Source organism: Molothrus aeneus, chromosome 18, assembly GCF_037042795.1.
Source record: "Molothrus aeneus isolate 106 chromosome 18, BPBGC_Maene_1.0, whole genome shotgun sequence".
Lineage (NCBI taxonomy): Eukaryota > Metazoa > Chordata > Aves > Passeriformes > Icteridae > Molothrus > Molothrus aeneus.
The window spans coordinates 9330774-9452669 of NC_089663.1; the positions used below are offsets into that span (position 1 = coordinate 9330774).

The window sequence follows — 121896 nt, forward strand, 5'->3', positions numbered from 1 at the left end:
CTGGATTGCATTCTGGGAATTAAGCAAACTAGGAAACTAAGTAAGAAAGAAACACAGGAAAATTATAGTTTTGTCATAAAACTTTGATTGATCAATGATTATTGTAAAACTCTGGTAACTATGCAGATGCCAACATAAATCTGTAACAGAACAGGATTTATTAGGGAAAATACTATATTTTCCACTATTTTGACTATAGTGTTAATATGGGCCTGGCAGATTTACTGTGGTTTTAGCTTAATTAACTCTATTTGACTGTATATACCCTTATAATGCATGTATCCCAAGGTGCAGCTGCTGCAGATCCAGTTTTCCCCTTCAGCTGTAGTTTAAGGAATATTTAAGCCTTGTCAGTGCTCTTGGGCTCAGTCAGGCTCAGCAGCACGGGGCTCATCCTTGTGTTTATCCTCTCTGAGAAAGCAGAGATGTGATGGCATCTCTCTGATGGGCAGGTGCACCGTGTTCCCTGGGAATTCCTTTCTCCTTGGAGTTTGCTGCAGGTGCCCGTCCCTGCCGCTCCAGCTAACCAACGCTGCCAAAATCTGAGGGAAAAAATCCATCTATCCACCAATTAATGCACTGTCCTGGGTAGGGATCTGTATCCATCGCTGGTGTAAGGTGAAAAAGGGCAACAGCTCCTGAGCACAAAGCTGTGGCAGTGAGGGATGTGTGGGACGGCGTTCCAAAGGGAGCTGGGGACCCCAAATCAGGGCTTTGCCAAAGGTTTCTATCAGCAATGCACAAACACCCTTTTGCCAAGGTTTTGTCCCTTTGCAAGCCCCCAGGCTGTGTGTGAATTCACACCCTGTGAAATCGGGGTTTGTTCCGTCCCTGCCGCTTGCCCGGGTGCCGGTGCCTGTTTTGCCTCACCATGAAATTACCAGACTGCCCTTAAATACACTCCTGCAAATGAGGACACCGGAAAAAATGCAATAATTGTGACAGTAACTCACTAGGCCAAGCCTGACATGTCTCTAATTGCCTGCTAAAATTGTCTCTGTCTCCTAAAGTGCAAATTATCACCCGAAATGACAAGAATAATGAATGAGTAACTCTGATGTAATGCAACAATTAGCCCTTAAAGACACTGTCTAATATGCTAATTCCGAACACCCACTCCTTGTTATTAAGTGGCTGATAATTATTTAATTATCTATCTGCCAGGATGATTTACTTGGTTTATTTAGCTGCAGATGCAGGGCAGGAGCTCTCAGGTTTGGGGTCAGGGGGAGGCAGCCCCAGCGCCGGCCGGAGCTCGGGCTCATCCTCCTGGCCCGCCTGTCTGCTCTAATCAGCGGTGTCAGCAGCAAACAACCGGGCTGTGCTGGTGTGCCGAGAGTCCCTGCTGCTCACAGGTCAGGGAGGTGTCAGCCCGGCTCTTTCAGTGAGAAATTGCTATTTCTGCTTTTATTCCGTGCTGTCAGAGCCGTCCCGCTGACGGCTGAGCCTCCGCGCCGCTCGCTCCGTGTGCGTTGTTTTCTGGCAATTTCGTGATGATCTCTTTGAAGGTGAGGATGCCTCTCTGTGCTGGAGGTGTCTGCCAGCCCTGAAGAGACTTTCCTGCTCTATGGGAGCAGCCTGCAGTGCTCCCATATCCCTGAGAAAAACCCATGGCGAGCACAGGCTGAGCTGGGAGATCCTGCTCACACCACCCTGGGTCTGGACAGAGGAATGAGGTGGTCCCCAAGTCCCTCCCAACCCAAAACATTTAGGATTCTATGGGAATTTACTGACCTGGTCCAAGCAGTCTGACTCAGAGCTCAGGAGGGCCCATGGGAATGTTTTGAGGGTTTGGGATGTGTAATACCTGGGAAAAAATGGAAGTTACTGTGAGCTGTGCCCGTGGAGAGATGCTCCAGCCTTAACTAAAGGCAAACAAGGTGAGGAAAGCCAGAGAATTTCTGTCAGAGACTCAGTTCCTTCTTTGTTCAACAAATTCTTCTGAAAATTTCCGATTAAGCACAACCTTTGCAAAAAGAACAACTTCTGTGAGGTGTAAATAAATCCTTTCTAGCCCTGAGCTCTGCCCAGGGGGGACCACTCTGTCTGTGAATTAACACTCTCCAGCAGCCAGAGGCTTCTTTAATTAGCAGATATCCTGAATCCTGCCCAGATATATGTCCCACATCCCTGTTGCTGTATGACTAATGCCAGGCACACGCCACAGCTTTGTTTATGGCAGCTCTTCTCTCTCCTGGCCTGGCCTTTCTTTGTCCTGGGTGTTTAAAGCGCAGGTTTATGCCTGAGTGGCCTGTCCCTGGTCTGTGACATCCTGGGGACACAAGGCAGGGGAGCACATCCTGGATTTTCTTCCAGGAGCTGCCACATCCGAGTGTGGCGCAGCACCACGCACCCCTAGTGCTTTGGAGCATGGATTTTTGATGGGCACTGGCAGAATTTCCTACAGAACAAATCCCTCTCTGGGGTCAGCACAGGAGTGATGGACACGGGTGGCAGCACCAGGGCTGGTTCCTGCACCCCCCAGCACCCTCCCTGTGCTCCTGCCCAGCTGCAATTAGCACGGCATCATTGAGGATGCTGGATGCTCCACCCTGCTGGAATGAAGAGGAATTCTGTGTCTCTGGTGAATTTAGTTGACTTTGGAGATTTTTTAATGCAGTAATAACTCCACGCTCCCTCTTCCAGCGTGAAGCCGGGGAGCTGTTCATTATCCGGATTCTGTCTAGGAAGGACTTTTTATCATCAGATTCCCAGGACAGGAGCGGAATTTAATCTTCTGACTGCAGCTGAGCCAAAGAGCAAAGCCACCTCAAGGTCACCTGGCCCGAGGGGCGGCTGGGAGGCGCCGGGGGGACCTGGTGAGGTGACAAGGAAGGTGCCAGCCCTGACATGGGGCAGCCTCGGTGCCTGCCCTGCTGCTATTTATTTACTATTATTTATGTAATTCTCACCCAAAAATGACACGAGGCAGGGGAAAGGCAGGAGGTGTGAGCTTGTGCCAGGGCCCAGCTGGGGGGTCTGGGGAAGGGGAGAAGGGCACAGCCCCCTCCTCTCTCCCTCTCCCTCCCTCTCACTCTGGCTGCAGCAGGATCCTGCCAGGGGCCAGGCAGAGGGGGCAGATGCCATGCACAGGTGCCAGCACGGTGCAGATGTTCCAGCTGCTGAGCAGGGCTGCCATATGCCATGCAGGGGTGCCAGCTGCTGAGCAGGGGTGGCAGCCACTGCATCCCCAGCCATGGCTCTGGTGCTGAGCCAACGCCGTGGAGCAGGGGGGAGGCTCACAGGGATGAAGGAGGCTCCCAACAAATCCAGGGATTCCCTCCTTTGCAGTGTGAGGAGCCAGCAGCTGCAGCCTCCCCAAAAGGCAGCGGGCTGCACATTCCTGCTCCCTGCACACCTGCAGGGAAAAAAAGTCCTAATTCCTAAAAATCTCTCTATTAAGGAGCAGGAGGGAACCTGGGCTTTGCCAATTCTTGATTGTTCCCCACAACAATTTTTCTTTCTTCTTTCAAGAAGACTTCTTTCCTCCTCCCTGTTTTCCTGTGAGCCCCCTGAGGTGATGAGTTAAATATTAACTAAAAGAAGTCCAAAAATCCTGACATACCCCAGAGGCCCCGCACTCAGCTCAGGCTCTGCTCAAAGCGGTAACAATTAAGACCTGGACAGTTTGTTTTTTCCTTCTAAACAAAGAATTAATGATGCACGAGGACCTGGGGGGAAATTGCTCATAATTTATGACGGCACTTTTAGGTGAGGGTGGGAAGTTATGTAAAGCAAGGGAAGGGTTGGGAAGGTAAACACTGTGAGCAACCGCCTGCGTGGCTGCACTGACAATTTCAAATCTACTCCATCCCATTAACCCACCTAAAATAACTGTGATGGTAATAACCCTTCAGACACAAATGCTTGTGCAGACAAAGGTGTTATTAAGTTAAATTACCCTAAAAGTGTCGGATTGACAGAAAGGTTCACTCAGTGGTTTGGCATCCGAGGGCCTCCGTGACGTGAGTAAACAGTTGCTCAGGCTTTGTTCCCACTTTGCAAGGCTCAGTGCTGGGGTTTGGGGCTTCTGCTGCTGCTGTTGAGCACAGTGTCTGCTGGGAGATGTGTCTGTGCCTTTTGGAGAGGGCTGGAGCCCTGGGATGATGCCCTGGGATGTTCCCAGGGAGTCCTGATGAGCTTCAGCAGCTTCTAACCCCCCCAGCCCATATCCTGGGGTCACACAGCCCCTTGCACACTCAGAGCGGATCCTTGGGATCCCCGCCCAACTTTTGGATGTTCTTCCCTTGAGAATTCCCTCCATCACCCAGGGGCTGGCACTGGGTGTGGTTCTGGAGCACTGGCAGCTCCATGGGAGTGACCTCCACAGCCCCACAGTCCTGCAGGGTGACCAGGACCCCCCTGGGGGCTGCACCCAGGGCAATTCCCTCTGTCCCTCTGGGGGTGCAAGATGCTGCTCTTCCCCCCAGTGCCTCCCACGCAGCTCCTTCCCCAGCAGCCCTGGCCAGGAAAGGCTGAGCTGCACCCCCCCATTCCCTCAGCAGCATCTGCCTGAGGAGCTTTAATTAAAGTTCTTCCCTTGCTTTTATTATCCAACACGCTCGGCTCGGCTGCGCGGCTCCGCTGAGAGCCCTCAGCTCCGGTGTTGAGCTGAGCTGGGAGCATATTTTAAGAGAGCAGCCAGAGCATTCCTGTTCCCGAGATGTCCCGTCCTCCCTGATGCAGATTCTGACTCCTGTTCCACACTCTGCAGCAAGATAAGCCATAATTAATAATTAATACCATTATTTAATCCCTTACATTCCTAGAGCTCGGCTTGTCCTGAGGATCCCCTGGCTTGAGCCATTCCCAGGGATGGGCAGGGAGGGCAGAGGCTCCTCTGTGTCCTTGGCAGGGGATCTAAGGACTCTGGATGAGAGTTAGGTCAGAAAATTGGGAGTGATGCTCACGTCCCAGGCCCCAGCCACACAGGACAGAAAAGGAGGAGACATTCCAAGCTCCTGTCACTGCCAAAAGCTGCCAGTGTTGAACCACTGGGGCCAAAATTCATGGTGGGGACTGAAATGAGATGGACAGGAATGGAAATGTGGCTTTTTTAGGGGTGTGGAAGGGGTATTCCCATAGGCCTGTGTCACCCAGTGATTGATCCGTGACCCTCTCTGTGACATTTCCACCTCTGTGCTGGGACAGCCTGTGGAATGTCAGACCCCAGCAGGAACTTCTCCAGCCTCATCTCCCTCTCCACCACACTTTCTTGGAAAAAAACCAGACCATCTCAGAGGTTACAGACCTTGGCAATCATTGGGAATTTTAAAGCATTCCCACATCCCTGCAGTTTTTTAAGGAGGAGCATTCCTGGTGCAGACCCACATGGAATTCTGCACTGCTCTCCCCTCAGGAGGAGCTCCAACAGGTGATCCCACACTGTTTTCTCCCGCTCCCTCTCATTTTTCTCTTTTTTTCTGGATGTTTTTTCCATCCTGGAGGTACCTTTGAAATCTCCCAGCGTCAACTGGAATCAGCTCTGGCTTCTCTCTGGGCTAATAAATTAGAAATGCCACATTCTCCCAAACTGCATTATTACCGTTTATAATTTTGATTGTTCATTTGCATACGAAAATGAGTCCTGTGACATGCGTGAATTTTATTTTATTCTTGGACTAATTATAAACAAGAATGCCACATTATTTACATAACTAATTATTGTTCCTTCTGTTCTCCCATTTTGAAATCACAGGCCCATTCTCTGCCGGTTAACGATGCAAATGAACAATCAGAGAACATTTCCAAACTTTCTGAATTTGTTCTATTTGCATCAAATACAAATTCCTTTGAATGGGAGATAATATGCTTTTCCATTTTAATGGAAGTAAATTAGGCTGATCTTAATTTATAGTTAATTTGAATGACTAATTTCTGTCTACCTGAGTGTATTTTTTCAGAGGCCAATCGTAGATGTTTATTAACCCATAAATCTGCTTTTTGCTAGAAACAAAGGAAAATTTTGTCCCAAAAAGTGGCTTTATGCCTTTGTTTTGGAGCAGATATCCTCCTTTTTCTGGCTGCCTGCCCACCTCAGACCTGCTGCTCACCTGGGAGCTCCTGTCTGGGAGGGGGACAGGGTAGCACCAGCACTGGACAGCCCAACCTGGCCTTGGGCACTTCCAGGGATGTGACTTCTCTGGGAAACCTGTTCCAGGGAAGAATTTCTTCCATATATGTGGATATTTATCCCCCCAGGATCTCCTGGGGTGAGAGAGCAGCCCGAGGGCAGTGCCCTGGGACAGCTGGGGCACCTCCTCAAAAGAGCCTCTAAATAAATGTGTTCCTTCAAAAATAACTCCACAAACACATCATCCCTCTGCTAACGGCTGAATGGGCTCCCAAGGAGCCGTTATGTTCTATGTGGTAGAAAATATGAATTTTAAACTGGATCCTAAATACAGCTTTTATAGGAGGCGGCGTCACAGCTCACAAAGAGCCGTCACAGTCCAGCGGGTGGATAATGCACAGCTGGAAAAATTGTCTCCATTCTCACACACTTCCACAAGTGATAAATCTCAGGAAGGTGCTGGCAGCAGCCCCTGCTCCGAGCTGGCAGAGGGGCAGGAGGCCAGGCCTGGTGTCCTCAGCATCCCACAGGATGGAGAGGGTGCTCCCATGGGGATCCAGAGCCCTGCACCACAGGGAGGGGGAGAATGGGGCTGACACCTTCCCATGGCGCCAGGACAGCACCAAGGAAAACATCCCACCCTACAAAGACACCCCTGAGCTGCACAGTGGCTTTTACTCCTGCATGGACAGGGGTGTGTTAATAATTTTCAATCCTAATGTAAATAACAACAGAAAAACTCCTGTGGGGATGTGGGAAACTGTGCTTAAAAGTTTCTCCTTATTCCAGCAAATTGTCAATTCCACACGAGAACTTTCTACAAAGTCAAACTTTTATTTTATTGAGCTTAATTGTTTTAATTGCCTCAAGTACAACATCACATCAGAATAGGCCAGTGGGGAGGAACCTCTGTGTGAGGGTGGTGGCACAGGGCACCCAGAGAAGCTGTGGCTGCCCCATCCCTGGAAGTGTCCAAGGCCAGGTTAGATGGGGCTTGGAGCAACCTGGGATAGTGGAAGGGGGTGGAACTGGATGAGCTTTGAATTCCCTTCTGACCCAAACCATTCTGGGGTTCCATGAACCCCTGGGGTGTCCCTGGGCTGACATCTGGCACAGCTCCCATTCCTGGACTGAGAAGAAAACCAAATGCATCAGCCCAAGTTTCTATTCAGCTTTTCTCTGGCTCTGATCTCTGCACAACAAGAAAAGGGAGCTGTCCTGTCGCTCCTGTTTAATGTAACAGGAACCCAGAATAATTGTTCCTGGATTCTTCAGGCCAGATTCAGCTCCTATTAAAGTCAATAATTAGATTTTGATCACCTATAATTGGAAGTGCTGCCCAGCCAGCTGAGCTGTCTCTGCACGCTGTGCACGCGGCTGGAGCCCAGGGCCTGCTCTGCTGCACAGGAACCGCTGGCACCGCCAGCAATTCCAGCATTCCCAGACCCTTCCATGCAAAACACAAAAATCTGGGGAGCCTCTCTTCTTCCCAGTGCTCACCAGGCCCTCAGCAGCATCTCCACTTGCCCAGCAGGGACTCTGCTGTCCCAGAGCAGCAGCAGGACGTGAACAGTGCTGGGCTGCCAGGGATCAGGTGTCGCTGGGGTGAGAAGGGTCCTGCACCCCTGGCATGGTCCCAGGGCTGCCAGCCCTGCCACAGGGCCAGGGAGCAGCTGGGTGGGTGTCACCTGTGCTGGCACTGCCCTGTGTTGGGCCAGCAGGTGTGACTGTGTTCACAGGGGTTCTTGGATGAGGGAAGAGACGAGGATCTGACTCCATGTTTCAGAAGGCTTGATTTATTATTTTATCATATCTATTACATTAAAACTATTCTAAAAGAATAGAAAGGATTTCATCAGAAGGCTAGCTAAGAATAGAAAGAGAAAGAATGATAACAAAGGCTTGTGGCTTGGACTCTGTCCGAGCCAGCTGGGCTGTGATTGGCCATTAATTAGAAACAACCACATAGGCCAATCCCAAATGCACCTGTTGCATTCCACAGCAGCAGATAATAATTGTTTTAATCATTTTGTTCCTGAGGCCTCTCAGCTTCTCAGGAGGAAAAATCCTAAGGAAAGGATTTTTCATAAAAGATGTCTGCGACAAGCAGGTCCTTGCCCTCGTGCCACAGATCCTTCCCATCTCCCAGCGAGGAGAGAAGGACTGCAGCTTATTTAGCTGGAAATCTCAAATTAGTGACCTGGAGCTAGTTTTTTGGTTTTACTAATGCAATTAAAGAATCTAATTGTATTAATCAAAATCATATTATATTGCCAATAATTAAATTCCCTTTTGACACCATTGTTTACACTTCCATTGCTTATTAATTAGTCTGACATCGTTAGTCCCTTATGGAATGGGGAGCGACTCCTTGGTGGGGTTGGGGACAGGGACAGGGGGGTGGGGATGGGCAGGGGGGTGAATAGGGGCAGGATCCCGGGATTTCAGAGCTCCCGGCCCCAGCAGGGATCTGGGAAGCGGCTCCCAGAGCACTCAGCATCCCTGGCCAGTCCGGGAGCCCCGGGGCTCGCAGCCACCGCTGGAGGTCAGCGGCAAACAGGGGCTGAGCCTTTCCCCACAGCTGCCCGTCCTTCCTGGCCTGAAAAGCCTCTTTATCCTTCACACAAAGCCCGAATTCCCTTTCTTCCCCGCAGGAGCCAGCAGTGCGTGACTTTCTTCTTCAGCTGCCTTTTGCATTTCCAAGTCCGTCCTCTCCTCTCCCCTCGGAGTTTTCTTTGGCCAAACAAAAGCTGCTTCCTCTGTATCTCCTCTCACCCCTCCCATCCCAGGTTATTTCACAGGGCTCTGCCGAATTCCTCTGCACCAAACCATTTGTAAGTGTAGCTATAAATACAAATGGAGAGGAAACTCTTCTGGATCTGGGGCTAATCAGCAGAGGAATGAGCTGGGAATGTGAAGACAGCAGGCTTGTCTGGGAAAGGCTGGGAAAGAATGAAATTCATAATTCCTTGGAGGTAAAAAAGGAAGAAAAGCCAAGTGAAAAGAGTGGACTTACAGAAAGAGAAAATTCACACAAAGAGCAGGAATAGCCAGGTTCTTAAATAAATTACTGTAATAAACAAGGTATCTCAAAATACAAGGATCACGAGGGGCCATCACGGGACAAGGGCCAGCATTCCTAGCAGCAGGGCACATTGTCACTGTGAGGGGACCTCACTTGGGAATTTGGGGAGGGGAGAGGCTTTCCCAGCAGAAGCCAGTGGCTGGGTGAGGGGTGTTTGCTCCACGGTTGCAGCACCGTTAATTCCTAATTGGATCTGCCGTTCCTTCTGATAAGCCCTGCCAAGTTATATCACCACTGCTGGGCTGAGTTCAGCTGCTTTGCCATTATTGTAATTATAATTATGGATTTCATGTGCTCCTTCAGACCCCCTCGTGTGCCCCAGCTCCTCTGCTCAGACCACGCTCCCCCATCCCACCAGTGCTCCCTAGTTCAGGGGGCAGAGGCTCACTGGGGTGTTGATGGTGGGAGGGGGTGACTTGGAGCCCTCTGTCCCATCCTAGGAGCTGAGGAGGAGCTGGGAGCTCAGTAAACTCGAGCTGGGAGCTCAGTAAACTCAAACTCCTTTCTCCATGGACCCCATCCCGCCTCCCTGTCCCCTACCATGGACCCCTGAGCACAGAGCTGATGTTCCTGGGGGGTTTGTGCCCCCAGAGCAGGGGCACAGCAGGCTCTGACCCTGGCCTGCATTCCTACTCTCTGCCCAGCCCAGCCCAGCCCCAGCTCTGGCTGTGCCTGCCTTGGTTCCCACTTGGATTAGAAATGGCAATTCCAGGCTGGGAACTTTTAATAATGGTGCGCAGAGGAATGCCTGCAAGGCTAAATTGCTTCATTTGCATTGTCTTGGAATATTTTTGCATCTCATAAAACCCCGTATTTTTGCTTTGCCCTTTTCCCCTTGCTCCCCTCCCCACAGCTTTGTTGGGAACGGGGAGTGCAGAGCCCCACAGGTTGGATCCCCTACACACTGCACGGAGCCAGGAGCTTCCCCTGCTCCCATGCTGGGTTTCTGGAGGAGGTGATGGTCCCCAAAAGCTGCCAGCTCAGTTTCTGGGTGCTTCTGCAACTCTCTCCCTCCTCATCCCACAGGATCTGTCTCCCTGGTTTGGGACAGCAGGAACAGATCCTGCTTGGGGGGAATGGGGTGTTTGCTCTCCTGAAGGTCAGCTCTGTTTGCAGAGGGGACACAGCCCATGCCAGGAGAGAGGGAGCAGCCCCCAGCCCTTCACCATCTCCCTCCCCACCTGACAGTGCTGGGAGTGCACCTGGGAACACCTGGGAGACGCCACCTCCCTGCTGGGCCACCAAGGAGAGGGTGGCAGGTGTGGGACGGCTCCAGGACGTGTCATTTCTCTAAGAACACCTTCAGCCTCTCCAGACTAACCCAAATATCTGCAGCCTGGCCGTGCATTCCCCCTGCCTGGCCTTCCCCTGCTCCCTGCCTGGCTTTCCGGCACTCCCAGGCTGGAATTCCCGGCAGGAAGGGCGGCCAAGCCCGGCTGAGCGAGCGCTAACGAGCACGGGGCTGATGGATGCTGCTGCACCGTCCTTCCCCGGAACAGAGGCCACGGGGAAAACAGAGCAAAGTAGGAGGAAAATCGGCTGGAATCTAATTGTGGAGGCGGGGGAGATGCAGAGGGAGAGGCGAGGATTGATAGCTGTCTGCTCTGCTGCACCTTGGAGGAATCATTAACATCTGATTAATTAGTTAAGGGCTGCTTTGCAAGTGTAAAGCTCTGCACAAGTGCAAAGGATAAATGGGATGATCTGGAGTGGCTGGAGATGGCACTCGAGGTGATGGAGGCACTTCAGAGGAGAGGGGGAAGAGAAAGGCAGTGACAGCAGCAGACGTGGAGCTGGAACTGGGATAAACTGCTCCGGTCTGGGCTGCACCAGGGGCTCAGGAAGGGCTCCAGTGCTGGAACCAGCCTTCTCCTTCCCCTCCTTCTCCTTCTCCTTCCCCTTCCCCTTCTCCTTCCCCTTCCCCTTCTCCTTCTCCTCCTCCTTGCCCCCATGGTGCTGCCCACCAGAATTTGGGAGAGAGGGGACAACCTGAAACCTTTTTGCCAACCAATAGCTCTCCTATTAAATAGTTAATACACTTAGATGTATTTTAATAAACTCCATTTAATGGCCGTACATTAATTGTCTGATTAATTCTAATAAATCCTTATTTGAGATGCTTAATTTAGAGTGTGACTGATCATCCTGTCACGGTTGGATTATAGAATTGTTGTCTGCAATGAGATACTTTGGAAGATACTGGACAAAGGCAGAAATCTGAGAACTTCTCTGGTAATTGAAAATCCCATCAGCACGAGGAAGGGATGAGCATGTCCCAAGGGATGTGGGGACAGGGATGAGCATGTCCCAGGGGATGTGGCGACAGGGATGAGCATGTCCCAGGGGATGTGGGAGCAGGGATCTCCCTGCCCCTGGCCCCATGTGTCCTTTAGCAGAGAGACCCCTGCCCTGCCTGAGCCCTGGCCCCGTTACCCATGTGGGGCGAGGGCAGGGGGCAGTGGTGGCACTGTGGGGACACCCCGGGGACAGGAGGGGCTGTGGAGGTGTCTGCAAACAGCCTGGAGGGCAGAGGTGCCTCGTGTGACGGCCACCAAAGGCAGCAGGCCAGGTGGATTTGATGGTAATTTACTTAAAAGGGGAGGTGACATCGTTTAGGACCCGCTGGCTGCGTTATTGAATTCGAATCCCCCAGGAGCAGGGGAGCAGCAAAGGTCACCCCGTGTTTACACTCGGTGACATTTCTATGAAGAGCTGTCAAACACCAATTTTCTCCCTCGCCTCTGGTGGCAGAAATGCCACTTGAGCTGTGCACAGAGACACACCCTGTCCCCTTCCCTGGGCCAGGGAGCTCCCTGGGACCCCCTGAGCATCCCTGGGGCTGAGCCTGCCCCCACACCCTTGGGGGACTCAGGGGTCTCTGGGGGCTGGAGGGCTGCAGCAGCTCAGGGACCCCTGGCTCCAGCGACTATAAATTAATCAATTATCAATATGGACCTTTTCAAGCAAAATCTGAAATGCTGTGTTAGAAGCCCAGCCCCAGGTGCTGTGGGTTGATGTTCCACTGGCTTCTTTTCAGGAAAAATTAAAAACTCGAAGCCAACCCCTTCCCAGGAGCATAAGGATCAGATAATCTCAGAGAAGCTCAGCCAGGAATTCCTGAATCCTTTTTCTTTCCCAGCTGCTTCTCCCCCAGGTCAGTCCTGGTGTTTCACAGCCCTTCCAGGACCCCAAACCCCACAGCCAGGGCAGCCCCTGCCCCACCCCAGTGGGACCAGCACCCTCCTGGAATGCCACACACAGCACACAATTCCCAAAGGAAAGAGCAGGACACCAAACACACCCCTCTTCCTTTTTTTTTCCTCCTACAAATTCCAGGTTTCACCTCAGCACAAGCTCCAGCTTTTCAGTTGATCGCAGCCCATGCGAATTTGTAATCACACAATTAGAAGTGAATTTGTAATCATACAATTATCCTCCTGCTAAATTAATATATTAAAATGTTCAAACAATTGTTCCAGTAATTAAACAGACAGATATTAGAGAAAATGAAGGCATTTTAGTCTTGCTCTCTGGAATGTGCTGACCTTTCCCCTTTCTTAGCTGCTACTCGGGTGGTGTAGAAATGATTGGATAATTGGATGGTTCATGTTCTCCTGAAGTCACCAAAGCAGAAGAAAGACAGAATTGCCCCAAAGTTTCCATGGAGCTGTGACTGTGCTAATTAGAAATGTTTTTTTTTCCCCCTCCATTTATGGTTAAAATTTAGAAATTATTTTCTGTAACAATTGTCACTGTCACCCCTAACCCTGGTGGTGCTCATGACTGTGTCCTCTCTTACCTCTGCCATGCAGGGACACTGACCCACAATGGACATTGGTGTGGCAGTGCCACCAGCCCTGGGCACCATGGCCACCATTCCAAAACCAGTGCAAATCAGGAATTGTGAGGGAAATGGGAAATCTGAGGAGGCACAAGAAGGTGGGAGGGAAACAGACTGTGGAAATCTTCTCATGTTCCTCTAGAATGTGTGTTCACACACACCCTGTACACCTATTTATCTATCTATCTATCTATCTATCTATCTATCTATCTATCTATCTATCTATCCATCTCTCTCCATTTAATTACCCAGCTGTCTCTCTGTATACCTATATACCTGTTTTGTTTTTTTTTTTTCAGAATACCCATTTTTTACCCCCTTTCCACCTCATTCTATTGTATTTTGTCTGCTCCTATCAAGCTTAGAGAGGAATTTGGGACCTTTTCCAGGGATGCCGCATTCCCAGCATGTTCCATCTGCAGGTGCTGCCCACCCATGCTGTCAGTATCCCAATTTCCTTTGCAATTGCCATGGTGAGGAATCCGTGTGGGATCCTTCCCTCACCTGGGAGGATTCCTCCTTCCTCCTGCAGCGTGAGAGCAGCCTGAGCCTCCGATCCTGCAGCTCAAATGCGATGTGACACAACCTAATGGAGTAAATACAGGTACAACAGGCACTTCAGGTGCTCATAAACTGTGCATTGTTGCTGTTTGGATGGTGCTGATGTTATTGCAGATGCCGTGTGAAGTCTGAAATAGGATCCTGGTGATTCCACTGCTCCTGTTCCCAGCTCCTTTCACTGAGGGGAAATGGCTGGGCTGACACTCTGCATCCCCAGCTTTAAAATGTATTTATTGTCTCTAACATTCCATCTCCGTTCAGGGACGCAATCCAATATCTCTGCCACAGGTGAGAGCAGCCAGCACACTGAGGGAAGGCAGGACAAGCTCCATGGAGCTGCAGAACTTGGTGATTCCGTGTCAGGCCCTGGGTCAGTGTCACAGACATCTTTTATGAAAAATCCTTTCCTTAAGATTTTTCCTCCTGAGAAGCTGAGAGGCCTCAGGAACAGAATGTAAACAATGGTTATCTGCTGCTGTGCAATGCAACAGGTGCATCTGGGATTGGTCTCATGTGGTTGTTTCTCATTAATGGCCAATCACAGCCCAGCTGGCTCGGACAGAGAGTCCAAGCCAAAAACCTTTGTTATCATTCTTTCCTATTCTATTCTTAGCTAGCCTTCTGAGGAAATCTTTTCTTCTATTCTTTTAGTGTAGTTTTAATGTAATATATATCATAAAATAATGAACCTAGCCTTCTGAAACATGGGGTCAGATCCTCGTCTCTTCCCTCATGCAAAAACCCCTGTGAACACGGTCACAATCAGGGATGAGAGGGACCACAAGGAGTGGCTGCTGCTGGAGGAAACCTCAGCTCCTGGTGGCTCTCTGGGCATGGTGGCACCACTCTGCAGTCCCTGTGGGTGGGATCGAGCCCAGGAAATCCTCCCCATCACGCCCTGACCCTGGCACAGCCAACCCTTCTTGGCACAGCCTGGCCCTGAAGCTCCAATCTCCCAAATAAGGCATCTCCCAGGGATGAGGAGGATGATGCTGATGCTTTTGGGGCTCAGCCTTGGGGGTTCTTGTGGCTTGGCCAGAGGGGAGGGATGCCCAGCATCTCTACAAGCCAAATCAACCCACAGAGGGACGAGAAAGGTCTGGGAAGGATCCCAAGGCTGCAGTGAGGACAGGCAGAGCGGCTCCGCACAGCCTCCCGCTGTCATTAGCACATGAATGGCTCCGTTCTGTGCTTCCCAGAGCCGGGAATGAGAGTTTTGATTACTCATCTACTCCTGCCATCCTGAGCCGGGGGCTCCTCGGTCCCTCGGAGGGGACAGTGGCTGCCAGCCTGTGCCATGCCCTGTGCCATGGCCCATCCTGCCTCAGCCAGGGTGGTTCCTGTCCTGGTGGCACTGGCTCCCTGTGCTGACTGTGGGCACATCCTGGGGATGGCCTGCGGTATTTTTGGGGTCTCCTGTCATTGGGAGGAATGATGAATCTGACTCCGTGCTCTTAGAAGGTTAATTTATTATTTTGTGGTTTATATTATATTAAAGAATACTATACGAAGCTCTACTAAAGAATAGAGAAAGGGTACAGGCAGAAGGCTAAAAGATAATAATGAAAAACTCGTTACTCTCTCCAGAGCCCTGACACAGCTGGAGGGTGATTGGTCATTAAGTAAAAACAATTCACATCAAACCAATGAAACAATGACCAGTTGGTGAACAATGTCCAAACCACATTCCAAAGCAGCAAAACACAGGAGAAGCAAATCAGATAATTGTTGTTTTCATTTTTCTCCGAGCCTTCTCAGCTTCCCAGGAGAGGAAATCCTGGGCAAAGAGACTTTTCAGAAAACACGACAGTGACAACGTCCCCACACAGCCTCACCGGGCTGAGCTCCGGACACCTGCACAGGCAGCGTGTGTGTGCTCCTGCGTGCTCATTCGTGAGTTTTTGGCACGGCTGGGAAGCTGGAGGCAGCCCCTGCCTCAGACACAGCCCGGTGCAGGGTTTGATGCGACTGAAGCCCACTAAATACACGGTGTCAGGTGTAATTGCACAGTACCGGCGGCACGCCGGGGGGAAGCGGCGAACACATTGGCATGGTTACGGAACACTCGGGGGAGTCTCAAATACAGGTTTGTTGGTTTCCGAGCCCAGGGAAGGAAGCCAAGTCTGACTGTTGAGGAAAACAAGTGGATGTGCTGTAGACTCGTTATTCATCTCTGCTCCTGGAGCTCTTGGATCAAATAACAGGCTCCTCTCCCGTTGTAATGGAGCCTGCTATCTCCTGGAGCCTTCCCTCTCACCGCATGGTGGGAGCAGCAAACCAGAGCCAGGAGCAGGGAGATCCATCCCCGGGCAGAGTGGCCCTGCCTGTCCTGCCTCCTCCCTGCTGCTCTTTCAAAATCTCTGCTGCTCACAGTGACTCTGAGATAGGTACAAGTCTCTTTTTCCCAGCCTGGCTGTCGAAGAAGGAGTCAGGATTCTTCTGTTCTCGTTCTCAAGGTTGTTTATTATTTCTTATATGTTACATTCTTTCTCTGACTCTCCGAGGTCTGTCTGGCAGGTTGGGTTGAGGCACACTGGTGTTATCTTTTTGTACTAAAAACTACATGTACATTATTTACCATAACTTCCCAGTACCTATCACCTATGTTAGACAGTGAGCTTCTACCTTAAACCAATCCAAAAGTGCCAACATCACCCAGAAGATGGAGGCCAAGAAGAAGAAGGAGAAAGACTGGACATGCCCAGATTCCTCCATCTTGCCTCCTGAATCCCCATTCTAAAAAACCCCAAAATTCAACATTTTCACCCTGTGATAAACTAACTATCATTCTACTTAAACTTTCGTGGCCTGCAATTCTTCATATAAAGGTTGGTAATTTTTTCCATGGGTCAAAATCAAAGTCACAGGTGTCTTGGGCTCGGTGCCAAGGTCTCTGAGCCCCCTGGCAGGGGCTTGAGCCATCCAGGACAGCCAGAGGGATGTCCTGGCTTCTGCCACTTCTCCACTGCTCCCCAGCTCTGCTCTCGTTCAAGAAAGCAGCCCCAGGTGGGTACAGACCCATTGTGCTGTAACCCTTGGGAGGGATTCAGGCAAAACCAGGGATGAGTGCAACCCCTGGAGGCTCACACTGGTCTTTGGTGCTTTTTCCAAGGTCAGGCCATGCCTGGGTGATTGGCAGAGCCAGGAGAACCCAGCTCACCATGAGGATCCTCCAGTGAGGTCCTGATTCCCCTTTCCTGGGAAGCACCAGCAGGCAGCAGCATTTTGGGGCAAGGAGCTGTTGGACACCAATCTCAGCGGGGCTGGTGCCAGGGACACTGAGGCAGAGGGGATCTGCTGTGCCCATCCTTGCATCCAGACCCAGCTCCAACAGGTGCCACAGCATTCCTGGCTGCCAACTGGCTGGTACAGGGCTCCTATTAAAATGGAGCTGTGGGTTCCTAAGTGAAATATTGATGAAGAAGGCCTGAAGCAAGGGATGGAGTTGCCTGGCTGTATTTCCTTCCCATTTTTAATAGCTCACCGCCTCATGCCAGGAAAACTACAGTGTGTTATTTGGCTCTGAATTAAAATTATTCCAATTGGGGAGGGAGCCTGTCATTTGCATCTTGAATAAATAGGTTCTAACAAGAAGGGATCTGTTTAATGGAGAGATTTGGGGAATTCAGCCTGAATCCTGCCTGACTTGAGGTCCTGAGACAATAATTGGGATGAGCAGACTAAAGCAGAGAGCTCTTCATGGGACCAGACAGCGTATGAGGGCTTCAGTAGAAATTGAACCATACAACTCTGTCAGTGCAGCTAGAACGGGAAATGGGATGTTTATAGGCCTGGGAATTGGCACTCCCTGCACAAATTGTGTATTGTGTGTAATTATCTGGCCTGCCTTGGAATGAGGCTGGCTGGAAATTAAGAGACATGATCACACTGAGCAGGGATTGCCCTGCTCAGCACAGGACGGGCTCAGTTCCTGGGCAAAAGCAGAGACAGGGGGGTCCTCACGGGAAGGCACCACTTGTGGGGGCTCCACAATGTCCCATGTGTCTCTGTCTGGGGATGGGGACCTCAGGGAACCTCTGCTCCCACAGGAGATCCCTGTGCCACCACCCTGTGCCACCACCCTGTGCTCCCTGGACATGCCAGGGGCCTTTCAGGGGTCTCTGAAAGATGATGCTGATGAAGGATCTTGTTCTTCCTCCTCCCTCAAGGCCATGGCCAAGGAGTTGGAAGCAGAGTGGGAGCAAACAGGAGAAACAGCTGGAAATGGATACCTTTTTTCCTGGGTGAAGGGATGAGCGAGGGCTCCCACTGGAGTATTGGCACTGGGTGTCCTGGGGCTGGGAATGCTGTGCTGGGAACACAGCACAGGGACTACAGCTCCCACAAGTCTCCCTGGCAGCACAGCCCCTGCAGAATGCTTCCATTTTTGGCTGTAATTTTGGCTTTGGAAAAAAAAAATGCTTTTTGAATCAAAGTGAAGAATCTGAAGCACAAACTGCTGCTATTTGCAAATAGAAGAGTAAAAAACCCCTCTGTTAGAAAACAGTGGGTGCAGTGATTGTCAGCGGCTCCAAAACAGATCATATTCCTGCTCAAACTGCTGCAGGTTGACGAGGAAGGATGGCGATGTGTGGGATGAGGAGATTAATGAGAATTTAATTTTTAAGGCTGTTTTAAAGTGGGGCTGGAGGGATGGTGGGAGCTGGGGGAGCCAGAACCTCCAGGCTGAGCAGGGCTGGGGGCTGAGCAGGGCTGGGTGCTGCCCTTGGCTCCTGAGTATTGCCATTCTCCACAGCTGAGTGCAGCAGTGCAGGAACAGCTCCAGAGATGTTCTGCTCCCCCTGTCAATGTGTACTTGGGGAGTCCTTAATCCACGGGTCGCTGACGTGATAAACAATAATGTCTCTTTTGGAGCTGTTACGACTTATCATGTTAATGGGCACTTAGGGAGCCTTTAATTGGTGATTTGTGCATGCACTGTCACAAAATTTTAAAACACATTTACTATCATTTCCGGGGTGTTTAAGAAGCACCAGTTCACTACGCTGAGGGATGAACAAGCAAACCTGCCTCGAGTGCCCTGCCCCGCCTGCTCGCCTCTGTCTCAGGAAAGGGCTCTTGTGCCTTTGTAAAACCAAAAGCAGTGGCACCAAGAGGTTCCTCTTGCCAAGCTGCTCAGGCAGCGAGCCCAACAGGTTCTGGGGTGTGGTTCACTGTGGTTTGCCTCTCCAGCAGCAAACTGGTCCTCCAAGGAATTCCCTGCCATGTCGGGACCTCAGGTTGAAAAGCCATAATGCCAAGAGCTCTACAAACATGCATCCCAAAGATCTCAACCCTCGTATTTGGGGTTGAACAGCAAACTAAAGAAACATTCCTTACTACCAGGAGCTCTCTCTGCTCTGCCCACCCGGAGGCAAAGGGTTGAACTGAGGAACAGCTCCTGCTCTCACACTGGGGTCACTGGTGAGCAGAGCAGATCCCAGAACTGCAGGTTCACCCTCAGGAGCAGCTCACCCTCATGGAAACATTCACCCCATGGACCCCAGACCCCACTCCAAGGGTTGGCTGTGGGACCCCCAGCACTGCCCCACTGCAGTGCTGCTCCCAGGGTGGGGAGCACCAGGGCTGGGAGAAGCTGTAATTAACAGCCCCTGTCACGGCTGTCAGGTTCTTCATCATTAGGAATAAAGCATGTCAATACCTAATTAAAATTCTGCTGATTTCTGAAGCAGCGCTTCCTAACGAGAGCTCCCGTCTGCAGAGATGGATCCGCTCAGCCCCTGCCCTGGCTGGCTCCAGGTGAGTTCATGTCTCACTCTTCCCAGCTCTGTTTTTTCCCTACCTCTCCTCCCAGCCTGGCTGGCTCCAGGAGCGGATTGAGCCAGAGGACTGTAACTGATGGAGTTTCCATAGCAATGCTCTTCGTCACCGCCGTGCCATTTCCAGCTCTGCCTCCAGCAGATCAAACTCTGCTCTCTGTTCATCCAAGGAGCTGACTGGGAGCAGCCCAGAGAGCTCCTGGCACCCTGAGCCAGGCAGAGCTGGGGTGGTGTCCTGGCTTAGGGAAAATTTGGGAGAAAACCTCCAAAAGGAGGCCCCTCCAGAAAGCAAACCCACACGGCCCCTCCTCCTAACCAGGTCGGGAAGGATTCCTTGGAGAGAAGTGGAAAGAACCTGTTTATTTAACAGGCAAAGCACCCCCCAGCACACAGAATGAACAATACTGGGTGACACCACTCTGTCACTGCTCTGAAAAAGATGACAAATTCAGAAAGTCTCTCTCGGGGTGGTCGCTCTGTTGTCAGTCCCTCCGGCGCTGGGGCAGCTGCTGCAGACACAAGGTGCAAACTCCTGGTGTTTCCCAGGTCCCAGTCTGGAGCAGGTTTGAGTGGTTCCAAAAAAGAGAAAGAAAAAAAACAGTCCAGGGAAAAATTCAGACTGCTTAGCTAAACTAACTAATGAGCAGAAGCAAAAAGCAAGGGCAAAGCAGGAGCAGAACAGAAGCAAGAGAAAAGCAAAAAGCAAAAGCCACACTATGTACTGCCTCATCTCTGTGTCCTGCCAGCCGTGGGGGAGTGGCTGATAACAAAAAACAAAACAAAACTTTGCTCTTCAGAGCCAGTCTTGAAGGTACAGCACATAATATCCAGCATAAACAGAACAACAACTGGGGATACAAGCATCTTATGATGCTTGGACAGATGGGCACAGACTCACCAGCCACCAACACCCAGGAATACATCCTGGTTCTCTCCAACCCTGCCACCACATGTGCTCAACCTGCAAGGAAACATCCAGAACAAAGAATGGAATCCAGCACTGACCCTGCTGCAGTCCCTGCAGGGAGCTGGGCATGGGGGTCACCCCTGTGTCCCCATCCCCTCTGGCGGGCAGGGAGGGGGGATCAGGAGCAGCTCAGAGGGTTCCTTACACGTGTTGCATGTCACATGTGCTCAGCTGAATGAGCTGGAATGAGCAGGGGCTTCCAGGGAATGCTGAGTGCTGGATATTGTCCTGCCAACACGAGCTCGTTCGACCGAGCATCATTTGGCAGCTCGGGAGGGAAAGAGGCTGATAGAGTCTGAAAAATTCATTGAAACGCTGGGTTCCAGCCAGAGAGAAAACATTGCTGAATGGCAACATAAAAGGAAATTGTCCCATAACATTCCGAGAGCACTTCAGTATTTGTCCTCTTTATTTTAAAGTGTCGAGGATCTTTGGGAAACACTCTGGAATGGGACTTTTATAGATGGTCTAAATTAAACTTCACTTAATATTATAAGCAATAAATCCTGATTGTCAGGTTTTGTTTAGCGGGTATAAAAATGATTGGTGGGAGCTGTAGCTTTCCCTGAGACTGGAAGATCAGTGTTCTCACTGTGCAGGCTGTCCCCAGCTGCGAGACATGTCCCCAGCAGGAGAGGCATGTCCCCAGCCCCAGACACATCCCAGTGGCTCCACAGGCACCTGTCCCCTGTGCAGGTCATCTCCACACTCCAATCCTGCAGAAAGATGGGACAGGAGGCTCCTGAACTTCTGGGACAGATCCTTGTTTTCGTGTGATTCCAGGAGCTGGAATTTCCTCAAAGAAACTTCCCCAAAGAGAAAGACCCCAGGTAACCACAGGTTTTGGAGACTTTGAGGGGTACAAGGGGCTGGGAGCTGCTTTTTGAGTGGTGCTGAGAGTAGCAGGGAAATTCCCCAGACACCACAGCCCGAGGACACCCCAGGTTCTATTTTCAGCTGGTGGGAGACAAGTAAAACAAATGAGAGCATTGAAATGGGAGATGGCTTTCCTTGCTCGAGATTTCTGCCCACTGTGGTTTGACTGGAGTTAAGGAAATACATTTGGTCATTTTATAATGTGGGTTTTTTCAAAAATCTCTCTCAGTATCTCTCAGTAAAAATCTCTCTAAGTTTGGCCACCTTGGCCCCTTGAGTCCAAACACCTGAGTCCTTTTGCATGGGGATTGAGCTGGTTGCTGTGGCTGTGTGTCACTGCTGTCCCCAGCTGCCTTTCCATGGAAAGGAATTTTCAGGAATTTCTCCATGGAAAGGAATTTCCAGGAATTTCTCCATAGAAAGGGTTGTCAGGCATTGCAAGGGGGTGCCCTTCCAATGGTGCAGTCACCACCTCTGGAAGTGTCCAAGGAATGACAGGATGTGGCACTCAGTGCTCTGGGAGATAAAGTGGGGATTGAGCACAGGTTGAACTCGATGGTCCTTGGAGACCCTTTCCAACCTGAATGATCCCAGGATTCTGGAATTCTGATTCCGAGCAAGTGCACTGCTGACACCCTGGCGAGAGGAAGGGGCCTCATTTTTCTGGAGCCTGCCCAGCAGCATCTGCCAGCAGCCTTTAAGATGATAAAACCCAATTTAGTGCTGTTTATGACGGAGGAATAAGAGGAATCATGTAACAATTACAGGAGATTTACCCCCTTCTATATATTTGGGCTGAAGGTGGCGTTTCCAGCCACATCCCAGCTGTGCTGCCGGGCCACGCCACGGCGGAGGGGGGGGATATGCAATTTCAGGAGAGATCTTTAGGTGCAAATTGATTTTGCCATGAATATTTATGCGGCGTGCGAGGCTGCGCGTGTGCGGCGGGGCGGGGAAGGGGGGAAATGCGGGGCTCGGCGTGGGATGCCGGAGCAGCCGCTCGCCCTCCTTTATCGCCTGGAATAATAATTGGAATATTTATAATGTCCCCGCGGGCGCGGTGCTGGCGGGGAGGGGTGTTCCTGGTGCCGCGGGGCGGTGGCAGGGCCGGCCCTGCGGCTGATTTGGAATGCGCAGAGCATCCTTGAGCCGAGCGGGCCCCGGCGAGAAACCCGGGAAAGACAAGAAAAATGAAGGCAGGCGCAATCTCATTTTCTGAGGGCTGCAAGTCAGCCAGGAAATGGCTATTATTCCATCGACACTGTCGGTATTAAGTTATTTCCTTCACTAAATACGAGAATGTTCATGAATATCTATTGAGTTCCAGGTACTGGCGGCTCCCAGCACTGCGGCTCGCTGATTGTGGCTTTATATTCCTCCGACAACACACCTCAATCTCACATTGAAGTGAAAGACAATAGTATTTTAAATTGGTTAATAAATCTCTAGATTGATGCTCCTGGAAGGCCCAGGAACTTCATCTCTATTACACGAATAAAAGTGATAACATTTTAACCACTGAAGTGCTAGGAATTTGGGAAGCTCCTTCCCGATGCCCTTCAGGGTGATGGTGTCCCTGTAAAGGGAGCAGAGGCAGGGGTGCCCACCAGGGCGCTGCCTTTGGGGGCAAAATGCTGGGTTTGGAGCCATGAATCCTGTCCAGGCAGGATGAGGTGATCACCCTGGCTTGACTCCTTCTGCCTTCCTCCAACCTCTCCTGTGGTCCATATAAGGAGTGGAAAATTCCCCTTTTAGCACCAAAATGGAAGCTCGCCCGTGGCCCTGCTGGGAGCCTTATTTGGCTCTGGGGATTCCTGTGCACCTCCTGCCCCTGGCAGCCCTTCCCAGGAGGAAACACACACGGACACGCCAGGCTGACCCCAGGCAGCCACGTGTGTCACACTGTGTGTGTGTGGCTGTCACACACACACACACACACACACACACACACACACACACACACAGGGTCACCCTGGCGGTGACACACACACACACACACGCCGTTACCATGGTGGTGACACTCACGGTGTCGCCATGGCTGTGGCACACACACACACAGTGTCACCATGGCAGTGACTGACACACATGCACACAGTCGCCATGACTGTAGCACACTCTGTGTCACTGTGGCTGTGGCACTCACACACACATTGTCACCGTGGCTGTGACATACACACATGCACAGTGTCACCATGGCTGTGACACACACACTGTCACCATGGCTTTAGCACACACATTGTCACCACGGCTGTGGCACACACAGTGTCACCATGGATGTGGCACACTCACACACATTGTCACCATGACTGTGGCACACACAGTGGCACCATGGATGTGGCACACACACACATGCTGTCACCATGACTGTGGCACACACAGTGGCACCATGGATGTGGCACACACACACACGCTGTCACCATGGCTGTAGCACACACACGCTCACTATCACCATGGCCATGACACACACACATACATTATCACCATGGCTGTAGCACACACATTGTCACCACAGCCATGGTACACACACCCATTGTCACCGTGGCTGTGACACATACAGTGTGACCATGGTGGTGACACACACACACACACACACACCCCACCAGAGTCCCGGCCGGACACCGGCCCCGCCGCTCCCCTCTCCGGCCCCGCCGCTGCCCTGTCCGGCCCCGCTCCCCCGGCACTCCCGCGTCCCCACCCCGCGCCGGCCGGGGCCGAGCGGTGCCAGAGCTGCCGGTGAAATGTCACCGGGCAATTTTCCGCTCCTCTCCTCCTCCACATCTCCTTTTGTCCGTGTGCCGGGAAGCAGAGCGTGATCCCTGCCTGCTCCTGCCGGGCTGGGAGGTGCAGGAGGTGGCCCGTGGTGATGCCAATGCCGGGCACACACACTGACCCGTGCCCCGTGCTCACCACCAGTGCCACCACAAAGCAGAATTTGGAAGAAATAGAGTCCTCTTACTTCTATGAATTCTTATAAATTATAGGGAGATGAGAATATTTTAATATCAACCAGAGTATTTCAAGTACAAAGAGCTGTTCTGAAAATGTATTGAATATTTTTCCACTGATGTTTAGTGTCTGTAAGATTCCTCGGGGAGTTTACAACAAGTGGAATACTTAAGGATATAGTGCCATAGGTTCTTTCAGTATTTTCTTTTCAAGGAAAGTAACCTCTGAATTATCTAGGAAGTACATGAACAACATGAAAGGAAGATTATGCACAGAAAGAAAAAAATATGCAGAGAATTCAATTATGCAAAAAAAGTGATGTGCTTTGCTTAATTCCCCAAACACATCCCACGCAGTAGTCACGGCAGCAGCCCTCTGTGCATGCAGACGAGGTTTCCAGGTCACCCTCCCTGGCTCTTTCTGATCATTCCTTGCTCCCACTGCTCTGTATTGCAGGGCTGACAGGATCAGTGTTCATTTCTGTCCTTCTCCTGCACTGTGCTGGGGTGGGGGACCCAGCAGCACCCAGTTCTGGAGAGACGCCGGGTGAAAAATCCCCTCATTTCTGGAGCTCTGGCTCTGGGGATCCAGGCCAGATGGGTCACAAGCCCCTGGATGGGAGGGGAGGTGCTGGGGGTTCCCTGTCTGGCTGCCCCATCCTTATTTCCAGCCCTGAGGCACTTCCCAACGCTGCCACGGCCAATTTGGAAGGTTTCTTTTCCAGCAGACAGCCCAGCCTCCAGCACATCCCTGTGTGGTGCAGCTGAGGAGCTGCTCTGGCTTTTGGGGACCCTGGTACTGCCCTCCCTGCTCTTGGCACAGCACCTCACTGAGCAGCCCTGGCATTGATCTGTGAGGGTGCTGAGCCCTGGCACAGGGTGCCCGGGGAAGCTGTGGCTGCCCCTGGATCTCTGAAGGGTCCAAGGCCAGGTTGGACAGGGTTTGGAGCAACCTGGGACAGGGGAAGGTGTCCCTGCCCATGGCAGGGGGTGGAATGAGATGAGCTTTAAGCTCCCTTCTAACAAAATCCAGCCCTTGATTCCACAATTCCACAAACTTCTGCCAATGGAGGGACCCTCCAGAGCCGAGCAAGGTCCCCACCTCCCCAGGTGTGCTGAGCCCAAGGACTTCTCGAGTAATTCCCACCTGGCGCTGCCGGGGCTGCGCTGCTCCGGGCTCATTGCTCTGCAGACACTGCCACTCGCAGCCCTGCGGGGGCACAGCCGCGGCTCCTCGCTGAGGTGACACTCTGGGGACCGGCGATTGTCCCCGCCCCGGGGCAGGGCTGCTCCCTCTCACTGCTGCCCAGAGCTGGGGCACAACATTCTGGGTCCATCCCCAAAAGGATGGGCGGGGTGGTGGGTACAGGGTGAGGAGCACCTGGAAAAGGGGGAAGCGACTCCTCTGCTGCAATTCCCTGCCAGCGCTGCCAGGGCTGGGCTGAGCTGGCACAGAGATGTGTGTGTGTTTGTTTGCTTGTTTGTTTGGCCCATTTGTTGATAAATGTGCATCGAGTCTTGGAAAAAAAATAAAGTATCTCCTCCAAATTGAATGACATGAATTATTCCAGCCGAACTCACTAATTAAGACCTCATTAGCAGCCCAAATTTCTGATAGATCAGCAGTGGACTTGGCGCAGTGGTTTAATTTAATGATTTCTTGCATTACTTTGTTAATCATCTTTAGTCTGATTTAATTTATGCCAAAGTGACTATCCTAATTTCTAATTAAGGCATTGATGGCAGGGACACCACCACCACCCCCAAGAATTCCAATTATGGATAGTGCAGAAAGAATCCAGGTTCTTGTCCCAGGCTGGGTGGGGGGCTCCTCCTCTGGCCCACAGCCCCACATTGGACACCTCTGCTCCAGCTGGGATTTTTCCCAGTGTTTCCATGGCTGAGCAGACCCTAAAGTTCCCCAGATTTTGGGATCCTGCTGGAAGGTGCCACCACTCTGGAATTGCTTTTCTGTCGGGAAGCATCAGCACAGGCTTGGCCACAGCAAATCCAAGAGTTTGCAGGGGAGAACATCTGCTAATGCAAAACATTTATGCCAGTCGATATAAATTTATTTAGTGCAATAAATGACATAATTGAATTTTTATCTCCTTAATATATTTCCCTAAAATAACGAAGATTTGGAGTGTCCCTGGCCCACAGATGTCTTTCATGGGGACGTATTTCCTGTACTATTACACTTGTATAAATCTGACATTTAAACAGTTTAATAAATGAGCAGTTGTTTGACTTGTTTCACTTTCAATACATTCTGGTGGATTAATAAAATGTATTTCAAAAGGAAGCTCGATAGAACACGCTATAAAAATTCGTGATTTATTAGCGATACATTTGCTATTAGTTGGGACAGATACTCAAAATGTCATTAAGGTTAAAATAATAATCAATCAAACTAATTAGACCCTATTTTTCATATGCAAATATAATTAAGCATCCATTTCTCAATAACTTTAAAGAGAATTATTGAAGCTGCAGAAAGTGTGCTGAGTCCTTACTTGAGCTAATGAAATGGCAGCGCCCTCCCTGCATATGCAAACAAAATTGATTAACTGCTCTCAGCTTGGCTTAATAAGCCAGGAGGGGCTGGGGGAGCAGGGCTGAGGGCTGGGGGTGTCACTGCCATGCCCACCCCCCAAATTCCTGCTTTCTCAGGAGCTGGGCTCAGCTGGGATGCGGGATCATGGCACGGATCCCACAGGTCCCACCGTCTGCAGCCCTGCCTCACCCGTGTTTGAGGATGTTTTTTCACTCTGTTTTTTTTCCAAGGGAAAAAACACCATTTCGTTATGAGAAGGGTTAATAAGAGATGTTTATTTATGAACTCGGCATATTACTGTTGCATAATTTGAATACAGTGCTATGAGCTTTTTTTATTGCCTGCTATAATTTCATTTTTAAAGCTTCCCCTATGCCATACTTTACAAATGATATCGCAAACAAGAAATAAATTCTGTTTTGCAGCTGTGCTAACTATATTTACCCATGGGATACACTATTTTGTCCTTGACATAAATCCCCCGGGATTTCACTGGGAATTACTCTGGCATGCCACATTCCCTGCATTAGGGTATTGTGCACCGAGTCTATCACCGGGCTCTGGCGGAGCCGCCGGATCGCTGCGGAGAGAAAGAGGCACTTGTTTAGCATATTACCATGAAAATCAGTCAATTCGCACATTAACGATTGTCAGGGAAGCCGGCAGAGGGAAAGAAGGGAAATAACTGCGGATTAAACCAGCAAGGATCCCCCAAGCAGCAGCGGGAGGGGGCGGCGGGTGCTGCCCTCTAGCCCAGCACACCCTGAGCATCACCTGCTGCTCTTCCTCCCCTCGTCCAGCCCCTGGCTCTTGTGCCCAAATATCCCCTGCTCTCCCCATCCCTCTGCAGGGCAGGGGGTCCTCTAGCTGGATGTGAGCCCGCTTTTAAGGTTTTTTTCTGGAATTTGCAGCCCCTCCAGGTTTTTCATAGGCAGGTCCTTCCCTCCTGCACAGCCTCAGGGTGCTCAAACCACCTTTGGATACGGGTCCTGTTGATAACTGGGGCCTCATTTCTGCATCAGGTGTGCTGGGCTGGAGGGCAGCACCTGCTGCTGTTGTGCCCCTTGTTGCCCCCCTGCTCTAGTGCCCAAATATCCCCTGGTGTCCCCATCCCTCTGCAGGGCTGGGGGTCCTCCAGCTGGATGTGAGCCTGCTTTTAAGGTTTTTTTTTCTGGAATTTGCAGCCCCTCCAGGCAGGTCCTGCCCTCCTGCACAGCCTCAAGGTGCTCAAATCACCTCTGGATATGGGTCCTGCTGCCAACTGGGGCCTCATTTCTGCAGGTGTCAGGCTCCAGGAGAGCAGGTTTGGTGGAATTCAGCTCCCTCCAAGCTGGGGGAGGCTCTGGAGCTGCCAGGGAAGGGGTCTGTGCCTGGCACGGGCCATGGTGCTGACAGTGGCAGCAGGGCTCTGGGGACAGGTGCGTTTTTGTCGATCATGGAGCATCAGGTTCTGGTGTCACCGCGTTGCGGAGCTTGATGGCACTTAATACACCGTGACAAGGTGTAGCATCAGAAATGGAACACAAAATGAGATCAAACAGCATCCTGCTCCCCAGAGGGCCCGATCAAATCCGAGGGATGGAGATTTGAAGGGTGGAATGGGGGGGAAATAATGCAAACTCTCCCCTCCATAGAAAGCTTTAGAATCCCATCAGCCTGGGCAGCCACAGCCAGGCTGGACTCCCATGCGGAGGAGGATGTGGGGTGAAGGTCTCACCCCATCCCTGCAAGCCACAGGGCCTGAAGGCCTCCCAAGCACTGGCCTTGCAGTGGGGAGCAGCTCCAGGCTCCTGCTGGAGTGGCGACACCCTCAGCTCTTGGGGCTGGGAGTCAAACCACAATTGTGTGCCCTGACAGAGACAAGGAGGGTGACCCCCAGAACAAAGTCCTGCCCCACTTTTCTGGGTGTCTGCAGGCAGAGGCTGATCCAGCAGATGTGACCGTGCTCACAGGGGTTCTTGGATGAGGGAAGAGACGAGGATCTGACTCCATGTTTCAGAAGGTTTATTATTTTATGATATATATTACATTAAAACTATACTAAAAGAATAGAAGAAAGGATTTCCTCAGAAGGCTGGCTAGGAATAGAATAGAAAAGAATGATAACAAAGGCTTGTGGCTCAGTCTGAGCCAGACTGGGCTGTGATTGGCCATTAATTAGAAACAACCACATGAGCCCAATCCCAGATGCACCTGCTGCATTCCACAGCAGCAGATAATCAATGTTTACATTTTGTTCCCTGAGGCCTTTCAGCTTCTCAGGAGGAAAAATCCTAAGGAAAGAATTTTCATAAAAAGATGTCTGTGACAAACAGGCACTGTCCAGGGAAGGTGTTTCTTGGCAGGGACCCCAGTGGCAGGTTTTCACCCTACAGACAGGTTCCTTCAGGAAAGCAGGTTAAGGACAGAACACCTCAGGGAAGCTAAAAGAAGAACAATTTTTTTATGCATCTCAGCAATTTTGAGACGAGGAAAGAAGCCATTTTTCAGCAAAGAGCTCTTTTCATTTGGAAAATGTTAACCAGATGTTCCCCAAAAAAGTACGTCATGGAAAAAGTGACTGGTGTGCCTGGCTGGGACTGACCCCAGCCCCAGGGAGCTGTGGGGCTGTGCTGTGTGGCAGCTCAGGCTGCAAACAAAGGCAGGTGAGCTTGGAAAGGCACCAATTCCCAGTGCCCATGGCCTGGGATGGACAGGGGGTTTGCAAACACCTGAGATTCAGGGCAGGGAAGGATTTTTTCCCTGCAAATGGCCATTGCCACCACATCAGCAGACACCTGCAGAGGACTGTGTGTGTCCCTCCACTCCTGAGCCACGTTCCAAGGGAGCCTGTGGTGCTTTGGGAGCAGGGCAGCAGCTCCAGACCCCGTTAGTGCAAATTAGGAGCAAACCCAGAGCATCCAACGCTCCGTGCCTTGGATTTCTTCCTAGTGGCAAAACCTAAATCCAAACAGGACAAAAGGTCCAGGCAGCATCTGAACGAGAGGCTCATCAGTGCTCAGGCTTGTGCAGCAGGGAAATGAGGAGATTTCAGCCTCTGGCTGCACCCAGGGCCATGAGAATCAGCAAATCCTTAATGGGCCTGAACCCCTGAGAGCAGCCCAAGGGAGAAACCTGCCAGAGGAGTCTCCTGTGCTGAGCCAGCCCCTGCCATGTCCCTGCTGGTCCCCTGACCCTGCCAGCCCTGAGGGACAGCAGCACAGAGCAGGAGGGGATGTTGGGGATGAGCTGAGACCCAAACCAGGCAGAGGGTAAATACTGCAATTAACAGATTTTGTCTATTTGTAGTGAATAATGATCAGAGTTGTTTTTCCTTTAGATGCCTCAGTCTGTCCATGTCCCCACCCATCCACATTTGCCCCATCTCTCTTCTTGTCCCCCGAGTGTCTGGCACCAGAGAATCCGTGGCTGCCCCTGGATCCCTGGAAGTGTCCAAGGCCAGGCTGGATGGGTTCTTCTGCTGCTTCTTCTGCTCCCAGCAGCCCCCAGCCCCACCCCACACATCCCCTGGATGCTCCCAGCAGCATTTTTGGGGTCCATTTCCACAAATTTTAGGAGCAGCAGCACCCACCCTGCTCCAGGACAGGGGAGGGCAGTGGGGTGACCCAGGGACCCACTGGATCCCTCAGCAGATGGTGTGGCAGAGCTCCAGCTCCCCTGGGAGAAGGTCTGGGAGATGGATGCCTGCTGGGGTGGGCTCCCACAGTCATGTGTCTCCATTTCATTACTAATATACACAATTAATAAACTTAATTACACGTAAAATTGCGGCAGCTGAAAAATGAGTGCAATTCCTTCTCCTCCAGCTTCACACCAGGCCTCCAGCGAGGACAAAGGTGCAAAGGTGTCCCTGAAGCCCCTTTTGTCTTCAGCAAACCTCTCCCAGGGGCCTGTGCCTGGCTCTCCTGGGAAGGGACATTTCTTTGTGTCTGTGGTGGGCTGCTCCTGCACAAAGTGACCAATTCTGGGTGCTGGAGGGTTCAGTGAGGCAGAGCATGGTCCTGTGCAGGCAGCGCTGATCCCTGACAGCCTGGACTGATCCTGCCTGGATCCCTGACACCCTGCACAGGTCCTGACACCCTGAACGGATCCCTGACACCCAGAACGGATCCCTGACACCCAGAACGGATCCCTGACACCCTGGACTGATCCCTGACAGCCTGGACTGATCCTGCATGGATCCCTGACACCCTGCACAGATCCTGACACCCTGCACAGATCCTGACACCCTGAACGGATCCCTGACACCCAGAACGGATCCCTGACACCCTGGACTGATCCCTGACACCCTGCACAGGTCCTGACACCCTGCACAGATCTCTGACACCCTGGACTGATCCTGACACCCTGGACTGATCCTGCATGGATCCCTGACACCCTGCACAGATCCTGACACCCTGCACAGATCCTGACACCCTGGACTGATCCTGCATGGATCCCTGACACCCTGCACAGGTCCTGACACCCTGCACAGATCCCTGACACCCTGCACAGGTCCTGACACCCTGCACAGATCTCTGACACCCTGCACAGATCCTGACACCCAGAATTGATCCCTGACACCCTGAGCTGATCCCTGACAGCCTGGACTGATCCTGCATGGATCCCTGACACCCTGCACAGGTCCTGACACCCTGAGCTGATCCCTGACACCCTGCACAGGTCCTGACACCCTGAGCTGATCCCTGACACCCTGGACTGATCCTGCATGGATTCTTGCCACCCTGCACAGGTCCTGACACCCTGCACACATTCTGACACCCAGAACTGATCCCTGACACCCTGCACAGATCCTGACGCCCTGAACTGATCCTTGACACCCTGCATGGGATCCCTGACACCGACAGGTGCATCTTTGATTGGTTCCATGTGAATTGTTTTTTATGAATAATGAATCCCAGTCCAGCTGTGTCAGGACTCTGATCAGTCACAGGTTTTTATTATCATTCTTGTTTTATCCTTCTGATGTCTCCTTTCTCTTTCTTTAGTACAGTTTTAGTGTATAATTTTCTTTTAATATAATATCGTAAAATAATAAATCAGCCTCCTGAGAACATGGAGTCAATTCTCATCTCTCACCTCGTCCCGGGGACCCAACACCACACCAGTTTCTACTCCTCTGATCTCCAGAGCAGGAAGATGGGTGCTGTGGGATAAACTAAGCCCACCATGCTAATGCTGGTGCCACCAGAGAAGCCTCACTTTCCCAGGTAACGGATGTGGCCATAAGTACTTTACAACCATATGGTGATTATGCTTAATAAAGGACATTTTCTGCAATTAAAGAGTTTTATTAAGGCATTATTAGCCCTTTAAGTTGAAAAATAGCTGAACAGAGGTGTAATAGAGGTGCTAGCATCTGTATTGGGTGAGCAGATGGAGGGGGAGCTCCACCCTTGTGCTGGCACTGGTGACATGTGGCCCCTCGTGTGTGTCACTGCTGGGCAGCTCCGGGCACAGTGGGTCCTGCTGGCTGCCAGCACCGGGGCTCAGGACCCTGCTGGTCCCTCCTGATGTGTGAGGGGGCTGTGTGTGACACCCTGCTGGCACCCACAGCACACAGAGAGCAGCCACCCCACGCTGGCAGCTCCCACTTCCCTCCCAGTGTGGATCTGATAATCCAGCGTGGCCTCCTCTGCTGCCTCCAGCACAGGCACATCAGCCTGGGCAGCCTGCTAGGAGAGCCCTGGGCTGCTGCCTCTGCCTGTAAATCAGGATTAATGAGATGGAGGAGGGAGCTCCAAGCCCAGCAGCCCGTGCCAGGCTGGGAGCGGGGGCTGCCCGCGTGTCCCTGGGCAGTGGCAGTGCCAGCACCGTGCCAGCACCATGCCCTCACCCTACACGGCCCTGGGGGCTCTGCTGAGGGCTCAGGGCTGTCCCACAGCCTGTGCCACCACAGCCTGGGGTGCCTGGCACACACCAGAGCAGGGGCTGACCCCAGGGTGGGATCCTGCATCAGCCAGGTCCTGGTAGGCACAGCGCCAGGTGGGAGCATCGTCTTTGGAAAAGACGTTTGGCTTTGGCACGTACCATGGCAGAGACATGGTTGGGCAGCTGCCCCTGCCCCTCTCTCTGTCCCTCATCATCCTCTCAGCCTGAGGCTGCCCTGGGAATGGGCTGAGTGGGTATGAAGCCCTGGGCAGAGCCGCCTGTGCCCTCCCTGTGAGGCTGGAGGGATCCTGCAGCACCAGCAGCACACCTGGTACAGCTCTGAGGAGGGGCAGGCTTTGTGCCAGACTCCCCAGCTCTGCAAAAAAGGAGCTGTGGGCACTGCCAGGGGCTCGTGCCAGCGCTGACCAGAGGGGAGGGAGCCATGACATTGCCAGGAAGGTTTTTTTCCTCCATCTGAATTTGTGCGGCCTGTCCTCTAATCATTTGTACGTTATCCATCATCCCCCGCCTCCTGTCCCTGCTGTCGCACAGCTCCAGGCAATCCATCTTACAGTTAAAAAATTGTCTCTCTTACACAGGGGCTTTCAAACAAGACAAATAGAAAGAATAAGATCTGGTATTGAGATGCTGTGTACAGGGTGAGATACACAAAGCAGCGGGTGAGAGATCCCATCTGATTGAGGGGAGCAGATCCACGGCACTGTCAGCGTGCCATGCTCCCTCCATGGGGACAGGCAGGGCTCAGAATCCTCTCTGGCAGAGTCCTGGCAGGGTTTGGACCCAGCTGGATGGCACCATCTCCTCTCTGGCACAGTCCTGGGGATCCAGGCAGGGTTTGGACCCAGCTGGGTGGCACCATCTCCTCTCTGGCACAGTCCTGGGGATCCAGGCTAGTCAAGGCTGTGTTAAGCAGGAGGGCAGGGCCCGGAGCTGTGCCAGAGCCAGGTGGGAAGTGGAGCACAGGGAACAGCACAGACCTGGCTGCTGGGGAGAACCAACCTGTTCCTGCTCCCTGCCCTGTGCTAAACTCCTCCTGAAGAGGATGATGCTGCCTCCAGAAATTCACTCTGACTCCCCAGCTCTCCCTCTTCCCCAGCAGAACACTCCTGGCTGGCCAATGCCACGGGCAGTGGTGCCCTTGGTGCTGTGCCAGGCTGATGGGCATCTGTGCCACGTGCCATTCCATCCATTTTCATGTTATTAAAATGCTGATGAGCCCATGGGAAGAAAAAAGGGGGGAGAGGATGCTTGTGAAACACCCTCAAGGTGCTCCAAAGGTTTTGTGCTCAAACACTCCTGCTTTAGGCAGGGTGGATAAATCCCTGCTCAGAGCCTCCCTGTGCCTGTGCACACCCAGGATGCTGAAGGATCAGGATGGAGCACCCAACCTTCCCCTCCCAGGGTGGTTCCTGGGGGTGTGGGCGCCCAGGGAGCCACGGTGGGAGCTGTGCCAGTGCCAGGGGAGCAGTGATGCTGCGGCTCTATGGCCATGCAGAACTCGCTTCTTCCTTGCTCCCTAATGAGACAAAATAAATTTACGTGGTGCTGCATCCCCCCCCTCCCTCCCCTCGCTGAGGCAAAGGCATCTGATGGTGCTTTAGACAACCCTGGCTCTCGCCTGAGCCGCCACGCTCCAAGCTGCCTGCATTTTTATGAGCTGACTTGTTATATGGGGTGGAAGTATGCAAAATATGTCAAGCCCAAGCAGAGATTTGAATCAAAATGACTCTAATTACTTGTAATAATTTTTTGCATTCCAACATAAAACAATGTTAAGAAAAAAAAAATCCATTACAATAGTTAAAAGACAAATCATTTAGTGAGTCCCTCGCTTTATCGCTTTATTAGACAATTTCCTTTGCCACATTTGGAACATGTGGCTGGGTGATTGCCCAGGGCTATTCCAGTGCAGGCAGCACCGACAGAGAGTTCATCCTGTCATTAGTCAAACACCATCACTGCAGGACCAACGGCCTTGTCAAATTAGACACCATCTCCAGGCGTCAGCGTGGCACCAAATTGGGAGGAAAATTGGGTTCTGTCCCTTCTCTCCTTCCTTTCTTCATCTCTAAAATAAGCCAGTTTGATTCTTCCTTTGGGTGAGCCCCAGCGTGGGACGTGTGAGCAGGGATGGACCCAATTTGCTGTCGCTGGTGTGATCCCTGGGGATTCTGTGCAGCTGGGAGCTGACGTGGGCGAGAGGAAGAAATTCTCCTCTAAGAAGAAGAAGAAATTATTCACCTTGCACTGGATCAATTTACTCCAAGCCTGGCTTTGGGCACTTCCAGGGATGGGGCAGCCACAGCCTCTCTGGGCACCCTGTGCCCTCACTGCCCTCTGAACTTCTTCCCAACACCAAATCTAAATCTCACCTCTTTTACTTTAAAACCATTCCCTCTTTTCCTATCACTACCTGCCCATGCCTCTCTCCAGCTCTTCTAGAAGCTCCTGGAATGTCTGGAAAACCACAGGGACTCTGTGCCAGAGCCAGGCACCATGCCCCCCACCCTGCCCACCCCACACCAGCAGCACTTTTTGGGGTCTGGCACCGACCGGTGCCACAGGGGCTGCTCGGGGAGTGCGACCCCGACCTGACTGAAAGAGGCACTTTTTTAGCCTATTACCATGAAAATCAGTCAATTCGCACATTAACGATTGTCAGGGAAGCCGGCAGAGGGAAAGAAGGGAAATAACTGCGGATTAAACCAGCAAGGATCCCCCAAGCAGCAGCGGGAGGGGGCGGCGGGTGCTGCCCTCTAGCCCAGCAAACCCTGAGCATCACCTGCTGCTCTTCCTCCCCTCGTCCAGCCCCTGGCTCTTGTGCCCAAATATCCCCTGCTCTCCCCATCCCTCTGCAGGACTGGGGGTCCTCGAGCTGGATGTGATCCTGCTTTTAAGGTTTTTTTCTGGAATTTGCAGCCCCTCCAGGCTTTTCCTGCAAACAGGCAGGTCCTGCCCTCCTGCACAGCCTCAAGGTGCTCAAACCACCTTTGGATACGGGTCCTGTTGATAGCTGGGGCCTCATTTCTGCATCATGTGTGCTGGGCTGGAGGGCAGCACCTGCTGTTGTTCCTCCCCTTGTCCACCCCCTGGCTCTAGTGCCCAAATATCCCCTGGTGTCCCCATCCCTCTGCAGGGCTGGGGGTCCTCTAGCTGGATGTGAGCCTGCTTTTAAGGTTTTTTTTCTGGAATTTGCAGCCCCTCCAAGCAGGTCCTGCCCTCCTGCACAGCCTCCAGGTGCTCAAATCACCTCTGGATATGGGTCCTGCTGCTAACTGGGGCCTCATTTCTGCAGGTGTCAGGCTCCAGGAGAGCAGGTTTGGTGGAATTCAGCTCCCTCCAAGCTGGGGGAGGCTCTGGAGCTGCCTCGCAGCTCCAGATGTGGCTGTGGAAGGTGCCGGGCAGGACGGTGGGGACAGAAGGGCTGTCCCGAGGTGACCGAGGGCGCCGGAGCGTGTCAGCGCTGCCACCCCGGCCGTGGCTTTGGGCAGATGAAGCCACTCGCTCATTGCCTGTGACATAATTTAGATGAATGGGGAGGGTAATCCATCAGGCAGCAGCCGAGGGGGGGGATCCCATTACCTTACACGTGTTAACAGCCCAACTCCTTTGTACCAACAACAAAGTGGCGCTCCTGAAAAGCCCCGGTTTGCCCTCATTGTGCGCGGGAGGAGCGGCGGCTCCGCCGGCCGTGATGGATGGCGGCGCTGGCGGGGCCGTGCCGCGGGGGAAGAGGGACACCGTGTGGGGACACACCGCGACACCGGCGCGACACCTGGGCCAGGCGGAGCCCCGGGGGCTGCCGAGGGCGGCCGCGACCCCGAGAGCGGGATAGAGCGTGTCGGCACGCTTCACAGAGAAAAGCAAGGCGCGATTCTTGCCAGAAACATTTCTGGGTTTCACGTTCTCTGAACCTCAAAGAAAGGGAAAACACGATTCTTCTCGCTCGCTGTGCCTGTGTTGTGCCAAAGCGGAGTGAATGCGGTATGGATATGGTTTATCCAAAGTCAGGATGTTTTGTTTCCTTGGCCTATGAGGGCCAAGAGTGTGTGTGTGTGTCAGGTGACAGTCACGAGATTTGGGCAGTGTGAGCAGGTGTGTGCAGAGTGAGTGCTTGGCGGACTCAGTTTTAGACGAAATGTATATAGTATAGTATAATAAAGTATATTATAATTATAGTATATAATATATAGTATATAGTATATATACTATATATAGTATATACTATATAATATATAAAGTATATATATAATTATAGTATATATATTTAAGTATATATTCTTTTACATTACGTTATATATTATATTATATTATATTATATTATATTATATTATATTATATTATATTATATTATATTATATTATATTATATTATATTATATTATATTATATTATATTATTACATTTTATTACATTATATTACATTACATTATATTACATTATATTTAAATTTTAATGTATAATATAAATTTATAAATTTCTAATTTTATAAATTTGTAAATTTATACATTTCTAATTTTATAAATGTGTAAATTTAAATATATAATTATATAATTAAAGTATATATCATTATAGTATAATTAGCCTTCGGATATCCATGGAGTCCTCCTCATCATTCTCTGCCCTTAGTCGGAGTCGCCTTTGATTTACAGTGGAGCCAGGTGAGGATTGCTGGGAATAGGGAAAGAACAGGATGAGGCTGGGGAAAAGGGGGGACAGCACTCTCTGGGACAAACAGCCTTGCTCAGGCTCCTGGAGGTGAGCACAGGAGGAGGAATTGGGTTGGGAGGCAGCGTGGACTCTAAGGGGGAGAACATTTTGCTCTCTACAACTCCCTGGGAAGAAGTTGGGGCCACGCTGGGGACGGGCTCTTCTCCCAAGCAACAAACAGGAGAAGAGGAAAGAGCCTCAGGAAGAATTTCTTCATGGAAAAGGTGGTCAGGCATTGGAAGGGGGTGGTGGTGTCCCCATCCCTGGAGTGTTCAGAAAACGTGTTGGATGTGGTCACCTTGAGTGGTGAGTCTGGGCTGATGGTTGGGTTTGATGATCTTAGTGACCTTTCCTGGGCACCCCAGTGTGGTGGTGCTCACAGGGGGCTCAGGAAGAGGGAAGAGATGAGAATGTTGACTCCATGTTTCAGAAGGCTGATTTATTATTTTATGATATAGATTATATTATATTATATTATATTATATTATATTATATTATATTATATTATATTATAACTATACTAATAGAATAGAAGAAAGGATTTCATCAGAAAGCTTGCAAGCAAAGGAAAGAGTGAAATGATAATAAAATCTTGTGGCTGACCAGAGAGTCTGATACAGCTGGGCTGTGATTGGCCATTGATTAGAAACAACCAACACGGACCAATCCCAGATGCACCTGTTGCATTCCACAGCAGCAGATAACCATTGTTTACATTTTGTTCCTGAGGCCTCTCAGCTTCTCAGGAGAAAAAATCCCAAGGAAAGGATTTTTCATAGTCTGTGACACCCCAACTCACAGGGACCTCCAGAGTGGCAGCCCTGGGCACCTCTGCTCGTGGAAACACCCCCAGACATCCCATCTCCAACATCTCTCAGGCCTCCCTGGGGTCTTGGGGCAATGTGATGCTTCCCTGTGCCAAGCCTTCATCCTGTGAAAGGTCATCTCCATCAGGAGAGCCCTTAAAACCAGCCTAAAAAGCCATTTCTTGCTCCTCAGCTCCCCACCAGGAGCATTATCCCTTAATTGCTGCATTTATCCAGACTTATTCTGTATATCCCCCAATAATGAGTATTTTAGAGATGTAATTATTGCTGTCATAAATGTAATAGTGACAAAACAAGAATTGAAATAGTGGCAATGAGAATAATTCACCATTGCAATTAATACTGCCCCGCTTAGTTAATATGTCACCACTTCCAATAAATGCTGTCATTATCCCATTACTAATTCTGTGGTATAATAATTATTGAGGTCATAATTAAGTGTCTGCAGTCGTTGTGGGGTTGGGATGGGTACAAGGAGGCAGGGAATTCACAGGATCTTTGCTTTCCTGGGATGCCCAGGGGGCAGCTGGGCATTCCAGGAAAACATGAACCATGGGATAAGAGTTTGGGAATTGCTGGGTCAGGCTGGATTAATTCTCAGCTTGACTTGTTGCTCCCAATGGATCTTTAAAGCACCTGGTGCTGCCAACATCATCAATTCTTCCATTTTTTAGACTTTTTTTGGTTGCTCCCAATGGATCTTTAAAGCACCTGGTGCTGCCAACATCATCGATTCTTCCACTTTTTTAATTTTTTTAGGTATGGAAACACCAATATGATCCCTGTTGCTGCTCCACCCCCTTTCCCACCCTTTTCTCTCATCCTTCAACCAAGTGCATTTCCTACCCAACACAGGTCCTTCACGTTAACTCAACTTTTACTGGAGTTCAACTCAATTTTCCTCAGATTAAATAAAATTTCCAAGTGTCACTCAGCAGCAAACGATCAGTGGGAAGGGGGCGGATTTTTCTAACCCTACCTCTGGTCCAATTACAATTTTTAATCTATATGTAGATAATGGTGAAGAAAACCCCTGTAGAAATGTCAGGAGTGAGGAGGTTATTAGCTGAGTTTTAATTACTGTCTATCATTCAGAGAAAACCACGGTGCCCTGAGAAACTGGGTGACAGCTCTGGCTGTAGGAATGCAGGTGGGTTTCAGAGGCAGGTGGGTTTCAGCAGAGGTGTTTGGGGGGGTTTTGTCCTTCCAGGTGGGCAGCACCAATGGCAGCAGGTTTTTTTTTAGGGTTTTTTAGGGTTTTTTAGGGTTTTTTTAGGGGTTTGTGGGGGTTTTTTTAGGTTTTTTTTAAGGTTTTTTTATGTTTTTTCACCTCTCCACCCCTGGAGCATGCACCGGTCCCACGCACAGCCCTCATGGCTGGGAAATCCTGCAATGGCCTGGGTTGGAAAGGCCCTTAAAGGAAAGGCCACTGTCAGCCAGTGCCACCCCCTGCCATGGGCAGGGACCTTCCACTGTACCTTCCACTGTTCCAGATTGTTCCAAATCCCATCCAGCCTGGCCTTGGGCACTTCCAGGGATCCAGGGGCAGCCCCAGCTGCTCTGGGCACCCTGTGCCAGGGCCTCACCCCCTTGCTCAAAGGGAATAATTTTTTCCTGATATCTGGAGCTGGAAGGGACCCACAAGGATCATCAATCCAGCTGCTGGCCCTGCTCAGGACACTCTCAGGAATCCCACTGGCAGCATAAACAGAGCAGGACTGACACAGAGCATTCACACACAGCACCAGAGGGGAAAACCCCAGCAGAGCCCAATGTCTTCCAGGTTTTATTCACCAAATTAAGGGTTAATCCAGCTCTGGGGATGCAGAGACCTGGCTGAGGCAGGAGCCCATTGCCAGGAGCACGTGGGAGCTGTGCTCAGACCTGTAACCATGAATTTTCACCCTCTGTACCCATCTCTGGGTGTCCCCTCAGAGCACGGGGTGAGTGTGGCCGCCCCTGCAGCTCCAGACCCTGCTCCTCCCTCTCCCAGGAGCTCTGGTGTAAATAACCAAGGGTTCTGCCACCAGCTCTGCTCATCTGTCTCCTGCTGGGGAATAATCCCTGTGTTAGAGCCAACCTCAATGCCAGCAGAGGTAATTCTGCTGATTGGCTGACGGGTACAGCCCTGCCAGGAAGGGTGATCCCCACAGTCCCTGCCTGGGGACAGGAGCTGGAGCATCCCCTGATACCCCTCAGCAGCATGGCAGAAGTGGAGTGAGAGGGGATTCAGGATCCCTTCCAGCCCAGAGCAGCCTGGGATTCCACAGTTGTGTGGTTTATGAAAAGCATCCCAAGGCCCAGCGGCCACTGGCGCCTGGAGCAGCCAGCACAGGTGGCTCAGCTGGTGCTCAGGAAACCAAGAGCCCTCCAGGAATTCCCCAGCCACAGCCTTCAAGGCATTAAGTCCCATTTTTCTCCAAATCCACCACAAATGACCGTGTGCACGCTGCCCTGCTGCTCCCTTCAGCCCCAGGGGACAGCAAGTGCCCAGAGGGGTCAGGGACCTGCTGCCACCTGGCCACCTGCCATTGTCATGGAAATCCTGGCGCCCTTCTGTGCTTCCTGAAATTAAAATGTGCCTCTGCTATAAGTTGTTATCAAAAATAGAAGCATTTTATCTATCTTTAGTGCAGAACACAGATTGCATGGAGACATTCAATTTGGAGTCAATTTAAATTTCAATTGTCTGTGAAATCTAAATCAATAGGCTATAGTTCAATGGTGCTTTAATAAAACAGGACATAACGGAGGAATCATTAGGGATTACATATGATAAGAGATGGAAAACAGAGTCTGTGTAATGGTGGAGGAGCCATTAGAGAATTACCTCAAGCATTTGCAAGTAAACCAACAGCCTCCCTCTCCTCCTGAGACTAACGAGAAGACTTAATTGTGCTGCAGCAGCTAAAAATACATCTCTGTCAGCCCTGGGATTGGTGGCTGGGTTACAGAGGAGTACAAACACCAGGATGTTCCATGGCTCCTTGGAGTGGGTCAAACACCTCCAGCCACTTTCTGTCCCCCTCGTCCCCCTGCCCACCTCTCTGAGCTGTCCCCAGGCTGTGACAGAGCTGTGGCCCCCCTGCACGTCCCCCAGGGTGCCACCACTGTCCCCATTAACAGGGAGGTAACGAGGGTCTGGGTAGCTCTGGACACCTGAGCAGGAGTTCCAGTGATGTGTTTCCCCCTGATTGATGTGGATGGTCCATCACAGAGCAGCTCCCAAGCAGATTTATTTCACTTTTATTCGCATTTAATAATAATAATAATTCCCTTTTGCTTAGCTCATGGTGAATTATCCTGATCAGACTGAAGAGGAGATTGGATTTCATCAGCATCATCTTCCTGAGTGAGGGAATCACCTGCACAGAAATGGCATTTAGAGGTGTGCAAGGAGTGAACCACCACACAACATCCATCCCTGCAAACCCCATCCCTGCAATCCTCATCCCTCAATCCCCATCCCTCAATCCCCATCCCTCAATCCCCATCCCTGGAATCTCCCTCCCTCCCAGACAATGTGGAGCAGCTCCACAGCCCCAGGAAGGCTCAAAGCTCCAGGGTCAGAGCACTCTGCAGGACAGGGAAAGGCCAGATTTCCCTGTTTTACCCCAACCTGACAAAGAAAAACCCCTCAATCCAAGATGGGCAATTTCAATAACAAACCACGCAAAGTTAAAGGATGTTTAAAAAGTGTTTTTACAACCCTTGGTTAACCTGCAGTAACAGCTGGTGGAGTGTGGATAAATAAAACTATTCTGTGGAGGAGACAGGAAAAATTGGTTTGATTTTAAAGGACAGTGCCTGGCTCCTGCAGAGCTGTGGCATCCCAGGAAATATTGCGTGGTGGTGGCTGCACGTCGTGTTTAATACTCAGGGATGCAGCCATGAGAGCAATACATCTGCTGGCTCCTGACAGCTGCAAAGCTGGGCTGGGTTTTAACAGCAGCTTTTCTCTTGGAAGGAAAATTCTGGGAGGGATGGTGGAAAAAAAACACAACCCCTTTGGAATAGCCAGGATGTGTGCTGGTGGGCAGGGATGGAGGGGTTTGGGTTTTGAGGGCACAGAGGGAACTCAGGGAAGCTGCCACACTCGGCCCTTCCAGCCATCCCATCCTTCCCCCACCCTCTGGCACTGCCACCCACAACAGCCCCAGGAAATGCATCCCCTGGTAAAAACACTGTAAAATGTAAATTAATCCCCATCACCTCTTTGGTAAGAAAAGCTCCTGGCCCCGGCTTGGAGCCAGAGGAATTCTTTTCTCCACCTGAAAAGAAAATCCAAGTGGCTTGGAGCCAGAGGAATTCCTTTCTCCACCTGAAAATCCAAATGTCTCACTGCTCAGCACTTCCAGCCTGCTGGGGAGGAACCCAGGAGCCCACTAAAGAGGAGGCTTTAAGCCTCAACATTAAGAATTCCAAGAGATCCACTGGGCAGCATGGAAATGCAAGAAATACTACAATGCCAGTGCTAAAACCTAATGAGAAATGGAACAAGCTGAGACAGAAGCTTAACAAGAAATACTGGACAAGTCCCCTAAGAAAAACTACAGGCAGCAGCAGCAAGGAGCTGCCAGTTGGTTCTGCAGCTGTATTGATCCAGGCCAGAGAAATAGGGGGAGGCCTTTGGAAAGTAGATAAACAGGGAGATATACAGCAGGAGAGGGCCAGAACTGATGAAAACAGGAGAAAATGCAGCTTAAATCAAAGGGCAAATACACGGAAAGGGGAAAGGCAATAGGATTTGTGTTCATGGCTAAAGAGGAGAGTTGTGGGGTGGTGATCCGCCCTGGGTAATTGAAAAGAAATGGAAAATGGAGCTCAGGATAAATATTTTCTTCAGAGAAAGTGGGCTGAAAGCTTGAAATAAGCCAATATTAATATCAGCCTGAATCTGGGGAGAATATGCAGGGAGGGGCTAGTGGGAGAGGGATGTGGAGTGAAATTGAGGGACCAGGGTGTGGAATTCTGCCTTCCCAAGGTGCCCCAGCTCTGAGGTGGGCTGGAGCCAGCTGGGAAGGTCTGCTCTGGCTGGGCAGGAGGATGAGGATCTCCTTCCTCACCTGCTCAACTGGACTTGTACCCCTGCCCCAGCCTGTGTGCCCTGCAGCTCAGGGACAGGGATGGTGCAGGAAAGGGATAATTTGGGACAGGGATGGTGTAGGGCTGGGATGGTGCAGGGTTGGGACGTTGTAGGGCTGGGATGATGTGGGACCAGGATAATGTGGGTCAGGGATGGTGTAGGGTTGGGATGGTGTAGGGATGGGATGGTGTAGGGTTGGGACCTTGTAGGGCTGGGATGGTGTAGGGCTGGGATTTTGTGCAGCAGGGCCACAGGATCCTCTGCCCAGCCTGGGGCAGGAGATGGGCACACAGCCTGGTCCCTGACCCCTCTAACCATGCAGGGGGACACTGCTGGCTCTGGTGAGCACCCCAAGGTTGGGTTCCAGGGCTCAGGACCGGCTGGAGGATCCCTGTCCTTCACTCAGGGGCCAGGGGACACAGTGCCAGCAGCTGCTCCTCCAGCCCCCAGCCCCTGGGGGCACCAAGCAGGAGCCTGTACACAAATTCTCCACCTCCTGCCTCCTAAATCTCCCTGTCTGTGCCTGCTGCAGGATACTCTCTCCAGCAGGCAGGAAATACGGGCTGGATGTGGGAATTTGCAGCCACCCAGGTCTCTTCATCAGTGCCAGGCAGGGCAGGGGGGTGAGGGGGCATGGCACAGGGGCTGGGGGCTCAGCCTGGCACCTGGCACAGAGGGGGATGCAGCCAGCCCTGCCTGCTGCCCCAAGGGTGGATCTCCCATCCCACCTGGCTGCACCCAGGGGCTTCTGAGCCCCAGGTGGGCTGGATCTGCCCCTGGAGGCCCTCGACATCCCAGAGGGTGCAGCCAGAAGGGGTTTTGGGGGTGTCTCAGCAGCCGCCCCCGATGGAGGTCTGTGCACCGGGAGGGATGCATCCCCCCAGGCCCCTCAGCTCTCCATCCCTGTGCGCGGTTGCCATGGCAATGAGGGATGAAGGCTCCCTGGCGTTCCTCCACATGGCCGCTGCTGAAACACTCGGAGTTCATTGCCAGGGAGCCGCCCCCGTGCTCTGTGCCAGGCGTCATCCCCAGCCCGTGGCTTGTCCTCTGCACTGTCCCCAGCACTGTGGGTCCCCAAACCTGGCCCAGACCAGAGCCAGCATCACCAGGCCGGTCCCATCACTCCTAAACATCACCAGAGCTCCACACACCCTCTGCCAGAGAGTCGAGGCATTTCCCACATCTAAAACAAAAAAAAAAAAAAAAAGTAATTAAATTGAAAGGTCGTTCTTATTTATTCTTTTGTTACACAACCCCCCGAGCTACCAAATAGCGAAATTAAGTCTTGGAGTGTTTAATGAAGGATCAGGGAAAACAGCTCATCATTTCAAAAAGCTGTTCCCGGTGCAAAGGCACCGCACGGAGCGGGGCCGCTCCGCCGGGCACCGCGGGAGCTCCCGGGAAGCTGCCCCGGGGCACCGGGCAGGGCTGGGCACCGCCAGCGCCGCGGCCGCCGCCCGATGCGCTCCCTGCTATACTCACAGGGGAAGGATTTTTTTTAATAGGGCCCCATGGAGACATCAGAGCAATTTTCAAGGAGGTTTGAAGCCACCGGGAAGCTTATTAGATCCGTTCTGCAGAGTTAATTTGATGTTGGTAATCAGCGCGCAAGTTAAGCAGTTAAGGAGATGGTGGCTGCTGAAGGGTTGGGCTGTTTAGCCGCCTTGTAAGCAGTGGTTACTAATGAGAGGCTCATGAATATGGATGAGGGATGATTACAGCGTGGAAAGGGCAGTCGGCAAACCATAAACCTAATTTTAATCTTTTTATTATCAAAGTCACGTTATTAATAATAGACTTTACCTTGAGACCGAGCTGGATCCGGCAATTCCTGCACTCAGCAATGCCCAGCACCAGGGAGGGGACAAGGATGGGACCCACCACGATGTGATGAACCCCCATGACTGGGGACATCTTCCATCAGCACAGGATGGACCAGCAGGGACCCTCAGCCTCCCTCCTTCCCTGTGCTTGGACAGGGCCACAAGGAGCCAGACCCTGAGACCCCCTTGTCCCTCTCCTTGCCCCAAGCACAGCAGCCCTGTCCCACTGCCACCATGGCAGTGCCACACCACAGCTGGGCACTGTCCCTCAGTCCCGGAAAAGGACAGTCCTAATTGTCTCCATGTCTAATTAATTGTAATTATTTTCCTATGGCACCACTGATACGGGCACTGGTGTAACGAGGCAGCAGCTCCTGTGTGAAATGCTGAAGCAAGGGATGTAGAACATGTTAAGAGATATTAATCTACAAATGAAAATGATTTTAATTGGATTCTGCTTTTGGGGTCGGGTCACTGCTCCATTTTCAATCAGAGTTGTCCAGTCAGCAAAGCAGCAGCACAGCCCTTTCATAGGGAAACAGCGAGTGGCTCGCAGAGGTTAATAGGAATGTTGGAAAATAAATAGGTTATTGATTGATAATAACAATAAGCTGACTCCAGTCCTACCTTGGTGACCTTCCCTCACCCAACTTAGAGAAAACTCAGTTAGCATCTAATTATGGATCGCCTCACAATCCCACATATTAATGAGAGTGTGGCTGCTCGGGCCTGGAGCTGCTCCCGGTGGAGGGAAGAGCCCAAACATGGTTGATCCCAGAGAAATCAGGATCTGGGACCCCCTGGCATGACGTGGAATCACAGAATGGTTTGGGTTGGAAAGGACCTTAAAGCCCATCCAGTGCCATCCCTGACAGAGACACCTTCCACTACCCCAGGTTGCTCCAAACCCCATCCAACCCGGCCTTGGGCACTTCCAGCCACAGCCAGGGCTTCACCACCCTCAGAGGGAATAATTTTTCCCTGGTACTCAACCAAAAACCTGCTTTCTGACAGCTGAAAGCTTTGTCCTGGTGCCCAACCAAGCCCCAGCCCCTGCCTTGTTCTGCAGGGTGGAAGAGGGAAGGAAGGACCAGAGGCGGCTCAGAGCTCTGTAAGTGATACTTTAATTGCTTCAAGATGGGCCAGGATGTCCTGCCTTCAGCTCCAGCCTCACTCAGTATTCCACATGTGGCTCTTGGCTCTGCTCGCTGCAAGATATGGGATGGACAGAGCTGGCTCGGGGAAAGGGGGCAGCAGACGGTGGGCAGGGGTGGAGTTAAGGAGGATTTTCCTTGCCCAGGGTGAGCAGACACCCTGGGGCACTGCTCAGCGGCCCCACAGGGAGCTGCAGGCACGGGGGATGCCCGCAGTTTGCGACTTTTCCCACTTAAGGTGGCTCAAAGCCCAGCTGTGTCCCTGTGAGGTGCCGGGGACAGCAAACACAGGATGCTTCCCGGGATAAAGCTCCAGGATCTGAGAAAATCCTGGATAAGGGTGTGACTGTGTGAGAGCTGCTGCATCTGCCTGCCGGCCGAAAGGGAGGGGAAGATCTGTGGGGTTTTCGATGCCCCATTTGCAGAAGTGGGAACAGAGACGCTGATCCCGTGCAGTGCAGGGACTCGGGCAGAGCTGTGGACATGGAGCTGCTGCCTGGGCTGAATCCCTGCCTGCTTCCCTGGCTCCCTCGAGGGGCAGCTGCACGGCCGGGGAGCGGCGCTGGGGCATTTGGGAAAGGTGATCGGGTCATTTGGGAAAGGTGATTGGGGCATTTGGGAAAGGTGATTGGGGCATTTGGGAAAGGTAACTGGGGCATTCCCGATCCCTCCGGCAGAGCCCTTCCTGCAGGGCCCCTCTGTGGCAGAGCCCTGCGCTCGCAGCCGCTCCCCAAAACGCCCCGGATCCATTCCACAGAATCGCAATTTGGTGCAAATGAACAAATCTTTCCTGTCAACACGGGCTGGGGGCTCTCGCTGTGACACCACGAAACGCTGGGGAAATAAACGCGGCAGCTCGGCCGCTGCCCTCCCTCTCCCCGGGACGGGATGGAGCCGGGAGCCCTCCCCAGAGCCGGGGGTGTCCAGGCTCCCCCTCCGCAGCAAGGCAGGCGGGAGCCGCGTCCTGCTCTCTGTGTGCCAGGCTGGGACCGCAGAACCGTGTGATGGTTTGTGACGGAAGGCATTTAAATCTCATTCCTTCCATTTCCCGCCCGTGGGCAGCGACACCTTCCACTATCGCAGCTTGGCCGCTCCGAGCCCCATCCATCCTGGCCTCGGGCACTTCCAGGGAGGCAGCGGGGCCGCCGGGCTTTGCTGGAGCACGAGCTCCACCTGCCGCCCCCTCCGAGCCCGGCCCGGCACCGCCGAGTGCCCCCGCAGCCCCCGCAGCGCTGCCCCCGCCGGCCCCCGGGGCTGCCCCGGCTCGGGGGCTCCGTGGGCTCCGTGCCCGCCCCGCTCCCCGCGCTGGGTGACGGCCCCGCGCTCCCAGAGCCACCAGCCGGGCTGCCCGGGGGTTCCCGGGGGTGCCCGGGGGTTCCCGGGGGTTCCGGGGGTGCCCATCCTCCTTCTCCCGCCCTCCTTCTCCCCTCCGCCCACCCAGCGCCCCTCCGGTCCCGCCCGGTCCCCGGTGGCCCCGGTCCCCGGGGTGGCCGCGGTGAGAACGGCCTGCCCTGGCCCCCCCGTGCCCCCCATGGGAGCTGGGGCACCCCCAGCCCAGCCTCACAGGGTCCCCCAGCCCCCCACGCTGCACAGAGACAGAAAACAAAGACAGCGAGGTGGTTGCACACTTGCCATGTTCACAGTAGACTTTACAGGCAGTGGGGACATCCTCGGGGCTGTGGGGACATCCTCGGGGCTGTGGGCACTTGTGGGACTCCTGGCCAGTGCCCAGCCAGCGTGGCTGTGCCCGCAGAGCAGGGGCAGCCCTGGCCAGCCTGGGCAGGACAGTGTCCCCAGGGCTCAGCTCTGCCCGTGTCACTGCTGGGCTGCCCTGGCCACACGTCCACCACCACAGCTGGAAGGGGGGCTGCACATCCTGCCTCTCTCCACACGGCAGAGAGGGATGGACAGACAGACAGATCAGCTCCTGCCAGCCACGGGGACTGGGGAGCAGGGACAGGGAGCCCTGAGGTGCAGGAGCAGGGCAAAGGAGTGACCTGGTTGTTTGGTGGAGCCTCTCTGCCCTCCTGCCCTGCTCTGAGCGGGGGAGCAGCCACCCACGGGCACTGGTGGCCTGTGCCCACTGTGCAGGCTGTGCAGGGTGACATCTGCCATCCTCTGCCATCGAGGTGACTCGTGGTCCCACATCTCCCCGGGGTGACCAGCCTTGGGCGGTCCCCCTGTGCACAGGGGGCTGCTCTGGAGCAGAAAGGGGGGGTCTGTGGGGTGGGGAGGAGAGTCCCTCACAGAGATGGGCTCTGACAACTCCAGCCCCGTGCTGGTGCTGCTCCTGTCCTGTGCAGGAGCCCTGAACCTGCTCACCCTGGGCCTGACCTGGCTCGTCCTCCTGTCCCATTCCTGTCTCTGTGCTCCCTACTCTGCCCCTGTCTCCCCCTTCCATCGAACACAGGAGCACCAGCCCTAAAACCCATCCTGGTGGCATTGGGGGGCCAGTGGGATGAGGTGGAGGCTGGACAGACACAGAGCTGGGTGGGGAGAGGACCCCCAACAGCCTGAATGAGACTCCCCCAACTGAAGGAGCAGGCTGGGCTCAGTGCCTAGCAAGGGAGGTGGCAGTGTCATGGGGCCACCCAGGAGATCCCTCTGGCTCTGCTTTCGGTGACAGTGACATCAGCCAGTGACAGCAGGTCTGGGGAAGCCCTGGCCATGAGAGCAGCGAGCACAGGGCAGAGCCAAGAGAGAGCAGCCAGAGCTGGGCCCTGTCTGGGTCTGCCCCCCTGAGAGAGCTGCCACAGTCTGGCATATCCTCCCAGCAGCACAGGGCCACCATCCTCTGCTGGCACACAGGGACAGCTTGGCTCTGTCCCCCTGGTCATGGCAGCCTGAATGCCATCAGTGCCTTGCCACGTGCCAAACCCCCAGCAGCAGGCCAGGGCCTGGATCCTCCACCCTGGCAGGGTCCCTGCAGAGGCTGGGGATGTTCATCTGGACAGAAAGCAAAGGCCAGGCTGTGCCCCCATCACCTGTGACACCCACTGCCCAGCCCTGTCCTCGGCTGGGGCCAGGGGAGCCTGCAGTGGGACAGTGACACAGAGCTGAGTTAGTCAGGGCCACGCTGCCAGCAGAGGCTTCCACATGCACCAGGCACAAGAGAAACTGTGGAGAGACACAGAGGGGGAAGAGAAGAGCCCAGGAGCACCAATGCTGGGAGCAGCACGAGAACATTCCCCATGACAGGTGACCTGGGGCCTCAGGAGAGCCCCAAGCACAGGCTCATGGCAACAGCTTTGCTCTGTGGCTGAATCTCTCTGCAAACTGGGTTTGCTGGGCCTCTACAGCCATTAATGGCTTTGTACTGTCCTTTTGCCACTCAGCCTCTTCTCCTCATTGTGCCACGTGAAATTTGTTGGAAAACAGGCCAAGAGGGAAATATTCAAAGCGCCCCAGGCTGAGCATCTATCTTCTTTCCCATGGTACCAAACGGGAGCCAGGGATGCTCAGCAGCACGGAAAATCGAGTGCTGCAGGTGAGTAAGTCCAGGAGGAGCCACTGTCACTTGTCATGGCAAACAGCACCCGAGAGGCAAAGTGCAAAGAGAGTTGTTAGTAGCAAGAGAGAAAGAGTCAGGGAGGATTAGTACAGTGGGAACAGAAGAACAGGTTAGTAACAGAAGCAGGGCGCTGGTCTGCCTTACAGGACACACACACTGGAAGAGAAATGAAGAGAAAAGCAGCAATGGTTAGTTTGTTTAATTCAGTTCAGGAATGTGTTAGTAACAGAGATCCACTGGCTTAAAAAGGAACTGAAAAGCTTCTGCTGATAAAACCGTTTTAGGCTCCTAGTCAGCACCAGGCTCCACAGGCAGAGCTGGGCAGGGCGAGTGGGGAGAAACCCTCTCCTCATGCTGCCGAGGGCTGCCCGGGCCAGGGGCTGCTGGTTCCCTCTCCTGTCTGGGGCAGGGGCTGCTGCTCCCCTTTCCTGACCAGGGCAGGGGCTGCTGCTCCCCTCTCTACCCAGGGACCAGCAGTCCCCTCTCCTGCCCAGGACTGGAGCTGCCCAACCCCACTCCTGCCCAGTGCTCTCTCCAGGGCTGCCCCTGCCTGTCCCTGCCTGTGCAGCCTGGCACTGACACCTGGCACCTCCAAACCCCTTTCCCAGCTTTTCTGTTCCCCTTTAAAGGCAGCGCTGCTGCTGTGGTTAGTGGGCACAAGGCAGGGCTGCTGTGGGTTAGTAGGGCATGCGCTGGGCTGGTTAGTGGGTTAGTCCGTGTGCCAGGGGCTGTGGCAGCCCCGGGGGGGCACAGGGGTCCCAGCAGGTTAGTAGGTTAATATTGGCAGCATGCAGAGCCAGGCCTGTCAGCAGCAGGGCTCTGGCTCACAGGAGCAGGAGGCGGTTTTGGGCTCTGGCGTTTGGGAAGGTGTTAGTGGAGGGTTTAGCTGGTGCAGCAGAACCTGTCCCTGAATGAAATGTTCAGCAGGCATCTGCCCCTCTGATCCCTGCCAGGGAGGTACCAGAGGCCCCTCACAACATGGGCTGCCCACCCCTGGTGCTGGGAAAGGTGGGAGACAGGATGCATGGAGGACACAGCCCCAGCAGTGCCTAAAGGACTCTGAAGGAGCTCAAGAAGCAGAAGAGGAGATGGTGAAAGAATCACTGGCAGTGTCTGGGGTAAGGGCTCCAGCAGAGACCATGACAGCTGCTCCAGGACTGCCCCAGCTCCCACTGCACGTGCAGGGAGGAGAAGGTCCAGCAGGGAAAACCACCATGGAGCAGAGGAAAGGTGACCCACAGCTCACCCCCTCCCCATCAGAAGCTGCCTCTCCATGGGGCTGAGCACTGCTCCAAGAGCTGCAGGAGCACTGTGCCCCAGGAAACAGGGCTGGGATGGGGCACCCAGGAAAGCCTCTGCCCTGGGTCCCCCTGGGTCACCTCCTCCCACAGCATGAGCTCCTCTGGTCCCCAAGAGACACTTTTCCAGTTCAGCCTTCGAGGCTGTGACACCTGCCATGAGCTGTGTGTGCCCCCAGCGCACTGTACCCCTGTCCTTGTCCCTGTGTGGGGACATGGGCCCGAGTGGCTGCTTGGTGAGGACAGGGTCCCACCCTTACAGGGCCACTGCAGAGGCCATAACAGGAGGATTCACTGCCCATGCTCCTCCCCAAGCTCCAGGATGCTCCAGAAAGCACCAGGACTTCACCAAGAGCCAGAGGGAAGGGCAGGATCAGTGGGGACAAACAGAGCCCCTGTGGGCTCTGCCCATCATGTCACCATGAGGAGCTGGCACAGCTCTGCCCCCACTCCCTTTTCCTTCTCCCTCCTCCTACTCTGTGCTCAGAGCAGGGGACAGGCCTGGGGGCAGCAGTGGGAGGCAAGGACACCCCAGCACCTTGCAGGAGAACCGTGTGCATGCTCAGCCCCGTGTCCTCGGACGTCACCACCGCATCTTCTGGGCCGTGTCCCCTGCAGTGGCCGGGCTGGTGGCTCCACGCCATGGCAGAGGGTACCAGGGTGCTCTGCTGGGGCCAGCCTGGCTCTGGCATCGTGTCCTGGTGGTGATGGCAGCTCCTGAGCCTGGGTCCCCTCTGGACATGGTCAGTCTGGCCAGGCAGGAGCTGGGCCGTGCCCCTGGGGTGGTGGCACTGAGGAGCAGAGATGCTGTGAGACCCGGGGCTGTGGCAGCCACCCCCTCCCCACTGCTGGGCACACGTGGGGGACACATCCTCTCATGCAGGGGCCCTGGGGATGGTGTGAACCCGTGCACCCTGATGGGGCCTGGAAAGAACCCTCCAGGAGATGGGGCCTTGAGGAGGAAGGATGATCCCAATTTCCTAGCACCTCCCTTCTAATGAAGGGGTGGAAGAGCATGGGGCTGGCACTACCTGTGTCCCCTCCCCAGAGTCCTACCTGTGGTCATCACTAGAGGAGTGCTGTGCAATGTCCCCTGTTCCACATGGCTCTGTGGGGCAGCGAGGGGACTGTGTGAACAGACCTCAGGTCAGTCATTAGCAGCTGCAAAAGAAACAACCAACGCAGCAAAGGGAGAGAAACAGGGCACCATCCTCAGGCACAGCCCAGCCAGGAGCCTGGCAGGAGGGTTGGGCACGGACCTTCCTGTCCCTGTCCCCTTGCAGAGTGAAGGAGCTGCACCAGGCACAGGAGGGGCATGGGAACCACCACACCAGAAATGGTGGCAATGCCCCAGACTGTCCCAACCCCACTGGAGGCAGGGACTGATTGCCACTGCCACTGCCCCCTCTGCCCCTGCTGTGGGGTAAAGCTGAGCCACTGGGACCCTGCTGTTCACAGGCACTGCCTAAACTGGGGCAACCAGTGGTCACAGCCGTGCTGTGGTGAGTGCTGCTCCATCTCCTCGGGGACTTGGGGACACGTGGCCGGTGCCAGCAGCCAGGCCATGTCTGTGCCCTGCCCTGCCCTGCCCTGCCCTGCCCTGCCCTGCCCTGCCCTGCCCTGCCCGCCTGGGCAGACCAGGACGGCAGCAGGTCCCGGGGGAGCGGGGCTGTGGTGACTCTGCAGTTCAGCTGCTTCCTGCGGCTCGTTGTCACCACACGCCGCAGGCTCTGCCGGCAGGACAGTCCCTGCCGTGGGGACAGCATGCCCCAGCTGCGGTGGGAGCAGCGGGAATGAGCTGGGGAGATGGCACTGAGCATCTGGCACACGGATCCCCTGCTGGATCCGAGCGGGACGTGCCTGTGCTGGGGCAGGATGGCCTCTGCGGCCTGGGAATGAAGCACATCCCTGGGGACAGGGAGGGAAGAACAATTTTGTGCAGACAGGACTCTCCTAAACCCTCATCTTGGGCGTGAGCTTGAGCTGCCTCTGCCACACGTGTGGGTGGCACATACAGTGGCCCTGGGGGCTGGACACCCGAATTAAATGGGGCTAAACCCCCTCCTCGAGTGAGGAGAGAGGGAGGAAGAGGAGCACAAGCTCCACTGGGGGAAGGAGGAGGGAGATGAAGGCACAACAGGCGAGAGATCCCAGAGAGAGGATCTCTGGGATGTGGCATCCGGGCATCCTGAGCCCCCAGATGCCACAGGGTGGGCAGACACCCCGGCCCTGTGCCCTGCCAGCTCTGCCCGACCCTCGCTGCCATCCAGCACAGCCCCGGCTCTGGCACAGCCCAGGCTCCGGTGCTGCTGCAGGGGTGCCGGGCACTGCTGCCTTTGTCTGCAGCCCTGGGGCTGGGCAGCCCGGCACAAAAGGGGTGTGAGGGTGTGAAAGGCTCCTTGCAAGCCCGCAACGCCTGAAAATCTGATTATTTCTGGGCTCCTCCTGGCTCCCAGGGCAGGACCTACCCGCACACACAAAAGGCTGCGAGACAATGAGGGAGAGAAAATGGCTCCGCAAGAAAAGCGTCTGCCAGGTTAACGCGGAGGGGAGGGAAGGGCTGGGCTGTGCCCTGGGGCTGCTGGCCCAGCCTCGCCTCTAACCCCGGCCTAGGATCGTTTAGGAGAAAATGGGGACTTCGAGACAAAGCACTAAAACAGCATTTTGGCTACAAATCTTCCCAGGAGCATTGAAAATCAGGCAAGAATCCATTTACCTGGCAGGAGCCCTATTCTTGATGAGGATTCTGAAAAAAAAAAAAAATAAAAAATATATATATATCTATAAGCAAGCGGTGCAGCAGTTAGTTCTGATTTGGGGGAGGGGGGGCTGCAGTCGGTGTCCGATGGGGGGGCCAGGCTGCCCAGCGCTGCCTCAGGACCGGGACCACCGGCATCACCGGGATCACCGGGCCGGGATGTGGCCGGGAATGCGCTGCGGGATGTGCGGCTGCTCCTGCCCTAACAAAGGGAGGGGACCCAGGCTGTCCCCCCGGGGCAGGAGAGAGTCCTGCCGGGGGGGGGGCCTCTCCTGGGGTTATTTATAACCGGGGAAAAATCCATTGAGAATGGGGGTATTTTTGGGGCATGGAGAGGGCGGATCAGCTGCATCCGCCGGCCCCGCACCTCCCGGAGCGACGCCCGCAGGACCCCCCGAATCCCGGGGGTGACATCGCCCCTGCTCCCGCCCGGAGGTGGGGGCGGCCCCGGGGCTCCCCGCGCCCCCAGAGCCCATCCCCGTCCGCAGGGAGCGGAGCCGTGTCCGCGGTGCGTTACCTGCTCCGGGGGGCCGCGCTGGGGCCGGGGGGCGCCGGTTCCGCTGGCTCCTGCCCGCCGCGCCTCTCCTTTGTGCTGGAGCTTTCCCAGAGCATCCCTGAGGAAGAGGCGGCCAAGCAAACTCCTCCTCCAGCAGCCCCCGGCCCCCCCGGCCCTACCTACGGCGCAGGAGGATGCTGCAACTCGCATTAAATTTTAATGCTGGAAATGCGGCCGAGTCACCTTTTCCCCGCAACGCTCCCGCATCGCTCCCGCTGCGGGAGACCCTGGGGACCCTTTTGCCACGACAGCCGCTGCAAATGCCACTGTCACCCCCTGCCAGGCATCGTTTGCCGTGACGGGCTCACCACAGCCATGGGTGTGACACGGGGGACGCGGGACAAGGGGGACAGGGGGTGTGGAACCCGCCCCTGGGGACACGGGGGCAGGATGAGGTGGGGACGGACAGAGCAGCCCTGCTTGGGGACACAGCCCTGTCCAGGGACAGCCCCCCCATGCCGGGGACAGCTCCCCTCCCGTCCGGGCTTGTGACAGCCCCTCCGCAGCGCTCTGCAGCTGCTGGGCTCCCGCATTGTTCTCCAAGTCCCCGCCGGCTCCCCAGGGACCCAGGGTCTCGCCGCCAGCTGCCCACCGTGCCTGGCCATGTGCTGGCCCCGCTCCCGGACCCCGCGTCTCCCCAGGGCTCTGGAGCTGAGCAGGGACAGGGTGGTACCCGGGACGGGGGGTGACAGGAAGCTCCGCTCCTCGGGTCTCCCTGGCTGCCGGCCCCGGCCGGGCTTGCCCTGGGGTGCAGGAGGGTTTCATCCAGCCCATCCCACAACTTTTTGTTTCTTCTTCTATTTAGCCTTTTTAATTGTGATTTCCTGCGGAGACAATCTCTTGCTGGGCAGCATTCCCTCCGCTGGTGGCCTTGCTGCTGCAAATGTCATGCATGGGACATTTTCACCACATCAAACATTTCCTCCAGAGCTGTTCTGAAATGAGTTTTTTTGAGTTGTTTGTTTTTTTGGTTTTTTTTTTTTTTTTTTTTTTTCCCAGAGCAGTCTTTCCCGGCTGTATTTCCAGCTTTGGCTGCACACTGGGTGTGCGGGAGTGAGGGATGGGTGCTGGGATGGGTGCAGGGGTGTGTACAGGTGGGTGAGAGTGCTGGGATGAGTACAGGGTCTGCAAGGAGGCAGGGATAGGTGCACACTTGCTTGATCCTGCAGCTCCTTTCAGCCCCTGGCAGGTGCTGGAAGAGCAGATGGTGTCTGTGGGGCCATGGAATGTGGGGGTCCTACAGAGCACCTGGGCAGAAAAATTCTCCTCCACCTCATCCCTGCCCCTGCAGAGCCCCGCTCTGGCCCTGGGAGTGGCATCACTCCTGGCCACGCACCCCCATGGCCCTCATCCCCAATTGCCAGCGCCACCTCGGACAAGTGAGCCTTTATTGAGCTTTGTCCCCGCTCAGGGGACAGACGGGGCCCGGGGCGGGGGGGCTCCGGTACCGCGGTCACTGCTGGACCCTGCGGATGGACTGGACCTGGCCCGTCTGCGCGTGGGACCCCCACTCCCGCACGTGCTTGTACTCGCCCGCGGGGCTGTCGCTCTCCAGGAGGTACTGGAAGCCCCGGTAGCCCGGGTACTGCGAGCAGACCCACCTGCGACAGAGCAGAGAGCGGCGGTGACCCGGGGCTGCCGGCACCGCGGAGCCCCCGCAGCCGCCACAGCATCCTCGGCCCTGCAGCTGCCACAGCATCCTCGGCCCCCCAGCCACAGCATCCTCGGCCCTGCAGCTGCCACAGCATCCTCGGCCCCACTGCCACAGCATCCTCAGCCCCTCTGCCACAGCATCCTCAGCCCCTCTGCCACAGCATCCTCAGCCCCTCTGCCACAGCATCCTCGGCCCTGCAGCTGCCACAGCATCCTCAGTCCCTCTGCCACAGCATCCTCAGCCCCTCTGCGCGCCCCGGCGGTCCCGGCAGGCTGCGAACCCCCGGTACTCACGCTCCGGAGCGGACAAGGAAAGAGCCCACGGTGCTGCTGCCCCAGCCCAGGGCGGGCAGCGAGGGGCAGTCGTCGCTCATCTCTGCCCGCTTGCCCTGGAAGTTCTCCTCCTCAAAGAGCATCAACCTGCTCCGTCCGTGGTCCTGCGGCCGAGACGGGCACAGCTTTGGCACTGCCACCCTGGCCAGGGGTCGGCTCCGGGGGCTGCCCCGCGGGGGGGGCCGGGGCGGGGGCACTCACGGCGCAGGCGATGGGGCGGAAGGAGCACATCCTCTCCACGTGGTAGGCGTTGCTGCCGCTCCACGCCTCCCAGCACGGGTACTCGCCGCGCTCCAGCACGAACTGCTGCCCCTGGAAGCCGCAGTGCTCGAAGCCTGCCCACCTGCCGGGGCGGGAGGGGTGAGAGCCCCGGCGTGCCCACCGCCCCACTCACAGCCGGGCTGTGCTCGCTGCGCCCAGCGGTGCCCGCAGGAGGCGGCTCGGGTAGCAAAAGGAGCTGTGGAGGCCTCCACGCTCCAACCCCCCTGCTATCCGTGGGGTGGCAGTGCCCCAGGACCCCCACTCACGCCCCGCTCTCGATCTTGCAGGAGCGCACGGTGCTGAAGCCGTGCTCCGGGGTGCTGTAGCAGTCGGTGGTGAACTCGTGCCTCTTGCCCTGGAAGAAAGGCTCATCCCACACCACCATCTGGGGGAAATGGAGGGAGTCAGGAGGCTCTGGGGATGCAGATATCACAGCCCCATTCCCGGGTGTTCACAGGGCATGGTGCTGGTCCTGCCCGGGCTCCCGTACCTTCCAGAGACCGGAGGATTTCTTGCAGCGGTGGCTCATGGTGGCTCTGCCAGAGCACAGGGGAAGGGCACAGTTCAAGCTGCCTCTGTGCCCAGATGGAAATGAACTCAGGAGCCCTTGTTGTCCCCCTTTCACAGCAGTGTGGGGGACAACAAGGGAGTTGCTCCATGCTGGAGCAGATGAAGAGCTCTGTGGCTCCCCCTGCCCAGCTGGAGCTGCCACAAGGGCCATGTGGAGCAGTGGGCACCTGGCCCAGTGGGCACCTGGCCCTGGCAGACATCCCTGCCCGTGCCCAGGGAAACTCCTCCTCCCACTGGCAGCTCCCTGAGCCAAAGCCCTGGTGCTGGCAGGGCAGTGCTGAGCTGGGAGCACTGCAGAGTCAGCTGTGTGCCCACACTGAGCATCAACACCTGCCACTGGCACAGCCAGGGACAGCCCCCAATCCCCCAACCCCCACCACAGCTCCCGGTGCTGAGGAGAGGTCTGACCCCAGATCTTGGATGTTCCTCCACCTGTTCCCACAGCTGCTCGCCCCCAGGCCCCTCCACGGGCACGGGGCAGCTGCCCCAGGCTCCAGCGCTTACCTGGGGTGAGGCACTGGTGCCCAGGGAGGTGACATGTCCAGCAGCCTCCAGCTGGGTTTTTATAGCCTCCAGATAGAGACAGAGCCCAGGGGAGCATTACTGAAACCCCTAACTCAGCACATGGCGGGGAGGAGGGACTGGCCAGAACAAAGGCGCCGTGTCAGAGACGCTGATGAGCCGGTACATGGAGCTGGCCCACCGGGCACAGCCTCTGACCCCCACCCCACAGCTCCAGGGCTGGGGCATCGCCCCCAGGCCCTGCCAACACTCCTGCCACGTGCCCTCCCTGGCGTGGGGCTGGGCTGGGGCCGTGTCCCAGCCCTGGCAGCGCTCCCCCTCCCCGCAGGCAGTGCTGCCTGCTCTGGGGGCGTGGGGAGGTTTCCTCACCCCTTTCTGGGAAGTGGGAGGAAGGACACGTCTCCACTTGCTCTCCCTGCCAGGGCAGAGTGGCTCTACCCTAAATCCGGGATGGCTCATTGCAGTTGGGCACACAACAGCCATGGACACCAAAAGAAGTGGGGACCAGGGGCTTGGAAAGTGGTGGTGGGGGTATAAAAGGCACAGGAGGGACTGGAGGTGCAGGTCATGACTTGGGAAGAGCTGCAGCAGCCTCCTGCCTCTGTGTGCTGGAAACACTCTGCTGCCACCACACTTTGGGGACCTAAACACCTTACAGTGACCCACATTCCTCACAAACCATCCTGGGGTGCTGCCAGGGTTCCACAGTGGCTCGGCAGAGGCACCTACCCAGCCTTGCCCCTCAGAGCAGGCAGCAGGCAATGGAGGCTCTCGAGCCCAATGGGAAAACCCTGTCCACAGGGAGTGCTGTGTTTTGGGACAGAATTTGCTAGAAAACTGCCAGGAGGCTGAGCCAGAATCCCCCTCATGCAGCTGCAGCAGCCCTGTGAGCCCCGGGCAGCCTGGGGGAGGCAGAGCAGGGCACATGGGGAGGCTCAGCACAACGGGCTGCCCCAGGGCACAGCAGGGCTGCACGGGCTCTCCCTGCCACCTGCAAGCCCAGCAAAAGCCCTCTTGGCACTGGCACAATTTGTCCCTGGCCTCTCGCTGTGGCCTGAGCTAAACCCAGCTTGTGCTGGCCACCAGCACCGTGACCACCACTCGCTCACTGTCCACGCCATGTCCTGGCAGTGTGACACGGTCACTGCAGCCGGTGCTGCCACAGTGGCACTCAGTGCCAGGCAGGGATGCAGCAGCAGGAGATCCACGGGCAGTGGGACTCACCAGGGCAGAGCAAACCCTTGTGCCCGTGCCCTCCATGGCCACACAGTGCCCATCTGCTGCCAGGGCTGTGCTGGAGCTGTGCATCCCTGTGCCAGGGAGGGATGGCGCAGTGAGGGCACAGGGTCCATGGCAGGGCAGAGATTTTGTGTCTGGGGGGCTCAGGAATGGCCAAGGATCGATCCCTGCTGTCAGCCCTGGCTCAGGGAAGCCCACAGGGATGCTGAGTGCTCAGTAAGGAGCAAAGAGACCATCAGGAGCAGGGCTCAGCCTCTCTGAGCTGGTTTTCCAACATCCAGGTTCAAAGGTGCTGGGGACTGGGAGGGGAAGCAGAGTCAGGAGCAGGGGGTGGGTGAGACCTGGTGATTAATGCCCAGGAGGCACAGGGGAGGCAGCACAGGGAGAGCACCCATGCTGGCTCTGGGAGGAAGAGAGGGCAGGTTAAATTAGAAATCTGGATAAAAACCATGGAAAGGAGCACAAATTGAAATCATGAATCATAAAACACTGCTCAGTATCAAGGTGAGAACCAGACTGGGCCAGTGCCCAGGGTGATGGGGCAGCAGACCCCACACCCAGCCGTGTCACGGGCACAGCACACCTCCTGAAAAACCTTGGGAAAAGAAGGGATCAATACATTCTTTTTGTTGGGGATTTTGTGCAATGGCCCAGAGGGTGCAGCTGGATCCCACCACTGCTGGGTGACACATGAGAGGAACAAAAGAGGAGGGCAGCACACGGGGCTCTGAGCCCTGTGCTCACACACCCCCGGGTGAGACACTGCTGGTGCTGGATGCTGCGGGAAGCTGAGGGTGCTGGACAGGGGTGTGGAGGTGCAGAAAAGCTGAATCAGAGGCTCAGAGGGGCTCAGGGGAAGGTCCTCCCGAGGTGCCATGGGGTGGGGGAGATGTGGCACCAGAGCTGCTGCAGGGACTGGTGCCAGTGCATCCCCAATCAACCACCCACAACCCTCCTGCACCAGTCGGACAGAGCTGATGCCCCAAAACCATGAATGTGATGGTGGCAGAACCAGGGGTGCTACAAGGTGACCACAGCATGAGGAAAATGGGCTAAAAAGCAAAGGAAGAACCCTGCCATCGAGCAGGGACGTTCCCAAGGGAGAACAAACACTGTTTTCAGGCACTCAGGTTGTTCAGAAAGTGTCAGCTTCGATTACACATCCTTTGGAAAAACCCTGACTCCTGAAGCATTTCAGAACATTTCAGGTCTCGCTTTCTGGCATCTCCAGAGCAGCGCCGCGGGCACGGGGCGATGCTCAAAGCACCTGAGAGGTTCAGTGTTTGGAGGGGGGCACCGGGCACGGCGGGGCTGGGAGCGGGGTGTCCCCGCGGGCCCGGGGCCGGGGCGCTGGCCGGGGGAGGTGTTCCTGAGCCGGTGCCGGCGCCGGCCGGGCCGTGCCAGGGCTATATATGCCCTGCCGGGGCGGCCGCACGCGGGGCAGCGGGTGCCGGGCGCGCTGCAAAGTGGCACGGTCAGGTCTTCTGTTGTGCCGGGGGCACAAAGGAAAGTGCTGGGTTCAGCGGCTGGGCACGGGGCCGGGGAGAGGCTTCCAGCTCGCCCAGCGCTTTGCAGGATGTGATGACTGGGCGGCCGCGCAGACACTGATGAGCTGGCAGTTCCTTTGTGAGCCCGCCCGGGGGTCTGCCCTTGCCAGGCTATAAAGTGGGGGCCTCGCGGCGCCCCGAAACACAAGCCCGCTCACTCCAACAAGAAGCAGCAGCTGCCCAGGTAAGAGGACAAAGTCCCCGGACAGCGGGCTGCAGAGGACCCAAGGTGGGGAGAGGGAAACTCAGGGTCTAAGCCGTGGCCACCGCTGTGGTGGTCACGTCTGGGAGCACCTCTGTGCTCAGCATCCCACCGCTCTCCACTCCCCGGGGAGCTGCTGCTGACACTGACCTGCGGGGCCGCAGCAGGGTGCCAGCTGCAGGGCCTCAGCAGAACAGGGCTGTCCCCTTCCCACCCCTCACACGCTGCCCTGGTGCCCCCCGGGCTCCCAGTGCACCCCGTGCGGGATGGCCCCGGTGCCTGGCACAGCATCAGGCCCCATCCCTGGGCACTCCAGGACCATGCTCAGGGCTCTCCTGACCACAGGAGGAGAGTGTGGACTCCAAGACCTCCTGTGATCCCCTTGGTGAAGGCAGGATCCTTTCCTGTGCCTGCTGGAGAACCTTCCAGCAGCTCCTCTCCTGGCCCTGCCCACCCACCCCATGCAGATGTTACCCTTCCTGGGGTGGGTAGTGGGTGCCCACATCCATTCCTCCCTCTAACCTGCTGCTGGTGCCCTGTCACAGACTTGAGCCCACCACCGCGATGTCTGAGACCACAAAACCCACTGCTCCCGGCCAGGCTGCGGATGACAAGGAGAAGGCAGCTCCTGCTCCAACCCCATCCCTCGACCCTGCTCCTGTCGCAAACAGCAAGGGCGAGGAGCCCTCCCCAGAAGCCTTCAGGGTAAGCCCTGTGGCTCCCCATGTGTGCAGGGACATGCTCCGGGCTGAGGGACAAGGGCAGGAGGAGATTGTTCCAGGGGGAAGGACTGTGGAAGTGTGGGCGATGCCATCCCTGCTCTGTCCCTCTGACAGCAGGCTCGGGATTTGGGCAGCTGCTGCAGGAGGAATGGTCTGAAGGTGCCTTGGCCAGGACAGCTTGTTGGGGACCACAGGCTTGGGAAATGCTCTCCCCTGGGTTGTGGTGTCAGGGCTGGCTGCTCTCACCCGTTCCCTCTGGTCACCCCCTGCATGCAGGGGTCCTACGAGGAGGTGGAGGGGACACTAGGGGTGACAAGGCCAGCACTGAAATGCCACAGTGATGCCAGCATGCCACTGAGGCACTGCAGCAGGGCTGGCACGGGAGGGTGAGTAATGCAAGGGCTCCGGTGACACCGTGCCAGGCTGAGGAGGCCAAGGTGCAGACAGAGCACCTGGAGAAGCAGCTCCTTCCCACCAATGGGGGCACCAGCAGCAGCAAGGGCAGGATGAGGCCATCTTGGAGCAGGAACAGCTGTTGGGGCATGCCCTTGCACGGAGCCCAGCTCAGCACGGGCGGGCACCAGTTCCAAGAAGCTGCAGGAAGGCTTGGAGAGCCGAGGGGGACACATGGAGCAGAAGGCTCGGGCACTGGTCACCCAGCACCAGCCTGCCCTCCCTGAGTGTGCCTGTCCTCATCCAACCCTTTCCTTGCATCCCCAGATTGTTGTCTTCGACCAGGAGAACTTCCAGGGCAGGCAGATGGAGTTCACCGCCGAGTGCCTGAACCTGGCTGACCGTGGCTTCGACCGGGTGCGCAGTGTCATTGTCACCTCTGGACCGTAAGTGACCCCAGCCACGGAGGGGGCTGTGACCTTGGGGATGTTCCTGGTGGGTGGGGACACAGCCCTGGGCACAATGTGATGTTCAGGATTTCCCTGCTGCCTGGGCAGCAGGGCCAGCACAGGAGCAGAGCGGGCATCCTGGATCTCCTTCAAGGAGGACAGGAGGGCCAGGATGGGTGGGAAGGATGTCAGGGCCACATGAAAAGCAAAGGGCACCAGAGGCAAAGCCAAGGGCTGAGGAAACGTGTCCATCATTTCAGCCACCTGGAGCTGTCCACGGAACACAAGGGACCTGATGATTTTAGAGAAGTCAAGGTGAAATGAGGTGGGATCCTTGGGCCAGGATGGAGCAGGCAGGGATGGGCAGGGACAAGCACCCGCCCGCACCCAGGCAGCTGAGCAGCAACAAGGGGGCTGGGCAGGTTGCAAAGCCGTGGGAACAGTTGACACAGGCAGGGACAAAAACGATCCCCAAAGCTGATAACTGAGCAGACAGATGATCTCCATGTTGAAAGAGCATCCCACCGTGCCATGCCTGGCTGGAAACAGCATGCCCAGGAATGCAGGGGGGCTGGTAGAGCTGTGGGGAGGATGCACAGGACATGGCTTGTCCTGACAGCATCCATGAGGGACCTGGAGGGTGACCTGGAATGACACCATGCAGCACCTATGACTTTTTTATTAAGAACCCAGAATATCCAACTCTTCTTGAAACAAATGGGGGATGGAGCAGTCTGGAAGGAGCTCAGATATGATACCTGGGAAGCTGCACTAGACACAGAAAGGGTGAAATTGGGAGGAGAGAACTTGAGTGTCATTGGGGTCCTTAGAAGCTTCTTGAGAGTCACCAATGGAACTCTGCACCCAAAAATGTGCTCAGGGAAAGACAAAAGCAAAACAACCGAGCTGAGCTTTAGCAGGCAGCTTGAGGCTGTGCAGCCTGGGGTACCTGAACACATCTCCTGCTTGCAGGAAAACCCCTGCTGGCATCTGCAGGAAGAGCTGTTCTGCAGGGAAAGGGGAAGCAGCAAATGCAGGACCATTGTGGTGCTGGGGGCTTCTGGAGCCCCACACCCATGACACTCCCAGCACCTCAGCACCTCGTGGCTCTGCTGAGGAGGTGACATTGCAGCTGAGTGAGCCCCACTCCCAGCAGTGGGACAGGTGCCAGCGCTGGCTGGCGCTGGAGCAATGAGGCGTGCGGGCATGCCAGGATTACACAGCCCGGGCAGGAGGGACAACAGAGTCCTGAGCTGACTCTGTGGGGTCACCAGCTGCGCAGGGGTCCTGCTGCTCCCCAGCTGAGGAAGAGGAGCACTGCGAGTGCTGGTGCCCGCTGCAGGTTTGGACACTCGCACACCAGTGAGCTTCCAGCTGGGAGCCCATGGATCAGCGCTGCCTCTGCACAGGCCACAGTGCCTGGGCTGGGAGAAAGGTGGGAGCAGAGTGGTGGGGCTTCAGCCTTTTTGGAAACCCTTCCACTGTCCTGAAAGCTGGCTGAGCAGGAGGGGAACTGCTGGGTGGCACCTGACCCGCTCTTTGCCCACCTCTCTCCCCAGCTGGGTGGCCTACGAGCAGGCCAACATGCGTGGGGAGATGTTCATCCTGGAGAAGGGCGAGTACCCTCGCTGGGACACCTGGTCCAGCAGCTACCGGAGCGACTGCTTCATGTCCATGCGTCCCATCAAAATGGTGAGTGCTGGGGAGCAGAGGGCCTGGTGGGGTCTGCCCAGGGCTGTGTGCTCAATGCCTCACTGCAGCAAAGCTCCAGGGCTTTGGCCACACTGCCCAGCACCCTCCCTCTGTCTTCCCCAGGAGGCTGAGGACCACAAAATCTCCCTCTACGAGTCTGCTGACTTCAAGGGCAACAAGATGGAAATCCAGGAGGACGACGTGCCCAGCCTCTGGGCTTATGGCTTCTGCGACCGCGTGGGCAGCGTGCAGGTGCCCAGTGGAACGTAAGCTGGGCTGCAGTGGCAGCTGCCTCGTGCCAAGCTCCCTGTCCTCCCTAACCAGCTGCTGTGGGCTCTCAGGCAAACAGAAAGTGGTGACATGGCTGGTTTTGGTGGCATGACTGGTTTTGGTTGGCATGGCAGTTTTGGGTGGTGTGGCTGTTTCTAGCGGTGTGGCCCGTCCCCCAGAGGTTGGTGGCCAGCACAGGGAGGCCACACCGGCCCCCTGAGCACCCACCAGCCATGTGGCTGCTGCCTGGAGTGGCTGACCCCGCTCAGGTGCCCTGTGTTTGCTTTTCCCACAGTTGGGTCGGGTACCAGTACCCTGGCTACAGAGGCTACCAGTACCTCTTTGAGACCGGAGACTTCCGACACTGGAATGAGTGGTCTGCCTTCCAGCCCCAGATCCAGTCCATCCGCCGCATCCGGGACATGCAGTGGGACCAGAAGGGCACCTTTGTCACCCCCGACGCGCCCTCCGACTGAGCGTGCTGCCTGCTAGCTACGAGTCCCGGGCCCCGTGGGGCACCCCCGCCTCCCCTCGCGCTCGCCTGCCCAGCACTTTCCTTGTACATTGCACATTCCCTGGATGTACTCTACCTTGTGAGGCAAATTAAAAAAAACCCAGAAGATTAGAACTGCTCGGGGGTCGGTGTTGCATGAACCGCTCGCTCGGGATGTGCCAGCCTTGCGCTGGAGCCGGGTGGGACACGGTGGAGGGGGGGTTTTGCCAAGGAATTGGTGTCATGCAGGAACTCCCCGCGCTGGGGCTGGGACACAGGAGACCCTCGGTGTGGGGAAAAGGGGTGGCAAAGGCTCTGCAGCCTGACCCCACCAGCCCCCGTGGGGACCCTCTCACTTGGGGGACTCGGGGTGCCCTGGGAGCCGCGGAATCAGGGCGGGTTCCTGCCTCTGTCCACGGAATGAGGACGGGCTCCCGGCTCTGTCCATGGAATCAGAGCGGGCTGTGGGATCTGTCCACGGAATCAGAGCGAGCTCCCGGCTCTGTCCATGGAATCAGGGCAGGCTCCTGCCTCCATCCGCACCTGCAGGATCGGGGGGCTGCGAAGGGTCCTGGGTCCCTGCCCGCAGAATCCACCTGGGCACTAATTAACAGCCGAAATTGCAGTTAATCAAAGACCGATTCACTTTCAAGGAGTTTTATTTTTCCCCCCCTCGGATGCTGTCCCTCCCCACCGGGCACTTCTTTGCGGCCTCATTCCCCCTTCCCATCCCGTTGCCTCCCGGTGGGAAACCTCGGGTGGCATTTCCCTGAGCTCCCACGCCGCTAATTAGCGACGGCGGTAATTAATTACAGCGATACCAGTGACGGCAGGGCGCTGCACACAGGCAGCACCGGGAGAGGGGCGGCGACCGGGGATAACGGTGAGGCCGCGGGCAGCGCGATGCGCAGCGCTCCCGGCGACTGGCGGGGACGGCTGCGGAGCCACGGCCGGTACCGGCAGGGGGACGGGCAGGGACGGGGGTTGGGGCCCGGTGCCGCCCGGTGCCGCCCGGTGCCGCCCGGTGCCGCCCGGTGCCGCCCGGTGCCGCCCGGTGCCGCCCGGTGCCGCCCGGTGCCCGGCGCGCGCGGCGCACGCGCGGAGCGGCGGGCGGGGATCCCGGCCCCGCGTGCGCGTGACGTCGCCGCGTCTCGCGCCGCTCCGGGCCGGCGGCGGCCCCGGTGAGTGCGGGGGGGGGGGGCACCGGGAGCAGCGGGGGGAGAGACCCGGCCCAGGAACAGCGTGTGCCCCCGCCGTTTGTGCCCCCAGCCCCGCCGGCTGGCAGGTGACAGCGGGCGGGCGGTGCCCGGTACCGGCGGGCGCTGCCTGGTAGCGGCTCGGGGCTCGGTGGGTGGCGCGGACGAAGCGAACGGGGCGCGGAGCGGCGGGGGATGCTCGGTGCGCAGTGCGGGGCGTGCGCGGTGCGCGGTGCTGGGGACACCGGGCGGTGATGCGTGATCGGAGCGGTGCGGGGTGTGCGGTGCTGGGGACACGGAGCGGTGCGGGGTGTGCGGTGCTGGGGACACGGAGCGGTGCTGGGTGTGCGGTGCTGGGTGTGCGGTGCTGGGGACACGGAGCGGTGCTCGGTGTTCGGTGCTGAATGCTCAGAGCAGTGCTGGATGCCCAGGACAGGATGCTCGGTGCGGGGTGCTCAGCGCAGGATGCTCAGTGCTCAGTTCAGAGTGTGGTGCTGGGTGCAGGGTGTGCTGAGGTGCCCACAGGGTGCTCAGTGCACAGAACACAGTGCAGGATGGGCACGGCAGGTGGGACAGGGTGCTCAGTGCAGGGTCCTCCTCCTACCTTTGTCCTCCCATTCTGCTCTTTGGCTCACGGTGCCCTCTCCCCCCTCCCGTGGCTCCCCTCTGGCAGCCCAGCATCAAGCTGTGCCCCCATAACCTGAGCACTGCCATACACAGAGCCACCCATGGGCTGGGGCTGTCCATCTGTCCAGGTGTCCAGAGCTCAGCCAAGGTTGGGACTACCCTTCTATACCAGGATGAGCCTGGTGGCCTGGGCAGGGTGGGTGCCCAGTGAGAGGCTGCACCTGTGGGTCTCTGCTGAGGCTTGAGAGGTATTGGCAGCACCTAGGTCGGGGTGGCTGTGGGATGTGGGTCCCTTGGCAGGGGGGCAGACGGGCTCCTGAGCAGCTGTGTTGGCACCTTGCAGCCCACACAAAGCACTGGCACTCTCCTGGCAGTGCCCATCTGTTACTGTGTCCTGTGTGGCAGGGATGCGACACCCACGCTTTGTCCAGCTCAGGTTCCTTGGGACTCGTGGCTGGAGTTGCTGGCAGTGGAGCCAGCAAGCATGAGCTGGGCTGCCCTCCTGGACAGGCAGGGGATGGTTTGCATGGTTTGCATCACAGAGGCCTTTGCTCTGTCCCTCTCTGTGTTTGTTTGCGTGCTCGGGCTCTGTCCAAAAGTCATCTCACAGCTTGAAACCCCTTCAGACACCTCCCTGTGCCAGGCCCCGCTGGCTGCTTGGACTCGGTTTGGGAGGGGAGTCCCCCCTCAGCGCAGCCGTGCTGCTCCCTCCTGCTCAGGCACCGAGCAACGGTGAGTGGGGAGATCCCAATGATGGGTGCCAACAGGTTTCCAGATTTGCCCTGTGTTTTGTGGGGATGCTGTAGGCTGCTCGTGAGGAGCTGTCAAGTGCCAACACAGGCGCCTGCAAGCGGGGTTTGCCATCACATGCCAGTGGCAGCTGGTGCCCCGAGGCTGCTGCATGTGGCACCACAGGAGCAGCTGTGCTGCAGAGCCTGAAGGGAGCCCAGGGTCTGTGCGGAGTCACACGAGGGAGGCAGCCTGGAATTTAGGGGACAGCAGCTGAATTGGGCACTGTGTGAGTCCTCCCCAGCATCGCCCACAGCAGCTGGCATTGGGGGGCTTCACTGTGGGGGGATGTGGCAGGCTGAGGCCTGGGGTCTCTGCAGGAGGCTGGTGGGCTCACCAGCATGGTCAGGCTCATGCCATGGCCATCCTCTGCCTGTAGGTTTTACAAACGGTATTAGTAATTTCTGCTGCTATTTTAAGGAGATTTTTCCAAAGACAGTTTGCATTCCGGGTACGCTGAGCCTTTGGGGATGTGTGGGATGGCAGGAGCGCTGTTAAAATGCGGGGACTGTCAAGAAGATTTTTGGAGAGAGAAAACAAACCCCCAGCAGGTGGATTTATTTGGCACCGTGCAGATGTGCCTTGTGATGAATTTGTGATGCCTTGAGGAACCTCAGCCTCATGCCTCGGCTGAGCACGTTTCCCTCCAGATTGCACAGGCAGCGGGCACACAGAACCCGGGAGAAGCTTGCCCTGGTGTTGGCTGCCTGCTTTGGTTCACTCTGTTTTCCAAGCCCTGTCTGCCTCCAGAATTCCTGCAGGAATTCTCTCAAAGATTTTCCCTCTCAAGGTGAATGATGCCTTTTTTGCCCCCTTTTGGTCCCCAGTCCGTGCTGTGGTGCCTCACGGTGTGGGTTGCAGGCAGGAGGGTGGCCCTGCCACAGGAGCCCCTTGTCCCCTCCCAGGGACATCAAACAAGAGCAGCAGCGGGGGTTGCTCAACACACAGCATTCGGAAATGAAGCAAGCAGCTGCTTCCCACTGTGCACTCCCAGGCAGTGACCCCAGAGTGAGACTGAGGGCTCTGCAGGGGCTGAAGCATGCAGGTGCTTCTCCACGGAGGAACGGCCACGGGCATGTTGGTTCTGGAGCCACAGGCTGCTGTGCTGGGACAGGGGAAGCTTTTCCAGCACTCCTGTTCCTGCTCGGTGCTGGGAGGGACCCTGTGGTGTGAGCAGCTGTTGCCAGCAGTGGCTGAGCTGCAAGGGGGGTGGGATAACAGCCACCCGCCCTCGGGCAGCTGTGCTCACAGCTGGCTGTGAGCCAGCGTGGCTGGGTGGCACTCAGGGCATGGGCACAGGCCTTGGTGGCCCAGCGTTTGCAGATGCAAGTGGCAGCAGAGGAGGAGCAGGGCTCCAGCTGGGCTGGTGCAGACAGGAAGGAGCTCGGATGTGCTGTTCTGGGTGCTTTGGCTGACGAGGCAGCAGTGGCGCAGGCTCGGAAGGAGACGGTTCCGTTTCTTCCATCGGTGGTTTCACAAGGGCTTCACCCCTGCCAGGGCCTGGGAGTGGTCACTGCCCATCCTCGCTGGGGCTGGGAGTGGGAGGCCACAAACACACATGGCTGAAGTGGGTGCTAGTGTTTGCCAAAGTTTCTGGCTTTGTGGAGACGCCAAATGCTTGCCATCATGGCATCCATTGTGCTGAGCATGGCTGGGCATTGCTGGAGATCCTGGGGCTGGTCTGTGCTTGGGTCTGTTCTCCTGAGGGAGCTGCAGGAAACAGGACAAGAACGAGCAGAGGAGCTGGGGAAGATGGGGAGCAGTGTCCCCTCTCCCATCCCTGCCTGCAGGGTGAGCAGTGGCACCTCCATCCTTGCTGCCCTGCCCTGCCCTCAGGCAGTGCTCCCAGGGCTGCTGCTGCTGCATGGGGAAATAAAACACTTTGATTTTGTTTCTTAAGCAAATTTGAGGTTTTGGGGTTTGTCTTGCAGAAACAATTTTTTATTTGCAGATCCTGATCTTTGTGCATGCAAGAATGGAGCTTGTTGAGACTTAGGGTTTGGCGTGTGGATTGGGAAAATATTTTTTGAAGATACTTGGTGTTTTTTCTACCAGTTCCTCTGACTTCTCTTCCTCCCTGTTGTATGGCAGGCTCTGACCACCCACATTCCTGCAAGGGAATATTTGTGCAGTTTTGTGAGGGAAGAGCTGTGTTTGCATCAAGCATGGCGAGTGAACAGGGGGGCTGCAACCCTCAGCTGCCCAGTGCCCCTCTCCCATGGGGATTCCCAAGACATACGCTGGACGAGGGCTGCGAGTTGGAGGGACCTGATCAAAGGCATGGAGAGGAATCATAGAATCATGGAATGGTTTGGGTTGGAAGGGATCTTAAAGATCTTCTAGTTCCACCCCCTTCTGCAGGCAGGGACACCTTCCACTAGACCAGGTTGCTCAGAGCTCCATCCAGCCTGGCCTTGGACACTTCCAGGGATGGGGCAGCCACAGCTTCCCTGGGCAAGAGGAGCTGGGGGAGAGCTCAGTGCTTTCCCAGAGCTCCTTCCTCCAGCAGAACAGTGGAGTCACTGGTCAGGGCACAAGGGGAGCCAATATGGGAGTGTCACCATCAGTGGACCTGTGCTGGCTTTGCCTTTGTCCCCCTGAGGCAGCAACTACAGAGTAATTAAGGAAGGCTGAAGCTCTATGGGTTAATTAAAAGTCAGGAGCTCCCTCTGAAGTGCAGAGCTCGTGTCCCATTTCAGCACAAGTGTGTCTGACGTGCCTGAGCCTTGCTGCGGTGCGGGCACACGGTGCCAGGTGCTGGGGAGTGGGTAGGTGCCTCCATCCCTGTGTCCTGCCAGCAGCTTCCTCCTTGGGCATTCCATAATTAATCTGCCACTCTGGGCTGAAGGCTGTGTCTCTGCCAGGCTGGCAGGGTGAATGCTGAGGTTTGCATCTCCTGATGATAAAATGCTGTCGCCATGCTTGGAACGAGGGATGGGTGGAGGGGAGTTACTGTAAATTGGTGGGATTTTTATTGTTTGAGGAACACTGTACCACTGAGCAGGATAATAAAATGTTTTGCTAATCATAACAGCCTTGAGGCGATAAACCAACAGTCTGTTTGTGCTGTGAGATGTCTGTGGATCCTCTGCTGATGTGATTTAGAGCCTGTTGGAGCTGGCTGGCACACAGTGCCCCTATCCCTGGCTGGGCTCTTTGGGATGCTCGGCTGGAATGATTGGTGTGGCTCAGGGCTCTCACCTTGCAGGCTTTTCTGAGCCAGAAAGTGTTTGCAGCTGGCGCACGCTGCCTTAATCCTCAGGGCAGCAGGTTCTGCTGGTTTATTTTTATAGGTACTCAGCAGTGAGAAAAAATTCCCCTCTGCCCCCTGAGCTTGTTGGGTGTTAAGATGCAGCTGGAGCAGCCTCTGTGTGCTTTGCGTGCTGAGGTGGCTGCTTGAACACTCATCCCTGAACTCTTTTGACTGTTATTTTTCCCTGGGGTGATGGCGGCGGTGCAAGTGTAAACCACAGGGCTGTCAGTACTGTTTGGGGGTTTTTCCAAGGGACACAGAACTCCAAAGTGCTCCAGACCCAGGTGTTTTTGTTGGGATTGGTTGTGTTTTCACTGGAATTGGCCTCTGTTCCAGTGGATGCCCTGGGTTCATGACCTGCAGTGCAGCTTCAGTTTGAGTCACCAAACCCGTCCTGCTCTCAGTGGTGCTGCTCTTGCCACGTGGAGGCTGACAGCAGCTTATTTTTTGTTGTGGAGGTTTTTTTTGAGTGCTGCAGCTTAATTTTCATATCTTCTCTCCAAGGCTTAGGGCCATGGCACACTTGCAGCAGAGGTAGGTGCAGAGCCCCTGTCCCACCCCTGGGGTGAGTGGGTTGGACTCTGTTCCTCCTGTCTCATGGGATCGATCCCAGTCTGGGCAGTGCTGGGGTGGAGGAGCATGAGCTGTGGGTTGTGCAACAGGGCTGACACTGCACTCAGTGACCACAGCCACCCCCGTGGTGCCTCTGTGTGCTCCTGGTGGAGATTGGGGCTGGCCCCATGCTCCATGCCCCATGCCCCATGCTCGCTGCATTCCAGTCCTGCTAAGAGAGATACTTGGGAAGTGTTTGGAAATTGCCAGCAGGAGCATCCAGGAGGAGCAGAGCTCTCATCAGCAGTGCCAGCATTGGACTGAGCTCAGGTTGGGATGAAGCAGTGGCCCTCAGGCAAGCTGTGTTTACTTTTGTAAATGAACTGGGGACTATCTATCAATTCAGTAATTAAATATTGCTGATTTGTAAAGATGTGAGCTGGATATGTTGGGACATTTCTTGCTGACCACAGTTTCTGCTGCTGTTCCGCCACAGGGGCGTCTGCAGATCCTCATCCTTTTATTAAGCACCAACAAATTGACCTCAAATTTTCCAGGCCACACCTACATCTTTTGGGGAGGCTACACTTAATGACACTCATTTCTGGGAATGGTTTGAAGAAAAATGCAGCTTTAGATCACATGGGGCTTCTCATAGAAACATAGAAACTGTTTCTGTGGTTGTTTGTAACACTTTTAACAAATGGTATTTCCTCACTTCTGATAGTGCTGTGCCGGTTCCTGGGCTGTTCTGGGGGTGGTTTTTACCCGTTCCCAGCACAGGTGCCAAGGTCAGGGGTTTGACTCAGGGGTTTTGGTTGGGTTTCGGTCAGAGCTGCTGTTGGAGCCCAGCTGGTGGTGACGCCCTGCACAGCATCAGGAAGGAAGTCACAAACAAGTGCGTCTGTGTGTCCGTCCGTGTGTCTGGGCCTGGGCAGGATCTGGAGCCGTTTCCGGAGCAGGGTGAGTTGGGTGGGCTGTTGGACCACCTCTGTCCCTGCACCTCAGCACTCGGGGCACTGCAGAAGCACATCCAGGGATGCAACTGCTGCTGCGTGGAGCTGCAGCCTGGTCTGGAGCTGGAATCCTGTCCTCCATGGAGGCCAGGCTGAGCAGGAAGCCTCGCAGGGAAGCGCCTGCACTGCGGATAAGCCCTTGTAGAGTTCCTGCTGGGTGGAGTTTCCCTCTGGTTTCTCTTTAGTGCTGAGGCGGAGGGGCCGGTGACACTCGATGGCACGAGAGGAGACTGGAATAGCCATTAGTGTCACTACTGGAAATGTTCTCAGGAACATCCTGCAAGGCCAGGACCTGCTGCACAGCCAGGGGGAGCTGACTGGGAATGTCCCAGCAGCAGTGACCCCAAGATGGTCCCATGTCCATGCTGTGATCCTGGGAGCAGAGTGACATCTGGTGATCCGCCAGCTCCTGGCCCCTCGGGGTGCTCTGCTGCAGCTCCGTGTCCCAGACTGTCCCCAGGATGCTCTGTGCTTGCAGGATGGCTCCAGCCAAGGCTGCTGTGCTCCTTGGCATGGAGCAGTCCTTGTGGGAAACCCAGTGTCCAGGGGATTGGTTCCCAATCTGGAGGGATTTCCATGTTGTGCAGGGCTAGTGCTACTGCCTTGGCAGGTGGTGAGGCTGGAGAGAGCTTTGTTCTTGGGGCTGGAGCCAGGAGGTCCTGCCAGGCCTGCAGGTCCTCTGGGCTCTGTCTCCTTTCACTGTCACTGATTTGGGGGCTCTGGTCATAGTCTGACGTGTGCCTGATTTCAGCATTTGCAGCAGGCGAGTCTGGAGCTGCTTCCTCTGGTCAAGGCTGTTGTGCTGGCCAGTGTGTGCTGGAATTGTGCCCAGCTGGATTGTCATCCCCTGGGCTTTAAACATCCAGGCTGCTAGGGTCCCCCTGAGGCCTCTCTCTTTTCCAGGAGGCTGCATTTCCTAAAAGAGCAGCTGCCCTGCTGCTTCCCTCTGTGTCTCCTGGCTTGGCTGTGCTCTGTGAACAGTGCTGGTGTCTCAGGGCAGGTGTGCCAAGTCCAGCTGCCAGTGCTGACCATGAGCTGGGGCCACCAGCTCCAGCAGGAACACCTTTCCCTGGGGCTCAGAGGAGGCTGTGGGGAGGAGGGGAAGGTGCTGAGGAGGGGAGTGGATGTGTGTGCTAAATGAACAAATCAACACTGTGGCTTCTCTTCCCCATCAGGTGTTTTGGTGGCCACGGGTTCAGCATGAAGCTCAACTAGAAGCACCATGACCGTACGGGGAAAAGGTAAGAGCAAGCTGCTGGATGTGTGATTCCCCTGGGAGGCTGGCTGGCTGCTGCACATCTGTCTCATGAGGTTGCACATCTGTCCACACCACCACTGGTGCCCCATTGATCCTGTGTTGCTTTCACAAGCTGGCACGACACAGTGTCAGCCTTCTTCATGCTCAAGTCCCGTCAGCATGGGAATACGGAGGACTTGCTGCCTGTATGACCTCTTGTCACTCTGCTATCACGTCCCCACTGGTCCCCATCCTGCCCCACACTCTGGGTGCCAGCCTTACAAGGCTGATTTTAGTGCTCTGCCTAGAAGTAGGGTTAGGGTTACACCTAGGGGTAGGGTTAGGGTTACACCTAGGGTTAGGGTCTTAAAAACCACAGAGCCCAGAGCTCCTGGCACACTGCAGCTGCAAAAGGCATCCCAAGGGGAACACAAAACTGCCACAACATGCCTTCCTCCACAGCTTCTTCCTTGGAACCAGCCTTAGCCCCCTGATGCTGGCCAGGGACATAGCCCCTGCCCTTGTGTGACATCCCTGTACTGCCGTGTCCAAGCTGTACTCAGGAGTTTCAGCCCTAGATTGCTGCTGGTGCTTTGCTTTCTGCTCCCATGTCATCATTCCCTGCCAGAGTAGCCTCTGAGAGCTCCCTAATCCTGCTCAAGTGGGAAGCTCTCAGAGCCAGCTTGGGCATTTGAAAGGGTGTTGTCTCTGGAACCTAATTACACCCTGATTCCAGCACAATGTCTGCTGGGGAGGAAATGACCCATCCATCTTCCCTCACAGACTAATGAGGCCCATAAATTTTAGGAAATTCTCAGTGGAGAATCTCACAAAAGAGCTCTGTCTCATTGTGCCATCTACACATCCCTATTTGCCTTGAAGTTTCACCTTGTCTCAAATGAAGTCTTTCTCTTGGGAGTACATACCCTCTAACACTGCACTTTATTAGCTTCAAAAAGAGCTTCAAAAAGAAACCTCAGGACTTAAGAACTCATTGATGTTCTGTTGCAACATTTATTTAAACAGGCAATTTGGCTAAGATGGCCTAAACAGACAGGGAACAAATCCTATGGTTAAGTCTATGACAACAACAAAAACAAAATTCTGTCCCAGATCACAGCAAGAGCTCTGAGCAGCGTTTCTCCCTTACATGGGAGTGTTTTAATTATGCAGCTGGAAATTAAAATTCTATAAACTGCTGGTTTTATTCGAACAGCAGCCCTTTATCACATCTGGGCACTGTTCACTGAAGAGCTTACTGTAAGAACAAGGGAACAAAAGCAGAGGAAAAGCAGAAAACGAAGCCCAGCACAAGTCACTGACCCAAGAGTGCAGGCACACCTGTGGCATGACCAGCAGTGAACACAAACTCTCTGGGGCACCACTGCACTGCCTCAGACAGCAAAGAACTCCCCCGGGCACTAGGTAGATAGACAACAACTATCACACTCTGTATCCAAAAAATCACAGAAACAAACAGAACCTTTTAATCACGTTTCCAGAAAGCTAACACTGCCCAGGAAGCAGCCAGAGCCCAGCCTGAACGGGCTCCGGCCTTCCCAGTTCTCAATGCCAATCATTCACAGTCTTTGTGAGGGGTGAGTGTGAGTGGGAGCGGGTGTGAGCAGGTGTGCGTGAGTGTGAGCGGGTGTGCACGAGTGTGAGCGGGTGTGCACGAGTGTGAGCGGGTGTGCATGAGTGTGCACGAGTGTGAGCGGGTGTGCGAGAGTGTGAGCGGGTGTGCGAGAGTGTGCACGAGTGTGAGCGGGTGTGCAGGAGTGTGCAGGAGTGTGAGCAGGTGTGCATGAGTGTAAGTGGGTGTGAGCGGGTGTGCATGAGTGTGAGCGGGTGTGCATGAGTGTGAGCGGGTGTGCACGAGTGTGCCCGAGTGTGAGCGGGTGTGCACGAGTGTGAGCGGGTGTGCGAGAGTGTGAGTGGGTGTGCACGGGTGTGAACGAGTGTGCACAGGTGTGAGCAGGTGTGCGAGGGTGTGAACAAGTGTGCACGAGTGTGAGCGGGTGTGCACGAGTGTGCCCGAGTGTGAGCGGGTGTGCGAGAGTGTGAGCGGGTGTGCACGGGTGTGAACGAGTGTGCACAGGTGTGAGCAGGTGTGCGAGGGTGTGAACGAGTGTGAGCGGGTGTGCACGAGTGTGCCCGAGTGTGAGCGGGTGTGCATGAGTGTAAGCGGGTGTGCATGAGTGTGCGCAGGTGTGCGTGAGTGTGAGCGGGTGTGCACGAGTGTGAGTGGGTGTGCACGGGTGTGAGCAGGTGTGCGAGGGTGTGAGCGAGTGTGAGTAGTGTGCGAGGGCGTGCGTGAGTGTGAGTAGTGTGCGAGAGTGTGAGCAGGTGTGAGTGTGACCCAGCCACGCTCTGGGTGTTGCTCGGCCCTCCCAGCCCATTGGGCTGATCCCAGGTGATCCCATGGACAGGTCTGTCCCATTCCAGCCCTATGGGGCCCAGGGAGGCACTGCTGTGCACAGGGCTGATCCCAGGTGATCCTATGGACAGGTCTGTCCCATTCTGGCCCTCCCAGGCCCAGGCGCTGCCGTGCAGGGGCAGAGCCAGAGTTCAGAGCTCAGCAGTGACAGAATCACAAATCCCTGCCTTTCCCACTCCCCACACAGAGTGACATGTGGTGGCATTGGGTAGGAGCAGTGAGGGCTCAGTCCCCAGGGACTTCCAGAATCCCAGGATCATTCAGGTTGGAAAAGCCCTCCCAGACCATCCAGCTGGAGTCCAACCTGTGCCTGGTCCCTACCTTGTCACCAGCTCAGAGCACTGAGTGCCACATCCAGGTGTTCCATGGACACCTTCAGGCATGGGGACTCCACCACCTGCCTGGGCAGCCCCTCTCAAGGCCTGATCTCTGTCTCCATGAGGAAATTCCCCCTGATGTCCGACCTGAACCTCCCCTGGCACAGCTGGCAGCCCCATGAACACAATATGAGAGTCCCTTTGTTCCCTCCGGAGCTGCTGGAGCATCTCGGTGGGAACTGCTCCCTGTCAGCTGGTTCTCCTGGAGAACAGAGCACTTCTGTGCTCCAGCCTCCTTTCATGATTAGCCTTTGCTGCTAATTAGCCTGTCTTGGTCTGCATTGCCCTAATTATTCCAGTTGGCCCTAAATCCTGCCTGCTCCTCTGCCATCCATTGAAATGGGTCTTGTGGCATTTACAATTATTTTGGGGTGAATATTTGAATATATTTACATGACAGAAACAGATGAAGAGAGCAGGAGGGAGCAGCACTTGTCTTGTTAATGGCCCTGACTCTGCTTGGTGCTGCAAAAATGCCAGAGCTGTTGGATGTCCCTCTGATCTACATCCCAACAAATCCACCCCCTTTATCTCATACTTGGGGATGCAGTTGAGGCTGTTTAGCTTCAGGTATGTTACCAAGCAGCTGGTCAGGGTGGACCAGGGAGTAAAGAGCCACAAAAATACTTTTGGTGGTGATGTTGCTGTGCTGTTGGGTTGTGGGAGAGCGTCCCTGGGCTGGCAGAGAGGCACTGCCTGGGCAGGAGTGGATACATGCCAGTGGGTGGAGTCCAGGATGGTGGAGTGGGATGTCAGGGACTGGAAGGGGGGAGCAGAGCGAGTCCCTGAGTGCCTGGCAGGAGGAGCAGGAAAGCTGCCCAGCTCCAGGCTCTCTCCTGCCTGCTCCCTGCTCCGCATGGGCTGCTGCACAATGTATTCCTTCACCGTGGGGGGAAACTCTTCTCTGGAGCAGCTCTTTGGCCTGTCAGCAAAACAGAATCCATGGACGGCCCGTTCCTTCCACTCCATTCAGCTCTTGCCCCAGCCACATAATCACAAAGAACTGGAAATCCTGGGGTGAGCCCAGGGGAAGATTGCAAAACCCGCACTCTCAACTGGGGCGGACGGGGGGAGGGGGCGGGAAGTGGTGCCAGCATTCCCGGGAGTCCCTCCGGGCACGCAGCTGAGCTGGGCACTTGCAGAGGCTGCAGCCTTCCTGCTGGATGTCCTGCCGAGCCGTGGAAAACCCCAAAAAGTCTCGGTGCCAGATGAAGTTTCACGGATTTCTCTGTCAGGTCAGTTCCCGAGGCAGGGCAGGGTGGTGAACGCTGTGTGTGGCTGTTCACTCTCAGATGGTTGAATCTTTCAGTGTTTCATTCTAATGGTTTCTCCTGACTCAGACCCTTAAAGCTGGCATGAGAGGCTTTTGTTTTTCTCTTATTTTAGCTTCCCCTTCCCCTGTGACCATAGGGTTAAACTAAACAAAATGTAGGGAGGATGCAGGTGGCTAGGAGGTGAGCAGTGCTGGAATGCTGACTTGGATTTGGGAGGAATAACCACAGCTTGGGTCTGGGCTTCATCTGGGATGGAGCAGGCTCTCTGTAAAGATTTTGTTTTAAGAAGTCTCTGAATATACAGTGCCCCTCCTCTCCAAAACATTCCTGGAGCTTTGCTCCAGCTGTAAACCTGTGTTTCTGGGAGCACAATGCAGAAATTCTCTCTTTGGGTGTGCACTTAGGCAGACTTTAATTACCTGCTGGGTGTAGGGCACCAAGCCTGGGAGGTGCTGATAAATGAAAGAGGTGCTGATAAGTGAAGGAGGTGATGAAATCTGGGATGGTGTCAGCATCCCATCACTGCTGTGACAGTGCTGTTCTCTTGCAGATGCCCGTGGGGTTGGACACTCGCTAGCAGAGAGCTGAAGCCCCCAGCCTGTGCCCAGGAGAGCAGGATGCGGGTCACCACGCGCAGGGTGCTGCTGCTGCTGGGCTCGGTGGCAGCCCTGATGGTGACCCTGCACCTCGGGCAGCAGGTCCTGGAGTGCCAGCAGGTCCTGAGCGAGAGGAGGCACAGGCTGATGAGGCCGGAGAACGAGGAGCTGGTGATGGTGGATGCCAACCACGTGGAGTACCGGTACAGCAAGGACATGCCCCTGATCTTCATCGGCGGCGTCCCCCGCAGCGGCACCACGCTGATGAGGGCCATGCTGGACGCCCACCCCGAGGTGCGCTGCGGGGAGGAGACGCGCATCATCCCCCGCGTGCTGGCCATGCGCCAGGCCTGGTCCAAGTCCGGCCGCGAGAAGATGCGGCTGGACGAGGCGGGGGTGACGGACCAGGTGCTGGACGCGGCCATGCAGGCCTTCATCCTGGAGGTGATCGCCAAGCACGGCGAGCCAGCCAGGTACCTGTGCAACAAGGACCCCTTCACGCTCAAGTCCTCCGTGTACCTGTCCCGGCTGTTCCCCAACTCCAAGTTCCTGCTGATGGTGCGGGACGGGCGCGCCTCGGTGCACTCCATGATCACGCGCAAGGTGACCATCGCCGGCTTCGACCTGAACAGCTACCGGGACTGCCTGACCAAGTGGAACAAGGCCATCGAGGTGATGTATTCCCAGTGCCTGGAGATCGGCCGCGCCCGCTGCCTGCCCGTCTACTACGAGCAGCTGGTGCTGCACCCCGAGCAGTCCATGCACAACATCATGAGGTTCCTGGACATCTCCTGGAGCGACACGGTGCTGCACCACGAGGAGCTCATTGGGAAACCCGGTGGGGTGTCCCTTTCCAAGTGAGTCTCGGCTCTTTCCTCAGCTTTTCATTGCACAAAGCAGGCTACAGTGGGACAGAGCCCTGTTGCTGGTGTTTGTGTGTGGTTTTAGGGGAGGAGGGACAGCACATTGTACTGCAGTGGGGTTTGTGTTCCTGAGTAAGAGATGGCTTTAATGCTCCCAATCTGTTGTACTCCACAGAACAGCTTGTCAAGCAAGGATTTCAGGAGCAGGTGACTGTTTAATCTCTCTTGACACTGCAGAAATTATTTCAGTCTCTAATTTGCAAAGAACTGCTTGCTCTGAAAAGTGAGCTCTTTAATGTCTCTTTCTCCACCCGTCCTCAGATGCCTCCTTGATGTGATTAGTTGTGCTGCTAATGATGATGAGCTGCAGTTCTTGCCAGGTTTGGGGTTGGTATTGCAGAATAAAAGTAATACCTACTCAGTGGAGGCACACCCAGCACTCCCTCCTGCCCTTTCCATGTGTAGGGGGTGTTTGCCTTCTCCCACTTTCTCTCCCTCTTTTAATGCTGTTTCTTTTCTAAATGGAGGCTTAAGTCAGGCTTAGCAAAATTTAATCAGCCGTGTAAGGGAATTATCCAAGTCTCCATATCAGTTGATGGTGCCCTGGTGGTGAGGGCACAGGAGCTACGGGGGGATGTGCAGCTGCTCCAGTTTTCCAGGATGCCCTGGGAGTGCAGCCAGCTCTACTTCCCTGTTTGCTCAGAGTAAATTGGTCCAGGTTGCTTAGATCAGGCTTTGAATATTCATAGGGGTCACCAGGTGGATCTGTGCTACAGCCCACACATCTTATATTGTTTTCCTCTGATAAGCAGAGGTGTCCTGGTGAAACCCTCTGTCCCAGTGCAGGATAGATCCCTCCTGTAAGAAAAGAGGAAGCAGTCTCAAGTTGTGCCAGAGGAAGTTTAGGTTGGATAAAAAGGAAAATTCCTTTCCTGACAGGGTAAATTAAGCATTGGAACAGAACAGTGGTAGAGTCATCATCCCTGAAGGAATTTAAAAGCTGTGTGGATGTGGCAGCTGGGACATGGGTTAGTGGTGGCCTTAGGAGTGCTGGGGGAATGGTTGGACTCACTCATCTTGGAGGGTTTTTCCAGCCTTAATGATTCCATGATTGTAAACAGAAGGATCCAGCCTCTGGGGCTGTGGAACCCCTTGCCAGGGTCTGCTTCCCCAGAGCAGAGCTGTGAGGGACAGAAACTGTGGCTACCCCACCCAAGGAAGTGCCCAAGGCTGGGTGGGACAGGATTTGGAGCAACTGGGATAGTGGAAGGTGTCCCTGCCCATGGCAGGGAGTGGGACAGGATGGGATTTAAAATGGATTTAAGATCCCATCCTGTGGTTCTCTGTGGAGGTGGCAGCGAGCTGTGTGTGAGCCCAGCACATGCGTGAAATCCAACCATTGTGTGGTTTTGTTTTTTTCCTTTGTTCTCCCCAGGATAGAGAGGTCAACAGACCAGGTGATCAAGCCGGTGAACATGGAGGCGTTATCCAAATGGATCGGGCACATCCCGGGGGATGTGCTGCAGGACATGGCCCACATCGCCCCCATGCTCGCCAGGCTGGGCTACGACCCCTACGCCAACCCCCCCAACTACGGCCACCCCGACCCCCTGGTTGTCAACAACACGCACAGAGTGAGTGGCACTGCCATGCAGGGGACAGGCCAGGGGCTCACCGAGCCCTCCGGAGCAAGGGAAGCTCCAGAGCCAGGTCGGGATGGAGCAGGGGGGGAAACAGATTCACACAGGGAAAACAGAATGACAGAATGACTGACAGAATGACAGAATGACAGAATTCCAGAGTCATTCAGGTTCGGAAAGGCCTCTCAGAACCATCAAATCCAAGCTGTGCCCAATCCTCCCCACCAGAGCACTGAGTGCCACATGGAGCATGTTCTTGGACACCTCCAGGGATGGGGACTCCAAACCTCCCTGGGCAGCCCCTTCCAAAGCCTGACCACCCTTTCCATGAGGAAATTCCTCCTGGTGTCCAGCCTGACCCTCCCCTGGCACAGTTTGATGCAGTTTCCTCTCCTCCTGTCCCTGTTCCCTGGAAGCAGAGCCTGACACCCCCGGCTGTCCCCTCCTGCCAGGAGCTGTGCAGAGCCACAAGGTCCCCCCTGAGCCTCCTTTTTCCCCAGGCTGAGCCCCTTTCCCAGCTCCCTCAGCTGCTCCAGCCCCTTCCCCAGCTCTGTTCCCTTCTCTGGCCACACTCCAGCCCCTCCATGTCTGTTTTGGAGAGAAGGGCCCAGAGCAGGACAGAGCACTCAAGGTGCAGCTTTTTCCCTGGGAAGGCTGGGAATGGCTGACAGCAGTGACCCAAAGGTGATTCCACTGCCCCAGGGGGTCACTCCAGGTTCTCTTTCCCACAGGTTTTAAAGGGGGATTATAAAACACCGGCCAATCTCAAAGGTCACCTGCAGGTAAGAGCACCCTGAGGGTTTGGGAGTTTGGGACACACCAGGGTACCTGGTTGCTGCTGCCTTCCCTGGGGAATGCTGGCTCAGAGCTGACCCTTCTCTTCTGGGGCTCTTTCAGGTGACTCAGAACACGTCATCTTCTCACTAAGAAAATTAATGATTTCCAGGTAAGACCCTGTTGACTTAATTTTGGGATTTGGGCAAATCTGCTTGTGTTGCTCCAGGACCAGCACTTGGTTTGTGTGATTTCTGTGGATCTGCTGGGGTTCCAGGCACACTCCTGGTGCCAGGGATCCCTCACAGTCGCCTCAGATCTTCCCACACAATGCTGCTGTGTGGGACCAATTGTAAGGAATTCTTTTCCTGAGCTCTGGGAACAGGATTAAAGCTGCAAAATGAAACTCAGCCGCCTGGGAGGGTTATTGCAGCCCGTCCCCGCGGGCAGCAGGGACACATGGAATGTGTGGATGAGCTGAGCTGCTCCCCAGCTGCCTCCAAAGACGTGCCATGGACCTGAGGAAGGGGATAGAAAACAAAGGAAAACATGATGGAAAACAAAGCTGCTGCCTTGGGCTGCTGCTCCAGAGACAACTGTTGATGTGTTGGATGTTCTTCCTCCATGCTAAAGCATAAAATACCATTCTTGGTACTAAAACTGATCCTTTAAAAGCAACTTTCTGTGTACAAGCAGATGGCTGGGCTAGAAAAAGATCAGAAGCACTGAGGGAAGATCAGGAACTGTATGTTCCCTTGTCCTGGGCTGAGAATTGGTTCCTTTCTGGTCATTTTTTCTGTCACAGGGGCTTTAAACCCTCAGTCAGGCCTTGCTGTGCTAGTCTGAGGGGATCTTGTTCTTGAGGGGATCCTGTTCTGAGGGGATTCTGAGGGATCCTGTTCCCAAGGGGATCCTGCTCCCAAGGGGATCCTGTTCTGAGGGGATCCTGTTCTTGAGGGCATCCTGCCCCTGAAAGGATCCTGTTCCTAAGAGGGAATCTGCCCCTGAGGGGACCCTGCTTCTGAAGGGCTCCTGCCCCTGAGGGGATCCTTCCCCTGAGGAGATCCTGCTCCTGACAGGATCCTCTTCCCGAGGAGATCCTTCCCTAGGGGGATCCTTCCCCTGAGGAAATCCTGCCCCTGAGGAAATCCTGCCCCTGAGGGGATCCTGCCCCTGAGGGGATCCTGCCCCTGAGGTCCTGTGTTCTGTCTCTTCCAGAACGCTGCCAGTGGCCTGTTGTTGCCCGAGAAGGACGAGTGTGCAGTGGGCCCGTGGAAATCTGTTCTCCAAGCATATTGCTTGCTCCTACTGTTGCCAAATGACTGCGCTCCAGGAATGTATTTGCATTTATTTGCAAAGGCCAAACGTGCTCCACGGCGGGAACGTCCCCGGCCGGTCCCAGTGCTCTGTGGGGAATGCAGCTGTGGAAACCCGGGCTCGGGGGACGGCAGGAGATCACCTGTGCCGTGGCTGGAGGACTCCGTACATCGCGTTTGTGTCTCGTGATCCTGTTCCCCGTTCCCGGTGTGGGGAACAGCCCTCCCATCCCCGCTGTTCCGTATTCCTGGGATCGGGAAGAGCCACCCCGGCCCTGCTGTTCCCAACTCCCAGGGTCAGGAACAGCCCCCTGGCCCTGCAGAGCCTTTGTGGTGCGTGTGCCCTCCCCACAACCCCATCCCCGACCCTGCAGAGGCTATTGCAGAGTTAATATATGCCCCCCTTCCCCCCCACCACCCAAGGTGTCGGACACCATTAAAGTGTTGATTTGATATTTAATATTTTAATTATTAATCGCGCGGGCTCCGCCCCCTCTACCCCGCCGGGCCACAGGGCGGCGCTAACGGCGCGGCCGCTCCGTTCCTGACGACTCCATGGTTTGGGGCGGGGCTTGCGCGCTGCTGGAGCGGACCGGAAGTGAATGGGGCGCATCCGCTGTGGCGTCGCGGCCGGGGCCGGTGCTGGGGTCGGAGAGGGGACCTGGGGGTCCCGGGTCGAGAATTCGTGAGGGGGCTTGGAGTCCCGGGTCGGGAATTCCTGAGGGGGCCGGGCGTCCCGGGTCAGGAGTTCCTGAAGGGGCTTGGGGTCCCTGAGCGGGCTGGGGCATCGCAGCGGAGCCACCATGTCGATGTCGCACCTGTACGGCACGGACGGAGACGATGGCGTGGAGATGGAGAGCTTCGAGGTGTCGGACTGGGACCTGCAGAACGAATTCAACCCGCACCGTCAGCGACACCGCCAGACCAAGGAGGAGGCGACCTACGGCGTGTGGGCCGAGCGCGACTCGGACGAGGAGCGGCCCAGCTTCGGAGGGAAGCGGTACGGCCGGGTTGGGACCCCGCTCAGGGACCCCAGGAGCTGCGCGGTTCCCTGGATCCTCCTCGTTCCCTGGAGCCTTTTCCCGTTCCCTGGAGCCTTTTCCCGTTCCCTGGAGCCTTTTCCCGTTCCCTGGAGTCTTTTCCCGTTCCCTGGAGCTCCCCCCCGTTCCCTGGAGCTCCCCCTCGTTCCCTGAATCCTCCTCGTTCCCTGGAGCTCCCCTGTTCCCTGGAACTCCCCCTTGTTCCCTGTGTCTTTCCCGACTGTGAACACCCACCCAAGCAGCCTGGGCTGCACTCGGGACCCCCTCACCTGTAGAGATTTTCCCTATGCTTGCTCCCTGTGCAGCGCAGGGGGGAGGATGGGGATTGCCTGGCAAAAGCAGGGTTAAACAGCTCGACAGCCTTTAATATCGCATTTTTGGGGGGTGTAAGGCACAGCAGCCCCCGGGCTCCTGCAGGAATGAGCAGGATTCTCGCTTGTTTTGCAGCTCCAGGGATTACTCGGCCCCCGTGAGCTTTGTGAGCGCTGGGCTGAGGAAGGCGGCGGCCGAGGAGCTCTCGAATGAGGACTCGGATGATGATGAGAAGCCTGTGAAGCAGGAGGAGATTCCCAAGGAGTTTGTGCCCAAGAAGTTGAAGACAGTGAGTTCTCCAGGAAATTTACTGTTCTCTGTTTTATGTTTATGAAATTCAGGCTGCGGTTGAGGGCAGTGAAGGTGTAATAGAACACTAAAAAAGGGAGGAATAATTAAACCAGAGTCCCAAATGTGTCAGTAAGGGAAGTGTGTGCTCTGGATTTTGTATCATTGATAAAACAAAAATCAAGATAATAAATCATTGGCACAACTGTACATTGATATAATAACTGTGTGTCCTTGGGAATCAGTCCTTTCATTTTTCTCAATATTCCCTTTGGTCAGTGAGGTTTAAAGCAGAGAATTCCTGTGGTTTCCTGCCTTTCAGAGACTTGATTTTTCTGCTTTCACAGAACAGACAAATCCAGGCATGTTATAGATTAAAACTCAAAGACCCTTATTTTCAATTAAAACCTGAAAGAATCAGGAATCAGCTTCAGCTAAATCTGGTGGTGGAACCTGAGAACTGTCAGGTTGTCAGCCAGAGTTTTTTCAGGATTTTCCTTCCCTATCTAAGGAATTTCAGGGATCTCCACAGGTCCTTCATGGATGCACAAGCGAGGTTCCAGTGAGCTGGGCAGTATGGGAAGAACCTTCTGAGGGGAGTTTTGCACACTTTGGTTATTTGAAGCCTGTGTTTGTTTTTTGACAGGGTGGAAATTTCAAGCCCAGCCAGAAAGGCTTCGTAGGAGGCTCCAAGTCCTTTGTGGATTTTGGCAGCTGGGAGAGACACACTAAAGGCATTGGGCAGAAGCTTCTCCAGAAGATGGGATATGTCCCTGGAAGGGGTCTGGGGAAGAATGCTCAAGGTATTGTCAGTGTGTTTGGTGGTTTATTATTGTTAACTGGGGATTTGGGGGAGAAGTTGGATTCCTTAAAGAACTGCCAGTCCCAGGCGGCTTAAACTTCCTTCTTGTTTTCCTGCCAGTGATCCGAGCCCTGTGGTGAGAGTCAGGGGTGTTCAAACTGACCTGTGGTCATTTGCAAGAGAAAAAGAGCAAGAAGAAAGGCAGTAAATTCCAAAGGTGGCCATCCCACAGGAAAGGAGATGCTGTTTTACATAGCAGAATAAAAAGGCAGTGAAATGTGGCTGGGAGTAGGGCTGTGCTTTGGCAGTTTGGTGTGTGCAGGGATGAAGTGATTTTACAGGGAATTTTTACAGGAAATTGGTGATGTTGGAAGCACTACAGTGCTGGAGGCAGTGCCAGGGAGGGTGTTGGTGCTGATCTGGTAACTCACAGGGAAAGCCTGGCTGTTCAGCTCTCTCCCAGCACACAAAGTGCTCCTGCTGACCCCATTCCCATCCTGCCAGGAATCATCAACCCCATCGAGGCCAAGCAGAGGAAAGGCAAAGGTGCTGTGGGCGCTTATGGCTCCGAGAGGACCACGCAGTCCTTGCAGGACTTCCCTGTGGTGGACTCAGAAGAGGAAACTGAGGAGGTATTTCTGGGGTTCTTGCTGTTTCCCTGCTGTTCTGTGTGCAAAATTCAGTTTTCTTAATTTCTGTGTCAGAGAAAACTGTTTGGGCTCATTGTAGATAAGAATCCAAACACAGAGCACGTTGATTTCATTTAGGCAGATCTTCCTTGTCACTATAATGTTCTTTGTTGTTTCTGGCTCACTCTATTTCAGTAGCTTTGCTAGAATCCCTCCTTTGAGGAGTCCCCCACATAAATAGTCTTTGTCTTTTGTTTAAATAAAAAAAAAAGACCAGGAACATCCTGTTCATTTAATCCATAGGGTGGGTGACTGGCCCACAGCATCCAAGCTGGCTTGGCATGAGCTTTTCCCCTTCCCATTTATTTCCTGTACAAATTCCTCATTGATCTGATGGTTATTTTCCTGTAAAAAGAGGCAGATTTGGGGTGTGACAAAGAGCAGCCACCTCAACTCTGCTGTTTTTGTCCAGGAGTTTCAGAAGGAGCTCAGCCAGTGGCGGAAGGACCCGAACGGAGGCAAGAAAAAGCCCAAGTACAGCTACAAAACAGTGGAAGAGCTGAAAGCCAAAGGCAGGATCAGCAAGCAGCTTGCAGCCCCTCAGAAGGAGCTGTCCCAGGTCAAGGTGAGGTTGATAAGCCAAGAGGTGACCCCTGAGGAACAGTTTGGGCCCTTTGGTGTCACCAGCACATTTTAGGCACCGGTAACCTCAGTAAAGCCAGTCCTAGGAACTGCCTGTGCAGCCTCATGGAACTCATCCCCGAGCCATATAACAGCTCTGTGTCACCTGGATGTGGTGACAGATTAAATGTCACTGTGTGTAGGGGGTTAATTGCAATTTAAGTTTAGTTGTTTCACGTTTGTCATAATCAACACTCATCCACTTCTGAAAGCACAGTTGTCCTTTTTGGAATTGTTTGAACCATCTTCTACCTCAAAGGGACAGTAAGGGAACTCAATAAAATGATGAATCTGATATTAAAGTATCTTTATAAAATTATAAAAGTTCTAAGTGCAGTGACGAATGGCAAGATCACTGCTTGTAGAATCATTCAGTGAAACTGGGATGAGGTGAGGAGATTCTTGTGGCTCTGATTCCAGATTGTCTCTTACTTGTTGTAACTCCTTGTGTGTGGAGAAGGCCACTGTGAAAGCAATCCCCTTGTTCAAATACAGTGTATGTTAGCAGCCTCCTGGAGTATTTAAGGTCCTTGGAAATCTCCAGATTTCAATTTGGAGTCAGGGATTTTCTCCTTTTGTGAAGCTGAAAGTTTTTTGTTAGAGAATTTCTGTTCTGTGTGCTGGCAGGTGATCGACATGACGGGCCGGGAGCAGAAGGTTTATTACAGCTACAGCCAGATCAGCCACAAGCACAACATCCCAGATGACAGCCCCCAGCAACCCCTGGGCAAGGACTCCAAGCCCCAGGGCTTTGCCCTGCCCGAGCTGGAGCACAACCTGCAGCTGCTCATCGACATCACGGAGCAGGAGATCATCCAGAGCGACCGGCAGCTGCAGTACGAGAGGGACATGGTGGTCAACCTCAGCCACGAGATCCAGAAGATGGCTGAGGTGCTGTCCCACGAGGAGAAGGCCATCAGCAACCTCAGCAAGGTGCTGGACATGGTGGAGGAGTGTGAGAGGCGGATGCAGCCGGGCTGTGAGAACCCTCTGACCCTGGATGAGTGTGCAAAGATCTTTGAGACCCTGCAGGACAAGTACTACGAGGAGTACAGGATGTCAGACAGGGTGGACCTGGCAGTGGCCATAGTTTATCCCCTCATGAAGGAATACTTCAAGAACTGGGATCCCCTCAAGGTGTGTGTTGGTTTGAGTTATCTGCAGCTCTCACTTGATGGCTCCAGTAATCTTTGTTACTTTGTCCCCAGTGTGGTCTAGTGGGAGGTGACCCTGCCTGTGGCAGGTGGCTCATCTCATGATGAACTTTAAGGTCCCTTCAAATCCAAACCAACCTGGGGTTCTGGGATTCTAAATTCCTGATCAGTCTGGAGAAAAAGAAAAGAGACAAAATGAAACTCTACTGTCCCCACTCTCAGACATTTGCTGGGTAAAAATTTAGGAGTTTGTAAGGCTAAAACCAATCCCTTTTATGAGTGTTGGGATGAAAAAATTGGTGAAAAATCTCTAGCTGTTGTTTTTTAGCAAAAGCAGGAGAGATTTGTCTGTCAAGTATCAGAGATGCACAGTCTGTCCTCAGTGGCATTTAGGCTGGAATACAGTCTGGATCTCTCTGTACACCTGCTAAAGTTCAGACTGTCCTCTCCCTGGAGATGTGTTAATACTGTAAGGTGAGATTTTTCTCTGGCAGGACTTTACTAAAAGTTATTTAGGAAATAACAGATGTGGCACTCACTGCTCTGGGCTGGTGACAAGGTGGTAAGGGGCACAGGTTGGGCTCAGTGGTCTGGGAGTTCTTTTCCAACTTGAATGATTGTGGGATTCTGGAATTAAGACTGAAAGCTCCTGGCTTGCCCTGAGAGGAGGTGAAAAGGCTGGCTGTGCTCAGCACACCCTCAGCCTGCTCTGTGCAGATCCCAGCTGGAGTTAATGGAAAATGATATGGACCATTTGTGCCCTGTCATTCCCAGGACTGTACATACGGCACAGAGATCATAGCCAAGTGGAAGAGCCTTCTGGAAAACGATCAGCTGTTATCCCACAGTGGGCAGGACCTGTCAACAGATGCTTTTCACAGGTAAAGAACAAATGATTTCTACTTTGTGCAGCATCTTCCTCTGCTGCTTCCTCAGGGATGGAAAAGAGCAGACACAAGGGAGCTTTTCCAGAGGATTTCCTTGCTGGGCCTGTTAAAATCCAGTTTGCAGCTATAGAGAAGAAGCAGCTTTAACTAACTGCTCCCATTTAGTTTATTTAGGCCCAGGCTGTAGCTTTGAGCTTCACTTTGATTTATTTGGGCTTTCTTGCCAGACTGATGTGGGAGATCTGGATGCCATATGTCAGGAACATCGTGGCGCGGTGGCAGCCGAGGAACTGTGGATCCATGGTGGATTTCTTGGATAGCTGGGTGAACGTTGTCCCTGTGTGGATACTGGATAACATTCTGGATCAGCTCATCTTCCCCAAGCTGCAGAAGGAGGTGAGAGAAGAGGGCAGGGGAAAGAAAAGCCATGCTCTGAACCGGTGTTTGAATTCCAGCTGGAACTCCCAAACACCATTGTGCAGCCTCTGCCGATGGATTGAGGAGTCGGGGGTTGCGTCAGAGCTCTTTATGCTTCATAAGAACTCGCTGCTGGTGCCTGGATTGAGTTAATCTTTGCTGTTGTGCCCCGAGGTGGAGAGCTGGAACCCTCTGACGGACACGGTGCCCATCCACTCGTGGATCCACCCCTGGCTGCCGCTGATGCAGGCGCGCCTGGAGCCGCTGTACTCGCCCATCCGCAACAAGCTGGCCAACGCCCTGCAGAAGTGGCACCCCAGTGACTCCTCTGCCAAGCTCATCCTTCAGCCCTGGAAGGATGTGTTCACTCCTGGCTCCTGGGAGGCTTTCATGGTCAAGAACATCGTGCCTAAACTCGGTGAGACAGTAGACAGTGCTGGCATTGGCACCTTCCACCTTGCTAATATGTGGGTGCCAGTGTTACATCAGAGGTTGTTGTTAATGAGATTAGACCAAGCTTTCCTCTGATTTTCTGCTACCTGTCCTGTGCAGAGGCAGAAACATTAGAAAAATACAAGGAATTACTCTGCTTATTCTCTAGGTTTTCTGTCTTATTTTTTATAAATCATCCATCTCTAGCTGGTAGGAATATCTGAGAGCTATCAGGTAGGACCAGGCTGTAAGATGTCTCTCTGTTACTCCTGAATTCCTTGGTCTGTTCTAATGTTTCACCATGAGTTTTGTAATGCAAAGAGGCTCAAAGGTTAAAAAATAGTCAAGTTATTTTGGTTTCTCAGTTCTGGCTGCAAATTGTAATCATGGGAAGTGGAAACGCACCATTTTGTGGCAGGATCAGCCAAAGATCCCCACTGTCCTTTAGGATAACAAAAAGATGCTGCTCAAATTCTGTGTGTTGGTGGTGAAAGGGATCAGGGCACTGATAAAACTGAGTGAGGCTCTTTTCTAACTGTCCTCTCCTTTCCCAGGAATGTGCCTGAATGAGCTCATCATCAACCCTCACCAGCAGCACATGGATGCTTTTTATTGGGTGATTGACTGGGAGGGGATGATTTCTGTCTCCAGCCTTGTTGGGCTGCTGGAGAAACACTTCTTCCCAAAATGGCTGCAGGTGAGACACTGAGGGCTGAGGAAAGAGGTTTGATTAACTGAGGAGTGTTATAGAGATTCCTGTGCAGGAATTGCTGCCCTGGTGCTGAGCTGGGCTGGTTCCCACTCACAGCTCAGTAGTCATTGGAACAGTTCCTCCTTTTACTGACAGTAATAAACCAAGTGGTAAATTATGCCAGGAGAGATTCAGGTTGGGTGTCAGGAAAGGGTGTTCAGGCACTGGAAGGGACTGCCCAGGGAGGTGATTGAGTTCCCATCCCTGGAGGTGTCCAAGGAATGCTTGGATGTAGGACTCAGGGCTCTGGGCTGGTTGATAAGGGGATGGTTGTTCATACATTGGACTCAATACTCTTGGAGTCTTTTCCATGTTAAATGACTCTGGGATTCTGTGGCAGAGGGGCTTCTCTTGCACAGACGTCCCTGTGCTGCCTTTGACCTGTCCCTTGCTCTGCAGGTGCTCTGCTCTTGGCTCAGTAACAGCCCCAACTACGAAGAGATCACCAAGTGGTACCTGGGCTGGAAGTCCATGTTCTCAGACCAGGTGCTGGCACATCCCTCCATCAAAGACAAGTTCAACGAAGCCCTTGACATCATGAACAGGGCTGTGTCCTCCAGCGTGGGTAGGTGGCTCATGGGGGTGGCTCTGCTGCTCTGGGCTGGCAGCACTCGGAGGCTGATTGGGGCAGCATGGCAGGAACTCACGTGAGTGAAAGTCAGTGGGCTCTGCCTTGCTCTGTCCTTAAAGAACACCTCTGAGGTGCTGCTCAATAGTTCTGGACTGTACTGAAGCAGAAACAGATTTTTGGTGGCTTCCTGAGCTGTTGAACAACTGATCCGCTTCCAGCCTTGCCCTGTCAGTCAGATATCATCCTTTAGGGCTTGACTTCTAAAGCTGCCATTCTTGGGTATTTTTTTCTTTATGGTGAGGTGAAGGAAACCAGCAGTTCCCTTCCACATGATTCTCCCTAGTACCTAAAAGTGATAGTTGGGAGTCACATGGCATGAAAGAGAAGGGCGTGCCTGAGGGAGCAGCACCTGAACCCTGCCCTCTTTCCAAAGCTGAGAACTCCCTTCCTGAGCCCAAACTTGACCACCACACTCCAATTCGTGTCCTGGATGGAGGTGAGCAGCTCAGGACGGTTTTCTCCCCATTCTCTCCCCCAGGTGGGTACATGCAGCCGGGTGCCCGGGAGAACATCGCGTACCTGACGCACACGGAGCGGCGCAAGGACTTCCAGTACGAGGCCATGCAGGAGCGGCGCGAGGCCGAGAACATGGCCCAGCGCGGCATCGGCGCCGCCGCCGGCTCCGTGCCCATGAACTTCAAGGACCTCATCCAGACCAAGGCCGAGGAGCACAACATCGTCTTCATGCCCGTCATCGGGAAGAGGCACGAGGGCAAGCAGCTCTACACCTTCGGCAGGATCGTCATCTACATCGACAGGGGCGTGGTGTTCGTGCAAGGGGAGAAGACCTGGGTGCCCACCTCACTGCAGAGCCTCATCGACATGGCCAAGTGAGGCCTCAGTGCAAGGGGAGACCACCCTGGGTGCCCACCTCACTGCAGAGCCTCATCGACATGGCCAAGTGAGGCCTCAGTGCAAGGGGAGACCACCCTGGGTGCCCACCTCACTGCAGAACCTCAGACATAGCCAAGTGAGGCCTCAGTGCAAGGGGAGACCACCCTGGGTGCCCACCTTGCTGCAGAGCCTCATGGACATGGCCAAGTGAGGCCTCTGTGCAGAAGATCTGGGTGCCCACCTCGCTGCAGAGCCTCATTGAAATGGCCAAGGGAGGCCCTGCTAGGGACCGAGTCACCACCCAGGAACAGCCTCTGGGTAACCCTTAGAATAAAGTTCCAGGTTTGTAAATAGTGACACTGGAGCTGGATGCCAGGATGGTTTTATTGGAAGAGCTGTTCAGGCAGTGGTAAGAGGATGGAGGGCCAGACTTCCTGACCCAGGAAGCCAGGCTAAGGGAGAACAAGCAGTGCTGACACTTGTAATTGCCACCTGGGACAGGTTTACCAGCAGGTGAGGAGGGATCACATTCTCTGCTCAGTGAGGGCTGGCCTAGCTGAGTCCCCTGAGTCTCTAGTGACAGATGTCACAGCTTGTGCTGGCAGTGAGTTACTGTCCCCACAACATCCCTCACACAGTGGGCTCCTCTTTGCTGCTCACAGCCAGGACCTGTCCCAACTCTCTCTGCTGTGGGACTGCAGTGGTTAAGAGCACAGAGGTGAGGGAAGGAACACAAAAGTTTTCCTGGAGGGAGCCAACCTGGTTGTTCTCAGGACTGATCAAGAGCTGATCTCAGCAGCAATGAGAGCTGGGAGCTTTTTCCAAGCGTGCACTGGGAACCAGACCCCAACACCTCCCACTACAAACCCCTCTGATAATTTCCCCTTTTTTGATGCTTTGCAATGTGTGTAGGACATGCAAAGCCTCAAATTGTTATGGAAGGGGAGGGAATCAGAGCAGTCACTGCAGTGTGAATGGCTCCCAAGGCAGGTTTTGGTGGAATTAGTTTGCTGGAGTTCAGTGAGTGTAAATCAAAGCTCAGCTTTACTTTTTTTATTAAATAAAATACAAAAATGTCCCATCACCTCAGCATTCAGGTGCTGCCACTTTGCACAGAGCCTGATGCCACAGTTGCTACTTGAGCTCCATCTTAGCTGCACAGAAGCTTCCATGGGAAGAGATGAGGATCCCAGCCCTGCCACCACAGGGATGGTCAGGACTTGGCAGTGGCTTCCTCCCCCTTCCTGATGATCTCCAGGTCCTCACAATCTTGGTACATTGGCTCCTCCACAAAGTCCCAGACCTCAGGGGAGAGCGCCTGCAGTTTATCCAAGGGAAACCAGTGCACAGAGGTGTCATTGAAGGTGTCCAGGTACCGGGGGTGACTGGGGAGTGCCACTTCCTCCACTCCTTTCAAAACCTAAAGGTCATTTGGGGAAAAAGTTACAGACAGTGCAGCAGCCCCTTCCTGCAGAGCTGAGCCAGTGAGGATGAGAATGGTGTTACATTACCCTTAGCCCCTGTGTGCAGGATGTTCTGCAGATGTTCAACAATCCTAAAGTGATAAGCTTTTATATTATAGTGTCTAGAGAAAAGGTTTTGAAAATAATCCCCCTTTCTTTGCAATGGCAGTTCATTTCCTTCCATTCTCATTAAAAGGTGTATTGTCAACATGGAACAATAATGTTAAACTGTTACCTCATACCTTTGCTATGTAAGAATAATCTCTCTCCAAGATTCTGGACAGCAATCTACAAAAACAGAAGATGTCTGCGTTAGACACCACATTCCTGTGGATTTAGACAGGTTTTCTGCATGGGGGTGGGACAGAGGAGGGGGGAGAGGGCTCACAACTGAAAACTTTATGGCAACAAAAATGCACGAAACAGGGAAATTGCTGTCAGAAGCAATAAAGTTAAAGTGGGGGGACAGAGAAGAGGAAAGCAGGGTGGGAGGCACTAGAGCCCGTCCAGGCTGTGCCCAGACCTCTCCTCGATTCCTTGGAAGCTGTTCCCGATGATGACCAGCTTGGAGAGCGCCGCTGGGCTCCAGTTGCTCCACAGCAGGTTGTTGTACAGGGCCTTCCCGCAGTGCACCATGTAGAACAGCGTGGTCGCACCCTCGATCCCGTGTTTCCCCTCCTGCCCGGGAACCACCGAGCCCATCACGGCCGAGCCCCGTCCGCGGGCCCCGCGGTGTGACCGGGGCTGTCCTCACCTCATTCTCCGGGAGCAGGCACAGCCCCAGCGCTCGCAGCGCCGCCGCCTCCCGCGCCGAGAAGGCCGGGTCGAACAGTGCGCAGCGTGCGGGTGGCACCTGCGGGGACAGCGGCAGAGATAACCAAAAACTCCACAACTTTGTGAACGCTGTAAAGCCGGTAAGTTTATTACAGCGCCGGACGCGTGTGGGGATTACTCTCCTTAACAGACATGCGTACCTCTGGGAACTTCAGGTCCCTTTTTACCCCCCTCTCAAATACATGTGCATACAATTTCATAATAGGTCCATACATATTCATTTTTACGAATTTCACGTGACATTTGCCGCTAGTTCTTCTTCATCAGAAAGAATTCCTAGGTCAGGTTGACCTGCTCTCACAGCAGTGTCTCTGTCTCTCTTTATCACCCTCTCTCTCCTCCCCCTTATCTCTGTCCTTCACTGAAGCAGTTTCTCTGAGCCTAGGCCTTGCAGTCAGGCTACATAGCTATGTTTTCTAACAACAGACTCAAAGATGTACATTGCCCCTAAATCAAAATGGATCTCTACTCTGGATTATTTCTACTCTGTCTCAGCGTGAGCACGGCCCGGTGCTGCCCCGCTGCTCCCCCCGGTGCCGGTGCTCACCCGCAGCTCGTCCAGCAGCAGCAGCAGGAAGGCGAGCTGGCAGCGGGCGATGGGGCAGCGCCCGAAGCGGCCCAGCCCGTAGCACACGCAGCGGGCGGGCGGCTCCGCGCCCAGCGGGGCCCGCACGGCTCCTGCGGGCGGCGGGGTCAGCGCGGCGGGGCCGGGGCTCGCAGCCCCCGCTGTCCCGCACCCCCCGCTCCCCGCACTCACCGGCGCTCGCCGCCCAGAAGCCGGAGCTCAGCATTTCGTCCCTGCGGGGAGAGCGCGGCGTTAGCGGGGCGCGGCGGCGAGAGGACACACGGACCGGGGCCGGGCACTCACCGCGCCTCTCGCAGCCGCCGCAGCAACGCTTCTATTCCGGGGCCGCCTTCCCCTTCCTCCTCCTCCTCATCATCCTCCTCCTCCTCGCCCCGGCCCCGCCGCCGCCGCCGCCGGGCGCGCCCCGCTCGCCGCCCTCCCGCCAGCGCCGCCATGCGCGCGGTCACGTGCGCGGTCACGGGACCGGAGGCGCGCCCGGAACCGGCGGCGGGAGCGAGCGGGGGGATCCCGGAGCATCCCGGAACGGCGCGGAGCATCCCCGAGCCGCCGCAGCCTCCCGCAGCCATGGCCCGCCCCGCCGCGCCCGGCCCCGCGACATGGTGAGCCCCTTCCCCGCTCGCCGCCCCCCGTGCCGGTGCCCCGGGAAGCACCTCCGGCCCTTCGCTGATTCTGTCCCCGGTTCTGGGTGAGGTCTGGCAGCTCCCGGGGCTCAGCAGCTCGGTCCCGGGCCGTGGAGGGGCGGTCCGGGAGCGGATCCAGCCTCCCGCTCCCGGCCCGGCAGCAGCGCGGCTTCCTCAGTGCCAGCTCTGAGCCAGCCTGGGCTCCAGACCCGGGCTGGTCCTGCGGGAAAACTCCCGCATGAAGCTCGTTCCGAGCTTGTGCTGGCTGACAGGACAGGATGCAGAGTTACTGAATACGTGCGTTCAAGAAATTCTGAGCAGAACGATATCACATCGTCAGAGGGACCCCGCTGTCTCCTGCTTCTTGGGAGCTTTGGGTGCAGGCAGCACCCGGGAGCTGCTGGAGATGCGCGTGGATAATAATTCTCGATAATTATAATAATTATTGTACTCTCTTATTTATAATTATCCCGTGTGCTGAGGGTGCAGTATCTCACAAATCCACTTTTTTTTTTCAGGTCTCCTTCCACGTGTCTGAGAGTTGGAGTTCTAGAACCTATTTTAAACTCACAGAAGTGGTCAAATTTAATAATGAGGGACCTTTTTGGTGCTGATTTTGGGTGTAAACTCAGTGTGATTGTGCAAAGAATCAATCTCTCCATTTGCAATAACTTTTTGTTGCTCTTCCGTAGAAATAGACAGGAGAGGGAGAAGGGTAACAGTTTTCAAATACACAATCATTTTTGCCAATGTTTTTTAGGTGGAATTACTTTTTCCTTTATGATGGCTCAAAAGTGAAGGAGGAAGGGGATCCTACAAGTGCTGGCATCTGTTATTTTTATCCTCCCCAGGTAATGTTTGCTTTATTTCAGTACCTGTAAAGTAGTGCTGATGGTTCTGGATCAGGAGGGGTTGGGCTTCCAGGTGGTTTGGATTAATCCTTACTTAGTAGTCACAAGAGTTTTAAGAAATTTTTAAAGAAATCCCAATTCTCAGTTAGCTCCAGGTGGAGCAGGGCTGGGCTCTCAGGGCGCAGCAGTGGGGTTAAACTCTGCTCCCTCCCTGAGGAATGGGCCAGCACAGCCCAGCTCTGTCCTGCTGATGTGAATAAACACAAATGAGGGATGAAAGTTCCTCTCCATAAGCCCCAGGACCTTGTGCTGCCTGGAGAAAGCAATCCAATTCTTTTTCTCCCAGAAATTTACCTGTTCTATTGCGATTGATTTATAGAATCCTAGAGTTGTTAAGGTTGGAATAAAGTCCAGCCATGAACCCAGCACCACTAAACCTTGTCCCCAAGTGTCACACCCACACATTTTCTTTCTCACACTTACAGGGATGGTGACTCCACCACTGCCCTGGGCAGCCTGTGCCAATTCCTAACAACCCTTTCTGCAAATTGAGTTGAAATGATAATTATTTTTTATTTAGACCTGAAAACAACAGTGTTTTTTTTTTTCCTGAGTTCTTTTAATGGGAAGTTAAAGCCTTTGCTCCCTGGCAGACCATCCCAGAGCAGCAGGAGCTGCTGTGTGGGCAGATGGCCGGGGTTGTTCGCTGCCTCACCGAGATCTCCGGGGCCCCTCCCAGCCTGGTCCGCCTCAGGAAGCTCAAGTTTGCCGTGGTGGTGGATGGAGACTTTCTGTGGGTGAGTTCAGGAGCTCCAGAGCAGTCACAGAGTGAAAACAGCCAGGGGCTGAAGGACAGGATCAGACCATGAGGGTTTATTATTCAGGGTGTGGGGTGCACCCAGGGAGAGCTGGGGATGGTCCTTGCAGTGCACAAATTTCATTTCATTCATAACTTAAATTCTGTTTTCTGTGGCCTGGCAGTCACTTCAGCTTCCTGCAGAAAAATTTCAAGCACCTCATTTCTGTGCCCACACCCAAAGGGATTTCTTATGATGTTCCTGGCTGGAAACAGAATCCCAAAATCCCAGACTGGTTTGGGCTGGAAGGAACCTTAAAGCTCATCCAGTTCCACTCCCTGCCATAGGCAGGGACACCTTCCACTGTCCCCATCCAACCTGGCCTTGGACACTTCCAGGGATGGGGGATAATGGGATCCACATGCTGCAGTTTGTAAGGACACAGTCCAAGGCCAGGCTGGATGAGGTTTGGAGCAACCTAGGCCAGTGGAAAGTGTCCCTGCTCATGGCAGGGGGTGGAACAGGATGGGATTTAAGATCCCTTCCAATCCAAGCCATTCCATAATCCCATGATTCCACAAACCACTCAGTCTCAGTGACCACAGACAGCCAGGGACTGCCTGGCCTGAAGCTCTTGAACAACCAAGAGCAGCCCTTGCTCTGCTCCTTGGACGCACTCCAGGACCCAAGCCCTGGAAAGGGGTGGATTTAACCCTCCAGGGAACAAACACCTGGTTACTTACAAGCCTTTGTAGAGGATGCAGCCTGCCAGGACATGGGGGAGCCCAGTCCAACCTGGCCCTGGACACTTCCAGGGATGGGGAAATAACAGGATCCATGTGCTGCAGTTTGTAAGGACACAGTCACTGTTTGAAAGTCTGATTGTTCTTTCCTTCTAGCCCTCAGCATCCCCAGAGCTTTGTCAGTGCCCACAGACATTTAGTATAGAGAGAGCAGCGTGTGGCAGTTGTGACAAAAGTGCCCCAAACCATCCCTGGGAACTGGGCTGAGGCCAGTCAGCCCCATTTAATTGGCACTGGTGCTTCTCTTTCAGCAACTCAAAAACTAGATGGAGCATCATCATAATATAAATAATGAGTTAATTAGAACATTTTGAAGTACTTGTTTTCAGGAAAATGTTCTTAGCTATTAAAGCACCAAGTTAGGTCATCTAACGTGGGAAGGGAGTGTGTCTGAAGCTCTGCATTTCTGATATATATTTATTTATCCTGTCTGTGCCAGGGCTCTTGTGTGGGTATGTTTGCATTTCCTTTTCCTGTGACTGTGATTCCGAGGGGTGTCTGCCTGCACAGAGCCGCCTGTCCTTGTGTGAAAGTGATGAGAGCTGTTCTCACTTGTCGTGCCCGAGTTCTGTCAGGCAACCTCCTGCATGCTCTGCTGTGTGTGCTGCAGGTTCTGGGCTGTGCTGTGGAGCTGCCTGATGTGAGCTGCCGGCGCCTCCTGGAGCAGCTCATCGACCTCTTCACCTTCTACCACGGCCCCGTGCGCGGCGCATACACGGTAACCAGGGACTGGGGACAGGGGGACAGGGGACTGGGACATGGTAATCAGGGACTGGGGACAGGGGGGCACGGGGACAAGGGACACGGTAACCAGGGACTGGGGACAGGGGGACAGAGGACTGCGACATGGTAATTAGGGACTGGGGACATGGGGACATGGGGACAAGGGACTGGGACATGGTGACCAGGGACTGGGACAGGGGGACAGGGGGACAAGGGACACGGTAACCAGGGACTGGGGACAGGGGGACAGAGGAGTGGGACATGGTAATTAGGGACTGGGGACATGGGGACATGGGGACGAGGGACTGGGACATGGTGACCAGGGACTGGGACAGGGGGACAGGGGGACAAGGGACACGGTAACCAGGGACTGGGGACAGGGGGACAGGGGGACAAGGGACACGGTAACCAGGGACTGGGGACAAGGGACTGGGGCATAGTGACCAGGGACTGGGACATGGTAACCAGGGACTGGGGACAGGGGACTGAGGACAGGGGGACAAGGGACTGGGGCATGGTAACGAGGGACTGGGACATGGGGACAAGGTGACAAGAGACTGGGACACGGTAACTAGGGACTGGGACACAGTAACCAGGGACTGGGACATGGTAATGAGGTTCTGGGGACATGGGGACATGGTAACGAGAGGCTGGGACATGGTAACCAGAGACTGGGGATGTGGGGACAGGGTGACAAGAGATTGGGACATTGTAACAAGGGACTGGGGGCATGGGGACACAGTAACAAGAGACTGGGGCATGGTAATGAGGGACTGGGGACATGGGGACACGGTAACAAGAGACTGGGACGCGGTAATGAGGGACTGGAATATGGTAAAAAGGGACTAGGGATGTAGGGACATGGTAAGGAGAGACTGGGACATGGTAATGAGGGGCTGGGATACAATAACAAGAGACTGGGACATTGTAGCAAGGGACTAGAGACATGGGGACACAGTAACCAGGGACTGGGACCTGGTAACGAGGGACTGGAGTTGTGGGGACGTGGTAGCAAGAGACTGGGACATGGTAACAAGGGACTGGGACATGGTAATGTGGGACTGGGGACATGGGGACACAGTAAGGAGAGACTGGGACACACTAATAATGGACTGGGACATGGTAATGTGGGACTGAGGACATGGGGACACAGTAAGGAGAGACACAGTAATGATGGACACAGTAATGATAGACTGGGACATGGTAATGTGGGACTGAGGATGTGGGGACAAGGTAATGAGACTGGGACATGGTAACAAGGGACTGGGACATGGTAAGGAGGGACTGGGGATGTGAGGACATGGTAACAAGGGACTGGGACATGGTAAGGAGGGACTGGGGATGTGAGGACATGGTAACAAGGGACTGGGACATGGTAAGGAGGGACTGGGGATGTGAGGACATGGTAACAAGGGACTGGGACATGGTAAGGAGGGACTGGGGATGTGGGGACATGGTAACAAGGGACTGGGACATGGTAAGGAGGGACTGGGGATGTGGGGACATGGTAACAAGACTGGGACGTTATAGCGAGGGACTGGGAACATGCAGACACAGTAACAAGGGACTGAGACAAGGTAACGAGACTGAGACATGATAATGAGGGACTTGGGACACTGTGACTTTTGGGGCAATTTAAACACTTCCTGTCCCAGCTCTGGTGCCCCAGTGTTCCCTTCCTCCTGCCAAGGGTCACACATCCAGGAAGTGGGACCTGGAAAAGTGAGCAGCTCATCCCCACCATCGCTCCAAGGTCCTGTGGGGCTCTGCTGAACCTTCCCCAGATGTTCACCCTAAAGAGTTTCCCCTCAGTACTGTCTCCCACCTTTCCCTGACCTATCTTGGCCCTGTGGACTGCATCTCCCATCCCAAGTGCAGGGACACTTTGCAGTGACAGTGTTTGTGGGGGTTTGTCACCCACAGGCGTTTTCCCAGGAGGAGCTGAGCAGGGAGTGGGACAGGTACATTGAGCACATCCAAAAAAACACCAGTGACCTCCACAGGATTTTCAATTCTCTCTGGCATCTGGACAAAACCAAGGTAAGAGCCTGTCCTCTGCAGTGCCCCAGTGCCACTGTGTTTGTTCATTTGCTGCTTGGAGCTTTCCCAGGGTGCTGTGGCCTCACTGCCTTGGTTCTCCCTGCCCAGGTGGATCCCCTGCTTCTGCTGAAGGCAGCTCTCATCCTGCAGACGTGCCAGCGCTCTCCCCATGTCCTGGCAGGCTGCATCCTCTACAAAGGCTTGTAAGTAACCAGGTGTTTGTTCCCTGGAGGGTTAAATCCACCCCTTTCCAGGGCTTGGGTCCTGGAGTGCGTCCAGGGAGCAGAGCAAGGGCTGCTCTTGGTTGTTCAAGAGCTTCAGGCCAGGCAGTCCCTGGCTGTCTGTGGTCACTGAGACTGAGTGGTTTGTGGAATCGTGGGATCATGGAATGGCTTGGATTGGAAGGGATCTTAAATCCCATCCTGTTCCACCCCAATTTCCACTATCCCAGGTTGCTCCAAGCCCTGTCCAGCCTGGCCTTGGATGCTTCCAGGGATCCAAGGACAGCCACAGCTTCTCTGGACAACCACTGCCAAGGCCTCACCACCCTCATGGGAAGAATTCCTTCCCAATATCCCATCTAACCCTGCCCTGTGGCAGTTTGAATCCATTGCCCCCCTGTCCTGTCACTCCAGGCCCTTGGAGTCTCTCCAAGGTTATCTGTGCTCGTCACCATGAAGGAGTTCAAGGCTTGGGGTTCAGTAGAAATCTGCTGCTTTTGATATTCAGCAGGATGTGAGGACTGAATTTCTGAGGCTTTTTAGGGAGAAGTCACCAAGGAAGAGGGGGGTGTGTGGATGTTGTGCTCTCCCAGCTGTGTTCCCTCTACAGCTGTGCAGCTCAGTGCAGGTGTGTCCGTGTGTCCCTGGTTTGTCTGACCTGCTGCCCAGAACCACTGTCTGTACTGACAGGAGGTGCACAGGGGGATGAGCCAGGATTCCCCATGAGAAATTCCAGCTTCCTTCAATCAAAGATGACTGAATGACTTCAAGGAAAGCCTCCAAGGTGGCCCTGAAAGACAGGAGGTGGGGAATTCCGAGAATTCCTTGGCAGCAGCGCTCAAGTGCCATTTTTCTTTGGCATGAACTGTTCCAGTGACACCTTTTACAAGCACTGGAAATGTGCCACAGGGGGAGCATCTGCCAGGGAGTGACCTCATAGCTGCAGGCAGGACACTGGAGTGAGTCACTGCAGCACCTGAGAGCGAAGGGACCTGGACATTTGACTCGAGGAGGGACTTGGGAGCCTTGTCCTGCACCAGGGTGTGTCACCCTGTGCCTCTGGTCTGTCTGGTAGAGACCCTTTGTCACCAAATGTCATCAGAGTTGTCTGAGCTGATGATCTCTAAATTCCCTCTCAAGCCAAACCATTCTGTGCTTGTCTGACTTTGCTTTGTCCTTTCAGGATTGTGAGCACCCAGCTGCCACCTCCACTCACTGCCAAAGTCCTCCTGCAGGGCAGAGAGTCCCCAGGACAGGTATGGCACTGAACACATTCCCTGCCAGCAGATTCCTGTAAGGATGTGCTGTGGGAGCTCTTGTCACACAGATCTGGCATGTGTCACCATGGGGAAGGACAAATATTGGTGATGATGCTTAAAACTTTTATTACTCATGATTTTAAAAAGGTTCCAAGACTTCTGCACTAGGAATTAGCTTTTTTTTTTTCAGTCTTTAACTTACTGAATTCATGAGTTCTCATTTATGTGGTGTTTTGACTGGCTTTTTACACAAGTTTTGGTATTTACTGGGAAATCCACCAAATGAGTCTCTGACAAACAGCAGTTTTCATTTGCTTTAAAACTTGTCAAAAATTAGTATGTATGTGATCAAGATGTTCTGTAAAAGCCATCAGTATGCAGATATAAAGGCAACCTTTGCTTTTCTTCTGCTTGAATGAAGGGAGTTTCTGTTCCCTGAGCAGGTGGTGATGATAAATCTGGGCTCTGTCCTGAATTTTAGGTGTATTTTGGTTCTTGGGAAGCTCCCCTTGACTTTGAGAGCTCCCTAAGGACCAAAACACTTCCCAGCACCAAACTGTCCCAGCGTTTGCTGGGGGGGTGGTGTGGGGTCTGCTGCAGCCTTGGGGGACTGGGAGGGTGACACAGGTGTCCTGGTGTCCCTGATCCATGCACAGAGCTGATTTTTGGCTTTTGTTGCAGAGTGAGCCTGGAGCTGAGGAGCTGCAGGAGCCTGGTGAGCATCCAGCTGCATCCTTTGGGCTGCCTTCCCTGCATGGGAGCACAGGCTGGTTCTCTGGGATTCACAACCAAGCTGTGCTGGGTGCTGGAGTAGCTCCAAAATATCCCAGAGGGTGTTGCTGCCACCAGCCAGCCTGTGCTGTGTGATCAGAACCAGCTCCTTCTGCTGGGGTTTGCTCTTTTGGGTTTGATTCCAGTTCTACGGATTCCCAACCATGCCTGCCTTAATTCCAGTTCCCCATGTGGCCACTTGGCCACTGCCAAGCCCTGACAACAGATGGCTGGTGCTTGCAGTCCAAACCTCCAGCCATCCCCTCTCAGCATCAGTGTGGGGATGATCTGCCAGGATAGAAACACTGAGGGGAAATTTAACTGTGGCAGGCATGGGAAAATGCTGGGAGGCTGGAAACAGCTGCCCAGCTCAGTTGGGATGCAGGATCATGCAGCTCCTGCAGAAGCCTTTGGGCTGGTGAGGTTTGGTGTGGTGGGGTTTGCAGGGGTCCAGAACAAGGGAAGAGATGAGAATCTTGACTCCATGTTTCAGAAAGCTGATTTGTTATTTTATTATATATAATTAAGAGAAAATGGTATATTAAAACTATACTAAAAGAATAGAAGAAAGGATTTCATCAGAAGGCTAGAAAGGAATAGAAAAGAATGATAATAAAATCTTGACTGACCAGAGTCCCAACACAGCTGGACCTCTGATTGGTCATCAAATAGAAACAACTTATATGAGACCAATCAAAGATGCACCTGTTGCATTCCACAGCAGCAGATAATTATTGTTTGCATCTTGTTTCTGAGGTCTCTCAGCATCTCGGGAGAAAAATCCTGTCAAAAGGATTTTATGAAAAATATTTCACAATTCATATTTTATGAAAAGTCCTGTCAAAAGGATTTTTCATAAAACACGTCCGTGACAGTTTGGATTGTGGCTTTAAGCTGGGACAGGTTTGTTGAATCCTCCCCTGCTCCTGCAGAGCCTCTGCTGCCGCCGGGTGTCCGAGTCCTGCCCGTGTTCCTCACAGCAGAGGAGGTCTCTGCTCTCCAGCATTTCCCCGTGGAGTGGATGGCCAGGTAGGAGACCAGCCTGAGCCAGAGGCAGGATGTGCAGCAGGAGCTCACACTGTGCCCCTGTTCCCATTGTCACTGTTTTCCCTGGAGCTAACTCAGGCTCTGTCACTGCCTTTGGAGCTGCCTGAGCCCCTCAGGCTGGGCAGAATTCCCCGTGTCCAAATCCCTGCTGGGAGCAGCCTGGAGCAGAGGTGCTTCCCCAGACCAGCTGGGAGCTCTTGTCCCTCAAGCACTGCTTTGTGGCCAAGGCAGGGACATTCCCAGGAGCTTGCAGGGTAAGATTCCCAGGCTTTTCACCTGTGTTAGACCTCGGCCCATCCTTTTCCCAGATCTCTTTGTAGCAGGGGGTGGATCAGCCATTGATCAGTGCCAGGAGCCAGTGGGGTTAGCAGCCATGGGATAACTCCACACGGATCCTGCTCAGCATTTCGTTCACTTGTCATCTCCCTCTAGGTCACCCATGTCCCCAGCAGGCCCCAGAGGAGAGGGGAGTGCTCTCTGCTCCCAGGCAGTTCCAGAATCAACAGGAGCTCATGAAAACCAAGCCTTGGATGGAATCTCTGTGCAGGAGTCCCATGAGGACACATCAGGCACGCCTGCCCCAGGAGATGCTGTGCAGCTGGGCAGCCCTGCAAGTCCTCTGATGGACTTTTCTGGAATGGGAGCCGGCACAAGCAATTCTTCAGCTGCAAACCTGAGCGGAACAGGCAGTGAAAGCTCAGAGCTCAGCAGGAAAACATCCTTCCCCTCAGAGAGTGACACAGAGCAGCTCCCAAGCCCTTCCTCACTCCAGACTGACTGTACTTGGACTACAGGTCCATACCTGGAAGGCTTTTCCTTTCCCAACCCTTACTCCTCAGAGCAGGAGAGCCAGGACAAGGGGGAATCCCTTGCACATTCTGATGTTGGTCACTGTGCTTCCCAAAATTCCCTTTCAATCACCCACAGTCCAGCTGTTCCCTCTCCTGCCCAGGAGCTGAGCAGAAGAAAATCCAGTGATCAGGACAAGCCATGGACTGCGAGCCAGGACCGTGTGTCTGGCGGAAGTGACAGCACAGCTGGTGACCACGAGCGGGGCTTGGATTGTCCAGGTCCTGCTGGACACGCACAGCTCCACAACAGGAGGCAGCCACTGGTCCCAGAGCTCCAGGAGGCTCTGCCCAGTGCCCCTGCAGGGGACAGGCCATGTCCCAGCAGCAGGGAAGGCAGCTGGGACAGGCTGGGTGGCACAGGGGCTGAGCCAGCCCAGCTGAGCCTCTACGTTCACTGCATCCAGGGCTTGGTGCTGTCGCTGCTGGCTGAGGAGCAGCTGAGCCGTGACCGCGGCGCCGTGCAGGACGTGGTGAGTGGGAACGCTCTGCCCCACTGCGGCTGCACTGCTGGGGGGCACGGGGCTCACAGCTGAGCAGGGAGAGTTGAATCGTGCTCCTGGTGCCTCCATCACCTGCTGGGAGCTGCGGCGGGCTCGGCAGGCTGCGTGGGAGCTGTCGGAGCCGAGCGGGGCCAGCCGCGTCTCACAGGCGGCTCCCGGTGCTGCTGCTGTTGTCTGGCACTGCCGGCTCCGGAGCAGAGCGTGGGGGTGTGACAGACACCCGCGGGCTGCCGGGGGCCCGTGCTGGAGCTGGGATTCGCTGGGGATCCCCGGCGGTCCCGTGGTTTTTGGGTGTGTTAAAGCCCCAGCCTGCGCGTCGCCGCCTCTCCCTCGGGGAGCACCGCAGACGTGGCTGGCAGCAGGACCCAGAGGGGTTCCCTTGGCTGTGGGAGCCTCCAGGCTGCTCCCTGGGGCTGGGGAGAGGGATGCCATGTGGGCACTGCACCTGGGTAACACCAGAGCAATCCCAAATCTCCCTGTGGTGGGATTTGGGTGCCCAGAGTCCCCCCACTCCCATCCTGCAAGGGCAGGATGTGCTGGCCCCCCGTCTTTCCTGTAAAACATCAGCTGCAGAGCTGCTGCCTGGCCTCTGCCTCCCTACCAGGAGCTGAGTCAAAGCTGCAGAGCCCTGTTTGATATGCCAGTTGCCATAGGAACAACCTAATTTCCTTCCCCAGCCAGACTGGAAGGTGGAGGGAAGCTCAGACTAATGCAGAGCCTCAAGGTTGCTCCTTCCCCTCGGAGCTCTGGGACACCTGGGGCCCTGGAAGCTGGGGAATGTCTGCTCTGCACAGCAGGGCTGATGTACCTGGCTTGGGATTGCTGCCAAATCAGCTGAGCCCTGAGGTGCAGCCAGGGCCCTGTGCACCAGACATGGCACTCTGTCCCCTTTCTGCTCGTCTGGAACAGCAGGGGGGACACAGGCAGGTGGGAATTGTCAGGCTGGAGAGTGGAATCCCTACTGCACAGGGATTGCACAGCCCATCTCCCCTGATGCCTTGCCCTGGCGCTGACAAGCTCTCATTCCATCCAGGTTCCTCTTTTCCCAGACATCCTGCTTCCATCTCACGTGCCCTTGTTTTGGATCTCACCAAAACTGCACTGTCGCACACAGCCTGGAATTTAGCTGTGCCTGGGCTCTTCTGCTGCACCCTGCCATGGGTGCAGGTGTGCTATCCCTGAGGAGAGGGGCCCTGCATGTCCCACTGTCCCAGGAGGAGGTGCAGCTGGGCTCTGCTGCTGGTGGATTTCAGGCACAACCTCAGCTTGTCTGTCCCTTTGTTTATCTGTAGGTTAAAAATGACCCTCCACTCTCAGGGATGTCAAAGCTTAGTTACAATTAATGTTTTTTTGAATGCTTTGAGGCCCCCAAATGACACCAAAGAAGGGTAAAATATGCTACTTGTGCAGCTGTGAACCTCTGGGAGGGTGGATTCCATCTCAGACTTTCCCTGTGGAGTAGGAGGCTCTTGGCCTCGCCTCCTGCTGCTCTTTAGGTCTTATCCCTTCATTTCACTGCACAGAAAGGAAAATCTGTGCCATGACAGGGGTCAAGGATAGGCCAGGCACTGCCATCCTGCTGAACAAAGGCTTGATCCTCTCCCCAGTAGGGAAAAGCTCATAGGCAGGATAAGGATTATGGAGTTAATCCTCCCAGGGGTGGTGGGGGACCCCTGCCTGTGCCCTGCCTGTGCCCAGGGAGCCTCAGCATGATCAGGGCCTTTGGGCTACTGAAAATCCATCCAGAATAGCAGCTTGGCATTCATTCAGTGCTTTGTTGTGTGTGTCTGTGCTGCCCGGTGTAAGCAAAGGAATGTCCCTTGCTGGGGCTGTAAATCATGTGAAATGAGCCCTGGAGAGTCATGGTTGATGGTAAATTAATGGGGCCTTGCATTTTCCTGTAATTAGTAGCATCAGGTGGCCTAATGACTGATTGTCAGGTTGGAGGGCCCTTTTCTGAGTCGTAGAACCCCAGACTGGTTTGGGTTGGGAGGGACCCTAAAGCCCATCCTGTTCCAACCCCTGCCATGGGCAGGGACAGCTCCCACTGGACCAGGTTGCCCAGAGCCCCATCACTGCCTCGGGAGCTCTGTGATTTGTCTGTTCCCTCCATGCCAAAATTTCCCAGCCATTTTAGGTGGAGCCTGGACAGCAGAGTGAGGAAGGGTCCGGTCCTTCTGTCACCTGAACTCCTTCCAGAACCTCCTTGAAGCCCAGGTGAGGCACAGGTGAGGCTCTGAGCTTTGCCTTTCCCTCTGTCTGCAGTACCACAGCAGCCTGGCCTCCCTAAATGGCCTTGAGGTTCACCTGAGGGAGACTCTGCCCAAGGACTCTTCAGCCTCAGCCAGGACAAACTACAGCTTCACACACTATGACCGTGTCCAGAACGTCCTCACAGGTGAGCCTTCATCTTCTGGGCCTGCAGGAGGGAGCAATGAGGAGAATGGGGTTTATGGGAACCTTTTTTCACCTCAGACACCATTTCTCAGCCAGATCAAAGGACTCTGTTGTGGGAGCTTTGTATGTTGGGATTGAGGGTGTCCCCAGCCTGTTCTGCAGCTCTCCAGGGTGTGTGGTGAGCTCCAGAGCCTTTCCCTGCTCAGTGAACAGGGGCACACTGCAGAGTGGCTTTTTAACACCCCTCTTTCCTGTTTTGCAGCCAATTTGCCCCACACCCCTGGGCCCCTGGACCGGCACTTCCTGAGGGCAGCCACACTCATCCACTCCGACTTCAGCCAGCTCCCCACGGCCTCAGAAGTGATCATCAGGTAAGGGCTGCTCACAACCCTCCTGTCCCAGAAGGGCACAACCCCTTTCCAAGGCTGGCTGGGTTTTGTTACCACACCCAAGGACCAATCACGTTGCTTTATTCCCTAAATTTCCTTTGATTGTGGGTTCCTGGATGTTGAGAGGCTGCAGTGGCACCAGGAGGGTGGGCTGAGAGCACAGCTGAGTGGTGCCATGGCTTGGATTAAGATGCAACACTCACACAGTTGCTAGTTCCTGGCACTGTAAGGTTCTAAGACACAGTTTTAAATTTAGCTGTTCCTAATAAATTTGTGTCTCGGCAGGGAGCCAGAGGCACCCGGAATTGGCAACCTAGATATTGTTTTCTTGCACGGCTTGTTGGGTTGGAAACACACTGTGATGTGCATGGCAAACTCAATTGTGATGCACCAAGCAGGATGGTCTTATCCCAGCCAGAGCCCTTCCCAAAACCCAGAGCTTTTCCTGACATCCAGAGCCCTTTCCCAGGCCATGGCTGAAGTGGACACCCTTTTCCTCAGCTGAGCTGGGAGTGCACAGATTCCACCCACCTGTTTTTGTTTGTCCAAAACATGATGAAATAAAGATGCTCCTGGGAATTACACAGTAACTCTGGCACCACTTGCCAAGGGAATGTGAATCACACACTTCAGTGCTGGAGAATTCCTTGTTTAGCATGAGCTTTGCTGGCTCCTTCAATCCAATCCTAAACTGACTGGCTAAGCTGGCATGTTCTCTGTTACCCCGAAAAAAGCAACTCCATGTGTGAATCAGCCTGAGTAACAAGATGACTAAAACTGCTTTCTTTTATGGAGAGTTGTCACAGAAGGGTGTCAGCAAACATAGCAGTTGCTGCTTTCCTCCTTCGAGGAGGAATCCAGGGTCCTTGGCTTTGCTCCCTGCCAGCCCTTCTGCAGGGAATACTCTGGAAGGGGGGATTCTTAGTCTTAATTAATGTTTTTAAGTGGTGACTGAATCTGATTCTTGTCTGAGCCTCATCACACCTGTGAGTGAACACGTGGTTCCTGCTGCAAGGTGCTGTGCTGGGATTTGGCTGTGGCCAGCAGCAGTGGGAGAGGAGGAATGTCAGGCTTGAGGAGTGTTCCGGGCTCGTAGTGTCCTGGGCTAGGCTGGCAAGGGGAATCTTTGGAGTGTGGCCACACACAGAATCCCAGAATCATTAAGTTTGGAAAAGCCCTCCCAGACCATCATGTCCAACCTGTGACCAATCCCCACCTTGTCACCCAGTCCAAAGCACTGAGCTGGACTCAGTCACAGGTTGGACTTGATGGTCTTGGGGGTCTTTCCCAAACTAAATGATTTTGTGCTATCTCACTTTCCCTTTTAAGGATGCCAGGACCCTTTAGAAGTTGGGTCTGGTTCCCTGTGGCCTTCAGGGGTTTGGTGCCTGTTCAGCTCCATATTCCCATGCTGAGACACCTGAAGGTCCCTCCCAAAACTCGGGATCCCAGTGCCCAGCTGTGAATCTTGCCCAAAGCTGTCAGTCTGACCCCTGCCCTTCCCTGCCCTTCCAGGAACGCCTCCACAGCCGTGTATGCCTGCAGGAATCCTGTCCAGGAGACCTACTTCCAGCAGCTGGGAGCTCCCCTCCGCAACTCAGGCATCCCCAACCCTCATGACAGTGCCTTCAGCCTGCCCAGCAAGGCCAAGCAGAAGCTGCTGAAGCATGGGGTGAACCTGCTATGAGCTGCTGTGCTCGGACAACGGCTCAGCCCTGTGAACGTTCATCTCCAGTAAGGAAAATCTCAGCTGTTTGTGCCCACAGAGGCAGGAGACCCTGCCCTGCCTCTCTGGGGTCTCCAGCCTGCCTGGCCCTGAGGAAGGGACACTCCTTGCCCTGTCCTGCAGCACGTTTTGGGCCAGTGCAGGTGTCACCGACAGCATTTACCAAAGACTGAGGACAGAATGCAGCATCTTGGGGGTCTTGGTTTACATGGACTTTACAGGGACTCTCTTGTTGATCTGCAGACTCCCCACGTGCCTTGATCTGAGGTAAAACCTCACCTTGCTCTGAGTTACACAGCCCCCAGGCACTGCTGGCTTTCAGAGATGTCAGTCAGCCACTGTCTGTGCCTGCGCTTGCCCTGGTCAGACTTTGGCTTTATTTCTGTCCCTTAATCCATGGGAATGATCCTTCCATGACGTCGTGCCTTGCCTTGGTTAGCAGTGTCTGCTGCCTGTTGTCACACAGGAGCAGAACAAGAGCTGCAGAGCTCACAATCCCCCTCTGGGTGCTCCCAGGAGGTTGTTATGCCACAGGTGACTCTGGAGGGATGTCCCCATCCCTCCACACCTCCCTGCTCAGTGATGGTCCAGCCCAGCCCTGCCCTCCTTGTGGATGTGCAGCCCCACAGGGGCTGGGTGATGGTGATGGTGGTGTGAGTGTCCCTCAGCCTGTGCTCCCTCCCTCCTGCTGCAGGACCTTACTTCACTGCTCTTACTGCTTCATTTGCTCACACTGTGCAGACCCTAAAGCTGCCTCTTAGCTAATGGGACCAAAGAGGTTTTGTAACCCCTCAGCAGCTGTCCCCTTTCTGCTCTGACAGTGTCCCCAGTCACTGGTGGCTGGGGGGGCCCGTGGTGGTGGCTGCTTACACTGAGGGATGGATAGCTGTGTTTGGAACCTGCTGCTGGTGCAGACACACCCCTCAGTGTGACTGTGGAAATACAGGAGTCTCCAAGGCTCATCCCAGCAGCCAGAGTCACGTTGTTTTCGTGTTTGTGGTTCTTGGTGTGATGGGCTGGGTCGTGGGAGCTGTTCCCTGTTTACCTCCTCCAAGGGTGGTTCCTGCAGTGCTGGGGTGGAACAGGCAGAGCCTGTTGGTTCAATCAGTCCTGCAGGGCAGCTGCTTGGAAGGTTCCTGGTGGATAGATGTGTGACTGGTGTCACCAAGAGATGGTGAGCAGAGACATGAATGTGGGGAGGTGCTGAATCAGAGCTGGGCATGGGAAGGTCACCACTGCCACAGCTTCTGCTGCTCCCACTCCAGCACAGACAGTTCCCAAGGTTGCTCTGTCATCCCAGGGCTGCTCCTCAGACATTGCTGGGAATTTCAGAGGAGTCCAGAGGACAAGCCAGCTGCTTGCTCAGGGGTGGCTGGGCTCAGATGCCACCTGGCTGGCAGCCCTGGCAGCTGAGAAGGTGTTTCAGCAGGAGCAGAGTCGTATGGCACTGCTCCCATCCTGGGCATGGAAGGACTGTCAGGACCCTGTTGGCAGTGTAGGAGTGAAAACTCCCTGAGAAGCCTGAGCTGGAGCCACCCTGGTGACCTCCTGTTTCAGTTCCACCCCTGTGGAAGATGGCACAAGGTAAGGTGCTGCTTCCCTGGTGACTTCCCTCCATGCTTCCACTGCTCTGGTTCTGGAGGGAGCACAGGGAACATCGGAAGAATATCAGGGAGGTTTTGCAGGGTGAGAGAAGGCAGGGGGGATGAGGGTTGTGTGCTCCTGGGATCCCTGCTCAGCTGAGCCAAGTGACTCCTCTGGGAGATGCTGCTCTGCCTGTCCCTTCTGTGCCTTCAGCAGATCTGGATTCCCTCTGCAATTCCAAGGAGAGGAAGCCTTGGAGCACCAGGAGCAGCTCCAGCCTGCTCTGCTCCTCGGGGAGATCCACTTAGATCCTGCCTGGGTGCTTGGGAAGCAGTTGTGTGCTCTAGCAGGAAACACAGAGAAGTGGAAGGAGAAGCCTGAGAGGGACAGGAGGGAGATTTGGCACAGCAGCAAAGCACCAAGCGGATGGATGCTCCTGCCTGCTGCCATCAGGGATCCTGCTCTGCAATCTGCTGAGCCGTCTGCCAGCCAGGAACAGCTGGGCTGGCTCTGCTCCTTCAGCTGCTCAGGCTGAATCTGAGCCCACCCAGCCCCTGCCTGCCCACCCAGCCTGTGCTGGTCAGGAGGGAACAGCACACAGAGAGCTCCTGGCCCGCAGGGCGATGGCTGTGCTGGAGAGAATGCTTAAAAATGGGACATTTTAAATCTCCATCAGCTGGGCCTGTCTGAGTGCTGCCAGGGGGGGCTCATGGAGAGCAATTCCTGCCCTGCCAAGCTGGCTTTGTGCTTAAGGGGGTGAGGCATTGAGTTGCAGGCAGTTGGGTGGGATTTGAGCAGCACCCTCTGCTCTGGAGCTGCTCCTGGGAAGCTGCTGCCTTTGATGAATCAGTGCAGGCAGCTGGAAGGAATTCCTGAAATGGTTTGTGGATGCTCTGGCAAGGCTGATGGCTTCTGTGTGGAGCTTTGGGCCTGCAGCTGCTCCTGGGGATGGCTGGGATGGCTGGGAACAGTCTCTGCTGCTCTGGGCCAGGCAGCAGGGCTGGAACCCACAGCTGTCCCCCACCAGCAGGCTGTGGGAGATGCTCCCTGTGCTCCTTGGCAGCCTGGGCTCCACTGACATCACAGTCTGAGGCTTGGGTTGGAAAGGACCTCAAATATCCATTTCCAAGTCCCTGCCATGGGCAAGGATTCACCCAGGCTGCTCAGGGCCCCATCCAACCTGGCCAAATCCAGGCCTGGGGGGCTGTGACTGGTCAGGACAGAGTTTCCATGGGCTGGGTATTTTTGAGCCCTAGCCTTGCTCACTGTATCCCTGGCAAACAGGCCTGTGCCCCCTCCCACCCTGCAGCTCCTGCTCTTTCCAGGCCATTCTCCCCACCAGCAGCCAGACAAGCAGGACCCAACCCCTCGGCGTTTGCTTGACCCTGGACTTGTTAGAGCAGCAGGCAAAGCCCATTCTGTTTTCAGCACAACTGTTTATTGATAATCTTTGCTTATCCACTGTATGAATGTTACCAACCTTTGGACAGAGCCAGCCTGCTTCCCCAGGGCCTGTGTCCAGGTAGCCAATGCGTGTAGAAATCATGCACTTCAGGTAGTCTGTAACAAGACGGGTGTAAAAAATATCTCAGATGTATTTGAAATCTCTGCCTCCTCTTGCAATCGACTCACTGAAAAGTCTGTAAAGAACTTGTTGGGGGACAGGGCTGGTCCCTCCCGGGCAGGGCACAGAGGCAAAGAGTCCCCAGCCAGAGCTGTGAGCATCCACCACACACTGTGCTTTGGGGGGGTGTTATAAACCAGCCCCCAGACCCCAAAACAGACAGGGGGACTTCAGGAAAAGCGTGGTGGTCCCTGGGTGAGCAGGACCTCATTGTTCAGCCTGCAGAATTAACCCCCCTTGGGAACCTGTCCTGTGGTGTCAGGTCCATGGGAGCTGCCGCTGCGTGTGCCTGCCCTGGCTTGAGGAAAGGAGAAGATGGAGCAGCAGAAGGAATGGTGACCTCCTTTCTTCCTACAGACAGACAAAACCCCCATTCTCTGTTTCCAAACAGCATCCCTGCCCCTGCAGGGCCTCCCAGCTGGGAGCTGGGAAAACTGAGGGTTGCAAATAGAGCAAGGAAGGGATTTGGGCAATTGCAAACACCCTTGGTCAGACTGAAAAGCACGACTGTGTGTGCTGTTCCCTCAGCAGGGTGGAGGTCGGGGCTCCTGCCTTGCTGGGCTGGCGATGGACTCTGCTCCCTGCCTGGGTGACAAAAGGGGTTTTTGAGGGCAGGAGGGCTGGGGAGCTCCAGCTGGCACATGGAGGAGGAAGCAGGAGCCCCAGAAGGGTTCTCTGTGAGCAGAGCTGTGCCCTGCCCAGCCCATCAGACCCAACCTGAGGGGAGCACAGCACCCACGGCAGCTCCCAGTGTCCATCAGTCCGTCCATCCCGGGCAGGGCAGGCTGGTTGGCTTGCATGGTGTGTGTGTATGTGTGTGTTGTTCCTTTGATGACCACGAGAAAAATTTTTACATTACATTCAAACGAGCACCCTTGGGTTTGTTACTCTACTTCTGAACACCGCAAAACACAGTTAGCAACAGAACGCGACGGAGCAGGGGGGGCAGCGAGCCCCAGCGGGGCCGAGGCGCCGGCGCTTGCAAAAGAATCCCTGAAGCCAACGATGGAGGAAGAGGATGGGCGCGGATACACGTCACAGTTTCCATTTACAACACCCCCGGGAGGGAGCACCGAGGCCGTGTGCCGGGAGAGGGCCCCGGCCGAGCTGCCCTGAAGCCACCAGGCCGGGCAGCGCCGTCATCGTCCCGGCGCGAAGATGAAATCGAGGGCTTGGCGCTCGGCCGCCGCCACGTTGGGGTGCCACAGGTCCACCATGAACACCACGCGGGGACCTTCCTCCGGGGCACCTGAGGGGGTGGAAACACACAGTGAGGACAGGGAGGCACCCACCTCTCCAGTGCAACCCCAGTAAACCTTCCTCCGGGGCAGGCTGATGTCATGGCTTGCCTCAGTTGCGGTGTGATGTCATGGTTTGCCTCAGTTTCCCCAGTGTGACCGTGTTCACAGGGGTCTTAGGATGAGGGGAGAGACAAGGATCTGACTCCATGTTTCAGAAGGCTTGATTTATTATTTTATGATATATATTATATTAAAACTATACTAAAAGAATAGAAGAAAGGATTTCACCAGAAGGCTGGCTAAGCTAAGAATAGAAAAAGAAAGAATCATAACAAAGGCTTGTGACTTGGACTCTCTGCCCGAGCCAGCTCAATGTGATTGGCCATTAATTAGAAACAACCAACATGGGCCAATCAAAGATCTACCTGTTGTATTCTACAGCAGCAGATAACCATTGTTTACATTTTGTTCCTGAGGCCTCTCAGCTTCTCAGGAGGAAAAATCCTAAGGAAAAAGATTTTTCATAGAAGATGTCTGTGACACGCCAGTCCTTCCCAGGTGTGTCAATCATCTCTTCTTTCCCCCACCCTGACCCCTGCTGAGTGCTGTCTGTCAGTCCTGGCATTCCAGAAGGGTGTCGAGTGATTGGCAGAGCTCAAAAGATGCCTTCCATCCCTGGGGACATTGGGCCATCCAGGTGTCATTTATCCCTTAAGACTTCCCTCCCCTACTTCGTTGGTAGCCCTCTGTGCCCCTTCCCTGCCCCTCTCCCCGGGGTTCAAAGGAACAGCAACCACGCAGTTTGGGGAGTTCTGCTGGAGCTGTTGCTGGATTCAGAGGCCTGTGGGCCAGGAATAAAGCTCTGGATCAAAACCTTCATCAGAACTGACTCCTTTCCTTTATCCTCATCCTTAAAGCCTCTCCATCAGAGGTAAACCTGAGCTCCTGCATGCCTGGACTTGTCCCAAGTGCCCAGCTGCAGCATCCAGATAGCCAAAGGTGTCTCTGAGGTGAAAACACCACAGTTGCTGCCTTTTGGTCAAGGAGCAAGGGCCAGACGAGCCAGGCATGTCGCATCCAGCTATATTGGTATAATTCCAATATGAGGGGATGGAAACACACAGTGAGGGCAGGGAGGCACCTCCCCAGTGCAACCCCCGTAAACAGCTGCTTACTGGGAACTCAGGGACACGGGGCATGCTCCTCCCTGCCAGGCCTGCTTTGGGATTTGAGGATTCCTGAGGCAAGGCCTCCTTGCAGCTCTTTCCTGGATATGTGCAGGGGGCGGCTGCTGCACCACTCCGGCCTTCCCGGCCCTGCACGGAGCTGTGCTTCCCAATCCCACAGCAGGTTTGATGTGGAAGCAAAGCTTTTGTTCTCCCACTCTCTTCGCACGCTCCCCTCTGTAGAACAGCTCTGCCTGATGCTTTCATGCCACGGGCGACTAATGCCGGGTAATCTGGGAGAGCTGGAGCGGAACAGGCCTCGTCAGGAGGGAGGAGGAACCATCCAGCAATCCAGTGAGGCTGCTCCCCTGCTGGCCTGCCTTGCCGAGCTGCAGCAGGGCTGCAGACAGAGCAAGGAAGGGATTTGGGCAATTGCAAACACCCTTGGTCAGACTGAAGAGCACGACTGTGTGTGCTGTTCCCTCAGCAGGGTGGAGGTCGGGGCTCCTACCTTGCTGGGCTGGCAATGGACTCTGCTCCCTGCCTGGGTGACAAAAGGGGTTTTTGAGGGCAGGAGGAGGAGGAGGCCGTGGCACCAACAGCCAGAGCTGCCCTGCAGAGCTCGGTGGTGAAGGAAGCTGAGCAGCCATGACAACGGGAGAGGGTCAGCAGGCCCTGTGCTGGGCCCACGAGCAAGTCGGGATGGGAGTGAGCCATGGGCTGGCTGAGGGGCTCCAGGGCTGTGCCCTGAAAGGGTGCCAGGATGTCCCAGCACCCTGAGGCAGAGGGAGTGAGTTCATGGGGAGCCCTGCCATGCCAGGGACAGGGCTGCTCCCACCCGGGATAGGCCAGAGCCCTGAGCCCCTCAGGACACAGGGACCCAGCCATGCTGGGGCAGCAGAAGGGACTGGGCATGGCTGCCACCCTGATTCATCCCCAGTCCCCAACACCAGAGGGGACACCACAAGGCCCCACACCCTGAACTCACCTTCGTGGAATGCCGTGTGCAGGAAGGAGTCGTCAAAAAGCAGGCACCGGCCCTCAGCCCAGCACTGGGGCTCGCCCCCCACCACCAGTTCACAGTTGCTGGGCGTCTTGAGACCTTCAGGGACAAAGAGAGAGGACAGGGAGGGTCAGCTCGTGCTGAGTTCCCTGTGGTGGGGCAGCAGGGAGCAAAGTGAGCTCTGTGTGAGCCCCACGCTGCTGCTGAGGGGCTGCTCCCCTGCAGGGAGTGACCTGAACCCCAAGCCTGGAGCAGCTCAGCCCCTGCCCCATTCCCTGTCTGCTCCCTCCTGCCTTTTCACTGTCCCCAGCAAGCTCAGCACTGCAAGCAGTACTTTCATATCTAGAACAGCTTCCCAGTCCCCAGAGCCCATGGCCCTGAGGTGTGCACAGGGAGCCAGGCTCCTGGGATATTTTCCAACTTCAGGACCAAAGGTAGATCCCGCCTGCTCCTTCCTCCAGCCCTGCAGCGATGACCCTGCCCCAGGCAAGGCTGGAGGAGCAGTGCTGGGGCTGGAAAATGGGGCTCAGTTGTGGCTCTACCACAAGCTCCCCAGGGACCTGCCCCATCCCTCAGTCTCCACCCAAGGTGCTGCTTCAGGGTGACCCATAGGGCTGCAAGGACAGAAATCTGGGGGAGTCACAAAACGCTCATAGTGAAGCAGCTCTGTGAGGGCAACATGAAGGACAATCATAGAAATAAAATGGGTCTTTTCCTAAAATACCATCACAAACCAAGGCAGTTTGACAGGGGTTGATCCCATCACCTCCCGCACCAGGACTGTCACCCCTGCAGTGCTGGGGACACAGGAGCTGCTGCAGAGCCATCCTGCCCCGAAGATGTGGCCATGGTGGAGAAAGGGGTCAGGGCTCACGTGGCTCCCGAATGGTAACAATGCAGCAAACGAGCAGGACGGATCCAAGAGCGATGTCAAACCCAGCAGGGACTCCCAGCTACCCGGCAAAGCTGGGACTACAAAGCTGCTGTTTCAAAGACTGCAAAATCCAAAGCCATTTCCCTGCACAACAGCCTCAGCTGGAGATGCTGGAACAGGGAAGCTGAGCTGCTGGGGGATGGAGGGAGGGAACAGCCTGCAGCCCTTCATTCCCACCCTCGGGATGCTGCCCTGGCCCATGGAAGCTGCCTGTGCCTGGAGTAAATCCTCAGGAGTGATTTGCCCCACTGATGGCTGTGCTGGCTTTGCAGATCCAGCTGCTTGAAAGGGCAGGTTGTGTCTTAAACACATCCATGCCCTGAGCACAGTGAGAGCTGTGTTCCCAGCACCAAGGTGGAGGTGCCAGTGTGCCCCCGGCCCAGTGCAGAGTCCAAGCAGAAGGACAAGCAAATGATCCACGTCATTTCTCTGCCCAGGGCGTGTGTGCTCCAGGTGTGCTCACCTGAGCCCACTGGCTCCTCCCAGGAACCTCTCCCAGCCCCTCACAAGGGGAGAACATTCCCCAGTGCCCCAGAGAAAGGAGTGAGTGACAAGCTTCCTCCTGGCACCAGCAGGGGCAGCTCCTGGGATCAGCTCTGAAAACAATTCCCAACAAATGGCCAGCAGTGCCTGGGTGTGTTTACCCGAGCTGTTGGCTGAACAGGCGTGGTTGGTGTTTGCCAGCCGGGCCCGTGCGGTGCCTCCCCCGGCACGGCCGGTGCTGTGCCAGCCCAGCCATCTGTGCCATGTGGGCTCTCCCCGTGCCTGCAGGGAGCACTGTGCCACCAGCCCAGCACCTGACCTACCACAGGGGACACCCCAGGACCTCCCCCAGCCCTCACCTGCAGCTTTGCAAACCCCAGAGCAGCATCTCTGCTCCAATCTACCCATGTCCCGTGCAGAGCACACGAGATTCCAGGAAAGGGGAGCTGCCAGTGGCACAACACAGTCCTGGAGCAGCGCCCCAGGCTGCCCCACATCCCGGGATGGGAGGGGGACCTGCCTGAGAGGGGGATGTTCAGAGACCCCTATGTAAAATCAGCCCAGATCACACACCAGCAAGAGTCCACAGCCCTGGGTCAGCAGGAGGAGGAGGTGAAACCCTCCTGCTGCTGATCTGGAGACGCTGGGAATGTCAGATACCCAGGGACTGAGTACCACCAAAGCCCCCAAAACCTTCCTCAGGCCAAAGGTGTCCGAGCCCCAAGAGCACAGAGTGCCAGAGACTTTTTTGGGGCTCCTGTACCCTGCCACCCTCCGCACCCTCCCAACACATGACCCACAGCGCCGGACACTCACCAAGGTGGCAGCGGATGCGGATGTTGGTGGGCCCGTAGTGCTCAGCGATGACGGTGCCCGGGCTCAGCACCGAGATGCAGGCGTTCCCAAAGACATTGTTGCCAATGCAGGTACGGAGGCTCCCGAGCAAGCGGTACGTCCGTGGGCATCTCCGGCAGTTCCTGGGCACGCACATGCCCTGGTTCACCAGGTAGAAGGTGAACCACTCCCCGCTGGGCGTGCTGTTCATTTTCCATCCTTGCGGGAGGCTGCAGTTTGAGAACGCCTTGTACAGGGTCTCAAACTCGCACAGGATGGTCTGGAAGTTGCGCTCCAGCAACTCCACGTCGTGCTTTTGAGCGTCCCGGGAGAAGTAGGGCGTGGTGGGCAAGTCGGGCAGGAAGAAGACTTCTGGCTTCTGGATGGAGGGCCGGCTGTTGAGGTAGCGGCCCTGCTCGCGGATGCCCTTGTGGATCCTGCCCATGCCGGACCAGGAGTAGCGCTTGGCGTACTCCTGCAGGTTGTGGTAGAGTTTCTGGTTGAGGCCGTCGTGGTGCGAGCAGCGCACGCACTCGGGCGACTGGCAGTACACGAAGCCGTTCTGCACCCCGTTGGCCTCGGCGCTCTGCATCAGCGCGTTCACCGTGGCGTAGGCGCGGGGCTGCTCCCTCCCCACGTGGTAGCAGTACCACACGAAGAGGACCAGCAGGCAGGCGACAGCCACCAGGGCCGTGGCGTCGCAGTCGCGGAAAGACTGGATGCCCGTGGCAATGAAATCCCGGAGTCCGTCCAGGGACCAGCTCCAGTCCGTCAGCCACTCCAAAGACATGGTGGCGGTGCTGGGAGCGCACAGCGGGGCCCGGCGGTCACTGCTCGTGGGGCTCAGGGGCACCCACACCATGCAGCCGGGCCGGGGCGCGGCGGGAAGGGGCTGCCATGGGCGAGCGGAGCGGCGGCTCTGCCCTGCTCTGCCCTGAGCTCTGCATTGGCAGCGGTGCCCGGCAGCACCCTTGGGTCAGCAGCCACGTGGCTGGAGGGTCCCCACCGATGTTCCTGGGCTCATCATGCTGAAAGGCAGTGCTGGAGGGAGGTTCTGGGGAGAGAAACCCAGAGGTGTTAGGGAGAGGGCTGCCCTGTGGGGTCCCTGCTGGGGTCAGTGCACAGGAAACAGCTGGAGCTGTGAGCTGGGACTGGCTCCTCAGGGAGGGGATGGTGGATAAGAAGCCCAAGGATGCTGAGTAAATTCCCCAGTGCTCTCAACAGCATCTTCCACAAATACCCAAATAAAAGGCCCAGACCCAGACTCCATCTCCCACTGCCCCAGTGACCATGTCCCCTCCTGCTCATCCTCCAGTTTCTCTCCTAAGCTGCTGCCTTATCGTGTCTGAAATCTGGCTGCTAAGTGAATATACACTGAGAGTACACACTTCACTGCCCTATCTGGCAGCACATCAGCTTATCCCCTCCATCTGATGGCTCTGAAGTGACTCTCCCTCCACAGACTGAGCTGTGGCAGAGCCCAGAGCTCAGCCAGCACATGGGCCACAGGGCCAGCACATGGCAACAGGAGCAGGTCAGGGTGGTGGCAGCAGGGGCAGCTCAGGTTGGCATGTTTGATTTCACCAGCTCACTGGTAAGAGCAGTGACTCTAAGTAGCAGGATGGGTTTATGAGCCAGGAAAGCCATCCAAACCCTCCACAGCCCTTCCTGCCAAGGTCCTGCAGCCTCTCAACGTGCATTTCCTTATCAGTGGTGATGGAGACAGGCTGCAGATGGGATCTGACCCTACAGCAGGGACGTGCTGCAGGGCTGGAGACCTGGGATTCAGGCAGTGTTACACCCCAGGGAGGAACATCCACACACCCGGCCTCCCTCCACCCTACTTCCTTGTAGCATGCTGCCTGCGTGCCCCATCCCGGGATCTGCAGTCCACGTGGCATGGCACAGCCTCCCGGGAATCTCAAGATAACTTTCCTCCATCTCCACAGCTGGCATCCCTCCAGACACTCCCGCTTCTCCCGCCCAGGCCTCCATTCCCAGGCTGCAACCACAGAGTCGGAGCCAGGGACGTCCCCTGAGGCCAGCACAACCCCCGTGCTACCTGCAGGACTGGAGCATGTCAGGGAAGGAGCAGAACCCTGGGTGATGTGTATTGAGGGTGGCTCCTGCCCTACAAAGGGAACTGCTCAGGCACAGCAGCCACGGTCAGTTGGAGCTGGTGGTAACACAAAGGGGAACAGAGTTGGGGGGTTCGACAGCCCTGGGGGCCCCAGGTCAGAGTCACACCCTGCAAGAGTGGCACAGCACAAACACGGCCCGAGTGCTGCCCCAGGGATGCAGGCAACACCTCAGATCAGGGGGAACCATCAGAGCAGCAAGAAATCCAAATCCCCGTGCCCACACACTGCCTGCCTGACCCCAGAGAGCCCAGGAGCCTCGGGCTGCAGAGCCCTGGAGTTCTCTGGGCACAGTCTCTGTGGGACCAGCCCAGGAGCTGCCTCCTGTTCCAGCACAGCCACCCCACTGCAAACCTGACCAAACCCAGCCCCAGAGGGGCTGTGCCAGCGCTGGGGCAGGGCCCCAAACATCAGCACTGCTCCCAACACACACCCTGAGGCTGGGGCTGCACGGGGCACCCAGTGGGTGCTGTCACCTCCCAGCCACAGCCCTGCACCCACACGGGTCACATCCAGCACCCCCAGCCTGAGATGCTAGAAAAGGCTCCTCAGCTAATGATGATGGCAGAGCCATTCCAGGGAGAGGAGATCAATTCCACGTTGCACCGAAGTTGTGCAGGACGTGGAGGCGAGCACCGTGCCAGCAGCAGCCGTGTTACATAAGGAAGGCAGAGGCTTCGATGCAGCACAAAGTTGCATCTCGGTGACTCCGTGCTGGCCACGGCATCTCCTGGAGGCAGCGGGTTCGGCTCAGCCCAGCCAGGGTCCCCGGGCCGCGGGCCTGCAGTGACGGGGACGCGTGGCGGGGATGTCCTCGGCTCGGCACGGCTGGTGTCGCCTCTGGGAGCAGCATGAGGAGCAGGAGCCTTGGGATGAGGCGGGATGCCCGCTGCCACTCCGGAACGGGAGCCGCGGGTGCTCCCTTCACCCTCTCCTGAGCATGCCACCCCGCCGGTGCCACCAGAGTAAGTGTCACCCAGTGTGACAGTGTCACCCGGCGTGGCGGCGTCAGCGTTAGTCACCGCTGTGGCCGCATCACCCGGCGTGGCAATGGCACGGCCGTGCCGCTGTCCCATCACCCGGCGGCACCTGCCGCCGCGCTGCCACCCGGCCCGCCCGACGCCGAGCCCCTGCCCCGGCCGGGGATGGGGAGGTTCGGTCTGCGCCCCCGCCTCGGGCCCCGCTGCCGCCCCGCGCCCCCGCGCCCCCCCCGCGATGCGCTGCGGAGCGCTGCGGTACCGACCTGCCGCCCGCGCCGGGCCGTGCGGGGCCGCGCGGGGCCGCGCTCCCTCCGCGCCGCTCCGCCGCCGCCGCGGACCACAACTCCCAGCAGCCCGGGCAGGAGGGGCCGCGCCGCCCCCGCCGGGACCGCGCCGGGCGGCAGCTGCGGCCCCGGCCCCGCACAGCCCGCCCGCCCCCGCGCCCGCCCCGCGCCGCGCCCGCCCCCGCCCCGCGCTCCCGCCCCGCGCTGCCGGGAGGGGCCCGCAGGGGGGGGGAGCCGCGGGGTTGCGGCACTCGGGAGGGGTCCCGGGGATGGAGCGGCGGGAGGAGGCGGAGATGG

The 121896-nt window shown here is 55.2% G+C and overlaps 7 protein-coding genes and 1 long non-coding RNA gene across 11 annotated transcripts; 4 read left to right on the plus strand and 4 right to left on the minus strand.

Moving 5' to 3' along the window:
• Positions 1-47793: 47793 nt before the first annotated feature.
• Positions 47794-54366, minus strand: LOC136564158 (uncharacterized). Its single transcript, XR_010784688.1, has 3 exons — positions 54261-54366; positions 52042-53731; positions 47794-51776 (listed from the first exon to the last, which is right to left on the minus strand). It is a non-coding gene; the product is annotated as an uncharacterized lncRNA (long non-coding RNA).
• A 1307-nt stretch (positions 54367-55673) lies between these two features.
• On the minus strand, positions 55674-57075 carry CRYBA4 (crystallin beta A4). The gene is made up of 5 exons (XM_066562362.1): positions 57037-57075; positions 56813-56931; positions 56487-56628; positions 56247-56389; positions 55674-55900 (listed from the first exon to the last, which is right to left on the minus strand). Exons 1-5 carry the CDS (start codon positions 57073-57075, stop codon positions 55753-55755), a joined length of 591 nt encoding a protein of 196 aa, XP_066418459.1. The 3' UTR covers positions 55674-55752.
• A 4115-nt stretch (positions 57076-61190) lies between these two features.
• CRYBB1 (crystallin beta B1) lies at positions 61191-64628 on the plus strand. The gene is made up of 5 exons (XM_066562242.1): positions 61191-61331; positions 62069-62187; positions 63750-63882; positions 64006-64148; positions 64448-64628. The coding sequence occupies exons 1-5, from the start codon at positions 61191-61193 to the stop codon at positions 64626-64628; spliced, it is 717 nt and encodes a 238-aa protein (XP_066418339.1).
• A 1133-nt stretch (positions 64629-65761) lies between these two features.
• TPST2 (tyrosylprotein sulfotransferase 2) lies at positions 65762-82725 on the plus strand. 3 transcript variants are annotated; one of them, XM_066562388.1, is made up of 7 exons: positions 65762-65826; positions 73254-73319; positions 77954-78856; positions 80298-80496; positions 81234-81284; positions 81400-81448; positions 82495-82725. In XM_066562388.1, exons 3-6 carry the CDS (start codon positions 78021-78023, stop codon positions 81427-81429), a joined length of 1116 nt encoding a protein of 371 aa, XP_066418485.1. In that variant the 5' UTR covers positions 65762-65826; positions 73254-73319; positions 77954-78020; the 3' UTR covers positions 81430-81448; positions 82495-82725. The 3 variants fall into 3 exon arrangements, with proteins under 3 accessions (XP_066418485.1, XP_066418486.1, XP_066418487.1); XM_066562389.1 differs by lacking the exon at positions 65762-65826 and adding an exon at positions 65913-65992; XM_066562390.1 differs by lacking the exons at positions 65762-65826; positions 73254-73319 and adding an exon at positions 77261-77364.
• A 529-nt stretch (positions 82726-83254) lies between these two features.
• Positions 83255-93134, plus strand: TFIP11 (tuftelin interacting protein 11). Its single transcript, XM_066562424.1, has 12 exons — positions 83255-83592; positions 84080-84233; positions 84879-85035; positions 85539-85666; positions 86136-86288; positions 86972-87481; positions 88273-88379; positions 88613-88781; positions 88977-89220; positions 89789-89931; positions 90385-90550; positions 91095-93134. The coding sequence occupies exons 1-12, from the start codon at positions 83396-83398 to the stop codon at positions 91448-91450; spliced, it is 2484 nt and encodes an 827-aa protein (XP_066418521.1). The 5' UTR covers positions 83255-83395; the 3' UTR covers positions 91451-93134.
• On the minus strand, positions 92489-94767 carry SRRD (SRR1 domain containing). The gene is made up of 7 exons (XM_066562429.1): positions 94616-94767; positions 94505-94545; positions 94295-94425; positions 93668-93766; positions 93437-93591; positions 93156-93201; positions 92489-92870 (listed from the first exon to the last, which is right to left on the minus strand). The coding sequence occupies exons 1-7, from the start codon at positions 94765-94767 to the stop codon at positions 92664-92666; spliced, it is 831 nt and encodes a 276-aa protein (XP_066418526.1). The 3' UTR covers positions 92489-92663.
• Positions 94768-94832: 65 nt separating this feature from the next.
• HPS4 (HPS4 biogenesis of lysosomal organelles complex 3 subunit 2) lies at positions 94833-112516 on the plus strand. Its single transcript, XM_066562425.1, has 13 exons — positions 94833-94932; positions 95714-95804; positions 96458-96601; positions 98015-98122; positions 100051-100167; positions 100276-100370; positions 101572-101644; positions 102329-102362; positions 103351-103447; positions 103898-104786; positions 107082-107214; positions 107476-107584; positions 109118-112516. Exons 1-13 carry the CDS (start codon positions 94898-94900, stop codon positions 109287-109289), a joined length of 2097 nt encoding a protein of 698 aa, XP_066418522.1. The 5' UTR covers positions 94833-94897; the 3' UTR covers positions 109290-112516.
• ASPHD2 (aspartate beta-hydroxylase domain containing 2) lies at positions 112329-121674 on the minus strand. 2 transcript variants are annotated; one of them, XM_066562427.1, is made up of 4 exons: positions 121579-121674; positions 118180-119251; positions 115932-116045; positions 112329-113785 (listed from the first exon to the last, which is right to left on the minus strand). In XM_066562427.1, the coding sequence occupies exons 2-4, from the start codon at positions 119057-119059 to the stop codon at positions 113676-113678; spliced, it is 1104 nt and encodes a 367-aa protein (XP_066418524.1). In that variant the 5' UTR covers positions 119060-119251; positions 121579-121674; the 3' UTR covers positions 112329-113675. The 2 variants fall into 2 exon arrangements, with proteins under 2 accessions (XP_066418524.1, XP_066418525.1); XM_066562428.1 differs by lacking the exon at positions 121579-121674 and having other exon boundaries at positions 118180-120160.
• Between the last annotated feature and the right edge of the window lie 222 nt (positions 121675-121896).

Bases quoted from the DNA above. Each gene is read 5' to 3' on its own strand.
- TPST2 (XM_066562388.1), top strand. From the start codon at position 78,021: ATGCGGGTCACCACGCGCAGGGTGCTGCTGCTGCTGGGCTCGGTGGCA. The intron at 80,497-81,233 runs GTGAGTGGCACT...TCTTTCCCACAG, and splicing joins TTGTCAACAACACGCACAGA to GTTTTAAAGGGGGATTATAA. The intron at 81,285-81,399 runs GTAAGAGCACCC...GGGCTCTTTCAG, and splicing joins ATCTCAAAGGTCACCTGCAG to GTGACTCAGAACACGTCATC.
- TFIP11 (XM_066562424.1), top strand. From the start codon at position 83,396: ATGTCGATGTCGCACCTGTACGGCACGGACGGAGACGATGGCGTGGAG. The intron at 83,593-84,079 runs GTACGGCCGGGT...CTTGTTTTGCAG, and splicing joins CCCAGCTTCGGAGGGAAGCG to CTCCAGGGATTACTCGGCCC. The intron at 88,782-88,976 runs GTGAGAGAAGAG...TTGTGCCCCGAG, and splicing joins TCCCCAAGCTGCAGAAGGAG to GTGGAGAGCTGGAACCCTCT.
- ASPHD2 (XM_066562427.1), bottom strand. From the start codon at position 119,059: ATGGTGTGGGTGCCCCTGAGCCCCACGAGCAGTGACCGCCGGGCCCCG. The intron at 116,046-118,179 runs GTGAGTGTCCGG...TTGTCCCTGAAG, and splicing joins CCGCATCCGCTGCCACCTTG to GTCTCAAGACGCCCAGCAAC. The intron at 113,786-115,931 runs GTGAGTTCAGGG...CCACCCCCTCAG, and splicing joins GCACACGGCATTCCACGAAG to GTGCCCCGGAGGAAGGTCCC.
- SRRD (XM_066562429.1), bottom strand. From the start codon at position 94,767: ATGGCGGCGCTGGCGGGAGGGCGGCGAGCGGGGCGCGCCCGGCGGCGG. The intron at 93,592-93,667 runs GTGAGGACAGCC...GTTCCCGGGCAG, and splicing joins GCCTGCTCCCGGAGAATGAG to GAGGGGAAACACGGGATCGA. The intron at 93,202-93,436 runs GTCTGGGCACAG...CTGTTTTTGTAG, and splicing joins TTCCAAGGAATCGAGGAGAG to ATTGCTGTCCAGAATCTTGG.
- CRYBB1 (XM_066562242.1), top strand. From the start codon at position 61,191: ATGTCTGAGACCACAAAACCCACTGCTCCCGGCCAGGCTGCGGATGAC. The intron at 62,188-63,749 runs GTAAGTGACCCC...CTCTCTCCCCAG, and splicing joins GTCATTGTCACCTCTGGACC to CTGGGTGGCCTACGAGCAGG. The intron at 63,883-64,005 runs GTGAGTGCTGGG...TGTCTTCCCCAG, and splicing joins CCATGCGTCCCATCAAAATG to GAGGCTGAGGACCACAAAAT.
- CRYBA4 (XM_066562362.1), bottom strand. From the start codon at position 57,075: ATGAGCCACCGCTGCAAGAAATCCTCCGGTCTCTGGAAG. The intron at 56,932-57,036 runs GTACGGGAGCCC...CATTTCCCCCAG, and splicing joins AATCCTCCGGTCTCTGGAAG to ATGGTGGTGTGGGATGAGCC. The intron at 55,901-56,246 runs GTGAGTACCGGG...GCTCTGTCGCAG, and splicing joins TTCCTTGTCCGCTCCGGAGC to GTGGGTCTGCTCGCAGTACC.
- HPS4 (XM_066562425.1), top strand. From the start codon at position 94,898: ATGGCCCGCCCCGCCGCGCCCGGCCCCGCGACATG. The intron at 101,645-102,328 runs GTATGGCACTGA...CTTTTGTTGCAG, and splicing joins GCAGAGAGTCCCCAGGACAG to AGTGAGCCTGGAGCTGAGGA. The intron at 107,215-107,475 runs GTGAGCCTTCAT...CCTGTTTTGCAG, and splicing joins TGTCCAGAACGTCCTCACAG to CCAATTTGCCCCACACCCCT.